Genomic DNA, 129669 nt, shown 5'->3' with positions numbered 1-129669 from the left:
TTGAGGATCGTATCCTTGAGCAACGACCACTCTCTGTGGCCACATATCGTGCTCATGCAGACAAGTACATGAGCAGGATATGACTGTCAGTGGATTCATTCTAGGAAAATAAATCATACATTTCTATTTGCCTCTGCAGTCACTCACTTAATGCTGATTATCAAACATTCAGTGTTATACCTTCTCCTGTCCCCTAACTGGAAATGTTTTAACTAATTAGATCTGGAAGAAACAGGTGATTTTCTCTTTGTGGTGAAATGCTTTTCTTCCTGAAAGTGGCAGTGGTGGCTGCACAATCATAATGTTTAATTTCTTTCAGACTCCTTGACTGCATAGTTTCATTTAATGGAATCAGGAGAACTACAGCTTAGCATTTACAGAGAAAAATATTTTAAATCTTCAAGTCATAGGCTTGCAACATTCCCCATTTCACAAATACAACAGGAACCTGCCTCCATTTAAATGTAACATTTTAAAGGAACTAATCAGAAAGAGGAAAAAGCAGCAACTTTGTCTTTGAGAGTCTTATAACATTCCCCAAAAAGCAAGTGAGGTCAAAATATGGATTGACTTAACTTGCTCTAGATTCCATTTTAAGAAAAGTATGCTATTAGTTATCCTGATTATGTTGCTGTAGGCCTTAATGGCTGATGCTGGGAATGGAAATTAGTGGCTCAAAAATTCAGAAAAGCTCAAGGTATTGACAGGTTACAGCATTTCAAGCTTTCAAGATGGAAATAACTTTATTAGCAAGAATTATAAATGAAAGTATGAACGTTTGAGGGTAAACGCTTCACAATCCGGCACAAAGCAGTCGGTTGCCTCCAAGCAGCTCCCCTGATAAGAGAACTGAGACACCTTTTCTCCAAACATCAGATTGAGGTGTCTCTTAGCTCCCCATCCCAGCTGCTCAAAAACAAGTTACTTCCTGCTAACTCCCATCTTGCCCAGTCCACCCAGTTTCAACAACCCTTATTAATTTTATTCCAAAACACCATCATGCTCCCGTCATAATTGACAGATAAGACGAAAAAGATCCGTTTTCACATGTTCTTAGTCACGTTTCTTGATTGGCAGTCTCTTGCCCTACCTACCAAGCAACTCTGACTATTTTCATTGCATTTTACCCTCTATTTTCCCCAGGTAAATTCACTGAATTCCATCCCATGTAACATATGTGAGCACTTCAAGGGAGACTTTGCTGTCTGGGGTACTGACCCCTCTGTGTAAGTATTCCTAGGTGCACCTGTACATTTACAATTGGGGGTGCTTCAGATGATAGACACTATTGTTCTGGTCCAAATTAATACTGAAGTCAATGGGAGTCTTTCCATTGACATCCATGGGCTTTGGATTGGGCCGTTTAAGTAGAGCATGTATTATTATTGCTACTCTCTCTGGCTGTTTAACTGCTCCCACCTTGTTCCCCTTCTAAACTGCAGAGTCACTGCACTTAACAGCTCTAGGAAAGGCTGCATTTAGCCTGCAGCAGCCTGGATGGAAAACCCAATAATCGATGCTTCCTCCTCAGTTTCTTGGGCAACTGCTTTCCTCCAAAGACGGTCTGTTCTCTGGCTCCTTCTCTGGAGGAGAGGGTGCTGCTCTTTTGCAGTTTTCAGACAAGCATTCTCCATCCTGTGGAAGAGCTCCTATTTCAATGGAGAAAGCAAAAGCACTTCAGCATGCCTTGCCACGCTGCCCAGAAAAATCAGCCAGCAGAGTTTCTCTTCAAAGCATGCTGACCTTTAGAGTGCCCCTTGAGTCCCCACTTCACCACATCTCTTCAGGGGCACTTCTCATGGAGGAAATTGTTTAATTTGTAAAATCTTGAGGTCCTCTACCTATTTTCATAATCAAAAGTTAAAAGGCACCAATAGTCAGGGCAGCGAGTGTGAGCACCAGTGCCCTCTACTGGACAACATGTGAAATCCTCAAGTGGTAAAAACAGGGCTCTCCTCCTACTTCTCTCTGCCTACCAGCACGAGACTGTAGGAAGCTGGAATGGGCGCTACAGCACTGACTGCTGAATCTTTGGTAGCAGAGGGAATCTTCTTCTATTTATGTTGCAACTGATCTTTTATAGCCAGCCTGATCATTGTGATTTTGCCTAATAGGACTGTGAAAATCCCAGAAGCTAAATGGTGTCCTTGCTTCATGGTGCTAACATGATGTGTGTAGCAAGGAGCAGTAACTTCCCATCACCTCCAAAAGTGGCACTCTAGCATGTGCAAACAGTGGTATGATGACGGGCCCCCATTCCCCCACCAAGCTGCTTTACCAGTTCTGCTTTCATGTCATGGTCCAGTTCAAAAATACCTTCCTTTTATTGGTAATGACAAACTGGGTGCATCTACAAGTTCATTAATGTGCTGTTATTACAGTGCATTAAGTTTAGTACCTGCAATTACAGGTACTAAATGTGCCGTAATCAGCGCTATGGCACAGTAGTGTAGACACATGGTTTTTATGTGACGCTAATGTGCAGTACAGTAATTATACTACATATTAGTGCATTAGCACAGTTTTTGCCAGCCACGCTAGTGTGCAATAAAATTACCCTACTGAGACTTTGGCGTCTCGTGTAGACATGCCCACTGTCTCCATGCTCCTGCTTCTGGCCTGGAGACTGGGGAGTTTTCCCCTTTCCTTTCTCTCATTTAGCACTCGCCTCTGCTCTTTTCTTCCCCACAAGCTGTTTACTGCCAGCCCAAGCACTGTCTCCCCTGTCTGTTTCCTGCCATCTTTCATCAATGTCTTGCCTGCTTCCCCTCCTCGATTCTTCATTTCTACTCGAAACATATTTTTCTTTGGTGATGTCACTTCTTAACTTCTCTCCATGTCTTGCTCTTATTTGTTACTGTTCCTGAGCACCATAACTGCATTTAACCCCTGAAGGCAGTGCTATCCAAACCACGGCACTGGGCTTGTTCAAGGTACTTTCCGAGCCTGTGGGGCTCTCCTCAGAGATTTCTGTAGAGCATTGCACAAGATTCTGATGATAAACTGCTAAAACTGGTGGGTTAATTCTCTAGACACCGTTTGGCCGTTAAAGCTCCTATTCTGTCTCCTTCCTTCGCCCATGCATGCGCGTACATGCAGGCATATACAAATATTTTTAAGAAGATTGATGGCAAATATGTGCTAGTGCTCTGTATTTTTGGTTTGTTTGTTTAATTCCTGGCACACCCTTGGGATAAATTTAGGAATTTATCCCTTCAGGCTTTTCATGCACTCCTTCCCCAGACAAAACTCCAGCTTAGAAATTCTCAGAAGTACCCTTGCCATTGTATTTGACAAGTTTGGCTTGTGTTTAAAGTCAGGATGAAGAGCAACATCTAGCATTAGCTGCAATGAGAGTAGAAGCTTGGCAAAACCATCTGCACCCACAGAGCTAGCTTTAGCACTGTATTTAATTTACTCCTGACTTGTCTGCACTACCCCTGACTGTTCTCCCAGAAGCACTACTATTTAATGACTGTATCTGGGTCCTGCTTTGTTCGATGCATTGACATTCATCCTGTTTATAGTACTTGTACTGTAGTTTGGTAATTCTCTACTGGATACTTAGCTACTTGCATTCTCTGGAGTTTGCAGCACAGAGGCTGAATTACTTGCATGCCAGTGTATTAGGCAGCTGAAACTGCAGCTCCTCTGGCCTGGCCTTGTAAAAACAGTCTGCCAAACAGTGACGCAAAAGAGAGGAAAGGGCATGGGAGTCAACATCTGTCTTCAAAATCATGACAAATGGGTCACGGCCACTTGCTACATCACATCTTTCAGAGGCTGGATTCCTCCGGAGTGTTTGCTGTGGCAACTCATCCATCAGAAGGAGGATGGTTAAACAAGTCTTCTGAAAATTCAATTAACAAAAAGAAATGAGCTAACTAACACATCCCAAGCATGCATCTTTAGCTAATACTTCACGTTCTAGAGTGATTGAAAGCCAGCTACAGTAATCATCAGGCTGTGGTGATCTAGCAACGGGCTGAGTACCTAAACAAATATCACTCAGGGAATAGGAGTAGTAAGTGTGCATTCAAGGAATTGAAGCTTTCTAGCCAAAGATCAACAAGTGATTTAGGAAATATATAGGAGGTGTTAGAGCATTTTGGTTATTGCCTTTGAAAAAGGCCTTCAAGAGGAAACCGCAGTGCCCAGCTTCTTCCTATTAGTCAGCTGGCTTAGAGCAAATACTGCAGTGCAGAGCGCTGGGCCAGACCACACTGGAGAATTTACATTTTAGTAAACCAGGCAGATGATACCAGACTTTTAAAGTTCTATAATACCCTAAAAAAATCTAATTGAAATCAGCTGCCTTTTGCTCTTCATTCATCCTGGAAAGCAGCACACTGTGGGTGCGTGTGCATGAGACGCTGACTGCTCAGTAACCAAATAATATTGCGCAATAGTGTGTCGCAGCATTAACAGTGATAATATGCTACTGCACAGTAGTATTAGGCTACTGTGCAGTAGCACCAGTGAACATTATTTAAATGATGCTACTGCGCAGTATCTCTGGTTACTGCACATTTATTTAGTACTTGTATAATCAAGTACAAAATAAATGCACAGTAACCACTACACAGCAGCATCTCATGTAGATACACCCTGTGAATTTGGAAGTAGGGCTGCTGTTGGTATGACAGGAGATTTTTCCCCTTTCCAAATGTGCTCTGAAGCTCCTACTTTCTATATGAATTCTGTACCCTTCTTGGCACTGGTGTAGAAGCAGGTACAATTCCCCCCCGAAACACATAGGAAAGTGAAGTTTTAAGAGGATTTCCTGAACTATATCCCTCCTTCAAAATGCATGTCAAACAATGACTATGGAGAGACAGTATGAGAATATTATTAAGACTTTATATTGCAGTAGCACTCTGAGGTCACTTTCATGGTGCAGACATCTGCCTCCACTAACTTAGCCTTTTAATTACTTTGAAATTACAAAATGCACTGGTAGGTGAAAAACAGAAACCGTGATATATGTGAATGTGTTGAGTCTGCACATGTGAATCTGCACAAGTTACTTTCTGTTGAATCTGCTAATGCCAATATAGGTATAGTTTTACTTTATTTTCCCAGTATATTTTGCCCCTGTCAGTCTGGCAGCACTCTTTCCCATGCTTGTGGCTAGAGTCATTTGTTTACGAAGGCCCTGGGACAAGTATAACAGAAACCAGTTTACCCGAGATTATCTTTTGTACCAAGCAATATGAATAATAGCGTGCAGTCGAGGGCTGTGCATGCTCGATACCTATTTCTCTACACCTAAGTAAAACCAAACTAGAAAACATTTGTTACTGTTTAAAATTCAACTTCCTATTGGGTGGAGAAAAATTACAGCAAACCAAGCTAATTTTAATCATAGCCAAGTGGTTTTTGCATGTGTCTCAGAAAGTGGCTGGCAGCCGACTGCCAGGCTAGCACTAGGCGTGTGCCGTTACTACAGCAGTTGCAAAGGCTCTATGGGCCCTAAAACCAACTAACTTGCAACTGACACTCAATAGACTGCTTTTATCCCAGCACTCCTAGCATCCTGCCCCCACTGGCCACTCTCCCAACTGTCAAAGATCTTCCCCGCTTTGAGCTTTTACTCACCTGGGCAAAAAATAAAGGGCAATACCAGTGCCATCGTTAGTAGATCCATTTCTGCTTGGTGACTTGATCCCCAGCACCTTCAGCACCCGATATGTGCAGGGAATCCACTCTCTTGCTTAGTTCACATGCAACAACTTCAATCATAGCAAAATGAACACTGACAATACTGCTGCGCTGCAAATGCTAAGACAGATGTCTGAATACAGTTCAGAGAAGCACATGAGTCTAGGATTCAGCAAGTTCACAGCGGCTGGACCTTATCTTGCAGAAGTGCTAGAATAGTTTGTGGGATTCTTAGTTTACATTCAATTAAGGGAAAAAGGGGGAGTTCAGATTTCCCTGTAACTTAATTCACTTCAGCTAGGTCCTGTTTCACACAACTAGTATTTAATTTAGAATAAGCATGGTCAGTTGTCAGGAATACTCATTGCTGGTACAGGACTGCTGTCTAAATAGGTTCAGTCAAAGCAACTTGTTTAATGTGGAGGAAACCCTTGAGCCACTGCTCTAAAAATCTGGCCTCCACCTTAGGTAGAAGTCCTGTGAACACAGTGATTGATGCTGATTTCAAACATGATTGACGTAAAGGTCACTCCAGCTTTCTTACCTCATTCACAGTTATTTCTTCTCCAAGTCATCTGAAGAAAAGTCCTCTGTGGAACTTTTCTATGTGCTGGCAGGAGGCAGGCATGGTGGCACCTTCAAGTCTAACTGGTTCAGAGAGGCATGAGCTGTTGCAGGTGCAACCTATTTCCTCACATGCTTTAGCCACATAATTAAGCAGTTTTAGCAGCACTAGTAACACCACTTAAGTATTTTTTGCTACGCTAGCAACACCAATTAAGTGGCTTTAGCTGACACGGGCGGGCAATTTTTTTGGGCAGAGGGCCACTTACTGAGTTTTGGCAAGCCGTCAAGGGCCATATGACAGGCAGCCAGGGGCAGATAAATATTTTCTAAATTTTTTAGGGGACCCGCGGGCCAGATAGAATGGCCTGGTGGGCCGCATGTGGCCCACAGACCGCATTTTGCCCACCCCTGCTTTAGCAACGCTGGCAACATAAATGAAGTGGAAGAGCCATGTCACGTAAGTGGTTTTAGCAGCACTAGGAACCCTACTTAAGTTGCTTTAGCAACACTAGTGACATCACTTAAGTGGCTTTAGCAAACTGTGACTATACTGTAGATCTTATCCTTCCCCACTGTAGCAGGAAGTAGATTTTCTATAGCACCGACTGGAATTTTCAGGGCAGGAATCTTACACACAGTCTATGTGATAAAATCATCAGCAAAGCTAACCACACATTATTATGCATCAGCAGATGCATGACAAATAGAATGAAGAAGGTGATACTTCCCCTCTATGTAGCATTGGTTAGATCACAGTTGGAGTACTGCATCCGGTTTTGGGCACTGTACTTCAAGAAGGATATGGATAGTCTTGAGAGGTTCCAGAGGAGGGCCACTCGTACAGTTAAGGGTTTGCGGCCAAGCCCTATGAGGAGAAACTGAGGGACCTGGACATCTTCAGCTCCGCAAAAGAAGGCTGAGAGGTGATCTCGTGGCTGCCTACAAATTCATTATGGGGGCCAGCAAGGAATTGGAGATGCTCTGTTCACCAGGGTGCCTCTTGGGGTAACAAGGAACAATGGTCACAAACTGACCTGCTAGACATCAGGAAAAACTTCTTCATGGTAATGGTGGCCAAAATTTGGAATAGGTTTCGAAGGGCAGTGGTGCTCTCCCCTACCTTGGGGGTCTTTAAGAGAAGGCTAGATTGGCATCTGGCTGGGGTCATCTGACCCCAGCACTCTTTCCTGTCTAGGCAGGGGGTCGGACTCAATGATCTGTTGAGGTCCCTTCTGACCCTAGCATCTATGAATCTATGAATTTTATTCTCAAAAAGATTCAGCTGCTGTATAACTTTGTTACCAAATTTTGCTCTTGCAGAAATTAAAGGACAAACTGATAAACTAGAAGGGAATCAAATTCAGCACAGCTTTGTGCAATAAAACATGCCCATAAAGGCTGGCCTACAACAGCATTGTCTATCTATGAAAACACTAGTAGAGACAAGGGTAAGTGCTTTTGCTCCTGTGCTTTCTGGAACAAGTATAGACGATGGTGGGGATTAAGATTTTCATGACCTCCCTACCACTGGAAGCAATGGTGTGGAATTTTGGAAAAAAATCTGGTGCATACATGGCCAACCCAAACTATGGAAGGAAATTAGGACATAAAACTTTTTTTTACAGTATTTTTTTGTTCTAAAAAGAGCTCTTGGTACTCTATGGCTTTCTGAAGAGTCCCACAGGGTATTCTGTGACATAGAAAATACCCTAAAATTATAGTGGACTATGACACTGGTGATGTTTGGAGTCTTCAACAAGCAAGGAAATGCAAAAGTGTTTCCAGAAAATGGGCAAAGCTTTAAACTGGTACTTAAAACCTTTTTGCTGACTACCTTAGGAGGCCTTAGGAGGTTGACTTGGTTGCTCAGGGTAGAAATCTGTGTGTCCTAATGTGAATTTTTGCTTTGGCATTCATCTCTAAGGATTTGATTTAACAGTTCCATGAAGTAGCTCAGCCATATCCATCCTCCAACTCCTACTATGAATGTCCAGGTAGGCTGCTAGATGTCAGTTTCCTACAAATTTTTGGTCCCTGTCAGGGAAAAATGCAATCTTAAACCTGATTAATTTCCCTCTGTCAGCACTGGGCAATACTGCACCCAGCAGTCATAGGAATAAGATGAAGAAATGTTCTTTAGTCCTACTTTGACCTTTCTGAATTCCTTTGTTCAGCTGCAGCTATTCACAAGTCATTCTTATCCCAATGTCTGTCCGAGCCCTTTGACTGCTGGTGGCCTAGTGATTCACAAAGGACTGGGCCAAAAAGAAATCTCATGACATTCAACAAGGACAAGTGCAAAGTCTTGCACTTCGGACACAACAGCCTCATGCACCAGTACAGGCTGGGGGCTGACTGGCTGGGCAGCAATTCTGCAGAAAAGGACCTGGGGATTACAGTGTACAGTAAGCTGAATATGAGCCAGCAGTGTGCCCTTGTCTAATAGCATACTGAGCTGCTTCAGTAGGAGTGTTGCCAGCAGATCAAGAGAAGTGATTATTCCCCTGTATTCAGCACTGGTGAGGCCACATCTGGGGTACTGTGTCCAGTTTTGGGGCCCCCACTACAGAAAGGATGCAGACAAATTGGAGAGAGTCCAGTGGAGGGCAATGAAAAACGTTAAGGGGCTGGGGCACATGACTTATGAGAAGAGGCTGAGGGAACTGGGCTAATTTAGTCTAGAGAAGACTGAGAGGAGATTTAATAGCAGCCTTCAACTACCTGAAGTGGGGTTTGAAAGAGGATGGAGCTGGACTGTTTTCAGTGGTGGCAGATGACAGAACAAGGAGCAATGGTTTGAAGTTGCAGCAAGGGAAGTTTAGGTTAGATATTAGAAAGAACTTTCTCACCAGTAGGGTAGTAAAACACTGGAACAGGTTACCTGGAGAGGTTGTGGACTCTCCATCCTTGGAGGTTTTTAAGACCCAGCTAGACAAAGCCTTGGCTGGGATGATCTAGTTGGGAATGGTCCTGCTCTCAGCAGTGGGTTGGACTAGGTGACCTCCTGAGGTCCCTTCCAACCCTAATTTTCTATGATTCTAAGAAAGGCCTGTGATATACTGTACTGCTGGTTGCTAAAGGCCTACATCATTTGGACACAGGTGAAGCCCTTAGGTTTCTGGAAGGTAGCCACTGTAAACTCAGCAGTCAGCCACATAACTTGAACAGGAAGTAAGACTTCAATAGTACAGTCTAGATCTAGATCGGTAACGCAAACACGTTTTCTAAAATTGTTTATTTAACTTATAGGAGATTGTTGAAAGGAAAAAAAGCCTTTTCAGCTATTCACAACTGGAAATGCCAGCACAGCCAGAGTTCACGACACATCTGAAAATCCTTGTTGCCTCTGCTTCAGTAATAAAAGCCTGGACCTTCCACTTGTCTTTCTCACACATCATGTGGGGCAGAGATGGCTGCAGCAGTTGTTGTATTTGCCCCAGATATAACAACTCAGCAACCGATCATTCAAAGAGCTAGGGCTCAGATAGAAGGGATTGAAATAATGACGGATAAGCCCATAACGCTCGTACAGCTTTCAATCTAGGTTCTTAAGGCTTCATTAGAATAGTGTTAAAGCATTGCCCAGTCAGTAGAGAATTTATCCAGACAATACCTGTGACAGAGGAAAGAATTTTAATTTGGTACTAATTAGCACTCAGTGGGTGCGTCCGTACATGTAATTAATGTGCAGCAATAAATTCTGGAGCAGTTTGAGCCTGAGTAAACTGCTCCCGGGCACAGCGTTTACACATGTGCCTAGGACAGCAGCAATTTGAGCCAGGGTGGAGCAGTGACAGGCTGAAAAGAGGCACAGGGGGCGGAGAGGGGTTAGCCCTGAGCTCGAGGTGGTGGCATCAGGTGATGAAGGGGCTGGCTGGGGAATGAGGGTACTGCACATGCAGAACTCTGTGGCTAGGCAGCAACCAGGAGTCTGTCTGGGCTGACCAGGTGCAATTTGCAGCTGAGGTCACCATGTACATGTGCATTTGGACAGTAAATTACTCTGCCATAAGACAGTGATTGTCCTGTGGGTCCTCCACCCACCTCCTGGCACCACACGCAGAAGCTGCAAACTACAGTACTATGGACACTCTTCCCATCTACTCGGGAGCATGGAGCCATAGCCATTCAGCTGTGCCCCAATCCAGATTGCTAATGTTCAGTGTATGACCATTTTGGTGTGGACAGATTAGCTGGGGAGGCCACTGTGAAGGCATATACTGTTGTTAAAAGGCATTATTGCCTTATGGCAGGGGTGGGCAAAATATGGCCCATGGTTCAGATCTGGACAGCAGCATGACTCTAGATAGCCTGTGGCAAGATCTTCAGACATATCTGGCCCAGATACTGGGGGCAGCCCAGGCCATGGCATGTATGGCCAGTCCCACCACCCCCATGTCCAGAGGTGCTGCTTAGCACAGCCTGCTGTGTCCCTGCCTGTGGCTCTCCTGCATGCCAGGAGCTGTAGTCCATGGGGCAGTGTGGCAGGGCAGAGGTGGCATGGCAGCTAGACTTGGCTTCCTGGCAGCCTCCACTGTCAGTGCCTGAGAGCAGGTGCATGCCCTGCTGCTACAGCTGCTGGGCCCTGGTCCCACTACCTGGGCACCCTGGGCACATCCACCTTGCCCCCACCATGGTGGGATGCCAGACAAAGCTGGTGGGAGGGTGGATGGGATAGGGCCACGGGCAGGCAGGGAATGACATCTAGGCGCTCCAAGACCTGATTGACTATCCTGGTATGCTTACCTACATTAATATGGGTGGCCTGGAAGAACTCCTGCTCCCAGGATTTCCAGGAATTCAGGCATCTTCTCATTCAAGAATAAAAAGGCAGACTTGCTCCCCTTTTCTACAACACCATTGTTGATACTCAAACAATTATTTTGGCAAACTGCTTCCCCTCTGTTACCATGGCTGATAAAGGCAGGACAGGGTAGCACTTTATATAGGTGTTTATACATGTGCTCTTGAGTGTGTGCGTGTGTGTGTGTATTGGGGGTGGGGGGGGAACACTTTAATTTGAGTGGCTCCAAGAGCTGCTCTAATTAAAGTGTGGGAAGCATCATGTGCATCAGTGTCCCCAGGCTGAAAAATGGCGGTGGGGATGATTTAACTAAAGATGGAATGAACTTTAGTTAAAGCGCCCCTACCACCATTTTTTAGCATGGGGATGCTGATACACATAATGCTGTATGTAGTCTTTTGGAGCACAGTAATTACTATGCTCCAGCAATTTTGATTAATTGAGTCTGCTCCGACGTGCTGTAATTAAAGCATGTTGGAACAGCCTCGCTGCACGTGTATAGGTGCCTAACTGATGCAAAGTAGCAGCAGCTTTCATAGGTGACAGCCTACGTCATCAGATGTTAAGCTGTTGCCCATGAAACCTTATGCTGCTCTGAAGCATTTAGTATCTAAGATGCCACCCTGCCCTGCCTTCTGCCTGACTTCAGACTAAAACAGCTAAATAGATACCTCTCTATTCATGGCCAATGAAGTTTTTCACTGGATGCTTGCATTCTGGGACAGAACTGGTTAACTCCTGCCACAACAGCTGCAGGGTGACAGCATGCCTTTAAGACACTGAAGAGTGGGTGGGTGGCTATTGATGCTGGGAAGATTAGATGTTGTGGAGCAATACTGGCTCTGAATTAGACCTGTGTGCTGCACAACATCAGTGCAAACAAAGGAAAGAGTCTGGTGATGGAAAGCAAAGGTTCAGACACTTTGACGATGTTGGGCACAACCTGCAGGACACCCTTTCCTAAATACAATCTCCTGTAGTGCATTATCAAAGAGGCCTTGTGCACCTCCTTCAAGGACAGGGTCCTTTGCTTTATATTTGAGGAGCCCATTGTGACTTGTGGGATATGGGAGTCAGTCTGGCAGCACTGGTACAGTGCCACAGCCCATGAGCATGTTTCACAGGCCTTGTATAGATTAATGAATTTCTGGAAGCACAGGCGATGGCTGTACCTTCACTGCACGCAATAGGGCAGCACTGTAGCCTGTTTTTCAGTGTGCAGGGTTGGTTACACATGGTCTGTACCTCTTTATTAATCTTAAAAAGGGGTGGGTGGGGCATACTACACTTGCAATGCATGGCAGCGCTTTGGCTCTGGATCAAAATCAACTACTTTGAACATAAGACATATGAAGCCAAATCTGTGCCAGCAGCATTATGGTGGGGGCTGAAAAAAATGCAACAAGGAAATATTCAGTTCAAACAGTTTTCTTCAGGTAAACTTCCAACTACTCCAGCCTTTTTTCTTGGTAACCATTGAGACACTGGAAGAGGTAGAATGTGGAAACAATGTCACATTTGGGTTACAGGGACCAAAGGTAGTCAGTCATCTCCCCCAAACCCACTTTTTGTTACCATATAGGAAGGAGCTGGATCTGGAAACCGCTGCTTCTGCTAGAAGGACATCTCCAGAGTCTGGAGGGATGAAGCTGGTGTGGAGGGTGAGTGGAAGCTTCAAAAGTGCATGCACCCCAGCAATAATGTGTCTGTTCACCTTCTCTATCAGCTGCTTCTGCTGTTCCCTGACCATTTCTGCCATTTCCCAATTTACAGTAAATCTTTGCTCTGCCGGCTCTGTGGTCACAGACTATCTTTGTCTCTCTCTTACTCCTTAGCCTTGAGAAACCCTCTCCACCCCTCCCCTTCCTCAGTTCACACAGGCTTCCTCTGAACATTTACTCCTTTGTTGCTTTATTTCTTACTTGCAAATTTCCCAGAGGTTGGTCAGCGTCCTTGAGTGTCCGGATGCCTCCGCTGGAAAAAGTTACAAGCAGGAATTGTCTTTCGATCTGTTCCCATGACAGCAAAGATGCATTTTTTTTTTTGCACCCACAATGTTGAGGTGCCAACAGGGAGCCTTTTTCCACTCTTGGAAAACACAAATGAATCCTTTTCTACCTTTTCTTCCTCATGCCTTGGAACCGCACTGCAAGGCAACTTCCTGGCTCACATGAGGCACTAAGAGTAGGTGGCTGTTGATAACCCAGGGCATACTGTATGCATTCACATTTCTGAGCCTAAGGCTGGGGCCACTAGACTGAGGCAGTGAGTCACAATATTTTCAGGGCACGACACAGATGGTAGGCAGCAAAGAGGTGGTGTTATGAAGAAGGCAGCCAGTTGCATGCACTCTTGCAAGAAGTCCTACTTGCAAGCCTTCAGCTTGGGGCATAAACATCTTAGCATATCATAAACACCCTAGCATGTGCCAAACGCATAGTGTTATGGCTAACTCAGGGATGTCCATCTGCATCCTCTGCAATGCTTCTCATTAGGGGTGCACCAGTAGAGATTTTGGGGGCTGATACTTTTGGGGGCAGATTTTTAAGGAGGCACATCGGTCGATACTGATCCGATTTCTGATACAGCTGCATACAGCTGGTAAGTCTGTTATGGTGTTATGGTGGAAGGGGAGGGGGGAGGGAAGAGGTGTGGGGGGCAGGGGCTGGGGCAGGTACTGCCCTGGCAGGGTGGGGGTGTGGAACAGAGTCGTGGCTCATCCAGGGGGACGTGGGTTGGGAAGCAGGTCCTGCCAATGTGCGCAACCTGGAAAGGGCATGGGGGGGGCGTGTGCCCCCAGATCTGTGCAGGGTGCGGGGGTGCAGGCTGCAGTTGTGAGCTGGGGCTGTGCCAGGTTCTTCCTGATGGGAGCTGAGCCAAGCTGCATTTGGGACCAGCAGCAGCAACAACACTGGATGGAGGGCTACAGGGGTGGTGGGGGGTGCTGCAGCCACCCCAGAATTCACTGTAGCCCACCTGTAGTCCCACTCCCAGCACTGCTGCTGCCCACACCGAGTGGAGCCCTGGCTCAACACCCCTCCCTCCCACCCCCTATGTGCTGGGAAGAGCCCAGCTCCAGCTGCAGTCCCCCATCCTTCCCCCCCACACAGATCCAGGGGCACATACAGCAGTGGGAGCTGTCCCGTCCCCCCGGACAACCCACAGCTCCGTCCCACGCTCCTCCCGGCCAAGCACCTGCCCCAGCCCGTCCCAGGCCTGGCCTCACTCCCTCCCTCACCACAGGGGGCATTCATCTGCACCCCCATGCCGCTTCCCTCCCCCCTTCCCTTTCACCACAAGATTTACCAGCTGCGCGCAGCTCTCCACACTGCCAAGCTGTGCTCCTCACTGCCTACATGCTGTGCTGCAGCTGCACACATGCATGGGCATTTGTGGCTGATATCAGGCCAATTTCTGATACAATCAATTTTCTTTATAATCGGTGCAACTCTACCTCATGACAACCCTGCTGGATCTTAGTGTGAGAGATAGCAAGAGGCAAGGTCTCTTTCCTCCTCCCACTTGTAGAATACCCATTCTCAGTGGCACCAGAAAGTGTAACACAACTGAGTCCTAAGCACCTATCAAAGCCTCCAGAGAACTGGTTCCCTATTTCTCACCCTAGTTTTGCGAGTTTCTACTGATAACACCTTTGAAAACTCTTGCTTGTGGTACTAAGTGGCAACAGATACATTTCTGACTCTATCCCACAAAAGCTTTCAAGGTCTTCTTTACTCTCCCCCAATGCAGGTATCATCACCACCACAATTTGAGGCACATTAGAGACTTCTGGCACTATGATATTTGGGACCTAAGCTATCTGTCTGCTGCTTTAAGATCTGCACCACAACACAATTTTATTGTCTTATTCCTGAAAATCTACTCTTTATACAGAATGTTCTGTATACAGGTAGTCAGGCTGTGATATTCTCTACTAGATACAAATACTGTGAAAGGATTAGATTTTTTTCCTATAAAGTCTTGGATTATTTTGTAAGCATGGGATCAAATGATAAAACTTACCTTGTATTTCAGAATAAAAAATGACCAGCAGACAGGTGAAAACTTCAACTTCTGAGGCACGGCCCTGTGAGATTCCAATGATGAATATCTTGGCCCAAGGACATGAAAAAGGAAAGGATCCCATCCTCAAAAGCATCAGACCTAACAAACTAATTCCTGGTAGAGTACCAAGCAACTTTGTTCAGCATGGAACACCCAGCTGGTCAAGTCCCACAGCTGCTCGACCACCACGGCACCCAACCGCATCTCCTTCCTGAGCTGGAAGTGCCTGTTAGTGACACCACACTGCAGCAACCCTTGGAAGTGGCCTGCAAAGTGGCAGATGGCGTACACATTTTGCAATGAAATATGCCAAATTTAAACAGCCTTGCATTGGGGGGGGAGGGAAAATCTTAATACATATACTTTGAAGATCTCCAGCATCTTTCAATGATACTCTCATCTTCAAAACAAGAATCAGAAACTCCTCTTGTACAATAAGCACTTTTATTGAGTGTCTCAGCATTCCACACACGTCCTATTCAACACGATACATTGCTGAACTACAATCTAAACTGGTCTTTAATTAAAACGGAAAAAAAGAGAGACTTTAATTTTGCTTGTATAAAAAGCGGTCTCTCTGTGATGTACAATTAAGTTACTGTTAAACCTCCCCCCCCACAACAACCCCCCCAAAAAACAGGGTAGTTATCACACATAAATTGTTACTAAGGAGATATTTTATCTCCTTGTGTTTCAAAGCCAAACATATTCCACCTTCCCATGGTATTTTTCACATAAAAAGGAATCACTAAAAGTTATTTTTTTCTGAGGCTGGAAAGTGTTTTCTATATCAAAGTCTGACATAGCTTTTGTGAAGTGTTTTTGTTATCAGGCAGCAAAATAAGTTTAGATACATTTCAGTTGTGCCAGAGTTTAGTTTCAGACATAAACCAAATTACCAGAAACAGCACTGTTTGCATACAAGCCAAGTACTTGCAGTAGCCTAAACATAGTAAGATTTTTTTCCTAGAGATTCTTAATGACAGCTGCATTAACGAAGTCATGGGTCCTGATCCTATACCAATACCATTCAGTTCTCACTGCAGAACCAGGGCCCTATACTATGACCTACAATAGGTCATTTATTGCAGAGTTTTGATACAACTTTTGAAAATAGTTTATTATAAAACATTAGTCAGATTTATTTTTTAAAGTAACAGGATTGTTTGTTAATAATAAACCCATGCTAGGAAAGATGTAATATTTAACATCTTTCCAACATTTATAAACATTCTTCTCAGGATGAAGAATACACCACTCTTATGGTGCCAGTCTATACATTTTTGCAATCTTTTATTGACATTTAATATTTACTGCTACTCAGGGCAGTCAACACTGCAGTACTTCCAGAGGTGTTCTGCTGTAAGGAGACAGGACTATGCTTCTAATAGGTGTATTTATGCAGAAGTGTTTACTTGATCAGCACCCAATTATAAATTCAATCAATCACTTCTAAACTATTATCCTGACACGAGGCGATTAGTTTCCTCAGTGTCATCCAGAGATGAAACTGTCCTTTAAACACAGAAATTAAAAGACCAAGTTATACAAACCACTCCCCTATGGTGTAAGAAAGGCAGATATTTCCTGGAAAACACACACACACACACACACTTTTTTCATTACATCTCCTTTCTGAAAAGCAGAAAGTGATTTTAGTCAGAAAAAGAAAGTCATCACTTTGTTACAAAACATGACATTTCCTTTGGGGGGGTTTTAAGCAGCAAACAGCATAAGAGACCTATGAAATTTAGAAAAGAAATGAAGTTTGGCTTGCAGCAGACTGGTTTCTGCTAGATCACCATCCTCATAAAAGCAACTAATGTGAAAAGCAATCCTTTAAAATAAGACCATAAAAGCCAATAAAGTAGGTAGGCCTGAACAAGAGAAAAATAAAGGCAGATGTCACCAATGGACATAGACAAACGGGGTTGTTGGAAAATGCAATGCTGGACCTTTTACAGAACTTCCACATAATTCGAAGTTCAAAGTTTTGAAATTTCCCTCCACTACTGATCAGAAAGTCTGAAAGCAGAAGTAGATTCCCCCTCTTCCCCACAAATGCAGATATCCTGCCAGGACAGAAGCAGCTTTCAGTAAAGCTAGTAAAACCAAAATGCTGGCAAAAAAAAAAGTCTTGAAGTCACTTTTGTGAATTAAGTTCTTCTATTTTGTCATAGCCTAAATTAGGCCAGAAAGGCATCACCTAATGAGCTCTCAAAATCCACTGCTAACAGCACCTGCAGCCATGCATCACCTTCTCATCTTCTTAATACATAAAACATGTAGCTGGATCTGCCAGCTCCTTTTATCCTCCACTAACTGCAATTCAATGGAGAAAACTATTCAGCCTGCAAATTAGTGACCAAGGCCTTGCTTTAGGAAAAAAAAAAGATTAATTCTGGAGAAAGCTTATACCTTGGGAAGGCAGATTCCAAATTAAATCAGTGTTAGTAATCTGAATGTGGAATTTTGCACAATTTTCACATGGGAGAACAGAACACACATGCATGCAACTTGAATCCTTAACAGGAAGCTGCCTCTACTAATCAGCACTCTGTTCCAAAGATCTACAAAGGCAAGGTAAAACAACCTTTTTGTAAAGTATTGAAGTGAGCCATTAAACCAGATAGGACCAAAGTTTCAATCCTTCTCCCCCTGGTGCACTTAATTCTTTTCCAGTTAGTGATTTGTATTACTTAGTAAGTGCCTGAGATAGCAAATCACAACACTCCTTAACAGCCTACCAAGGAAAGAATGAACTAATCATGGTAAAAGATGAATAAAGGCCGAAGAAGTGTGAATATTAATGGGCTTGTTTAAGCTTCCAAATGATTAAAAGATGGCAGGTAAAAACAAGATTAAAAAGACAGTGAAATATCCTGAGCGATATACACTTATAATGGGCACCTATACATTTTCTGCTAGTCTTTTTTTTTTTTTTTTTTCAAAGAATATAGCACCTATGCCACCAACAGTGAAGGGAACAGCATAAACTAGTTTTGAATCTGTTTCAAGTCAGCAAAATGTCATTGGCAGGTGCCCAAGCCATGTGCTTTCCCAGTAATACTGTGTCCAATAGAAAGCAGCTCAGATGTGTTTAATGCTCTGATTTTTAGCCAGACAAACTTTTAGAAGACCATGGAGACCAAAATGGGTAAGAGTTCTCTTAGGTCTTTTGCATACTGGAAGTGGTGCATTTACATCAAGTCACAAGATGCTCAAATATACAACTCTCTCTACAGAGGGAAGGGGTTGATATGAATTACTTATTTAAGGAACTGTATGAATAGCCTAAGACCCCAGTCTTCCATTCCTACACAAAAGTATGCAGCATCAGCTGAAGAGAAGGGAATTCTGTTTACCCGTCTGACACAATGGTGAACAAAACTATCATAGTCAACCATGGAGGTTAATTTTGTTATGCTGATGCTTATCCATCAGCAATCCAACCGAGATCAAAACTCATTTTAAAGAACCACAAAACAGACAGGTACTCCTTTCGTTATCCCATCCTTGGCTCAGACCAAATGATTATTGCATTCAACAACAGCATCTACAAAAGCATCAGGAGGACATAGCAGACAGAAAAGCCAGTTTCAAATCGGAAGACTGGAAGTAGGGAAAACCTTTGTGAATTACTCCAAGTGCAAAGCCAGAGTCTGAAGGTATGTGTACTGCATGTTTAATTAATTAAAACATGACAGTGATGGAAGAAAGTAATCACAGAAGAGATAAGACAGAAACCACCCCCCCCCACTCTATTTCACTTTAAAACTTTAAAAAATGTAAATGGTAGTCAGCAAGCTGCTTGTGCCACGCAGGTGTGAATCTCCATTTGGAAGAGAGATCTTGTATATCAGATAACCACCTACTGGGTCACCTGGGAAAAAGTTGCTGCATGCTCCTTTGTATGAGCTCTCTCAAAAAGGGAGGCTTTCAGAGCAAATTTTTTTGGGTCCTGTTCTGCAAATGTTAACAAAGGCATGTACCTTTACACACAGTAATTTTTAGTAGACTAGGGCCTTTCTTGGTTAAAAATTAACATTTGGCTATTATCTCAACGCTACCAAAGTGAGCCTGTTAAACGCTCTCTCTTTGGCAAAAGGGAGATGAACACAGCTTAAAGACAGCATAACTGCATGCCACACCTGACATTTTATAACTTTTGTCAAACAGATTGTTGGTTAAGGATCTCAGAAGTATCCACTGAAGTGCTAGAGGAAAATATTTAGAGTTAATTCTTGCAGCTCAAAAGCTGTGTTTTCAGCATTTAAAATAGAGTAAATTTTTAAAATTAGCAACATTTGTTCTAAAATGGGCAGAACACACTATACTTTTCTTTGCAAAAAGTAAGGCAAAAACATAGTTTTTCTTCTTACTCTGTGGCCAGGGACATGTGACACACTAATACACCCAAGCAGGGCATCCAGCACTAAGGCCTTTACCCTTAAGCCAGCTGCAAAAAGATGTGCTGCCCAGAGTGATCTTTTATGCGTTCACTAAGAAGAAGAGTGTTAAATATGATGGTTCGCTCAAGATTATGCCATTTTAATGATAGCTAAGTCACTAACATACCAGAGAAAGAAATGGGAATTGTCCAAGATTTTTTTTTTTTCTTTTTAAAGAAATCTGGCAAGATGAACCATCCAGGATCACATACTACACAAAGAATTTCTGTGAAGTTTTTAAAGCTGTCGGACTTTTCTTTCAGTGCTGGTAATATTGACATCCAGAGTCTCAACTTTTTGGGTTAACCGGTCAAGAACGGTGTCCTGTTCATCAATTTCTGTCTGCAGACCCAGGGCTAGGTTTTTCAGGCGGCTCAGCCCAGAGGACATCTCATCTGTCAATGGAGAGAGGGAGTTTGAAGGCTGAAAGACTGGGAAGCATGCCATTCTAACAGAGATAGTCAAACCCCACCCCCCAAAAAAAACTTGATATTAAAAGATGTCAGTGACAACTGCTTAGATCTATTTTTCATAGTACTAGAAATACAAATGTTCCAACTCTTCTAGTGTATTCACACCAGAGACTGGTTTCTTTGTTGTAAGTACATTGTGAACCATGAAAATATTATTAATATTTAGCCTTTATAAAACTAAACGTTGTTTTACTTTAAATATGTCAGTAACCTACCACCCACAGGCCGGATCGTCCAGAAATATGGGGCTTTGGTGGCATTTGGTGGTGGAGGGCTTTGGCTGCAGGCGCTTTCCCCATGCTGCCATAGGGATCAGCGCTGGTGGTGGCCAAGTCCTAGCACCTACCTGTTTGCATCTGACCCGGGGTGGGTCATTCTGGCCTGCAGCCAGAAAAATGTGCCTACCCCTGAACTATGATATTCTCCCTGCATTTTTTAAGAATTGTTTTCCCCTTTAACTATTCCATGCCCCATCATCTGTTGTTCTTTAACGTGACATTTAGTGTCAAGAATATACTCAAAATACCACAAAATTAAATAGCTAATTGTTCACTTCAGACAAAGATATCTATACTCTTTCCTATGTCCTAGGATACATTCTCGAAATGACTGGAAATTATTTATTACCCGATTGGTTAGTGCTAAGGCTTTGGAAGCTAACAAGATGTGCATGAGATGGGCTAGAAATAAAACAGCTTTATCTCCCTCAACTCTTTGGACTCAGCCTCCCCTTTTATCCCTGGTGCATTTGGCTTCTTTCAACTTCTTTCCAGGCCAGACAGGAGGAGGACATACTCTATACAAAGGCTCTTTGTATATACTAACAGCCACTGAATTAGAATGAATTAGGACAGTGCTATCTTAAGAGTACCAGTACATGGAGAGATACAGAAAATCCACACACTGAGGTTTTTCCTGCTGCTTTTTCCATTCTTTCCAGAATTCAAACACTCATGTTTTAAACATTTGTGAAGTCTTTGGAATCTAAATAGGTCACTGTTTTCATCTTTGCGGTTTAATTACAAGTCATATAAATTCAAACATACTATGCAAAATGAAATGGTACGATCTAGGTAAGTGTGAAGTACAGGGTTCTTATTTCTAATGTTAACATGAGTCAATGTTTCTTCATGGATACTTTTAGCAGTAAAAGCCAACTAATGTGCTTTTTCAGCATAGCTGGAACCACTTCCTTGGCCCTGCTGTTCCCTTCCCTTGAAAGAAGGTTGTGTAAGAACGCCTGCACATTTGGCATTTTTGAGCAGCTGAAAAGATCATCATGTATTTTTGACTAGCTCGGGGATACCGTGACCTTCTCTAAGTTAGGAAAAGTGAGAATTTTTCATTAAAAACCAATTAGATTTCAGATGTAATGTGGCTTTCTTTAAAAAAAAAAAAAAAAAAAGAAACAAAAAACTTCTCAGGAGCAATTCACTAACTCTCTCAATCATTTTAGTCTTACAGTGAAACCTCATGTTGAAATTAAAGCTGTAGGAACATGGGGAACAGCCAATATGGAGACTTAGGCAGGAACACCTCCATACAGATGTCAGCTTCCATATTTTTTAGACTGTTTCTACAATCCAACCCAGCTTTGAGCACTAGCTGGCTTTATATGAAATGCTCTTCTAAGTCAGATCTATTACTAACCTCTGTGGGTTGCAATAATCAGCTGTTCCACAGCACTCTACCATCTGGTCAAGATGCTTTTAGTCCAGCATTGGGCTACTAAGTTGACATGATGTGGAAAACACGTCGGGGCTTAATTACAAAAAGGTAGCCAGACCCACCAGCAGATTAAACATGACGGAGCTTTTAAAAGAGAGATGGTGCAGACAAAGCTCTACAGATGAACTAAATGCCAAGTTTTGGGGTCACAGTTGGCTGAAAACCTGCTGTTCAGAATTTGTGCAGGCTTTAAAATAGCAAGCTGTGAAAATCAGTTTAAACACACATTACTTCAGTTGCTTACTCACCCAAGTTGCTGTCAATTTTCTGGTGGTAGGCACGAACTTGTTGATTCTTTGGATAAATATCAGGTTGGACAGAATAACCTGAATTGGCCCCACTGATTTCACACTCTGTTAAAAACGTAAGACAGGTATAGAACTTTTCATTATCAGTTCTAACTCTGCATTTTAACATTTCAGTGACAGCAGAAATACTAATATAATCAATCTGGTTGACTTACAGATACTTTGTTACCACGTGACCCCGTTGGCTGAAACCTAAGACTGAAACCTAATACAATCAACCCAAAATCACGGTAAAGAGGACTGGCTTTAAGATATGCAGGGACCCACTCCCACAAACAAATTCACCAGTAGTACATTAAAGCAGCAACTACTGTGCAGTCCTGTTATGTAACTGGGAAAGGAAGAAAAGTAGGCCATAGCTGCTAAATCCATTTGGTTCTCCCCAGAAGGCAAGTCACCTGACAGCTGCCTGTGCCCCCTGGTGGACAGTCCTCAAAACGCTGTCAGGAAATGTAAGGTTTACTACAAAAGAGGCCACAAAAGTATTCAAAAACCCCTCAATTTTGCTGGCTAATTCACTGAAAGGCTCTTTGTTGTAAATCAACTGTTAACCATTTGCACAGATTAAAGGCGTTTGGTCTGTTGACAAATGCCTACAAGTCTTAACAACAGAGCAGCCAAACACTAGTTTGAACCATGTGTCAAAACATTTAAATGCTTATATTTATAATCCAATTTATTCAAGACATCCAACTACTTCATATACTCTGTTATTGTTAGGGCACCAGTCTGTACTAAGCTAGTTAAAGTATAATGTTGCTTTATTTGTAGATCTACAAAATTTAAATATTTTCTCTCAAAACCAAAGAGAAAGCTAGTTAGGAAGCAGACTCAGACATAGAAGACAACAGCCACTCGGATCTAGATGAGATGAGCAAATGCTACAGGGGATAGACCATAAGGCAACATGTTGTCATGGGGGAATAAGTTATTGCCCCCAACATCAGCCTTGGTTTACATCTGTACCAGTAAGAAAGTCATGCTTGTGATCTACAGTAGCACTGTTCAGAAAGAGCAAATCTGAACCATATTTTAAATACACTCTGGCATAGAACAGCGAGATTCCCAGGCATTGCTTCTTTTTTCCACAGATGCAAAATCTTTGAAGCATTTACATTCTTTATTACCAGTACCTGTATGGAATAGAAAATCCTTATGGTAAGGCTAAACACATCCAGCTCTAAACCATGCACAGTACACTCATTACCACTGTGATAGATACCAAATAAAAAGTTAAACAAACCTAAATTGTCTAGCTTCCTTAAATTTGGATGGCTCTCCTGGTACTTTGCCTCTTGTTCTTTACTGCTGGCCATAGCTTCTTTTAGTCTGGTGACAGAGGAAACGCAGGTTAGATTCAATACTTCTTAAGCAGCATTAATCCTCAAATTCCTCCAAAAACAGTGGACTGTTTCTTACTTAGAACCAATTCCCTCCTACTCTTACGCATTAGCATTCATAAGTAATCCTAGATGGTCCAATCCTGGTCCTACTGAATGATGGCTAGAAAGTGATATTTAGAGTTTGCTTTTAGGAACTGTCTTGTAGGTAAAGCAGATGTGCATTAGAACAATAGTCCAGGGGAACGGCAAGGGTTAATTGGTGTCTAAAGCCTGTTTGTGATTAAGTGTCCTTCAAGGCCCACTGTGTCTGAAGCAAGTGGGCATACACACCCTGGGAAATTAAAAACATCCAGTATTCCACAACATAAAAATAGCCTTGCCACATTGGCACAAGGTCAGTGACCAGCTGCAGAGCCCTTGGGATTTCCAGTTTTGATGAACAGACCAAATTAGAAGGCCGGGGCACATCCAAATTAAGACACTGGTAAATGTCTTAATTGTCCAGTGTCATAGCTGAGCTGCTGGCAGGGCTGTTTGAGCACTCATGGTGCTCTGGCTAGGTCCCTGAGGACTAGAAAAGGGCCAACGTGGTGCCCATTTTTAAGAAGGGCAGATGACATCTGCCTCAGCTCCTATGTCAAGGCAGCGTGTGACCTGGTTGTAAATGATGCCGAAAGGAAGCCAGCATGGGCTTGTCACAGGTAGATCCTGCCTGACAAACCTTATAGCCTTTTACAACCAGGTCACACACTGCCTTGACACAGGAGCTGAGGCAGATGTCATCTACCTGGACTTTAAGAAGGCCTTTGATACAGTTTTGCATCCTGTTCTCATAAGGAAGCTAGCAGGCTGTGGAGTGGATGTTTACACATTCAGGTGGTTGTCCAACTGGCTTAGGGACCGCACCCAGAGAGTGGTGGTGGATGGGTCATTTTGGGGCCTGGAAGGAGGTGGGCAGTGGTGTCCTGCAGGGTTTTGTCCTTGGACCAGTGTTATTTAATATCTTCATCAGCAATTTGGACGAGGGTATGGAGAGCACCCTGTCCAATTTCACAGATGACACTAAGTTATGGGGCAAAGTTTCATAGCTGGTAGGGTCGGAAGGGACCCGAGCAGATAGTCAAGACCCACCCCTTGCCATGGGCAGGAAAGAATGCAGGGGTCAAATGACCCTGTCTAGGTGATTATCTAGCCTCCTTTTGAAGACCCCCAGGGTAGGAGCAAGCACCACTTCCCTTGAAAGTTGGTTCCAGATCCTAGTTAACAAACAGGAGGGCAGGGAGCAGATACAGGCCAATCTGGACAGGTTGGATCAATGGGCAGAACGAAACGGGATGCAATTCAACAAAGACAAATGCAAGGTACTCCACCTAGGGAGGAGGAATCCCCAGTACACCTATAGGCTGGGGGTTGACCTCCTCAGCAGCTCAGCGGCTGAAAGGGATCTTGGAGTCATAGTTGACTCCAAGATGAACGTGAGCCAGCAGTGTAACAAAGCCATCAACAAAGCCAATCGCACCTTATCACGCATTAGCAGATGCATGACCAACAGATCGAGGGAGGTGATGCTCCCCCTCTATGCGGCACCAGTCAAGCCGCAGTTGGAGTACTGTGTTCAGTTTTGGGCGACGCACCTCAAGAGGGATGCGGAGAATCTGGAGAGAGTTCAGAGGAGGGCCACTCGCATGATTAGTGGCCTCCATGCAAGACCCTACGGGGGGAGATTGAGGGATCTGGATCTCTTCAGCCTTTACAAGAGACGTCTGAGGGAAGACCTTGTAGCCGCCTATAAGTTTATTAAGGGAAGACAACAGAGAATTGGAGATGAGCCATTTACCAGGGCACCCCTAGGAGTAACTAGCAATAATGGACACAAACTAGTGGAGAGTAGATTCAGGTTAGACATTAGGAAAACATGTTTCACAGTAAGGGTGGCCAGAATCTGGAACAAGCTGCCAAGAGAGGTGGTACTATCACCTAGCTTGGAGATCTTCAAGAGAAGGCTAGCTGGCACCTGGCTGGTGTCATCTGACCTCAGTCCTCTTTCCTGCCTGGGGCGGAGGGGTTGGACACGATGATCCTTTGTGGTCCCTTCTGATTCTACAAACTATGAATCTATGAATAAATGACCAAATTAAGATGTGTGCATGTGATGGGTTTGGGAAACAAAGGAATATGCTGACAGGACAAAATATGGACAGTGTGATGACCACAGGGAAAGCAATCAATGATGCCTGGGAATGAAGTCATCAGAAGAAAAAAATATATAATAAATACATTTTATATATATAACTTCAGAGCAGCAAAGGGTCCCTGAGGGTGAACCCGAGGCTACCACCAGCCTGTCTCACCTACCCCACCGGGGATGGGTGGGGGGGGGGGGGGTGGGATGGGCCTTGAACTGCTGACATCCAAGAAAAAACCACAGGGTGAAGCTTGTGTATTGGCTAAATGTACCTTCCCTCTGTGACAACCCTAGGACTGGTAAATATAAATTCGGGGGGGGCATATTTTGTTGGTCTTGCCTGCATTATTCTTATCTGCTATCACTGTGTATCAGTAACATTTGCCTATTATTGAATTAAGAAGTTGTGGTCAGTCTGAGGGTTTGGGTCTGCCCAGAGCAAGGTATCTGGGTCATAAATCCACTGTCAACACTGAAAACAGCAGCACATTTCATTCAGGGCAGAATCAGGGTCTCAATCTTGGCCAGAGACAATCAAGCCCTACTTTTATCAGGAGAGGGGAAGCAAAAAGTCAACCAGAATACATGCACTGTTACTGTTGTTTGTGCATTTTTCCAGTGAAGGAAAATTTTGTCCCAGCTTGACAAAGCCCTGATTGGAATGATCTAGCTGGGGATGGCCCTGCTTTGAGCAGGAGGTTGGACTAGATGACCTCCAGAGGTCCCTCCCAACCTTAATTTTTTCTATGATTCTAGTACTGTCCAACAATAGCTAAAAAAAAGTCAGTTAGCTTAATTCTTCTTCAGAATTGAATAAACCGGAAAGTCAGAAAAACAAGTACACAACAGCACATGATATCAAGTGGGAGTTTGCTGAGGGCAGCAGCTCTACAGCATTGTATATTTGCGTACCATGCCAACTTCAAACTTATTAGAAATCTAGAATTGTTGCACTGCCACAGGTACACAGAAAAATTCTACATCCTGCCCAATTTTGAAAATATAGTTGTTAGATAAAATATTTAGCTGCCTTTACCAGCATGTAGCCAACAAGATAATTTGCTAGTACTGTGTACAATATTTAAATGACTAGCCAAGAAGTGGGGCTTCCTGGGACATGTAGAACTGTTAAACCTTGCCTTAGGATGACAAAAAAGTCTCAGTCCTGAAATCTGATGGGCAAAGGATTGAACTTACTTCAGATATGGTACAAAGACAGGGAGGAATAGAGGGGAAAATGAGCAAGTGCATATTATGACAAAGTAGGACAGACATCTTGTTTAAGCCAGACAGCTATCTGTGTCAGCTTCTTCAAGATGTTGTGGAAGAAGTTGGCTCTGAAGGGTGACTGACATGGAAATGAATATGACATTCTACTGAGCCAGCTCCAGAACAGAGCCCCACCTGAAAGAGTGCTGCAGTGGAGCAGTGTTTCCCTGTCTCCATCTTGCAGCTTACAAGATTTCTCTGCTATATGGTTGGTTCCCCTGCCAGTAATAACTGCATGCTTCCATACTTGGAAAATTTTTCCTTTTACTTGCCTGCTGTTTGCATAGTACTCAGGTGCTCCATTCTGCTCAGGCTTGGTTTCTGGAGGTTTGGATTTGAAGTAGTTTACAAAACCACCAAAGACACTTTTAATGTTGTTCATGTGTCTCTGACTAGTCTTTAAGTCCTGTTCCATTTTATCCACCATTTGTTCAGTGCGCTTTAATGCCTCACCCTGACGTACAAGCTCCTGAAGGGAAATCAACAGAAAAATGCAAGTTAGAGAAGGTGAGGGATGAGATAAGATGCAATGCCAATAGTTTTAAGCTAAGAATAAAAGTATTTAAAGCACCCCTTTTCAGTCTGCAGCAATACATATTTTTAAAAGATCAGCTATACAAAATTACTATACTTCCTGTTGGGAAACAATCATAAAAGGCTCCTTGTGTACTTAAAAAGCAGTAGCTTTAATATATAGCTCTGAGATAGACCAATTAGAAGAAAACAGGAAGACGAGATTTAATAAATTCATTTCCTAGCACATTAAAAATGTCAGTGCACCTCTACTATTACAAGGCTTTTAGGATTAGCATAAACAAACATCTTACCTTCATTATACCTGCAGATTTTTCAGTAATCTTGAGTAAAATTGTAAATCTGTTTCTCTCAAACTGATTGTTCCCAATATTCTAACCTTCCTTCAACCAATTGATATGTATTATTTAATTTATGATAATGCCTACAAGTCTTAACTGAGACTGGAGCCCACTGTTCTAGGTGCTATTCAAGCAGAGTCCCTGAAACCAGAAAGATGAAGGGTGGGAGCAGAAACAAAGACACAGGGAGGTAAAGCAAGTTAGCCAAGCTCACATAGCTGGTCAGTGGTAGAGCTACGTATATCCCTAGATCCTGGTGCAGCATTTTATCTACTAAACCATTCTTTTGACATGTATGCCACAAATTAAGCCCCATATCCTCTCCAAGTGGCAGTCTAATGCCCTTCCCCTGCCCAGTCTGCTCCTTTGCTTTCTGCTCCCTGCACCCTCCCTAATCTACCGTGTCTGACAGAGGCTGCTTGTGCCCTTTTTGGCACCCTTCTGTTACACCACCCTACTCCATATCACCCCATGTTTGATCTTACCTAAACAATACAGAATATGAAAGAGAAAAGTAACAAATAGGAAGAATCCATATTTAAACCACCCTACCGGCAAACAAATGTTACTAGATTTTTATACTGAAGTTTTAAGCATGCTAATTATGATCAGGAATCTAGCTGCAAGCCTGCTAAGCACTCTGAGGAACCACTCCTCAGCACTCTACAAACAGCAGCAGTGGCCTCTTTCATTTTCCAGTGCCTTACCACCAGGAGTAAAGTAGCAAATCAGAAAGGACAATATTTTTTGTCAGTTTCATTTCCTAGTCAGCACCCTCTGTGTGCATGAAAGTAACAAGGACCTGACAATTAGACTTCACTGGTGGGGGGATGGAGATGATAGAAAAGGGAGACAAGGCAAGAATCCAACCAAAAACAAGGCACCTAGCTTTTCATGTGGATAGATTTGAGTGCCTAAATAAAGAGTTGCTTGGAGCAGGATTCAACAACTCCAGCTTTCATTGGCTATATAGTTCTTAGGACTAAGAAATGCCAGCTTCCTGTCACAACAATAGTCTAGATTCCATTCACAAAAAGTATCTGACATTACAAGGTCTTACACCTTTATCTGCCCTTGCTAAGTTAGGTTACGTTGTACCATGAAGGCATAGAAAACAAACACTGCCCACTGCCAAGTTTCTAATGGTGAAGCAAGCAAGCTGGCCAGAATTAATTCAATTCATAAGCACCACTTACATTGACAAGGGCTTTTATTTTCTTGTTACTGGACTGAGCTAGGCAAATTGAAAGAGAGCTGCTGACAGAAGTATTCCAATAGCAGTTATTTCCTTACACGAGTTTCTCTCTGGTAACTACCTCCTACAGGGTATGATTTGAAGTTCTAAAGCAGAGTTTGCAATTTGTTATTTTAGCAGCTTAAAAATAAAACAGATAGAATTATTCTGTGGATTACTTTACTAAAATTGAATTGTGGTTGCATTAACGAAATGCCATTCTGGCTTGGATTCTAGTTAACAGTCCCTCATAATCTTTTCCCTCGTGCTCCTTATGCAAACAGCCACATTTATGTCATTCAAAACACTATCATTAACTCTACATTCCTTATCTTTCCTCGACTTTTCCTTGCATCCTTACAGAATTTGTAGCATTACCTCTCAGATTACACACACACACACACACACACACACACAAGCACAAAAAATCACTATCACACTACTCAATTATATTGATACAGATAACTATATTCATTCCCTCAGGAGAATATATGTAAAAAAATGTGAGTAAACATCCTTCATTAACAGGTGGCACAGCCCAAAAGGCCTTATTAAGAATGGCTGTAGATGACTGGAGCGGGTACTAACACCACTTACTCTCAAAATATCCCCATTAGTATTAAGGAAATGATTAACAACATTGAAACTAAGTTCATAGCAAGCGGTCTGATGGGTAGGTTGTGGTCATCAATGAGTCAGGAAAAACAGGTCTAGCAGATTTTAGACAGAACAGCTATCATTGATTGTTAAGTTTTCTTCTAACAGAATGACATATTTTTTTGTTCATGTTCAGTAATCTTTTCACCGACAGATGGTCATACAAACTATTTTAGACATTAACAGGAGCCCTGAAGGGAAAGCAGTACTGGAAGCACTCTTAAGTTCTTATCTTAAAACACTGAGGTAGTCAAGGTACCTTGGACTTCTCTTTTGAAGAGAAAGAAAAAAAAACCCTACACTGCCAACACTGCTTCCCAACCCCCACAAAAATTACAGATTTAAAAATCACTGAGAAAAAACAAACAGCAACAACTGATTAGATTCTTAAGGGTTTGCAATTCATGCAAGAAGGCAAAACACTAGCGATCAGTTTTAGTTGAGGTGCGTATATATGCATATAGAATAAAACCCTTAGTGTCCCAATCCTGTTTTGAGATATTTTCTGAAGTTTATGAAGACAGAGATTTTACTAATAAGCTTAGTAAACCACCGTGGCTGTGAGTATGCCCAGTAAAAGGAGTCACCAGAAAGAAAAGTGTTCCATGTCGGCCACAGTCACAGGTGTGGCTGCAGCTTACGTGGATGTAGCTGAAGCTAGCTTTAACACGTATCCTGCCTCCCAGACTCTTCAGATGAGGGGTTCAGATACTCCCAAATCCATGGAAGGCATCATATACACACGCCCCAAGCCCGGAGGCCTTGGAGTTCAGATGTCCCCAAGTCTTGCTCGCCCCTAGTCAAAAGGCCATAGGAGCAAACTAAAGGGAGAGCCTGAGAGCAATCCCCCACCATCATAAATTGTGTAGCCAAGATCCTCCCATTGGGAGGCTGCAGTAGACTCTCACGAGGCTACCCACCAACAGTACAATGGGCAGTATCTCCCTTGCCAGGTATGGTAAAACCAACTGGGCCAACACCATCATCATGGTCTTGCACCGAAATCAAGGCTCATTATCAACTCGCCTCTGAAGTGGCCACCCCGACCTTCTCCGACTCGTAAATGAGAGCGAGCGAGCGGTGCGTGCTGTCCACCGTGGCGGTCGATCGCCTCAGCACCTCTTGCTGCAGGCACCGCTGCTTGTTGGCAGCCTCCCTGCGCTGTCTCTCCGCGGGATCCTCCAGGCTGTCGTCCGCTCCATCGTTCCACCTCACCGGCTTCAAATCTTCATCGTCGTCGTCAAAGGGGTTATAGCTCTTGGAATAAGCTGACATGATGCCGATTTTTGCTCTTCTCCCCCAGCTGTGGCGTGAGCACAGAAAAACAGTGCAGGCTCGTGGCTGGCGCGTGCTGCCTGGGCCAGGAGCAACGGGCGGACTGAGCCGGGGCAAGTCTCAACGCAGACGTGTTACCTGCGCTCAGGAGAGAGAGATGAGAGGCAATAAGTGTAACACGTTGCGCGTCCCCCAGTGCCATGTACTCGCCCCCCCCAGCCCACACACCCTATCTCCCCATGTTTACAGGCAAACCCACCAATATGCACACCCCTGTCACCCTGCGTACGCATGCCCCCAACACCTCCGTGCTCACATGCACCCCCACTCCCTCCTGCTTACACATGTCCATGTCCCCCCATGTACATGTGCCCCCCACACCCCAAGCTTACACTCGTCCCCGTGTCCTGCCCACAGACACATGCTTCCCCAGTCCCTCTGCATACGTGCACCCCCGTGTCCCGTCCCCCCATGTACACAGCCCCGCCCGGGGCTCTCGGAGTACACGCGCCCGCCGCTTCCTGAGCCCCCTCCCCCCGTACACGCCCGCGACCCCCGCCCGTTGCCACGGAGACGAGCCCCGCGCTCACCGCAGCGCCAGCGCCGAATCCGCCGAGCCCCGAGCGACCCCGCCCGCCCGGCTGCTTCCGGCCCCGGGACCAAACCATCACCCAACCCGGGAAGGGGAAGCGGATGGGACGAACCATCTGTGCTCGAGAACTGGTTGGAACAAACCATCGCCGAGGGGAGGGGGGCCAGTTGGGTCAGCCCATTGTAGCACGGTATGTGTGTGTATGGCGGGGATGGTTTAGACTCACGGCGCCCCGCCCCGCCCCTCAGCTGGTGAAGCCAGCGTGGGTGGCGCCATGTTGGTTGCGGGTCGGCCGGGGGCGGCTCTCGCGAGAGGCGCGGGGCGCCGGTGACGCCGAGGGCGGCTCTGCCCCCGCGCTCCGCTCGCCGCCTGCAACATGGCGGTGCCGGCCGTGGCGGCGGTGGCGGCAGCAACGGCCCCTGCCTTGGTGGCGCCTGCGGGGCGCGGGGGTAGCGGCTCGGGCTCGGGCTCGGGCTCGGGCTCGGGCTCGGGCTCGGGCTCGTCGCGGGGCTTCTACTTCAACACGGTGCTGTCGCTGGCCCGCTCGCTGGCCGTGCAGAGACCCGCGCCCCTGGAGAAGGTGCTGCGGGGCGGGGGCGTCACGCGTGTGCGGGGCGGGGGCGGTGTCGGTGTCGCGCGTGTTGCGTGTTTCATGCTGCGTGTCGTGTGCTTGCTGGCGGTGGGTTGTGTGTTGCACGTTGCGTGGTGCGTGCACCTCGGAGCGGGTGTGCTGTGCGTGGGTGGCGTGGGGTGCGCGCACTGGGGGCGGGTGCCGTGTGCATGGGTTATGTGGGGTGTGTGTTGCATGGTGTGTTCCAGCCAGGAGTGAGTGTCATGTGTGTGAGGTGTCACGTGCTAGGGATGGGTGTTGTGTACATGCATTGCGTGTTGTGTATGCTGCAGGCAGGTGTCATATATGTGCCACAAGCATATTGTGGAGGAGATGAGGTGGGTGTTGTGTGTGGGGGTGTCGTGTCCAGTGTATCAGGAGATGGTTGGGTGTTGTGGGTGGTGTCATGTATGTAGGGGACAAAGGGAGATGCCCTGCAAGTGGGTTGTGTGTTATATCAGTGAGAGGACAGGGCAGGTGTGCTGTACGCAGGGATGTTGCCGTGGCGGGGTGCCGGGTGTGGGGTGGGCGTCCTGCAGGGAGAGTGCATGTCACATAAGGCAGGAGCCTAGAACAGGTGCCACGTATGAACGGGGACGTTGTCATGCGTTTGGATTGTGTTGTGTTTGTGTGTGCTGGCTCCGTGTGTGTTGTAGGCAGGTTCAAATTATGACTGGGGTGGGGGCGGGGCATCCGAATGCCCTAAGGGAAGGAGCAGTCTGATAGGAGATCCCTCCAGGTTATGATTTTAAAATCTAATAGGGGGGCTCTTGTCTCTTATGGGGGGACTCAGCCCCCATAATTTGAACCCTAAGTGTGGGCCATCTTTATGGAAAAAAAGCGGAGAGCTGGGATACAGCAGGACTCTGTGCCCTGAACTGGCTCCAGTGCACGGTTTCAATTAGATTTTCCCCTCTTTATTCTCAAAGCAGAGAAATTCCCATGAGCTGCTGGTTGAAAATGTTTCCCAGATACAGGTTATAGTTTTGAGGGATAACTAGCATCATGGTAATTTGGCCTGGCTTCATGGTGCGTAAAAGAAAACAAGCTCTTGTTCCCTGTGTCAGGTTGAATCAAAGTAATGTGTTTTGGAGCATATACATCTGAACTGATAGCAAGTAAACTTGCTTAATGAGACTATACTAAACCTTACAAGGATGCTAAGTAGGACATTGTGCAAGTGGAGCATTGATTCTGCTTAGGCCTGTGGATATGCCTGTAATAGATTTCTTACCTCAAGTGAATTGCAGTGAATTAGCTCAAAGTTAAAAATGTCTAGTGAGGATAATAATCTGTGCAAGAAAAAACAGAATATGCAGGTATTAGTCCTTGAATAACAATTTAATGCAGGTGTTTGTTGCTTCTGGAGGACAGTTAGCTTGTCAGACCTTTGAAGGTTTTTTCCCCATTATCAATGATAACATCAGACAGTCTGATTCCAGAGTTTATTACTACACACAAAGCTGTTTGAGGCAAAGTACAAATTCAGACATAACTTGATCAATTCCCCAATAAGAAAAATCCTCCACTAATACAGATAATGTACAGCTTGTCCCTGGCTAGCTGTTACATATATTTTTTTAAGTGAATAATGTTCCATTGGAAAACTTTCCATGGGCCATTGGAAAGTCTGTCATTGATGCCACAATTAACCATAAATAAATCTATCAGCTTCTCCTAAAATACTTTTAGATACCATCAAGGCAGCAGTGTTATTGGTTGTTTCCAGACCTTCAGAGATGCTGTCAGTTTAAATTTATAACAAATTAGTTTACTTGTTACAATCCAACTGTAAGTATTAAAAGCAAGGGACAAAATTAAGTTACCTTTCAGTGTGTTGGGTAATGCAAGGGAATTATTCATAGTCCATTGCAGGTTTGTGTAATTAGGAGGTGGGAAAGGACAAGGATCCAAGTCTTCAGTTTCCTTGGGCATTCAGCAGGTTCTTGTGATATGTGAACTTAGAGACAGCTCTGTTACATTTCAAGTTGTGTACCTTATTGCTCAAAATACAATCACACAAATGGTACTGCTCTGATGTATGTTATTGAAAGGACACATTCATTTATTAAGAGAAATTAAAAAGAAATCCAGGTTGTCATCGTATGCCCCTTTTTTAACTTTTCCCACAGTTGAGAATTAATGGAAAGTTCATTTTGTCCGTTTCCCTTTTGTTTGTTAACAGCCCATTTCATCTGCAGACTCTGTTAGCCTTACAATGTTTTCCTTTCCAGTTGTTTAGGGAAATGGTTATTTCAAATCTGAGTTGACATTGTTTTTTAATCAAAGCAGTGTTTTGGGTGATGAAAATTGAGAGGGGTTGGAATTTGTTCTACTGGATGTATAGTCTAAGAGCCTGACCTCAAACTGTGAATAACCCCCCTGACTTTAATGAGAATATGCACAGTTTTAAGCACCGAGCCTGATAATATATGTGATACTTTGGAAGACTGTACAGAATTACAATACATGGTTTAGAGTTCTGCTACTGCCATGATGGGCCAGGAACCATGCATGAAGCAGGAGAGGGTAGTTGTGTTCTCTTTTTATTGGACCAACTTTACTCCTTGGGCCCAAATGCTTGTGTAATGTCTTTCCCAACTATACATTCGGTCTCATACAAGATAACACCAACAAACCCTTGTGGCTTGCAGAACTATATGATTATTTTAAATATCATATGCCAGGACTGCAGAGTTCTTTACCACTTTATAGCCATGACCTTTCAAGGAACCTATTCTGAATGTGCTTGTCAGCAGCAAATTGTTCTGGAGACAGATGGGAATTTGTTTTTTTTTGTTTATAGTATTAGCCAAGTGTCTGTATTGTAAATAGTTTTTGTGTTTTCTAGTTGTGTTTTGTTTGTCACTTGAGAGTGCTGTTCAGTTTAATTATAAATCAACATATACAATTGTGGCCATTTAAAAAAAATCTGATAAGTATTACTTGAAAAGCTTAGGTAAAGAGAACCATGAAGTGTAATAACTTGCAATTAAGATTTCCCTGATAAATGATGCATGTCATTGATGTTGAGCATTCTTCTTGGTAATGATGTATAATAATAAAAGAAATCACACATGCTTTATTTCAAGCCAACAGTAGAAATTGATTTTTTTCAGATGGAAAAATAATTTAGTCAAAAGTTTCACTCCTCAGTGCTAAAAGTTAGGTACCAAAATAAGAAGTGACCCGACATTCAAAAGTGCTATCCTCTGCTGAAATCAATGCAACCTTCTGTTAGTACATTTATTGACGTCAGTGGGATCTGTCGGTGCTCAGCATCTTTGAAAGTTGGGTCCCTTTGACCTCTTGTCTTTATTTTCACTCTTTATTTTAAATAATAAAAAAGTAGATATGTAAGATCTTGTGTATTCACTAGTTGTTCATTCAGCGAATATGGAGGCAGTTACAGTACTACAGGTAGTGGGCAAAGTAATGGAGAAATAATACTTGGCCTAGGCAGTTTAATCTTCTATGTAATTATAAAGATTTCAGCAATTTACCACACCCACCAGCATTACAGCATACTGTAGCAATACTTATGCATGTGGGAAACAGTTCTGTGACAATGATAACATCTATATCCACCCACAATTAAGAAAAGGTTTCTGTTTATGCTGGAGATGAGCAAATCTAATATGGCTTTATCGCTTGTTTCTTGCACATCCAAAACTGTCTGTGACCTCAGTGAGAAGCTGTTCTCAATGTAGAAGGAATGCTGAATTGGGTCCTGTCATATGTGATGTTCCTAGATGGTTTCAAAATAGCGGGAAAGGATTCTTGGAGGCTAAAACTGTTTGTGTGTGTGAAAGAAAATTTATTAGCCCTAATTATGAAAGTGGAAATATGACATCCATTCTCTTCTTCCTTGTCTGGCCTGCTATTTACCACTCCCAACTTTTCTTAGGGACCTGAATATGTTGATTTTAATAGATTGAAGAATAAGTCATTTGATGTGGGCCTTTGGCTGTTGCACAAAATAGAAATATGGGTGCCAGCTAAAGCTGGAGATAAAGGAATTGATGTAGCTGAACTGATATAATCCATCCAGTTAATCATTCTGCTGTGATCATGTACACAATGGTATTGGACTTGCTCTGGGGAAGTTCTGACAGCCCACTCCCCCGGCTGCAGTGTACTTTTTAAAAAGGCTAGAAAATTGCCCGTATGGAAGCAGCCTCCTTTGGCAGGGAAAATGGGCATATTGAGTTCAGGGCTTTGACATCTCTAATTTCTGGCAGTGAAAAGCTAGGGGTCTCTTGTGGATGTTCCTTAGGGCAACCTATTGCTGTTGGTGGGCACAGTTTTACCATACAATTATTTTGTGTTCCTTAATGGTGTATCTCAAATTTTCTGCAGGTACAGAAGCTGCTGTGTATGTGCCCAGTGGATTTCCATGGGGTTTTCCAACTAGATGAGCGCCGCAGGGATGCTGTGATAGCTTTGGGGATTTTTCTTGTTGAATCTGATCTTCAGGTAAAATTGTCTTCCTCAGTTAACCACCTCTAGCTGAAAGACTCTTGAATAACTCTCAGCAAGATTGCTGACTGAATTGTAGGTGTTTGGGGGATGGGTTTTGTATGACTTCAGCACTGAGGAGTCTTAATGATAAGCCATGATTCCATGGGCTAAATTAGGGGTGGGCAAAATATGGCCTGCGGGCCAGATCCAGTCCACCAGGCGCTTTCATCTGGCCCACAGACACCCACCAACGAATTGTACCCTGCCCAGCCCTTCCACCCAAGAGGATGTGAGTAAGGTGCCCATGTATACACTTTCCCCCACAACATACTCTATTGCGCCTCACTTCCACCCTTGTGGGCAGCAGGGCCTGGCCTAGCCAACAGCAGCTTCCAGGTGGGGCTGCGATGGTGGCTGTGGCTGCTGCAGCTGCCCCAGGGGGACCTGCTGGGCTTCCCTGGCATCCTGCTTGTTCCTAGCAACAGGTAGGGAAGTGGCAGGGGTGAGCTGCAGCTGATTGGGCCTGAGTGTGTGGGGCTGGCAGCAGCGCAGAGCTGGTGCCCCGGGGGCAGCGGGAGCACAGAGCTTGGCTGACTAGGCTGTGCTTGTGAGTGTGGTGGGGGGGAACCCCACACCTCCCTGCATAGTGCGCAGCTCCTGCTGTGGGCAGCAGCAGCAGGCAGGGGTGCTTGGGGTGCTTGCGCCTCACACAGGTGCTGGCACCCAGCGGTATGCAGCTTTGGCCAGCAGTGTACGTGGTGGCAAGGAGCGCAGCCTGTCCGGGCCACCTCTATCATGTGGGCCTCCATTCCATGCACCTGCAGCCCCCACACTTGCGCAGTACTGAGGGAAGCCCTGCGCTGGAGCTGGCTGGCTGCCTTCCCCGCCCCCTGCCAAGCAGGTCCTGGGACTTTGCACGGAACCAGGGAGCAGGGCTCCCCTCCACTTGCAGCAGAGTCCCAGGACCTGGGTGGCAAAGGCAGCCAGCTCCAGTGTGGGGCTTCCTCAGTACTGCGCAAGTGTGGGAGCTGCAAGCTCAGAGCCCCTGCAGTAGAGGTGGGCCAGAAAGGGTGTGCTCCTCACCAGGATGTGCAGCACTGGCCGGAGCTGGATGCCACGAGGCGCCAGCGCCTGCATGGGGCACAAGTGCACAGAGTACCTGTGCCTGCTGCTGCTGCCTGCAGCGGGGGCTGTGCGCCATGTGGGACCCCTACAAACTCCCCCAGCCTCCCTTACACCCCAGAAACCTCACACACCTACACCCTAGCCCTCCAACCCCCCACATATACACACACCCCAACATACCCTAGGCCACTGCCTCACAAACCCTCCATACACATCCACCCCACCCCCCATACCCTACTATGCACCCCCTCCACACCCCATCCTACACATACACACACCCCTGCCCCAACCACCCCATATACAAGAATAATACTTTATTTTTTAGTTATTATGCATTTCCCTTTATATACAGTACACAAACACAAAAACATGACAGATATTTTTTGTAATAAAGTATGTTGTAGTAGGTATTTGACATTTAATGTATGATTTGGTTTTTTTCTGGTTCCAAAATGGCAACCCTCCCCTCCCAAAAGGAGCATTTCTGTGGCAAGGTATTAGTATTAAGGACCCATTTGAAAGGCTTTGAAAGTAAAACAAGATATGGCAATTTGTTGCTTGTGATGAATATAATGTGTATAGTGACAGGCCTGGTACTCAACGTGTTTGCTCAAAAACAGGTTCAATCACTAGCCTAATTTTCACAACCCTTAGTCAGGTTTGGACTTAAGTTTGTCTCTGAAATCAAGGCCATAGTTTAATTTCTGTTTTTAGAAAGTGACAGAGTTGAAAATATAAACCTGAAATGCGGTTGTGGTTAACCTTTGTCTTTGTCAGGCAGATAGACATGGAGCTCTTGTGACCTGAGCATAAAGCATTGGCCTGATCTGAGTGGTGTCATGCCCACAAGGGCCTGATACAAAGCTTACAGAACTTGATGCAAATCTTTTTGTTTCCCTCAGTGGGTATTGGCTTGGGCCCTTGGGTTTAGTCATGTCTTCTTGTTATATCAGTGAATATGTTAAACTATTAGCCACTTTGCTCACTTCTTGATTTGTTCTTTAGTTAGTAGTGTGAACTATTTGATAAAGACTGGACAGACCACTTACAGTTCTTCTGAAGCTTTACGTCTTGAAAGGCTTTGAACAAATATTAATTTATCAGCTGTGAGGGAGGGTAGTAATTGTTTTTAAATTACAAACTGGAAAATTAACCTATCTGTACAGTACCTCAAGTGATTTACCCAAGGCTATAGGAGTGAGTCAGAGATGGGTTTGGGATTAGGATTTTCCAGGTCTGTCTTAAAATCATTTTGCTCAGTTGCTCTGCCTCTCAGTGCAGTTGCCAGTCAGTGAGCCAAACCAAGTTGCATGATAAGACTAAACTGATTCATAGGATGGAGCAGCAGTGTCCCATTTCATCAGCAGTTGGATAGATGAATCTATTGCAGTCTATAGCATTGCATTAGTTAGGTGACTTGCCCATGTTAAATTGCTTTTGCAGTATTCAGGTAGGTTGTAAGTAATCCTTGGATGAATTGTGTGCATCTAATGTCCATTGCAATTGTGGTGTTCTTTTTTTCTACTCCGTTTAAAATAAATGTTTTCTCTTTCAGCACAAAGATAATGTGGTGCCTTACCTTCTCCGGCTTCTGAGGGGTCTTCCTAAAGTACAATGGATAGAAGAAAGTACTGCACGGAAAGGAAGAGGTGGTTTTAAGTTTGTTATTACTCAGTAAATGCAGCTGGGGAATAGAACTGACTTGGACAATTCAGGACTTAGTACAAAGGGAAGTTATCAGCCTTATCGTTCCCTTTGCTCTTGATATGGCTGCCTGCAGCAGACTGGGACTGTAGTAAAATTGATTTTTCCTGAGAGGCAAGAAAGAAAGTTGAATTGCTCTCAGCTTTCCTGCTTGGCTGCTCTCTACTTGGCTGTGCTGTCCAAATAATTGAATACTTGCCACATCTTAGGATGTAATTGTTAGTAGAGGGGTTGTAGCAAGAGAAGGGGAAAAGGGGAGTCAGAACTCTTGGTTTCTAATTGCAGGTCTTATACTGATTATGCTATTTACATCATTTTTTTTTTTAGGGTTTTATGTTATCTGTCTTTAACATGGATCTAAGAATCCCACAATGAATATTTTAACCTTTATTTTGTTAAGATTTGTAAGAGTGTTTTGAAATCAGGAAGTGCTCTTAAGAAGTGCATGCTACTGTTATTACTGGTACAGTTACTAAACTATAATTGAAATACTTAGGGCTTTCCACTTCACTAACAGGCTGTGTAAACCAGAATCTCTGCTCATCTAACAGTTTTCTTAGTACACATGCTTCATAATATGTTATTGTTTTGCATATGCTCCTGTCCATTTTTGGCATTAATAACAGAATGTACTTTGTCACCAAAATTGTTACTCTGTGCAAAGGATTCTCAATCAGGGTGCTGCAGCATCCTGCAGCTCCTCGAGATCCTTGGGTGCCACACAGTGTTAGCACTCTTAGGTGTGCAAACATGATTCACAAGATAAACTCAGAGATTTCAAATAGGAATCCAGTGTTAAACTCATTCTGACCTGTTATGGTCCTGAAGTTTTTTGCAACAGAAGAATTGCTCAATTATTTTTCTGTAGTCAAAAAATGAGTGGAAAATAAGAGCTGGCATTTTCTGAGGAGGTGTCTCAAGTCTAAGAAGGTTGAGACTCAGTGCACCATGTCATGCCTCATGTCACTCCCCTTCAAGGGACTGATTCTTCAGCCTTTACAAATGTTACAAGAGTAGGGTTTTCCCCTCTCCCCCAAATGGTAGAAAGACTTTTTTTTCTGTAGCCCATGTACCAGGTTTATTAGCAGTAGTAAGCATGATTGTTCCAAACAGCAGATGTTTCTGCTCATATCACAGTCCTTTGTTTTTCTTGCATTCTTTTATTAACATGTTGATTTCAGTCTTGAAATCGTGAGGAGTTGGAACTTCTTTTTAAATTGAAAATAATTTATTGTTTAAGTGTTAATGCTGATTGACTGACTGTTTGAGATCATTCCTCTTCTGCAGCTTACATGTGAACCAAGACACCTTTTATTATTCTGAAATCCAAGGACTCTCTTATCTATTTTGCTTTCCTGATTATTGGCTAAGGGATACCAAGTAAATCTTTTAGTACATAGTATGTGTCCAGTGAGTTGCATGGTTCAGAGATTCTATGAGGCATTGATAAGAGTGCATTATGACCTATTATGCTACTTTATTTTTACTTGTTTTCATATAGCTGATCCTAGTACTATTGTGCAATTGTATTTTCCTCTTCCCCTCTTATTTTCTAGGCATACTTCCAGTTGCAGAAATCTTCAGCTTCTGCTTGGTGACTTTGTTGTCAGATGTTGCCTATCGGGATGCCACTCTGAGGGAACAGGTAGAGTTCATTGATGATCTTCAGGGTGTGGCATCATAGTGTGCCTTTACATGAGTATGGAGGGTGCTCTGACACGCTGTAATTGCAGCATGTCAGACCAGACTCAATTAATTGAGTTGGCTGGAACGTGGCAGTTGCTGTATGCTAGCATCCTCCTACGTCTCATGTATCAGTGTCCCTGAGCTCAAAAATGGCAACAGGGGCACTTGAACTAAAGCTTGGCAAATGAGCTTTAGTTCAAGTGCCCCCACTGCCATTTTTAAGTGCAGAGATGCCTGAGAGAGACAGCAGCGCTTTAATTAGAGCAGCTTTCAGAGCCACTCTAATTAAAGCACCATGCCTCCCCCCCCACCTCTGGAGCATGTGTAAAAATGGTCATAGTACACAGACCCTTGTTGCCTAAATAAATCTCTCAATCGTGATAAATTTTACATTTTAAGTGGAGCATACCAGCCCAGCTTCCCTGCACAAAAGGTCTGATCCTTTACCCCAGTGGTGCTCCATCCTCTGGCCCTGCGGGCCAGATGAATAGTTTGGGGTTGGTCCATGGGTTCAAGCCAACACGCTGGCTCAACCCTGTGTATGCCTGGATCTGGCTGTGTGCTGGTGTACAAGTTTCTCCGCAGGCCCAGAACCTTGTGGGTTGGGGAGTGGCAATTAACACTGCCACCACTCTCCTGCTGCTAAATTTCCAGACCCATGAGGAGACCTGTGGATCAGATGACACAACTCTGTGCTCTTGATCTGGCCTGCAGGCCAGAGTCTTAGCACCCCTTCAGTACACTCTTCTGCATTGGACAACTGTGTTAATGAATAGATCTGTTGTGCTCAAAAATTACTTAGTAAATTTTCAAGTTGGAGCCCAAAAATATTGTCCGTAAGCAGGCCCAGTGGCTTAGAATTAATGCGTTTTATAGCAGAGTTGGGAACACAGTGACCTGAATGTGCCATTATGTACAGGTTGGCTAAGGATATCGCATGCACTATAGGGCTGCCCTGAATCAAATGTGTTGGAAGTATATCTTTTCATTACATGATGTAAACAACCCTTTCACTTTAAAAGATAGACTGCCTACAGTTAGTACTTGCAAAGTTAGTATTTGCAAGTTTCATTTGACTTCATGTAATGAGTTGATATGCACCAGCCTTTAAAGGCTCATGAAGGGAGTTATATGTCTGCCCTCATTTTTAGATTTTGGAGGCAGTTCTACAAGTGATGCAGTTCCTGCTGGGAATGTGTCAGTCCCCACAAGTTCAGGATAAAGGTAATGAAACAGTACTTTTCTCGTCTTTAAATTGGTGCTACATCTTTCTTGGAGCTGCCTCTGGCCTTCACTTCTTCTCTAACCTTCATCATCATTCTTTTTAAAAGGTATATTATGTAATTAGTACTCCCCCTTTGAACTGTTTTTGGTAAGAAAACACTTATTTCATTGTTTTATGCCGATTGGTAAATGTTGAAGCAGCAAAATCATTTTCAGTTAAAATATGCACATCTGTTGGTTTTCTAGTTATGCAAGTCTAGCTTCATGAGGTGCATTATGCTATTGTGCTTCTAATGAGCTGGTAGCAATGCTGATGACAGGAAGTCCTAAGCATCTGATAATATGTTGCAATAAGAAAGTGGTGTTACCTAATTTTGTTTTCCAGAATATTTATGCAAATATGCAGTGCCATGCCTGATCGGAATTTCACGAGCATTTGGTCGCTATAACAATTCAGAAGAAGCTCTTCTCTCAAAGCTGTTCCCTAAAGTTCTTCCACATTCACTGAGGGTCCCTGAAGAGCTGGAAGGAATTCGCAGACGATCTTTTAATGACTTTAGATCAATTCTTCCCAGCTCTCTACTCGCTGTCTGTCAGGAAGGAACCTTAAAGAGAAAGGCCAGCAGTGTGTCCAGCATCTCTCAGGTTAGTATGACCTACTTAACAGAGAAGTCAATGTTTAATCATTTGGTGTTTTCTGGGAGGCAAAAATAATTAAAATTGGGTATGCTTACAGTCATTTAATGCCACATTTGAACAGATTTAAACTGTCAGTTTAAATTATTTAGCTCTCCCTTAGCAACAATAAAGATGTAGCTGGTTATTAAGTGATAATTGCTTGCACTGGGAACATATCAAAGCATTTGGCATACATCAAACTTTGTGGTACTCCAGCAAAGCAGGTATAATTATCCCTATCTAATGCATGGGGAAAGGGAGACCAGGAAGCAAATAACTTAAGTTCTTTTTCAAAAGTGCTGAGCCCCCACAAATTCCTGCTGTCTTCAACAGGAGTTTGACATCTTTGGAAAAAAACAGACTTAGAATGATGTCTCCAAGCTGACAGGTGGAGGCATTACCAGAGTTGGATATATAATCTGTAGGGCTGTGTGAAGCTTTGGGTGCTGATTCAATCTGGAGGAAATTCAGCCTGATTCAGCGGCTGAATCTCCAAATCCAAATTGAATAGGGACCAGTAAAAAGGTCCGAATGGATTCTAAGCTCTCTGAACCGCTTCGGAGAGCTTCAGTCATTTGGGCAACAGGGAGCTGCAGCCGGGCTTGGAGCTGGTAAGTAGGAGTGAAGGAGCTAGAGGAGGGAGGAGGGGCCATGGGGGGGGGGGACCCCTGCCAGGCCCCATCCCCTGCTTGCTCCTTCAGCCCCCCGTGGCTGCCCCACCTGGCCCTTTAAGAAAAAAGACCAAAAAACCCCCAGACTCACCAGCTCCTACAGTGGCCTCAGGGCTTCTGGGGGCTCGTGCAGAGCTCCCTACGCAGTGCTGGGCAGCAGGGATCGCCTCCCCTCCCCCCCCCCCCCCCCCCCCCCCCCCCCCCACCAGGCAGGAGCCTGTGAGTTCAGGGGTTTTGTTGCTTTTTTTTTTTTCTTAAAGGGCCAGAGCTGGGGTGGGTGAGGCACCCATGGCGGGGGGCGGGAGGGCTCATGGCAGAGCCCCCCATGCGGCATGGGACAGTGGGGGCAGTGGGGATCGCCCCAACCAGGCAGCACCCAGTCACAGTCAGCTTTTTTTTTTTTTTCTTTTTTCAAAGACCCGGGAGCTGGGGCGGGTGAGACAACTGTTGCCAGGACTGGGAAAGCGGTCAGGGGATGGGGCCTGTGTGATTCGGAGATTCAGCTGATTCAGCAGCAGCCAAATCTCCAATTTGGATTTGGCCGAATCGATTCAGGACAGTGATTCAAATCGCCAAATCAAATCACTGTCCCCCAAATTAGCCGAATCTGGAGCAAATACTAGCCACTTCACACAGATCTAATAATCAAGGCATCCTTTAACCAAGACACTTGCTACTATTCCCATTATCTTCCTGTTTTGGTTGAGATTTGCAGTGGGAAGACCTGATCCTGAGCGCTCAGAATTCCTATTAATGTTAGTGGGGGTTGGAGTGACTAGTATTCTTTGGGAAATAGTAATCTTAACTATGTTTGTTTTTCTCAATATATTTATTGAAGAGAAGTTTGAGCCCATGTTGTGTGAGTGTGCCTTGTGAGCCTTTAGTAGTAAAAAGTGACTGTTGTCTTGTGTTTCAGGTTAGTCCTGAACGTGGAATTCCTCCTCCCAGCTCCCCAGGTGGATCTGCTATTCATTACTTTGAAGGTAAAGTTTGCATTTATGGTGCAATTGACTGGTCATCCTTATACACAGGGATGCTAACAAACCCAACCTGCCTTCCCTCTTCTCTGCCTTTGTGGCTGCTTGTAGTAATTCTCTGGCTAACGTTCTGATAAATAAAAGATTAACAAATTCTTGGATAGTTTTTACTGCCAGCATCAGTGGTTTCTGGCATCAGTGTCTTTTGACTATGTTCTGAGAGAGAATTGTTTGTTGACTACTAAGTTGTCTGTGGCTAATACAAAAGGATTGAGTTATCTCAGGTTAGAAGATTAGGTGCAAGGGGTTATATCCTACTGCACCCTTTGACTAAAACTGCAGATGGGGATTGGAATATTGAATCATGTCTGCCTGGTTATATAAGCCCAGTGCAAATAACCACTATATTTGGAACAAACTTGTTGTTTATCACTTATGTAATCCTTGCTAACGCATGCTGAAACAGTGGCTAGCCATGGAAGAATCCAAAATAAGAAAGTAATGCGAGGGAGATGATGAAAGACTGTATTGCCTAGAACTCTGATTGTGGGTAGGTGGGATTGGGGATATACTAATGGGATATTAGGCTAACCTCTCTCCTCCTCCCGCCTCCCCTCCCCCTCCCCAAAAAAACAAAACAAAACTCCACAGCTTGTGTGAAATGAGAGTAATGTCTTTACCTGTTTGGGGTCTTTTGGAGGATGTCCACAGACACAATGAAGTGTCATGCAGAGATACCCTGACGTAGTACTTCACATCTGCGCTCCACAACTGGAAGCAGGATAGCTTCCCTAGTATGATGCCGCATCCAGGCTAATAACTCTGGCTTCTGAACAGTGTCACAGTAACAGCTGTGCTGCTTCTAGTATCTGACCTAGTGCATAAAGAGCTATCTCGGGTATCGCTGCACAACACTGCTGTGTGGCATATAGGCATATGATTGGTGTTTTTACTTTTGTCTGGTACTTATGGCCATGTCCACATGAGCAGGGGGTTGCGTTTGCAGCAGCACAGCTTTGTGCCACAGTACACGCCCCTGCCTGTGTACTTTGCAGCAGGATGCGTTGTCCTGCTGCTCCATGTATTGCAGAGCTGGCTGGGGCACAGGGTGCTTCAGTGCAGGGCTAGTTTGCAGGCAGCCCCCCCCATGGAGGTACCCTGTGCCCCAGCCAGCCAGGGAGCTGCATGTGGAGATGGGGGAGCCAGCCAACTCACCGTTGCCTGCTCCCCATCTCTGCACTGCAGAGCCCCCATGCTGAGGCACCCAGCGTCCCAGCTAGCCACTCTCCAGCTGGCTGGGGTGCAGTGTGCCTCGAGATTGGGGAGCAGGCAGCCCTGGGCTGGCTGTTTCCCTGTCTCAAAGCACACTGCACCTTTGCCAGCTGCTCCATGGCTGACGGGTGCAGTATGCCTCAGCACAGGGGCTTTGCAGTGCAGCCCCCATGATGAGACACTTGGAGATGAGAGCAGCCAGCCCAGGGCTGCCTGCTCCTCCATCTTGAGATACCACTGAGCCCCAGCCAGCCGGAGAGCAACTGGGGTTGGGGCTCAGGGTGCCTCAGGTCAGGGGCTTCACAGCATGCAAAGATGAGCTGCTTGCTTCCCCATCTCCATGTTTGTCCTGGTGGCTGCCACTTGGGCATGCTGTGCACCACTTTTTTCTTCTGGGTGTTTTTTTACTACCAGGAAATCTTGGTAGCAAAATTTACCCTAGCGCTGCAAATTTGCAGCACCGTGCATGGTTTAATGTGCAGCACTTGCGGTTTGTGGCACCGTAGAGAGGTTTGTGGTGCCACAAACCACATGTACCTCCATGTCTGGATCTGGCCTGTAGAGTTTTAATGCTTGGGGTTTCTTCAGCCGTGGATGGAAAGATGTTTTCCCTTTGTTTAGGCAGTTCTAGCTTGAGTTTGTCTCCTTCATTTAATTGCTTGTCTCGTCTTCATTAGTTATTTCTGGGGATCTCTTCCTTCAGAATCAGTCATGTGTTACAAAATAGGATTTATCCATGGTGGACTGGCCCAGTTACATGGATGCTGTGCAGTTCACTTATTTTGTTGTTCCTGGTTATTTCAACACTGCCTAACAGCAAACCAAAAATATGGCACGACAGTGTTGGGTACCGTACAAATGCATCTAATCCCTTTCTGTACCTTCCCAGTCCACGTGCCTCTTTACATTAACCTACAGTCTCCAGGTTTCATGTTTTGAATTAAAAAAAAAAAAATTAAAAATTGCTAAGCGGAGGAGGATTCTTCTCCTATGCTGTTAATAAAAATAGAGCATAGCTGGATGGCGTGCATGGTTGCTTGGGTTGGATAGATGTACACTGTTACAGATGTGCATTCTGAATTATAGGAACTGTAGCAGGCCTATGTTCCCGCTCGTTAGGTATTTTATTTTCAATACTTGCTTCTATTAGGTGTTTCTGAGGCATCTAAACCTTTAGTTATCCCTATTAATGTACCCAAACAAGTATGTGATAGTGTTTTTTTTTTTCTATTTTCTCATGTTTGAGAACATCATTTTTTCTTGAAGCAAGGGAATTGATGATTTTCATTGTTTTTATTCTCTTCAAAGCTGAGGTGTTAGACAAAGGGACCAAAAAGCAGATTTATCAATAAATAGTACAATTTTGAGAGTCCATTTATCACAAGAGAAACACTGCATTAATGCACCTAGCTGAGTAGTTACAAGACACAAGCATGTAATCCCAGAAGAGGAATGAAGTGCCAAAAGCAGCTTGATTAATGAGCTGCTAGATTAATCAACTATTCTGAAATGAAAACTGTAATTGGATTTCTCTTGGCCCTTCAAATTGTAAGTGTAAATTGGCTTTTGTTAAGCTGTGAGAGGTTATGTGGTTTTGTTTAAAATGATATTTTGCAAGATCTTTCTCATGAATGTTAGCCAGTATTGTTACATTTTTATCATCCCAAACCTGAGTGCACACTGAGTCTTCTAATGCAAATTTAACTGCAGAAGTTGACAAGTGCTACTATAGACCATTAACAAAATGAATGCAAAAATTCTTTCTCTTTCCTGGAAGGTGAGGGAATATCAAAGAAGAGGATTCTGTTTTCTTTTTACTATAGTTTTGGGGCCTGATTTGGCTCCAGTGAAAGCTGAAACAAGTCCTTGGACGTTTCATAGACATTAGGGGCTGGAAGGGACCTTGTGAGATCATCCAGTCCAGCACCCTGCCATAGGCAGCAAGTCAGCTGGGATCAAGTGACCCCAGCAAGGAATACATCCATATGGTTTTTTGAAAGAGTTCGGAGTAGGTGCTCGCACCACCTCTGGGGGGAGTCTGTTCCAGACCCTGGACACTCGCACCGTAAATAACTTTTTTCTTATGTCTAGTCTAAATTGGCCTTCCTGAAGTTTATGGCCGTTAGACCTTGTTATCCCTTGGGGAGCTCTGGTGAACAGTTGTTCTCCCAGGTCCTGATGTACCCCTCTTATATAATTGTAGGCTGCTACCAAGTGCCCCTGAGCCTTCTCTTTTCCAGACTGAAGAGTCCCAAGTCCCTCAGTGTCTTCTCATACGTTCTTCCCTCCAGGCCTTGGGGAGAGGCTGAGGGACTTGGGACAGGTGTAGAAATTTAAGATGACAATATCTTCTGTACTTATGGTTTGTCCCTTAGCCTTCCAGGTATAACAGAATGATTGTTGTGGTTTGTTTTGTTTTTTTTTTTCCAATCAGGTTCATACCTACCTGATGGGAGTGCATTGGATCCTGATTATTATTTATCTACAATCAGCTCTAGCTTCTCTGTGTCTCCTCTTTTTAATGGTATTAACAACAAGGAGTTTAATATTCCACTGGAAATGCTCCGTCAGCTGCTCCACATGGTACGGTATGAGCCACATTAAAGACTGCATTCAGGTCTGACTTGTGTGAGAGACAGATTTGTGGTTTTGTGTGAGTTTGCAGGTTGTAATGAAATCTTGAAGGTGTGTAATGTAATTTTGTAAGCAGTCTACTAGTTGTGCATACAGTGTTAAACTTGGCATGTAAATAGGAAGATATTTTTTTCTGCATAATTCTTACCAGGTTTCAGTTAATATTGCCAGAAAGTCTTAGGAAGTATTAGTAATTTGTGAAATAAGAGGGCTTTGCCAGCACATTACTCTGCGTCTGCCAAGCCAGTTGATCTGATGTAGCTTGTCTTTTGTGCCTGGTTGAAATAATAAGTGTTCTTCCTGCAGCGAGAACAGTATTATTTTCTGCTGGGGTATTGCTCTTGGGATTACGTCTAATGGCAGAGCTTGGTGGCTCTGTCCACTTCCTGTTTTACTGACTTGGGCCTGGTTGCATCATTGCAGTGGAAATACAGTAATTTCTATGATCATCCTAACTTTTCACTGCCCTAATTGTAGCCTGATGCTATTATCCAAATGATTCAATGCTTTCTTAAGCCAAGCAAAACTGTGATTCTGGAAAAGAAAACTTCTAGTAAGATAACACCAACTATGATATCAAACATCTATTTTCCTTATAGGTAAAACAGATTGTTGGGGATACACTTCTCAAAAGCCTAGATGCAGTTGTAACTGAAGTTGCAGAGGTATGTTTTAATGATGTTAATATTTGTTTAAAAAAAATATTCCCCTAGAACCTCAACACTCCAAACAGTATAGCTTAGGGAATCTGAAACTGGTTATTAAACTTTGATTTGTTTTCAGGTAAGGTATAACAACATAAGTGAAGAGCATTAAATTGCATCCCTCTTTTTTTTTTTTTTTTTTTTTTCTTATTTCTTAAGCCAGAAAAAAATATAGTAGATTCTTTTGAGCAAATGTGTTAGTTTGTTCTTCATTGCTTGCTGATTTGGAAGTTCTTGATAGTGCTGTATTTTTAAAGATGTCCTCCTACAAGTTTCCACTTCTCAGAGTCAGTGGACAATTTCTGTCAATAGAGGGTTTTTTTTATTTTTTTTTATTTTTTTGCAGAGAAAATAAGTCTCGACCTCTGATTCTTTCCACTGTTTTGCATTTATCTTGCATCCTCTGTCAGTATTTCCTCTAGTGATTCTCAGAAGTTTTAGGCATGGAACTGTTCTGAACAGAGTTTTCAGAGCTGAACAGACAAGTTTTTTCATTAGTTGGAAAGGCCCATGTTCTTGTCTACAGTCTTTCTCCTAGTGCGGTAGTATTTTACATGTAGTCTTCGAGGGGAAACAACTTGAACTTCAGCTTCTGCTGTTCCAAACAAAGACTATTTAGTGTCTCTTGTTCTGAATGTGGCCATATTCAGATAATACTTCCTGCCAGGATGTCTTGTCTAAATAGGCTAGCTAAATCCTGTTGAGTACATTCAGTGGTTATAGTTTTCATTCTGATTAACAGTAAAAGCTGAAAATGAATCTCTTCCTGTGGTGTATGATTGAAATGCAAATTATGCCAGTTATCACAACTACATCTCCAGGAGAGAAAATAGCAGTTCCCTGACCTGAAAAGGTCTCATTTGTTTAGTATTTCATATGAAAATATATTTTATATATTCCTTTTGAAGCTTACCACTGTTTTTTATCTTTACAGATGAGTCCTAATGCAGATGTCTATTATAAAACATTCAGTGACCCTCTTTACGTTGCCCAGTTTAAAATGCTGAGAGACACACTGTATTACATGAAAGGTGTGGAACTTAGATCCTTATGAATTCAAGTAATATGGTGTGGGGTATCCTAAAACAGTGTGTTTGCATAGCATGTTCTGCTTCAGGTGGCTGAAGATTGGCTGCATTTTATGGATGTTGCATGTATCTTGTGCAGTTTGCTTTGGAATACTTCAGTCTAAAACAAATTTATTATAATGAAGTCCTGGGAGGAGTGGGCCAACCAGCATTCAACCTGTCTACTTTACTAGTGTTCTTTGTCAGGAGATGCTTCCACCTCCTGCTCTAACACTACAGTAAAGATACTTGTATGAAATATTTAATTTACATTAAATATGCAAATGGATTGATTTCATTTGTAAACTGTGTTTTGGGACACAGCAGCCCTCCTCTTTCTGGAAACAGTTTGCCCTCCTACTCTTTCAGATCTTCCGAACTCCTTTGTGAAGGAAATCCATGATTTTGTGCTGGAACAGTTCAACAGCAGCCAGTCAGAACTTCAGAAAATCCTCCATGACGTGGATCGATTACACAATGAACTAAGCCCCCTGAAACTGCGTTGCCAAGCTAATGCTGCCTGTGTGGATCTCATGGTGTGGGCTGTGAAAGATGAACAAGGTGAAAAACACACATCTTTATACTTGCAAGATGTCTTTTTATCCTGCAGAAATGTCTTGTACAACTCTTTCTCCATTCCAAGTAGTTGATGAAAGATCATTTGCATGCATTTGTGATGGATTTGTTTTCCTCCTTCCTTTATATTTTAATCTTAATTTTAGTGCTATCCTGTTATAAAATGAGGATATTCTTATGTTTTTAATACACTTGTAGACTATTTTAAACATAAAATGTCCCAGAATTTAACTTTGAATGATATAATCATCTCAACCATTTTTGTAAGAACTGTTTATTACAAATATTAATACAGATACTGAAATCTTTTCTGCCAACATAGGAAGCAAAAACATTCGTTTACATCACTGTTATCTGAAGTAGGTGAATCCAGCAGATTCTCCATCTGCCTTAGGGTCTACAGTGAGCACATGATACTAAATTAATTGCGCATTAATTGTTTCCTTTTTATTTATTTATTTATTTTTTGGAATTAAGGTGCAGAAAACCTGTGCATCAAGCTCTCAGAAAAGCTGCAGTCCAAGACCTCTAGCAAAGTCATTATTGCTCATTTGCCACTGCTAATTTGCTGCTTGCAGGTCTGTCCTTAACATTTTTATGAGAAACTTTTATTTCAGTTTTTCAACCAGTCAGTAAAATTGTTTGCACCTTTACAGATGAGTTTACTTAAGAGATGAGGCAGTTGTTATGGATGAGGCAGTTGTTACGTTACTATTTGTTAATGTCTTTTGCCTAGGAAAGTAAAACATCAATGACTTAGTGGTCCTCATAGCCTACTTTGTGTGAGCTGTTTCTGAGAAATTTAGTCAGGGGGGTTATTGTACAAGCTGTTTACTTCTGAAGACCTTGGGTTCAGATTTGTTAAAACCAGTAAAAATTGGAGTAGAACTGGACAGTTGATTGGACTGGAGGCATCTGACTTCCCAAATCCAGGCAGGCATCCTATGTGCAAGCCCCAGGCCCAGAGGCTTTGGGGTTATTTGAAGTCCCAGACCAATGGGTCTGGATGGGAGGAGACTTGCACACCAGGTGATAGAGCCACCATACTTGACAGGCTCAGTTGAATTTTGGAATTGACTATTAGACTTAGCCTAATTGAATTTGGAACTGATTTGCCCTTGAACAAGATAAAAACAAAGTTATAAAAGACATATGAAGTCTTAACCATCTAGTGCAGGGATGGGCAGTTATTTCAGCTGGAGGGCCGCTTAATGAGTTCTGGTGAGCTGTCCAGGGCTGCAAGGGTAGCCCCGCTCCCTAACTCCTGACCTTTGTCATTGGAAGTCCTTCCCCTTGCCTCCAGAAGTACTCCTTTTGGCAAAGGGGTTTACCATCTTGGAACCAAAGGGAAAAAAATATATATATACTAAAAATCAAACATCTGCAGTAACATATTTTAATTCTATTTCAAAAAATAGTTTTGTCCTGATTTGTGTCTGTCATATACATAGGGATGATTGCATAATCAAAATGAAGTCTTACTCTTACCCCATCAAACACCTCCTCCCCTTGAGTACAGCCCCTGCCCGCCAGTGGCAGCAGCAGGCCCTCGGGGCTGGACCTTCGGCTCCATTGTATGGGGCTCGCATGCCCGAGCCCTGTGCCTCTGTAGGGAGTCCTGTGTGATGAAGCTGGCGGTGCACAGGCAGCCCAAGGCTGGGACGGATACAGTGAATTACATCTGCCCACAGGCTGGCTTTAAATCACCTGGTGGGCCAGATGCGGCCCTCAGGCCGTATTTTGCCTGCTGGTGATCTAGTGATACTTGAGTGGTTGGTTTGGAAAGAATTGAATTGGACTGAAATAATTTAGGCGGGCAAAGTGTTGTGTTTTATAAAGGCATATCCAGTGGCATTAATTACAGGTTTCCCTCACTTTATGTGGGTTCTGTATGTATGAATTCGCTCTTATGCGATGATCCTTTTTATTCCAAAAATTCATTATGTGCAGTAAATTCACTCTTATGCAGTCAGTGTGGTAGAAGCCTGCAGTCAGCTGCTTTGTGCAGTGCCTTGTGGGAGTGATGCACACCAAAATATAGTCTCCTGTGTGGATCTGTGCTCCTCCTTGCTCATTGACTGCGACACGGGTTTCTGTAGTTGCCATCCCCATTATGGTAATATTCACCACCACCCTGTGCTTGTGTGTACTGTCTGCTGTTGGCGAGTACCAAAATTGTCTTGTAAAAGTGGTAGGAATGGTTCTGGGGATGAGTACAGTCAAGGTCTTTGAACATATCCCTATTTATTACTTTGTAAAGTGGGTTCTCTTTATGCGAATTCAAGTTATGCATCGTTTTCCAGGAACGCATGTACAGCATAAAGCGAGGGAAACCTGTATCCCCCTTTGTTGGCAGGCTGGGGTGGAGGGCAGTGTGAGAACATTCCCAGAAACTGAATTTCCCTTTCTCCATTACCTTTAGGTGAGCATGGCAGTGCTTGCCTGTGCTGTATCTGGTGTGTGGGCAGTGTGTTTATTTTCCAGGATAAGCAGTGTGATAACTGTCCTGAACAAAAAGATTTTAAAATAAGGAGAAATGAGTGTCCTGTGCCCAGCCTAGTTCTTGACACCTGCCTACTTCATTAACAAAATCAGGTCACATCTGTTATTCTGCACTCAAAAGTGGGATAGCAAAGATATTGTTTCTTGTGGCTGCTTAGCATTTGAATGTATTTATCCCATAATCTGAATTCTTTGGAATTAGACTGATGTAATGTATTGGACACACTCCTGTGAAGGCACCAAAAAAAGGGCAGGGGATAAGCGCATAGGTGAAATAAATAGGTCTGTTCATGCAGTGAGAATATTTCAAATGGGATGTTTTAATGTATCCACATTTTTGTTCTAGGGTCTAGGTCGTTTGTGTGAGAGGTTCCCTGTTGTGGTTCATTCCGTCTGTCCCTCCTTGAGAGATTTCCTTGTAATACCTTCTCCAGTTCTGGTGAAACTATACAAGTACCACAGCCAGTATCACACAGGTAAAATTAAAGCTGTAGTATTGATTCAGGTATATACCATAAACAGTACTAATTTGCCCTTAAACTTCCTTTTATTACTGCAACATTTTTCCCTACCTATCAAAAGGTGTGTTTGTTTTTGAGAGGGATTTTAAGACTGAGAGAGAATGCTTATCATGTTATTGCAAAAATATACCCAGGAGCTAACAATTCTTATCTGCGGCGAGGTTACTAGTAACTGCAAAGTGGCATCAATATGTCAAAGTTTGTGTTTTATATATGATCAACTGAGATTCTGGTTTCTCTGATTTAAAAAAAAAAATCTTGAAGTTTTGGTTTAAAAAAAAAAAAAAAAAGTAACCCCAAATCCATATTTAAATCTCAGAAAATATGAATTGGAGGTTACTTTTTTTTAACTAAAAAAAATCCCCAATTTTTTAATAGGGGAAAACCATGATCTCTGATAATCGTACAACAGCAAAAAATTATCATTTCTGAAACTAGCAAAGTTTGATAGAAGATCCATAACAAGTGTGCATGTTGGTATAATAACTTAATCTATAATTTTTGAGTAGGCTATTATAAATGGCTTTATGTTATGTTTTAGGATTTTAAGTCTTTTTTTTTTTTCAATTACTTTTAGTTATGCTCAGACTCTCAGCTCATTTGTGCCTAGTTTAAGTGAAAGTTAATAAATTATATTCACCCAGCATTTCTCTTTGATCTAAGGAGAGTAGACACTGTTGCAACCAAGGAGGGGCTGGAAATCCTATTCCTTGTGCAGGATGAGTTGCTAGCAAATTGACATGGATTGTTTTCGTTCTGTGTGTCGGAGAGTGTGCAACAGATGCATGAAAGAAATTAGGAAGGTTTTGGTGGATTGGGAAGATATGATGATGATCAGGCAAATAATTTAATGGGAAAAGGGTGAGCCTGCCTTGTTGTATTTTTAAGGACACTCTTTGTGCAAGCTGCTCTGCATAGCCAGGTAGAGCCAGTGTTCCTGACTCCCTAACCGCCAAATATTTAATTGAACCTGTTTGCATATAGGATGTTGCTGCATTTGTTTTATGAAAAGCAGTTGATAATATAGGGTTCTGTTCTTATTTCTACTCTGAGACTTGCATATATCAGTCTTCAATTACAAGCCAAATGTTGATTTCTTCCTCCTCCCCCCCGCCCCCACCTTACCAGCCAATTCTGCATAATTCCTCTAGTTCTGAATACAAATCTGTGTTCCTTTTTATTTTTTTAAAGTGCCACTATTAATAAAAGTTCTAGAGCTAAAGTTTTTGGGCAACCATTTTTGTCAATAGTGACCAAAGTGGAGCAAAACAGAGCTTTTCTTTAGCCATATTATCTGAGTTGCAATCTGTCTTGTCAGGGAAAAATGAAAAATTGGGACTCTGTCATTGTGCTTTATTGTTACCACAATCTGATGCATACTGTGAGAAATCTAATCCATCATCTAGTTCTTCTGTTTTACTTCATTGGAATTGCACCAGGGATGAATTTGGCAATTGTCGGGACCGAGGGTCGGTCTGAGGCTATGGCCAGTAGCCCGGACCGTCAGGTGGGGTTTTTCAACGACGGAGTAGAGTTAGGCACAGAAGCATATTGGTTTTATAAAGAAAGCTTTACTTACACTGCCGATGGTCACAGTGCAGGAAGGAAACTTGCTTGAGTTGCAGTTGCACACAAACAAACACAAATGAGATCTCTTCCGAACCGCACCGAACCGAGATGAGTCATTGATATACGACTCCACGAGCGCTTCACGTGGGTGATACGTCAAATTCACACTACGATGGGGAGTGGCTAAGAGCTGATCAGGCCTCTCTGTCCTCCTTCAAGACACACGCAGAGTTTGCTAGGCGCTCAGAGTTCCCCACGAGATGGTTGTGGAGTCCTCCAACTTGGGCGGAAACTGCTCTAACCTTTTGTACGGCTAACGAGCCAATTGCTAGCCGCCACGTAGGAATAATTTAGAATCAGCCAATAATGGGGTACGAATTTGCATATGTGTGGTGGGAACTCTTTTGCACCGGGGATTTCTCTCTGTAGCTGAGAAATCCACCGTGCAAAGAAAGCTTCATGTGGCGGGAAAATTCCAATGTGCCGAGGCACTAAAAATCATTGGGTTATGACAGCAATAAGGTGTTAGAGCTACTGAGATGTGTTGCTCTACTTAATGCAATTATTGTATTCTGAAAACTGATTCTCCAGAAAGTCATTAAGGTGGGAATCTGTTTATTCACTCAGAGACCCAATATTGTATGTATTCAGCTCAAGTTCTGAGAACTGAGCAGAACTTTAGCATCTTGCATATTGTCACCGGTAACAGATGCGCAATGCATGGTCTTCTAGACCTTTGCTCACACCCATACTTCTTAACTGCCCAAATGTATGTAAATAGGAACTTAATGAGCACTAAGGCCGTGCGAAGCTTTGGTCCCTGATTCTATTCAGCCTGATTTGGTGGCCGAATCTCCAAATCTGAATCGACTCAGAGGACCCTTTAATCTCTCTGAATCAAATCGGAACCCTCCAAATTGATTCAGAGATTTGGACATAGACACAGCTTTAAATGTTTTTTCTACTTACCTCTAGGTAGCAGGCAGCTCGTGAATGCTGCAATGCTGGGGCGCGTGGAGTGTCCCACAGCAGTGTGCGGGGCTCCCTAGCGCGCTCAGCAGCAGACCCGAAAGTGGACCAGAAGTGCTTCCAGTCCACTCAGGGGAGCTCACTGGGGGCCCCCCTATACTTCCCCCAGCTCGGTGACTGGTGTCTACTGGGTCTTGGGGGAGGCACTTGGGGTCCCCCTGCAGCCGATTGCCGAGCCAGGGGGACATGATGGGGTTCCTTCCTCAGCAGGCCCGGAAGTACTTCCAGCCTACTTCCAGGTTCGCCTCTGAGCATATGATTCAATGCTGATTCTCCGAATCAGCATTGAATCTTCAGATTCAGATTCGGCCGAATCGAATCGGGGATAGTGATCTGAATCGACAAATCGAATCACTGTCCCTGATTCGTGCCGAATCTGAATCAAATCAGGCCCACTTCGCACACCCCTAATAAGCACTATTGTTGATTATGCCAAAATAGTGATAAGACCTATTTTGCCCAGTCTTGGCTTTAAAAAAAAACAAAACAAAAAACCCCCCCAATAATAGCTAACAGAATTATAAGGCAATTCAAACTTAACTGTGAAACAGAAATAAGCAGATGCATCTCTGGACATGCATAAAAAGCAGATTTCTTGAATTAGGATGCTAATATTTTTGCAGTCACTTTTTCATAGTACGGTTGCACTTGGATATAAATTTCTCCTCATTGTCTTGAGCTAGCAGGTGGTGTTTAGAATCTGATTCTGCAGATCTTTCTCCAGAACTCCTCCATTTTCTACATTTTCTTGCCAGATTCCCGTCTTTCCCTGTGGAATTCGATTATCTCTAAGTAGTGTTATCTTGCTAATCCAATGTAAAAAAAAAAAAAAAAAATCTTTCCTGACAACTTCAGATTTTCAATTAAGATGAGTTTGGAAAAAATTAGTGTTTGACCATCAAGGAAGCGTAGAATTAGTTTAATAACTAGCTCACCCATGATTCCCATCAGATTTCAGAAATCCTGGTATCAAGTTTTGAGTATCTGGGTTTTTGAAAATTGTAGCTGTTGCAGTATTAAAAAAGAAAGCTAATAAAATGAAAAAGCTGGAGATCTCTGAAAGTGAAAAGTAATGAAATGCAGTACAAGCTTAGGATAGTCACAGTTTGTACAGCTTTAAAGTTCTTCAGTATAACCCTGTCATCTGCATCTTGGTCTGTTCTGCATTCAGTTGCCAGGTATTGATCTGCCTATGTGTTCACATCTCAAGGAAAGATATAGCAAAATACATTGTCTTCTATACTCTATCTCTGTTCTTAGTAGGTGGCAATGACATCAAAATCAGTGTAACAAATGAGCATTCAGAGTCTACTTTCAATATAATGCATGGCAAGAAAAGTCAGCCCTCCATGTATGAACAGCTTCGGGACATTGCCATAGACAACATTTGCAGGTAAGGATTGTGCTTGAAAACACCCAGTGACTAACAATTACTATTTAAAGATGAGTGCTGTGCGGAGAAGGGGGCAAACGGTGTGAAGATTTAAAAGGAGATGATGTTGGATGCAAAGTTTTGGGGCTTTTTTTTGATTAAGTGAACTTTTGCATGCACGCTGTTGTACAGCTGGAAGGTATTTGTCTAGCAACTGGACTGCTTGATGGATGCATGCATGCTTAATTTAGTAGCCACCATGAGTCAGCTGGCTTTTTGCAGCTTCATCAGATTAGAATATTACGTCATCCTGCAGAACTGATAGACAGTGAACCTTGGGGTAGTGCAGAGGTACCTATTCCTCACCCCTTTCCCCCTGGCCCTCTATCACATTAGATTTTTCTTACAGACTGATTGGGTGCATGGAGAGAGTGTTCCAGGAGGAGTAGGACCTAAAACAGGATTAGGCTTTCTAAAAGATGCTTTTGTCACCCCTGAGCCCCACTGGGTGTTCATAAGACTCCTTACCTTCTTTCCTATTCACCCATGTTGCTGTTCTGCAGGTGCTTGAAAGCTGGTCTGACCATAGACCCAGTGATTGTTGAGGCCTTCCTAGCCAGTTTGTCTAACCGTCTGTATATCTCTCAGGAGAGTGACAAGTAAGTAGTTTAGGCCTCTTATCCATTCTTTTTTCCCCTATATTGTTTAATTAACTTAAAGCTCACTTAGCACAATGAGCTTAGCTCTGATGGGTTCTTATTTTCAAACAGAGGGGCTTGTGCACATCAACAGATGATAAAATACTGTTTGAATGTCTCTATCAAGTATTAAAGATTTATCTGAAATCCCAGGTGAAATGAAATTGTGCGAGGTCTTGGTAGGACTGCAGTCTGTTCCACACACCCATGTCTGGCACATTTGATTGCTACTCATGGAGTATGAGCTCCCTCTCTTCTTGAGGGAGAAGATCTAGCTGTAGTTGCCTGCCTCTTGTGGTTCTGGAAGGTTGCCAGACTTCTTATCTATTTCTACTGATTCTACTATAATTAATGACTTGCAGATCAGTGTTCTATGAAAACAACAATTTTTATTCCTATACTGTATTAAGTCTCCTTTTAATTATCTGGTGTGGGAAGGTTTGGATCAATAAGAGGCTAAAATACTCTTTCATTTGACCAGATGGACCAGTGTAAATTGTTTTCCCATAAGAATTCCAGCTCAAATGGTAAATGTAGAACTGTTTCTAGATATTTATGTGGGGCGGGGGTTGTTTGTTTTTTTTTTAGGGAAGCCCACTTGATTCCTGACCACACGATTCGTGCTCTGGGCCACATTGCTGTGGCCCTTAGGGACACTCCAAAAGTGATGGAGCCGATCCTACAGATCCTACAACAGAAATTCTGCCAGCCGCCGTCACCACTTGATGTGCTCATCATTGACCAGCTGGGCTGCCTGGTTATCACAGGAAATGTAAGGAGAGAGGAGCTGGCTGAGAGAAGAAATTGGCCCAGGGACAGCTCTCAATTGTAGTTGTCCAATTCAGGGCTGTCCAGCTTATAAGCAGCTCGAGGTTGCATGCTCCCCTGGCTGCACCAACAGGGATTGCATATCACATAGGTTGCACACTGCACAAGTACCATATTTCCCCTCTCCTCAGCCCTGACCTCATTCTTGCTTCCTGTGTGTGCCCACTGGGTCAGGGGCAGGAAGCTGGAGAAGGGAGAGGGAGCCCAGAGGCTCCAGCTGCTGTTGCAGTTGGAGTGATAAGGGGAGTGGCAGCTGGGTGGGAGCCCAGGTGCTGCAACTTAACCTTTTGTGGGCCACTAGTTAGATGGCCTGGTCTAATTATTTCCTTCAGTTAAGGGGATGCTGTTACCTTGTTTGAGCTCTTAGAAGCATCTCTGTAATGCAGCATTTATCTTGTCTTCAACATTCACAGGCTCGTACAGTCATTTTGTTTCCATTTAGCATTTTTTCTGATATCAGTGATAATGTGAAAAGCCATTAGTCCTTATTTCCATAGGTATTCTAGAAAATATTATAGCAAAGGAAATAGAAAGTTGGGTTTGTTTGTTTTTAACAACTAGGGTACTCAAGAGCCTGAGTCCTCTTTTTAACTGTGATTTAAGAGTCCAAATCCTCCTTGAAAACAGGATTTAGGCTTCCAAGTCACTTGGATCAAATTTTAAAGGATATTTAGGTGGTGCAAGGTCCAAGTCTCATTTTAGGCTTGCACTGAAAATCAATAGGATTCAAGAGCATAAAAAAATTCCTAGCAGGCAAAGATTTAGGCTAGAGAAGTTCAGCCTGGTGACTCTAAGTTTTATGCACAGATATGAGCAACTCATGATGGCCTAAGTTCTTTTATTCTGAACTTCTGCTTTACCTGAAACAGAAGCTGTTAGGTCAGCTATAATTAGATGTCCAGTTAAGATCTTCATCCTATTTCTGTTGAAGGTTTCATTTGATTACACAGAATTTTAATTTTTACAAATCCATTCTTTTAATAGGAATTCAGTGGACTCTACTTAGTTTTTGTTTTCTTACAGCAATATATTTACCAGGAGGTCTGGAATCTCTTCCAGCAAATCAGTGTTAAAGCAAGTTCAGTTGTTTACTCCGCTACTAAGGATCACAAGGATCATGGATACAGGTAACATTTATAATTGTCACCTTAAAATTTGTGGCCATTTTGATGTCTCCCTTTTTTGTGAAATGTCATAAATTTACAATTTTACCAGCATACTTTATATTTTGTTTAATCTTTTGTTTTGCCCCATGTTGTAAAGAACATGTTACTGGTATCCTTATTTATCTGGTGAGAGGTAATTGGCTATTACTACTTCATGGTGGCAAAAAAGGCTGCATTAGCCCAAAAATGCTAGAATTTGGCACTGAATGATGATACTCTCATCAGTTCTTTATTCACAAAATATAGCTGCCAACAGCAGCATTATATTGAAGGATGGCTGATTGGAGTTACTGAGATAATGCTAAAAAAGAAAAATAAACCTTTTTCATCAAGGAGTAAGTTGTTTCTAATTTCTCTTTCTTCCTTGTCAGACACTGCTCCTTAGCTGTCATAAATGCCCTGGCTAACATAGCTGCTAACATTCAAGGAGAACACCTTGTGGATGAATTACTAATGAATTTGCTGGAACTGTTTGTACAGCTTGGGCTAGAAGGAAAGAGAGCCAGTGAGAGAGCAAGTGAAAAAGGACCAGCACTGAAGGTAAAGAGTGGAATAAGGTTTCTGTTGGTCATAATTCAGTACCTCTTGACTTTGAGATGGCTAATTATTTCTATAACGTAATTATTTTTATCTCCCATGAAGCAAATTGTTTGTACTCTTTCTCATTTGCTTAAGTATTTAACTGTGAAACTTGAAACACATATGTATTCTGGTGCATGTAATACAATATTAGTATAGATTTTTATTACCTTTCAAACATTGGGAAAGGTTTGTACAATATCTGTGAACTGGGCTAGTAGTCATGTGCCCATGTTTGTTTTTTAAATGAGCAAACTGAGGCCTGGTAGATCTTCAGTGAATGGTCAAGTGTATGCTAGAGGCCAGTGACAGAACTGGCTACCAAAGCCAAGAATTCTGACTTCTGTAACCTTGCTATTACTGCTTCCTAAGTGATAGTAAAATATTATGAGCCTCTGGTTCTCATCTGAGCAGCCCCACCTGTTTAATTTTTTCTAAATTATTGGTGTGGTGGACATGGACATGGTGTCGTCGCCCCCCCCCCCCCCCCCAAGATCTGAGTCAATGCAGACCTATACAATTAAGCTTATAATAGATAGTGTAGAATAAACAGCCTGGTGCAAATGACAACTGTAGTCAGATCTGTGCAGATGACTAAGCAAGTATTCGGAGTGTTAGATTACACTTTGATTAGCTTTCACAACAGTCTCATATATTATTGGCTGGAGAGCTACGCAGCAGAGTTGTGCAGCTCTAATATACCATACAAATGCTGTCTGTATGGATTCTCCATCTTCATGGACATGTCTGCGCTGTCCAGGGATTGCTTTAGGCAGTGTTGCAGTGAAGTATGGCGTGCCTGTTCCTCGTACGCTACCTTGGAAGGATTTAATGTGTTTAACGATAATGCAGCCTGGGGTGTGCGCCTGTAACCTACCCAAGACCTGGGCATCTGGCCAACACCACACTAAAGTCGGATACATTTAAGTCCTTTTGGGGTATAGTGTGTGCATTTCAGCACTCCATAACACAGTCCTTAGAGATGCCATATATGATGATTTCTGGAAATTGGTGCAGTTATTCTGCAGCTTTGAGATCCTTGCCAGTATGCTGTCCTTTCTGCTCATATCATAAAGAAAGCAAATTGGCATTTCTGATTAGCAGGGATCCTGGTTTTCTCTGATTTAAAAATCACAACTTCTCTTATAAAAATCACCAAATCTCTGGTAAAAACCCCAAAATCCATGTTTTTCTGTGATTAAAATGAAATACCACTATATATACATAGGTATCAGTTGAACACAATGTTTTATTGATATATTTACAAGTTTAAAGCAATTTGGAAGCCTACCAGTGCCTCCATCAGTATAATAAAATACATTCTACATGCCTATAATTTTTGGCATTTGATTTTTGGATTTTTTTTATCATAGATTCATAGTTTGTTAGGGTCTGGAAGGGACCTCACAAGATCATCGGGTCCAGCCCCCCTGCACGAGGCAGGAAAGACAGCTGGGGTCAGGTGACCCCAGCGAGGTGATTATCCAGTCTCCTCTTGAAGATTTCCAGGGTAGGTGATTGCACCACCTCTAGAGGGAGTTTATTCCACAGTCTGGACACCATAACTGTGAAGAAGTTTTCCTAGTGTTAAGCCTGAAACGGTTTTCCAGGAGTTTGTGGCCATTACTCCTGGTTTTCCCCAAGGGTGCCCTGGTGAACAGTTGTTCACCAAGCCCTTGATGTAGTCCCCTGATATAGCAGTAAGCTGCTACCAAGTCCCTTCTCAGCCTTACCTTTTTTAGGCTGACTAGACCCAAGTCCCTCAGCCTTCCCTCATATAGCTTGCCTTGCAAGTCTCTGATCATATGGGTGGCTCTTCTCTGGACTCTCTCAAGCTTTTTCATGTCCTTGTTGAAGTGCGGCATGCAGAACTGGATGCAGTACTCCAGCTGCAAACTCACCAATGCTGAGTAAAGTGGAAGAATCTCTTCCTTGGTTTTGCTTGAGATGCATTGATTGATGCATGCCAAAGTATTATTTGCCCTGCTGGCTGCAGCATTGCACTGATGACGTGTGTTCATACCATGGTCTATTATTACCACTAGGTCCCTTTCAGTCGTGGTGCTAGTCAGTTTGGCATCAAGCCTGTAGGTATGTTGGGGGTTGTTCGTTCCCAGATGGAGAACTTTACGCTTCTCAATGTTGAACTTTTATCTGTTCCGATCCATCCAAATTGCCAGCCTGTCTAAGTCCACCTGTATCTGCAGCTTATTTTTAAGCATGACCACGCTTCCCCATGACTTGATGTCATCTGTGAACTTAGCCAGTGAGCTCTGGAAAACCAGAACTCCCTCTACCCATTTTGCTCACCAGGATGCAGGTCCAGCTTCAGCTGTCCCCCACGCCCCTGGCTTTGTGGTGTTGAGCAGCTCTGATATACTGGTGCCCTGCCCATGCCATTGCCCCTGCAGCCCTGCTGTTGCTCCTCACTCCCCACCCACAGCCCTGCCAGAAGGAGTCCCCAGCTGCCCTGGATATGGGGCCAGGGACCCAGGTCAGCAGGCCCCCTGTATCCCCCAGCAGCTCCCAAGCCCTGGCTGCCACCTGTGGGAGGCAGCAGCTGCTGCAGTGGACCAGAGTGTGGAGCCTGGCTCCCCCTCCCCAAAAGCCACACTGCTTGAGCAGAGCCTGTGGGGGTGGGCAATGCAGGCTGGTGGCTCTGGGCTCAAGGCACCTCACCCTAATGCCCTAACCCCGGGGACTTCTGTGGCCCACCAGGTGGGACCTGGCACAGCAGGGCAGAGAAGCTCAGTGATGTTACTGGGATTCTCTCACTGCCATGGTAAGGTGTCCCCTGCCCACCCGGCAGCTGCAGGGGTGGCAGTGCAGAGTTGTGCTCCCTGCTGCTGCTGGACAGGCAGGAGGCACCTCACCATGGCAGTGTGGAGCTCCTGGTAGCAGCACTGAGCCTCCCCACTCTGCCCTGCTATGCCAAGTCCTGCCTGCTAGGCCGTGGAGGCCCTGGGGGCATGGCAGCAGGGCAGGGAGCCCTGAGCCCGCAGTGGGCAGCCCACATCTGTCCCTGACCTGTGCACATCTCAGGCATGTGCCCTCATTCCCCCTGGTAGTGCATGCAGTAGCGGGGAGCCAGCCCCCCTGCTGCCGCTCTGGATGAGCCAGCTGCTTCTCCATCTCTCTCCCCTCCTGGACCTTGCAGCCACACATGGTCCTGGGCCCCAAGCCCCAAACACTGTTTGAGCTGGGCAGCAGCCCCAGCCCTGTCTCCCTCCCTCCTCTCCCTTCCTTCCTCCTTCCCTATGGCAGCCTCAATCCTCTTTCTCCCCTACCTCTCCCCCAATTTACCTGCAGGGAGCTGCTCTCATGCTGCCTGATAGCCGTGTGTATATGTATGCATGCACATGCATGGTGTCCCCTGCCATTTCCCATGGTTTTTCTCTTTAAAAAGAGAAAATCTGGGTTTTACCACATTTTTCCATGTACAATGGAAAATCTGAATCCCTGCTGATCTTAAGTTTGTGGAAGCACAAGGTGATGCACAGAAAAGTGAGAGAATACTGGAGAATTGGGCAAGGTAACTGACAGAAGCAGGGTGGAGGATTGTAGTTGGCTTGCTTTGCTTTTGGACTTACCACGTTCCTTCCCAGTGGTTTACAATAATCCTTTACAGCTCACTGAAATAAGAAGCTAATACTGATGTTTGATCATGGCTCTTCAGCTTCCAAATAAGATCTATTGCATGTAGAGATCAACACAGAAACTAACACTGCTTTTGTTAAACTACTACAGAGCCCTGTGAGGAGCTTCTCTTCCCATACAAGAGTGGCTTATTTAGGAACAGGTTTAAGTTTAACCTAATTGATGTTTGCAAAACTGAAACAAGCCTGCAGTAAACTGCAGTTGGACTGCCTGCACTGATTTTTTTTGCGGGGGGAGGGGAGCATGGTTTATTTAAATCAGTTTAAAGTTGCCCCTTAAGTAAGTCTCAGTAACTCTATCTATAAAGAACTTCCCAGTATTTTCAGTCAGCTGCCTGTAAAATATAAACTAATCTTTAAATATAAAGGTCTGAGAATGGATCCCCTTAGCTAATTGTTGAGTATTTTAACAGTAGATGATACACTTGCATAGTAGAAACCTATCTTTTATTCATACAGGCTGTTTGCTTGTTTGTAATTCTTCAACCTTTTCTTGTGCTGTAACTTCTTTCATTAAATTTTCTTCATATCAGTTTTTTGTTGTTGTGTCCTCGGAGGGTTTTGTACATTTACTGCACAAGTATTCCCTTTCCTCTCCCAAAATTCTTTCCCACAATTCCTCCCTTCCTCTAAAATGTATTCGTAAACAGGTTGTTAACCTTGGCTTCTGTGCACTCTACATCCGTGTTATCACTTGGAACCACATTTTGCTTTTGTTCCCAAGTCCTAAAAGCCTTAAGCCTTCATTCATTTGTGTTTCTTTCCTATGTTACTATATCCCAATCCCTGAATTTCTCCATACTGTAGTCTACCAATTATTAAAAACATCTTTGTCATTTTTGTTTGGAAATGTGTACACAAAATGCAGTTGTCCAAATGTGTGTCCTGTGGAAAGTTAAGGGATTCTCCCAGTTGCAATATTTTACAACATTCCCTTCCTTGAAGGCCAGTCAGGCAGCTTTGCACCTTGAAACACTTCACTTTTCCTGATAATAAGTAGAAAACATAGAGTTGTTTGATTAGTTCTGCTATTTGCTGATCTATTTGACATTGTGTTCACCTGTAGCCAGTCATAACACAAGATCCAGTGTCAGTTCTGTGTTTATGGATCTAGAACTTCAGTTTTCTTCAGTGAGTTCTTGGTATGCAGGGAATATAAATGATTGGGTTATAATGGATATTATTAGTGTTATGATATGAAAGGGTTGTGGGACTTAAGTCAGTCCGATGGTTGACCAAAATCTATAAGCTTTTGTTTTTGAATTTCAGGAGTTCTTAGAGATCTTCATAGAGGTTTTTCAAATAATTTTTGTAAATCTCATTTTTTGTTTGAATAACCTACCATAACAAGATTTCTTTCCTTATTGTTTTACAACCACTTCAAGTATTTACAGGAGAGACTTCCACAGGTGAGGTCAATACAACTTAGATCACTTTTATAAGCTGATCTTGAGCTGCAGAGCATGAGTAGCTCCCGCTAAAATTAAACTGACAGCACTCAGGATCAGGCACTTACTGATATATTAATGATTGATTGATATGGCAGCTAGGTGCTGTTTACTAAAATATTCAGGGTACAGTGCTAACATGTTTCTCTGAGAATGAAATATGGACCAAAGAGTACTTTTATCTCCTCATATCCTTGGGAATATATATAAATACATTACACGTTGAGAAATTGATTGGGCCACGAATTCAGTTGCAACACCTCTACTCTTGGTGGCAGAAGAAAACCCAAAGGGGAAGTAACAGACAATAGAATGTAGTCCTCGTTCTCGAGGAGCTGAGTAAACTGAGAATTTTACATGTGGGAAAATAACAAATTCTTCACCGTTTGTCATAAACATGGCCATTCCAGCCCCTCCAAGAATATCCCAGTTATGGAATGGCTTTGTATTTTTCCTTTTAAATAGAAGAAGAAGAAAAGGATTGAGAAATGGAATTTCTTTTCCCAGATTTGTGTATATGTATATATTCCATTCAGTGTGACACTTGGTGCTAAAATTTTTTCTTAAAGCTGTGCTATCAGTAGAGTAATAACGTTGTTTTCTGTCCCTAAACTCCCAACACAACCTTCTCCCTTCCTGAACATACCGTGTTTTAATAGTGCAAAGTTCTTTTCTTATCCTTTTATGGGACTGGTGAACTCTCTTGGCAAACCACTTTGAAATGAATGGGATCTGTTTGCTCTGAAGATAAACTGTGCATTTGCAACAAGTAAATGCCTTTTATGTCACTGACCAAGTCAGTAAAGCTGCTGGGTTACTTTTTCATAAGGAAAAGGGTGCCTAATAACAGATACTGAGTCAGCTTTCCCAAGAAGAATTCAGTTTATTTTAGGCCCCTCTACACATTACATTTATGCCACAATTATAATGTTAAATCGTAGCGTAAATGGCCAGGGTGCTACACATGCATCCAATTTAAAGTACCGTAAAATGGCAGACCAGCCATAAAAACGGTCTGTATTACATAGAGAGCATTTGTATGGCTGGCTTGTATTTGCCTTAAATGAAGCATATGGCATTTCAAGACAGTGACTTTCTATTCTTGATTTTATATCTTCCAAATAATTTAAACTAAAATAGGTCCTGTGCATGCATGGGTCCAAACTGTGTTGCTGAAGCTCCTCCCTTCCTCTAACCAGGCTTTAACATTTTTTTGCCCTTGCTTTCCAGCAGGCCTAAACCACTTCTGCTTTTTGTTCTTTTTGCTTAATTTCAGAATTAACTGGTTGTTTAACAGATTGTTGAACCCCGCAAAAACTGGTTTCTGTCTTCTAAAATTAAAATTTGCTTCCATTCACTGTGTTCACATGTATCCTATGTATGCCTGTGCCTAAAGCCATTATTGACAATTCCTGTAAATTGTCTTTACATGAAAGATTTTGGCACAACGCATGCAGGAGTTATCTGGTAATGGCTCTAGAGCCAAACAGTCCTTCCTTTGTAATCTGCTTCGTTTGGTGAAACGCTGTTATCCTTTCCTCGTACCCATTAACTTGATCCTAGCGCCATTTCTCCACCGCCCTTCCTCACAAGCACAGAATTAATTCTCCCTCCACCTCAGAGGCTGTGTGGGAATGGGAGGTACACTTTCTAAGGTCTTTGCTTATGTGTGGTGACTGGATTGTTCTGTATTAAGCTCATCTTGGAGCAAGAAGCTCTTTATGGTGACTTATGAATACATTATAATCTTTAACAGCATATCCAGCCCAGGAATGGCCATGATTATCTTGTATATCATGTAAAAATAAATCCAGACATGTGGAAAAAGACGCTTTGATTTGAATAATGCTTAACAGAAATCAATTGGGATGAGCAGTGTTTTCTGATTTTTTTTTTTTTTTTGTCCATTACGGATTCATGATCTTGGCTTCAGTTCAGAAGTAAAAATTGACCTTCTGAGAGAGGTTTGACAGTTGGCTTTGGGCACTTACTATGGTATAAAACCTTTTCGGTTACTAGATGTTCCTAAATAGAGATCGTCATTGGATGCCTTGTTCTCCTGAGCTAAAGCATAATGTATTTACTTGCAAAAATATATGGTACTGTGTCTGTGGAAGAAGGCCTCTCTGCTCAACCACTTAAGGAGCTGAGGGAGTAAATGGTGCATATTCTAGAGTCCTAGACCTTGATCCTGCTACTGGATACACATGGGCTGGTTTCATGGGATTTTGTTAGACAGATCCTGTACCTGCACATAGTCCTGTTGATTTCATTTGTGCACTTCACAGGTCACCAAGGAGTCTGCCCATGCAGATCTAATTGCAGGTTCAGGGGTGTAGCCTGCCCTATATCTTTCTTTCCATTTGTGTGCAGTAGCTATGTTTGTCACTAGAAGTAAGTTTTTTAGTATACAGTATTTAAAATGATTTTGTTAGTGATGGTTTCATACCATTTACAACTTCTCTTCTTTTTCAGGCTTCCAGTAGTGCAGGGAATCTTGGAGTGCTCATTCCTGTTATTGCTGTGGTGAGTATTCAAATGCAGTATTTGCAGGCTGAATAATTTCCTCAAATAGATCATATATCAGTGCTGTTGAGTCAAATGATTTGAATCCTAAATAGTTCTAGTAAGTAAGTGTGAAAGACATGGTATAAACCAGAGTTTCCTGCAAGGAGGAAAAATTAATAGGCACTCACTTTGATAATGACATAGCTCTCAAAGCAATTAGTTTTTTGTGATTCAGAGGCAGCGTTCTGTGGTTAGTCATCAATTCTAGAGGTTTGTGATGATGTAAATAGCGCCACAGGGGATATTATGCAAGTAGCACGTGGCATGCACGGTATAGTAAGCAGCATGTAACAGAAGGCGTGGGGAGAATGGTGCCTTGGGAGAGGTCTGGAGAACAAAAGTTAATGGGAGATAAGTGAAAAAAGTTCTAGCTTGGCAGCACAGTAGAAAGTCTGGAAAGAGCACAGATGATTTTTAAAAGCAAGAGAGAGGAAAGACTCCGTGTCTTCTGTGGACAAAGAATGGTATTCTTGATTAAAAAGCATTTTAGGAAAATGTCAAGATCACTGATGTTTGCTTAGAATGGTCTTCAGAAGTCTAAATTGAATTAGCTTAGTGGAGCATTTCCCATCTAAAGCTTGCCATCTTGGACTGGGAATCCTTTTGGGGTCAGAATTACTTTTCAAGCCTAACAATTAGTCCAGCCAGAGATTTAATTGATCCATGGTTGTGTACCCACCAATCATAAATTTAATAGTGTAGGCTGGGTTTGAAAGTTAGTGGAAGTTGGGCAGCTGACTTCTATAAAGTTCAGCCCAGAGAAACCAATAGACGCACACTATTATTTTGGAATCCTAGAAATGGCAGCAGTCACTTCCTTCCTGCTGTAGCAGAAAGATTTGTCACAGAAGATGTATTTGCATGCAGCTAATGAGGGCGGAAAAAAGAAGAATGTGTCAAATTCTTGCAGGATGTTGGCGGGGTGCCTACTGCCTAGTAGTTCTTGTCTGTTGTTGTAGCCCAGCTAACAAGTACAATGACACTTCATAATTGTCCTGGTTTCACAGACAACTTGCTGAGACTTTTAAAGACATGTCTAAAGCTTGTCTTTAAAGTCTGTCTTCTAAGGCTCAGATGTAACCTCCTGCTGAATTCCTTGGCAACTGCAAAGGCTGAATCCTTAGATTACTGTAATGTTTCCATAAATATGTTGGATTCCTGCTGACATGGGTGCTGCTACCATGAAAAGTCTGGCTCAAAAACCAAGCAGCTTTAAATGAGACCACTGCAGTCCTGTTTGAGACCTGTAATTTCCAGTTGCGGTTTTTCATCTCCCACCAAAGTCTATTGGAATTTTGCCATTGACTTCAATAGGGGCAAGATCAAGCTCTTAAATATAACCAGTTTCACTGGAGACATCCTGCCATGGGCTTTGAAACTTTTACTGTTTCACATATTTATTGATAAAACACATTTGCTCTGAATAGTCGATGGAAACTGCATTTTTTCTTAACCAAAGTCACCTTCAAATTGTGAAGAATAAATAGTGTCCGAAACTGTAGCAAGAGTTAATGGTTACATTATGGGTGCAGAAGCAAATATTTGATTTTCTTGCACAATGTATGAAGATCATGGGTTCTAAGCTACATTTGCTTTTCTGTTTGACCTCTTTCCCTTGCTAACAGGAACTATCTTGATCTCAAAAAAAAATCCTGCTTCCAAATAATGTTGTCTAATAATTTAATTCTTGATGACTGATGGTGTAATTTGATTTCTTGATTATGCTTTGCTTTTAATATAAATACATATTCCTGGTTTGTGAAGAAGTAGAAAGCATTCCCATACTTGAAACATATTATTTAATGCTTTTCTGGCAAAAAGTTTTTAATAGTGAAAAATATTTATGTGCAAGAAGCTTTTGAACAAGGACTTGGATTTGAAGTAACAGTCATGGCATATTAAAAAAGGGAAAATATTTTGTTTGGCAAAATATCAACTCTTCATATTTTTTCAGTGCAGCAGCTTTATTTGCCTTTAAATGTTAAAACAGTTTTATATGGAGCTGGACAGATAATTTTAAGGGACAAAAAAAATCAAAATTGTGTTGCATAAAAGCAAAACAGGATCAACAACAATTGTATAGTATAGGATTTTTAACAAACTTTAAAGGCTACTTAATCCTTAAAGTAACTATTGATTGATATATAATGTCTTACTTTGCATATTTGTTGGTAGCGTAAGTTTAATAGTCAAGTAATTGAGATTTTGTGACAAATGGTATGACAGACTGAGACGACAGGGTGTGCTCTGTAAAAGATGTAGGAAAAAGTAGGAGGCGTGAAATGTGAATATGACTCTTATCAGGTTATTTTAACAGTTGGTATAAAACATGTAACTTTTTGTTCTTCCATTAAATGATTGTCTTTGAAGTTAGGAGTAGGTTCCCACATTAAATAGAAGTGTGTTGCATACATATGGATACCAAATAAAAGTCAGTAGGATTTGTGTTCCTGCTATAAAAGCTGAAGGAACTGCAAGTATTTCACTGCTCTTTATGAAGTTTTGTGTACCAAAATACATTAGATTGAGTCTGGAATGGTTTTTCAAAACTTCCTTTTCTTTCACAAATACTTTGTTTTATAGAAAAGACTTTAGTAAAGAAATGGAGGAAAGAGAGAGTGGTGTTTACCTGCTGAAATAAGTGTTTCCCCATCTCCACCATTGTACATAAAATACCTTTTGCTATATGATGCAGAGGCAAGGACTTTTGTGGGTGATAACTGTTGTTGGGCTAGCTGTACAATTGCAATAGACTTAGACAAGCTTTTGCAAACAATGCATTCTTCTTCTGGTCACCAAAATGTAAACTATTCTATGAATCTTACTGATTATGTATTAAACATTTGACCCCGAACAGCCTTGAAGAGCTAGAGTAACTATTGAAATAATGGGAGTTAAGCCAGTATAGAATGAAGAAACTGGTTAGTTTCTTACCCAGGCCTGTTAAATGGCTTTTTCCTACTGCCCCTCTTTTCTGCGCCTCACATGCACAGGTTTAATGCAATATGCACCTGCTGAGTTGGAAATCAGTTCAAGTTACTACTTACTCTTCCATTTAGCCTGCTGCAGGTTTTGGCTAGGTTTTCCCTAGAAATAGTGCCAGTTTCCTCTAGACTGAATTTGTACCACAAGGTAATGAAGGGCAGATGCAAGCCTTATAAACCTGAGAGTTTTAAAAAAATGGGTACTTAATGCTAGATTCCTAAGTCTGATTTAGGCATTAAGAAGGCCTAAAAAGCTGTTGTCTGTTTGAACATCCCTAAGGTGCCTACTTGTTCCTTAAATATAAATTTAAGATCTTAATTTCAAGCATTCACTTGGTCTAAATGTTTTATTTTCTCATTACATTTAATACACTGAAGTAGAATAAAGTGTAAGTTACCTAGAAGTTTCAATACAGTTAATTCTATCAATGCATGATATTAACCTTTTAAGAATTGCTGTCAAATCATCTAGTGGTACAAGTCCATTTGATGACCATCTCCACCAGTACTGCATTTTCTTCTGATAGCAGTAACTCATGTAATGATAGCATCTGGGACCAGTAATGTGCCAAACATTTTTTTTTTCCTTTCAAATATTGCTATACTAAAACATAATCACACAGCCTTGTGGGTAAGTATCCATATAGCACATCTCCATTCTCAAGACTTGCTGGGGTTAGCAACTCTACCCATAAACAGCAGGCAGTTGGTGCGATGCTCATAGATGAGGAACAGAAAAGGACGGTCAACAATGAATCGAATCTGAGTGGAAAGGGGCATGAACCCCACAGTAGTCACAGCCACAGCCTCTGTGCCTTCCTCATTCACAGTGATTGTGCCTTGGTGGTTGAACTGTAAAATAGAATAGAAAATAAGACTCTAGACACTTAATATTGAATTTAGCAAGTTGTTCTATAATTAACTTACCCAGGGGTGGTAAAATTTAATTGCAATACTGCATTTTTTTCTATGCTGCATGTGGTTCCCTGGCCCCCATAATTCCCATATAGTAATAATTCTCTGGCTTTGGCTTCTGAAAACACTTACACCTGTCTGGCTATGACTAAGAGCAGCCTGACACTGTGCAATAATTAACAGTCACAACATGACTGGTCTTCCCCTAGGTTGAGAGAAGCTCAGATCCCTTCTGCATGCTCCAGGGGAGATTGGAATCTGTTTAGCTACTTAGCTAAACTATGGAATATTTTAGTTTGTCTACTTGATATATGACAAGAAATTATAAGGAAGGTGAATGAGGACAGAAGAGGAAAAAATTACCATGTTAATGGTGACTTTCTCATCTGATATTCCAGAATAGTTGCCTGTTTCAGTAAACAGTTCTTGTATTCCCATGGATTTCAGAAAACCAATCAGGTTATAGCTCTTTTCCAGCTTAAATTTAGGCAGAATCACCTCTCTCGTTCTAGTAAGAAAGAAACAAAAACATTAAAACTCATGAGGTAACAGATAACACACTGTGTCATGTGGTGTGTCATATTCTTTGCTTTTCATGGCTGATATTTCCATTCTTACAAGTAGGTAGGACACTGAAATGTTCAGGAACCCTGTTCCTCATTTTTTATGCTTAACTTTCTAAATGGCGAGGCCATGTCTGTTTAGCAGTAGTTGTACATCTAAAAGCCACAAAAACTGATTGCTATATAATGTATTGGCTTTTAATACCACAATTTTCCATTTGTAAGTTGACCCTACATTTTCACGTTCAGTTTTATGAAAGCAGCTTTTTCCCTGACTCTATGTGGATAATTACATATGAAGTTCTTGAACTGCTGTTGCCCTTCAAACATTCCACAAGAGTGTCAAATAGCCAAGGAAAGGACCCAAAGGATTAAATGCACAGAAAATAAAAACTTGATTGAAAAAAAACTCTGATCTGGTATTTTTGAGTGCAAAAAATAATTCTTCAAGCATGAAAGTCAAATGTAGGAGTGGAAGTACAAGACAATCCCATGTGTAAGTCGAACAAAATTGTCCTGGTTGTTTTGGAGGAAAAAGGCAGGCTTGGAATTGGTTCCAGTATTTTGCTTAAAAGGCTTATCAGTTAGATTGCTGCAGTATGTGGGATTGTATGTACAGATGCACATAATTGAATATGCTTGTAAAACTTGTTAGGGACCTGTAAACTCGCTGGCACAGTAAGCTGAAGTTCTGTGAATTATGGACTATAGACATAATTTGTATCTTAAATGGAAGACCGTGCAATATTTATAGGATATTTTAATGCCAGAAAGACTGTTAGTACTGCCTAGTCCTGTATATCCCAGGCCATAGAATTTTACCAAGTGAATCCTTCATCAAAATCCTGTATCAGTTTTGCAGCTTCTGTGTTTTAACAGCCAGGCATGATTTAAAAGTTATAATGATGGAGAATCTACCCTATCCCAAGATGAATTATTTTACCACATGATAACCCACATGAGAAGATAACAGCGTTACATCACACTGAGTTTTTCCAGAGGTAGCTTCCAGCTGCTGATCTCATTTATGCCTTTGTCCTCAAGATGAAGAGCAGGACCTTTGTTAGGAAATGTCTCTTCTAAGGTAAACAGATTCTTTTTTTTTAATTATTTTTTTTTTTAAGCCTCACTGTAGGGCAGGCCATTCTTTCTTTTTTTTTCCTCTCAACCTTTGTCAGTCTTCTTAGTTACTGCTTTCTGAAACAATTTCTCTTTTAACTATGACATCATCTTTCATTTAAGAGTATAAAAATGCATATTGTTTAAAAGAACCTAGCCTACCATATTCTTACATTATTCTGCAGACCTGAACTGTGTGTAGGGTTTGTTTGTTTTCCATTCCACCACTTTTTCTATTACCTACAGGCTTTACAAATGACTTTAGTTTTTCCAGATCATTGACTAAAAATACTCAAGTAGGCTCCATCCCCACGAGCAAGAATGTGTGGTTTGCAGTGCCTCAAAAACCTTTTGAGGCACCGCAAAGCGCATGTAGCACGTGTTAATCTGTTTGCCGCGCTGCGTATTTGCAGTGCAGGGCAAAATTAGATGCAGTAAAATCCCACTATAAAAAAACAAAAGTGCCAAAAAATGGTGTGGTGCACATGGCAGTGGCACGCGCCACCCAAAACCCGAGCTGCCTTGCTCCAGCTGCCAGCCAGGCTCCGTCGCCCAGATTGCTGCTGCTGCAGCCCCGGGAGGCTCTCAGGACCCCAGGTAAGGTACCCAAATATGTGCCGCTGCTGTATGTCCCCAGGGAAATGCATGTGCACACTTGTGGGGACACGCCCATAGTGCTGGGTCAAGGACAGTCCATTAAAAGACTTCTGATTGGGTGATAATTCCCTATTTGCAATCGCGTACAAAGTTTTTAATCCTTTTGGTTTTATATCGTGCTAATATTTTAACCCGAGTGTAACATGATACTAAATCCAATGTCATATATAAAACCAACACTTTCACCTTTGGCAACCTTGTAATCTTGTCAAGAAATAAGTTAAGCTTTTAAGAAGACCTTTTTTCCATGAAATGTACCTGTTTGTCATACTCTTTTGCCATTTCTGCACCGCCTGAGGGGTCAGTTGCTTCTCCAGTGCCTTCAGGCCAGTTAGTTTGTGCGGCAGCACGATCAGCATGCTGATGTTCCCCACATATGGCAGCTGGAGCACAGAGCAGTCTAGTTCAGGATCTGCAGCAGCCAGGAAGTTCCCTTTCGTCTGCATCATGGGAACCTTGACCGTTTCTTTTTCATTCAGGCGGAACGTTCGTTTGTGTGTCATTTCCACTGGAAATTTGTTTTCCCAGGTTCCTGTCAATTCAGTGCCAAAAAAAAAAACTTAATTTTTTTTCTCTGCTCCTAGATAGGAATGTTTTTTAAAAATATTTTTGGGGGTGGAGACTTATTTGGAAATACCAGTAAAAGGCTGGTTGTTCATTTTAAGTTGTGGCATCTTAAAGGCTTACATGTTTAATAAATGTCTAGATTTTTAAAAATTGAGATGTGAAAATGTATGCATGAGATGTGTATGAAGGGCATATTTGTCTGGAAATACCCCCAATAGAAAGCATGCGTCCTTGGGTTATTTTGTTAAATGCAAGCTTTAAAGGAATATAGGTCTACAGATCAGTGCAGTTCTGATGTGAGGTATTAAAAATTTGTGTTCATGTTATGTTATACTGTCTCATAACTAGAGAAAACTGAGGTTTTATTCTTCATATGAAATGACATTTATACAAAATGGTTTAGTTTCATGACACTTAAACCATTAAAAAACAAAAACTATAGTGGTACCTGTTTTGATCATGACCAGGGTTGAGTTCTCAATTATGTGACTCTTAACTCCTGCCAGGTCTTACAAAGAGCTGAGAATTGTTGATACTTTGCAGGATCAGGCAGGCCCCAAGGAGTGGTAGATTAGCTCATGCTAAAGTCAATGAAAAGTACCTTTGTATTGACTTTAGTGGACATTGGCTAAGGCAGTACATGAGGCCTCTTTGGTTGTCCCAAGTGTGTCTTGATAGGGCAATGAAAGAGCAATTTTAAAATAATGTAATTGAGGATGTCTTTTCAGTATGGCGGAATATTTAGAGTTCTGCCCTGGAATTAGCTTTCTTTGGATATGCGTGGCTGACACTTACTCTCTTAGTTGGGGATATTGGTTTCCCCTTTAGAAACCAGGGCTGTCAGATGGCCCTTGGTGAGCAAATAAGTGTGTGAAGGCATTATTATATAACCTTTTAAAGACCCTGTAACTGTACAGTGTTAGGAAGTTAGTATCTTAATTTTGGTGTTCACACAACATCTGAACAAGGAATTCTGGTGATTTCCTTTGTAAGTGGTTGGTTGTTTTTTTTTACCTTCACCTCAAAAGACTGCCATTGTGTGTGGAAGTCTGAAGTGGCTGGTAACTTGGAGAGAATCTGATGCACTTAATGCTCTCCTTGCTTCCCTAACTGTGCTGTCTGTCACATGCCAGAGAAGCCTGAAGATTGTGTGCTTACTGTTTATCCCCAGAGTAATACTGAATTGCCCAGGTCACCAGTCTCAGTTTTGTTTCTAACATTGATAATGTTATATTTTTCCTAACACAGGGTGTTAGGTACTGTAAATACAGTATAATTATTCAGAATTATTTTAAGGTTACAAAAGTTGTATGAAAAGCCTCATTACAATTTGATGAAAAACTGAAGTTAGGTAGGTTTAAGGAGGAGGAACCAAGATTGGGACCATGACACTATATGTGGGGCCAGCATTTTTTATAGTAAAAACGCCTTTGGAGGAGCTAACATATCTTTTAGTTGATTTTTTTTTTAAAAGTATGGCGATATAGATAGCTGTCAGAGGGAAGCAAATTGTTTTTACCTGAGGACCCATCACAGCAAGTGTACCAGCTGACTTGATACACGGTGTTGGGTTTCCAAAAGGCAGCCCAAACTTCAGAATTGGGGTTAAGAAGTGACAGCTCAGACATAACTATGTCTGTTAGGTATAGGTTTTTTGCAGGCTTTAAAAATCTGTAGCAGTTTAGTCCCCTTGCCACTTTACAGGCATTTATTGTAAAGAGTAAAAGGCAAGTCTGCTGTTATCTTGCTCTCTCAAGAAGAGGGCTGCTGCATCACGAATAAGGTGCAAGTAGTGGAGAAGTACTAATTGGAGCAGCTCTTAGGGAGACTCTCCATAATTTATCCTTATGATCAGGAAGACAGGTATTATGTGAAAAAAGGAGAGCATAAGTTCCTTCAACCATGCTGCAAGAAGCCCCTGTGCATCAGGCATAGTTTGAAGAGTCTTACTTTAACTGCCTCCAAACATGTTACTACATACTAGCATGAAGAAATGACTTTAGGGTCTCACCCCGATACCTCCATGAAATATCAAGCCTAGAAGGGAGTCCATTAAGTCAAACATTTGCTGGAGCTGTAATGGCTCATTGGACTAGGATGGTGAAGGCACAGTTGGCAAAATTACAGTTAATAATAGCCAGGAGAGAGCAGCTGTAAATAGGAGTGAGCAGATATCACAGATTGGTGACCTGGAAACGCAGTGCACTCATCTTCAGATGTTTAGAGGAAGCTGGGTTCACAATCCTGGGGACTACAGCCAGCCAGCGAAGAGGCGGCTTAGCCAATAGCATAATAAAGGGAATTGTGGCTTTTCTCCAACACGTTGTGAGATCATGCTCTGGACTTGAACAAGGGAAGAGCCAGCACCGCCTGAAGGCAAGTCCTCCTTTTGGGCCTGGGTTGGGGCCTATTTACACTCTACTGATGTGATGTCCAAGCCCAACTTTTTGTTATTAACCCTTCCCACAAGCAAAACTTCTCTTTCTCTGGGGTTTAGATGTTTTTTCAGGACACGATAAGAACTTTGCATCAATTTAGAGATCATTTTCCCAGTATTTAGAAATTATTTCTGTAAGAGGCTTTGCATATATTTTGAATAGAATGAGAAACTGCCAGTGTTTGGGGGTTATGGCAGTTCAGATTCCTCTATGGTGACCCACAAGGCATTTATTCCCTTGCCTGTCTTCTGTCTTCTCATGCCTGCCAAGAGCCTCTGGGAAGTAATTCTGGATGCACTGAACAACTTAGTTACCAAGCTGCTGAGTTGCAGCATGAGCAAAGTAACTGGCTGATGCTTGATATAAAGCCCAACAAGGGGTCATTCAGACCCCTAATAAGAGATTGAGAGTGCCAATTCTGGAGGGAGACTGGAAACCTACCTATTACAAAATCATCATCACTGGGATTGAATGGCCTCCACTGCCTTCTTAATCACATTCCTCATAAAAGGTGTGAGATCAGAGCCTGTATGGTAACTGGTAAGCAGTCCACTGTGGAGTGTGCATGACTATGCGGGGGTGGAGGTGGGAATGGAAACTTGGATTTCAAAGATGAATATCTGTCTCCCATCCCTGAGGTGTTACCAAAACTTAGCAATAATGATGCAAGAAACTCTTAACCTTGTAAACAATCAAGATGAACAAAAATTAGAATATGTGGTAGAGAGGGCTGGGAAACGTCAACAACCTATGAACAAATTCATCAAGAGAAATAAACCCAAGAAGACTTCAGTCTTGAAGAAGTATATTGGGAGCCTATGGCTCTAATGAGGAAAAGTCCCGGAGCGAAGTGCAGAGTTGACTTGCAAAGAAAAGATTGAGAAACTAGGATTTGTTGGATTTAAGTTGGCCAGGCAATCAGTGGCAGTAATAAGTTGCCATCTTCTGTGGAGTTGCCAGCAGCAAGGGAAGAAATACATGTGTCAGGTGTTTGCTGACAACAGAGAAAGGTTGAAACTCAGAAATCTTGGGTTCCGTTCTAGACTGTGGAGGGGAACATACTTTAGAGGTCATATTTTTCTTGTCTCTTTCCTCTCCTAGTCTCATATCTCCCTGATGACTTCCTGTCCCAATCTCTGTTTCCCAACTGGGTTTCTTATCCCATCCTTCTTGTTCAGCGAACCCTTGTAGTCCCCTTATCCTAGGCTCTTCATCTTATTTCGGTCTTCCTCGCTGTCTCCCCCAGATTCTTTCTTTGTGTTCCTCATTTCTGTCTCTTCCCTGTCGGTCTCTCTAGGCTTCTCCTTCAGGCATCTTGTCCAGCTAACCCTAGGCCTTCTGTCATGTTTGGTTTTTAACATGAAGGAAATAATAACATTTTCTTTCACTTGTTCTGAAATGGCTTTTGAGACAAAAAATTCAAACTGAGGCAAATGACCAACCTGGAGAATTTCTGCCCAAAGAATTAGTTTGGCAATTTTTTAGAAGCCTCTGAAAACAAGAACATAATGAAATCCATCAGACTTTTAACTGTAGACAGCACTACCAGCAGCTAGTTGTCTCTGGGCATGGCCCTGAATGCGCTCTGTGGCATGTGGCAGATTGCCCTGGTTGGGGCAGGGGAGGTTGGGGCCAGTACCTGGGCTGGCCCCAGCAGCCTTACCTGAGATCCTGGGGGTCTCCAGGGCTTCAGCAGCGGTGATCCAGGGACACAGAGCCTGACCAGCAGCCAGAGCACGGCTCTGGCCAGCCAGGCTCCAGTTTTGGGTGGTAGATGCTGCAGCCACATGCACCGCCCTGCTTTTTTCTCCTGCATGTTTTGGTTTTAGGTTTTTTTTTTTCCCCCCTCTTGTTTTGTTTTGTGTTTTTGACACCAGATTCTCCCAATGTCCAAAAAATTGCCACTGCGGTGCTGCAAACCGTACGTGTGCACTCATGGTGACTCACCCATAGTATCTCAGTGTCCTGATTTAGCTTTTTCAGGCCACGTCTACACAGTAAACTTATTGTGCCCTGCAGTGGTATACTAAACCAGAAGCAGTGCAGCTGCACCCACACAGCCCTCTTGCTGTGCTAATTATCATTGCTGGGTGACACTGCTAGTTAACCTGTCTGTATACCTGTGACACCATCATGCAGACGTGGTTACACTCCCGGTTTATGAAGCAGCTTGTACAAAGCAGCCTAGCATACTTGACAGAATTCTTGGCAGGGGAAGTAAATTTAGGCATGGCTTAGACAATCAGTCTGTTAAGGTAACAACTCTTCAGCCCCTTCAGGACACACTTAGTTTGCCCCATGTGTATTCATAGAAAACATGTACTTTAAGCTCCGGTTCCCTGAAGATGGCTGCTCCTCTGAGTCCTAATATTTCAAAACAAACATTTTGGACGAAATCAACTTGGAGTAGCTGCAGAAAAAGTGAATGGAGTTACACCTCAGGTGTCACTGTTACCTGGGGTTATCATAGCATCATAGAAAATGAGGGTTGGAAGGGACCTCAGGAGGTCACCTAGTCCAGCCCCTACTCAAAGCAGGACCCATCCCCAACTCGGTCATTCCAGCCAGGTCTTTGTTGAGCTGGGCCTTAAACCTCCAAGGATGGAGAGTCCACCACCTCTCTAGGTAACCTGTTCCAGTGCTTCACTGTCTTCCTAGTGAAAGAGTTTTTCCTAATATCTAACCTAAACTTCTCTTGCTGCAGCTTGAAACCATTGCTCCTTGTTCTGTCATCTGCCACCACTGAAAACAGTCTAGCTCCATCCTCTTTTACACCCGCCTCCCCCTTCAGGTATTTAGCGGCTGCTATCAAATCCCCCTCAGTCTTCTTTTCTGGAAACTAAATAAACCCAGCTCCCTCAGCCTCTTCTCGTAAGTCATGTGCCCCCGCCCCCTAATAATTTGTTGCCGTCTGCTGGACTCTCTCCAACTTGTCCACATCCTTTCTGTAAGTGGGGCCCAAAACTGGACACAGTATTCATCTGTTGTCCTTTGTTTTATATTTAGAGTGCAAGTTCTTTGAGATAATCGTTGTACAACACCTTGTGCTGTGGAGTCCTGGTGCATGGTTGGGGCCTTTGTCTTATCTAGAGAGGCAGATAATAGTAATTCAGAGCCTTATTAATCAGTGGGATACCGACGTTAAAAAACTGTTATTGTTGCTGCCTAAGGTTTGATTTGTTCTTGGTTGCTCAGATGTGCGCAACGAAATATAATAAATTAACATATTCTGTTGCTGAATATTGAAATAAGGATTTTTACCTTTAAAATAAAGACAGTTGAGAATCATCATCAGTGTTGCAGGATTTATGTTCACAAGAGCTTCCTTTATTAATCCTTTGGTGAGCTTCATAATACGCTCGTTGATTTTAGTTATGTAGGCAGGATCTGAGAAGTCAGTTAGTTGAGCCTCTGCAAAGTAGTAACTCTTCATATTGTTTCTGAAATCATTCAGAATAGAAAAGTCCTTCTGAATATACAGATCATTGACTGACCTCAGGGTGTAACCAAAGTTGCGTCGGAAGAGCCGATGAGTTAGTTTACGGAAAAGGTTGTGAATCGTCATGATCTCGTACTTAGAGCTGGCATTAACGAAGTCTCGAAAACCTAAAACTGATAGTACTTCTTGTTGTGTCTGTCCCTTCAGTCCCAATGAAATCATTGCCATTGCAGTGGAAATGCCAACAGGAGCCATCAGAATGTTGTCTGTAGCGTTAGTGCTATCTGTCAGACTCCGAAAAAGATCAAAGCCAAAGTTTGCATTGAGGATATTAAGACGCTGGATTCTGGTTTTACCTTGGAACAGTTCAAGAATATTCCCTTGCTGAATTTCAGAAATCTTATATGGGACAGCATCAATTATGTCACTGTAGTCGTCATCTTCGTTCAGTATCTTCTCCAAATCTAAGTAATCGTCCTCTTCTTCTTCTTCAGCAATCAGGTCATTGGTAATGGTGTTTTCCCTGTGGAACTCTAGTGGAAGATTAGGCATATCGTGGGATCCATTTTCTTGGAGATCACCATTTTTTATGCTCCGAAAATGCTCACTGAAGTCTTTGATCTCACAAAATGCAGATGTTACGATGAGAGAGAGGGCAAATAAATCAAAGAGGAACTTCATTCTGGTGCATTGAAAGCTGGAAAATACCATTGTGTATTAGTGAGAGAGTGTGGTGATCAACCCTTTTAAGCATTCACCTAGTGTTGAAGTAGGTTGTTCTTTTTACCTACATCACATTCCAACTTCAGTTTGTACACACATACCATCTACTACAAGCAAGCCTTAATTTCTCAGAAAATGAGGGCTTTAAAAAAATTAGAGGACTGAACCATTTTATGAAAATTGTTTCAAAATGTTTGAATTGTGGGGATGGGAATTGTCAATTAAACGTGCACATCAAAGGGTCAAGAGATTATTCAAGTGCTATAAGGGTGGGTAAGATGGGATTTCTTGAAGACAGTGTCTTTGGAAGGGCAACACTGAATTGAGATGGAATAAGGGTCTGTGCAAAGAGACACCACACCCATTTCATTAACATTTATAGTTCTGCTAGTAATCCTACTGAGACTGTTTATAACATGTAAAGTTAAGCACTTGAATTCTTCTTTGCCAGATCAGGACCTTTTTTAGGTGTGGTTCCTTAATTTTTTAAGAAACTGATTAAATGCATCATTTTCTTTTTTGAGGGAACTGTTTGGCTTTCTAGGCATTGTGTCTGATGGGAAGGGTTGTTTTTATGTGTTTCTTTGTGAAGGATTATGCAATGTCTAGCACTTCCATAAAGTGAGAGCTCTGTTAATACAAAATTGCAGCCAACACTATTTAATGATTAGAAATGCAGGTTTCTGAGAAGGCAAGTATCGCATTGAAGGAATTAGCCTCAGTTATTCCCTTACTGAGGGCATTTAGGTAGAATCGATTTATCATGTGAAATAATAGCCCTCCCATTTCACTGAGGATGTATGTATGTATATGTGTGTGTGCACATGCACACGCACACCCCCTGTTGTTAGCGTCACATGTAAAGAAACTCAAGGACCTGATTTCCGAGGTGCAAACAGGCTGAAATACTTAACCACATAATTGATATGGATCCAGTAATCCAAGATCTGAAATGCATGAAAAAGTGGTAATTCACTAGTACAATTTTAGGAGTACTGAAAGGCAAGACTTTAGGAACCCTTATGCCCTGTACTACAACATCAACTGTGAAAGGGATAAAAACAATCGGAAATGAAGTCTGGATTTCTAAACTGCTTGCCCGTAGCTAGATGACTTTGCTCTTATTTTGTTTTACATTACTTCCATTGCTCTGTCTAGAACATATTTTAGAAGAAAAATAATATTTAGAAGCTATAATGTGGACAAATAATATTGAATGGCATCTTTATAAGGAATTTTTTTTAAATGAAGGAAACATTGTTTTAAAAGCCTAGGAAGAGATCTTAATAAGAAAGGAGAACTAAGTAGTAAGTGGAAAGAAGAAATACTTTAAGTATGTCCTAACGACTTCCAAATAATGATGCTCATTTTCCTGTCTACTGATGTACAAAAAGAACAAAGATCAATTATCTTAAAAACATCTGAGAAGATTATTCCACCTTGAAACAAGATATTCTGCATTTTTAAGGCTCTATCACAGAACACCATTAAAAGCGTCTGCTGTGTGGTGAGCGAAGGATTGTCATCTTAATGCTTCTCCTTTGTTTAAAATGTAAATGACTTCTACATTTTTTTGTTTGAGAAAGGTAGTTGTGTGCAGTAACCGCTAATGAAAGATAAGTGCTTTCTGCCTCGGTTATAGTGTTGACGTACTTTTTGTGGTACCTAGTTTTTACATTCTCGTCTTTCCCAGAGTTTAATGTATTATTTGCCCTCGGTTTACTATGGACAACTTATTTCCACCCCCGTCCCCCACACACACGTTTTGGAGTACATTTTTCTTAAAAGGTTTTTAACGTCAGCCAAAATCTTATAAAATGTCTTACCTCCAAGCCACTGAGCAGGAAGGATGTGTTGAAGAGCTCAAGTAGGGTGAAAGGCAGGGTTTAAATCTGAACTTTGATGCTAGCAAATTGTCTCTCCCCCAAAGCAAACATGCCCCAAGTCAAACACTGCTAAACTTGCTGCATCAGCCAAAACTCCTCTACTTGTTTAGTGGTCCTTGCCAAGTGATTTGTTTCTTCCATGGAGGTTGTGTGGAGGCTTTTATAGTTTGTGGGGTGATTCCTTGCTTTGGTTCTGTTTGTGGATTTGAAAATCATCAAATGTTTCCCCCAAACTGTGGCCACATTTTATGTATGTTCTCTTAGGGAGCACATGTGGCTGTCTTTTGCTTTTTCTGTGCCCTCTTTATGTGGACATCTTGCACACAGACACTGTTAAAATAATAGTATTTCAGTTGGAAAATCAACAGCAATGCCAAAACAAGCATCTTAAAGGCAGAAAAGAACTGATCACTGACCTTGTCCTTCGAGTTAAGCAACACCATTGGGGCTGGGGTGGCACAGGCGCTAAGGCACACAGATGATTCAAGGCCATGGCAGAAGCACTCGTGAATTCAGCTAAATATGTTGTCACACAAACACAAAAAAGGAAACGGACACTTTTCTTAAGTCTCACTGTTCCTTTGGCTCTGTTTGTCTGTTGTAGCTACCTCTTGTTCCTTGTCTGTAGTTAGCTTGTAAGCCCTTTGAGGCAGGGAACATCTTCCCATTACATGCAAATACCATGCCTAGAATTCCTGAGTGGGTCCTCTCTAGATTTGATGGTGGATGGTCCACCTTATTCAAGACTATATTGCTGGAAACAGCTGTGTTCTCCCTAGTAAAATAGCACTTTTTTCCTGCTTAAGCTCAGGTGAAACTTTGACTATAATAATGATATAGTATTAATGTATATAATGAGAGACATTATTTCTCATTTCTCATATCTGATTGCGCGGTGTAGTTTAGAAAGCGTTTCTTCTTCGCACAAAATCCATGTGATCTAACAAGGTGCCTGAGGCTTTTTAATAGATTCATAAGCATGCTGTTAATTTTTTTACACCTCTGTAGAGAATTACTACATGACTAGAAAGATTGTCTCTCGTAAGCCAGGTTTGTGTATAAATATTTAACTCATAGTAGCAAAATCCAGTTAAGCTGGACAAAAAAGGGCCACCACCCAGCTCATCCCAATTTAAGAAGCCTGTTCCTATTTCAGATGTACTGTATGCTCTAAGGCAGGGGCAGGCAATTATTTCGGGCAGAGGGCTGCTTACTGAGTTTTGACAAGCCATTGAGGGCCGTATGACAGGCAGCCAGGGGCAGATAAATATTAATTTTCTTAATTTTGAGGGGGCCACCCCGGGCTGGATAGAATGGCTGCATTTGGCCCCTAGGCCACATTTTGCCCACGCCTGCAAGGTTTGGAGGGGTTTATGCCATACACTCCTTGGCCTCGGTGTTCAGTCTATGCTAAGAAGCCTAGTACACTTTGCATGGCTAGAAGAGGAAAACCTATTCAGTTCTTGCTCACTAGGAGTTAGAGCAGGGGGTCTGAACTGTGTAACACGAGACAGATAATGGTTCACTGGGAGCTCAAGGGCTGTGCTGGTTTGGCAAGAATTTATTAAAAGCAAACAGAGTCCTGTTGTTTGCCTGTATACATAGATAGCAAGGTCTTTGGGATAGGGAATATCTGCATGAGTGTACAGTAACTGTTTCCCATTTGGGGCCCCTAAGCACTAGCACAAAACAAATAATAAACGATTCTAATGAATGCTGAACAGAAGTAGCTGCTATCTGTGCTTTAGTGATAACTTGATTCTGCACACCACTATTTTTGCCCTACAGTTTGAAGATGATGGTGATCAGGGTCTGAATTTAATTATCCGGCCGTGTATTGTGCAACATTAAAACGTCTACTTTCAGGTGTTAGCTTGTATTAATACAAAATTACTTCTTCTGTATTACCAAGTCCAATGCTTGGAAAATTAGTAGTTGCTACAGCATTACACCAAAATGGAGCTGTTTATCCATAGCTTTGGCAGTAACTGGAAAATTTTCAACAATATGCTTAATCAATTGATGGAGCTAACTTCTGAGTGCTAGAGTGACACAGTATGAAGTTATATGGACAGATTCCTTTATGTCAGTGTTTCTCAACCTTTTAAGTAGCAAGTACCCCCTAACTTCTGAAAATTTTAATAAGTACCCCAACACTCAATTTTCCAGGGGATTTTATATTTACAGACTGTGTGCCATATGTTGGAAGAAGGGCTGTGTATATAAGGCTGTGATATGACAGATGTCTGATCTGGTGTAGGTAGGGTTGCCACCTTTTACACCAGAGGTGCACAACTCAAGTGTGTACCTGGGCTAGAGGTGATGTTGGCTAAAGCTGGGAGGACTGAACCCAGTGCCACGCAAAATGCAGCATGCCAAATTATTATCGGGGAATTTAAAGTGCCACACAATGTGTGGTGCACCAAACTTTTTGCCATAGTTTTGAGAGGAGAACAGGGTGAGAAGAGAGAGAGAGGAAAAGAGGGTGAGAGAGAGAAAGTGTTGGGGTACCTGCGTACCCTGTGCCTGCGTCTTGTGTACCCCCAGGAGTACACATACCACAGGTTGAGAAACCGTGCTTTACGTAACATTAAATTATCATGACCCTTCTCTTCTCTACTTCCTTTTTAGCTCACAAGACGCTTGCCACCTATCAAGGAAGCCAAACCCAGGTTACAGAAGCTGTTTCGTGATTTTTGGCTCTACTCGGTGCTCATGGGATTTGCTGTGGAGGGATCAGGTAAGTTGATTTCTAATGGAAAAAGTATCAATGTTGATCTGGGAAAATCAGGGGTATAGGATGATAATAGGTAAAACAGAAACTCCTTGCATGTCAAGAGGCTTCACAGGCACCCATCCAGCCATGTTTATTAGGTGTCTGAAAAGTGGACTGTTTGTGTCAAGTCTATTTCCCTTTGAGTGAATCTCATATATTTTAGAGTGAACCAATTGAGTATCAATTTAAAAATAATTAAACTAAACTAGGTTTAGGTTTCTTTAGTAGTTAAACAAGCTGCAGTTGTCTTAATGGAGCACCTTAACATACTTTGCCTTGGCATAATTGGTCATGCTCACCCTCTCCATTTTTACTACAGGTCTTTGGCCAGAAGAGTGGTATGAAGGGGTCTGTGAAATAGCCACTAAGTCTCCACTACTTACATTTCCCAGCAAAGAACCTCTTCGTTCTGTCCTTCAGTACAACTCTGCCATGAAAAATGACACAGTGACGTCTGTAAGAACCACTTTCTTCCACTGTGCCCCTTTGAGGCATTAAATGTAATATTTGATATTTAACCAGTAGATATTTGCAATAGCTTCATGATACCTTCATTTAACCTGCATTGATGAAAAACAGCACCTTTTAAGTGCACGCTCACATCATACAAGCTGTGTATGTAGCTTAACAGAACAAAAAGTAGGAGTATCAGCATCAGCTAGGACCAGAAGCTTCAGTCCTCTTGGCTAGTATCCAGGTCTTACTAGGGAGTGAAATCTTTTAATGATGCTTTTGTGTTTTTCCTGTGTCTGACAGAAATCTACTCAAAAGTTCTGTTTCTAAAGTAAAATGACATTCTCTATTTTCTCTCTTAAAATGGCTTCCAGCTGAGCCTGTGGAGTAAGTTCCTATTGTAAAGATAAATAAGTGGAAGGATGCATGACCAGTGTAAAACTGAGAGCCAAATTTTCTACTGATATGACTTCTCTGACACCGTTAGTTACCCCAGCAGAGAGCTTTGTCCTACTTTTAACGTACTGTGGTGAGCTCTGCTGCTTGAATCTGACTGATCAGGAATAAGCGAACTGGTTGTCCTTATTCCCCTTCCTCCCTCCCGTAACAGCTCTTGAATAACATTCGAGTATCTGGCTGTACATTGTAAGAGCTTGGGTGCCTTTTTGCTTTCCTCTTTACTTGCATGTACAGTTACAGTGTGAAGGGATTTTAAAGAAACAGAACATAAGTCAGTAGTAACCTAAATGTAGTTATTTTTAGAATACAAATAAAAATAGTACCAAGTTGAATCTATTAATCTCTTAGGCTGAGCTGAATGAATTACGGAGCACCATTATAAATCTCTTGGATCCTCCTCCAGAAGTGTCGGCACAGATCAATAAACTGGACTTCGCTATGTCTACCTACCTACTGTCTGTTTACCGTCTAGAGTACATGAGGTATATTTTTGTTCCTGGATGTCGCTTTTTTTAAATTCTTGGTTCCTGGCATTTTGTATGCGCTTGAGTTTAATCTGGACATGCAGGATGAAATTGTGATTTTTTTGTTGTTGTTGTAGTTAGTGCAATTTTGGCCCCACTAAATCATTTGGACCAGGATTTCACTTTTATTGCAGCCCCTTTACAGCAGGAAAAAGGGCTGGACTGATGCAAATGGCCCATAAAATCCCAGTCCTGGCTTGGAGGAGATTTGCTCTGCTGCAACAACTGTGGTAGACTCCCTTCTAAGAACCCTCAGGCAGGCTTAAAGTATCCTTAGCCCTATCTACTCAAGGTAGTTAGAAATGCAGCACAGAATCTTCCCTGTGACATTTCACAGTTGTTAAGATGTTAGAGTCAGTATTCCTGATGTATAGTAGAGCTTGCTTCTGGCTAGTGTACTTTTATTTGCAGTAGCAAAACACTCAGGAATTGGTATGAGAGTTTTAGGACTCTTAGGTGAGAGTTGAAAGGAGTGCTCATGCTTGCACTTGCTTGCTCTCACTCTTATTTGCTCTCTCCATGCCTGATGTTAAGTCATCTGTGAGAGCCAGTGCTTTAATTGTCCCAAATTCGTTGTCTGTAGAGAATGGTGGTATCTTGTTTGTTAAAATGTCCTGTAGCTATGACTTTGTGAGTGCTTCACCATATTTCTCTTACTTTTGATGGTTTTGTGCAAATTGTTAAGCAGGTCACAAGCTTTTTCTTGTTCTCTCATCCTTATTAGTTGGATGTATATCCAAAAACTTGGCCATTAAATTTAATGGAGATTTTGTGTTACTTGTTTTTTGGCAACTACCCAGTCACTGCATATGGGCATATACTGAAGAGAAAAAGCACTGTTTATACACTTAGCTTTGTGTGGAAGGTGCTGAAGATTATTTTTGTCTTAGGGTACTGCGTTCAGCAGACCAAGATCGCTTCCAGGTGATGTTTTGCTATTTTGAGGATAAAGCTATTCAAAAAGACAAATCCGGTAAGTTCACCTGTGCTACCTGGGATCCTAAAACTTGCCACTTAGCACAAGTGCTTTTGTTCTACATTTAACTAATTTAAAAAGAACCTACATTATATGGGTATGGCTTAAGCTAAATGAATTTTGAATTGTAGCTATCAGAGAGAGCCTTGAAGTTTATTAGTGTGAACCAGGAAACTTTGAGCTTGTTCAGTGCTTGCATGCAGAAGGAGATAGTCCTGATAGAAGCAGCCATATGTATTAGGTGTATTTGTTCTTCCAGTCAAACTTCCCATAAATTGTCAGATGTATTTTTAAATTGCTTAATGTTTGTTATCAACAAACACCAGCACAGATGAAGGCCCTGTGGGAATGGGACCAAATCAAATTAGACGGCCTGGTTCCCTTAAAATTCAGTTGATAAAATACTGTTGCAGTCTCCTGCTGCTGGATATATAATATATAGCCTGAATGCTAGTTTCCAAAATACCTGTAGTCAATGGCTAACTCCAGTGACTATCATTGCCAGCAGCAGGGAACTGATGGCAGTGGGTTAGTTCTAACTAGTTCTAACTTTTTATATGAAATAATGATCACAGTGATTGTGATTACTTTCTACTGTAGAAATGTACTGGTTTGTTTCTTTTATCAATTCACTTGGATTATGCAGCAAGGTTGAGGTAATATATTTTAGGAATAGCTCTCTGACCAAAAAAAAAGAAAAAAGTCAAGTTACTGTGTAACCTGTAGAAACCACTTTTACCAAATGGCTAAATACTGCACTTTTTTAGTTTTAAAAGACCGTCTAAGCAAAATGTCTTATTCTGCAAAGTTGTGGCATGGAGGAACAGGACAGGAGAATAGTTTTAGTCATCTGTCGGGCTGATTTGTTCCTAAGTGCTAATTGCAAGTGCTGGTAGCTTATTTTCGTTTCTTTCTCTCTGTTTTATCTCTCTGGAAAGAAATGTTTGTTTTAGATTTTAAAGCAACTTGGGTCAATGCTGGTCAGATAAATAAACACATTTGACTGCTAAAGATGTAGCATACAAAGAAAATGTATTTCTTCAAGACAACACATGATTTCTCTGGATTCTTTTCTAGGTATGATGCAGTGTGTAATAGCTGTTGCAGATAAGGTGTTTGAAGCTTTCCTGACAATGATGGCTGATAAAGTAAGTTTCATAGATTTCACAGACATTAGGGCTGGAAGGGACCTCATGACATCACAAAGTCCAGCCCTGTGCACATGGGGCAGGAAGTCAGCTGGGGTCAGATCACCCCAGCAACATACGCATCCAAGTGTTTCTTAAAGGTGTCCAGAGTAGGTGCTTGCACTGATTCTGGGGGAAGTCTATTCCAGACTCTGGAGCCTCAGACAGTAAAGAAGTTTTTCCTTATGTCCACTTTAAAACGGTCTTCCAGCAGTTTGTAACCGTTAGATCTTGTCTTCCCATGGGGTGCCCTGGTGAACAGACGTTCTTCCAGATTCTGATGCACACCCCTTATATACTTTATAGGCTACCACCAAGTCACCCCTGAGCCTTTGCTTCTCCAGGCTGAATTGTCCCATGCTTCTCAGCCTGTCTTCATAAAGCCTGTTCTCTTGACTTCTAATCATGCACATGGCTCTCCTCTGGACTCTCTCAAGCTTCTCCACATCCTTCCTTAAGTGTGGAGCACAGAATTGGATGCAGTACTCCAGCTACGGCCTCACCAAGGCTGAGTACAGCAGGAGGATGACTTCTTGGGTCTTGCTTGAGATGCATCAGTAGATGCAAGCCGGAGTTTTTTATTTGCATTGCCAGCTGTGGCATCGCATTGGTAGCTCATGTTCATCTTGTGGTCAATCATGACCCCCAAGTCTTTTTTTCAGTCGTGTAGCTAGTTTAGTTCCTGTAAACTAAAGTGAGTATGTGTGAACTTTTTATCTAAAAGCAAATGTTTCTTGCTTCTCTGTGAAATGTTTCTAGCCTAAAACTAAAGAGAATGAAGAAGAGCTGGAGAGACACGCGCAGTTCCTGCTGGTGAATTTTAACCACATTCACAAACGGATCAGGAGAGTTGCAGACAAATACTTATCTGGTCTTGTAGATAAGTGAGTATCGAGTTCCATGTTCTTTGGGCTTCTTTGTGTTGGCTAGTTGGTTAGCAAAACTGATAGTAAGACAATTGAATAGGGCTTTGGGATTCCATGGCTGTTAATTCTGTTGAATTGAGGCATAAAAAAATGCCTAACTAAGGCTGCTAAGCCTTATCTTGGTTCTGAAATACTTGCTTAGTCAATATTCTGCCTTCTTACATGCTAGACAATCCAAACAAATGCTCATTTAAATAAATGCAAAAATTTAGTCGGCTTTATCACACTGTATATTTCTTCAAAGCATCCTGTATCCTGCGCTGGCTGGTAATACACAATACATATAGTTATGATGTTCTCGCAAAATACAGAAAAACAAATACAAAATTGGGTCATTACTGAAGGTTAAAATGCTTTAGTTTCCTTTGATTTCCAGCTTGAGCTAGTCAAGAAATATGGAGGTGAAACTGCCTATCCTAAATCATTACCTTGACTCTGTGAGAGTTTTGTAACTAATTAATTGCCTCTATGCTGAAGTTTGCCTTTGTAAGAGCTTTTGACAACTGTTCAGCTTCTAGGCTGTTGTGATCCATACTTAACTCAGTCACTTGTGTTCTGCATAGATTTACACATATCTACACTGTTGTGTGTTTCCTTTGCATGTGTTGATAAAGGTACTCCCTTTCCTCACTTCTTTTTAGATATAATGTATGTATTCGTTTTGTTTTAGGTTTCCTCACTTATTGTGGAGTGGAACTGTGCTGAAGACTATGTTAGATATTCTCCAGACACTGTCATTGTCTCTTAGTGCAGTAAGTGTTTTGTTACTAACTGCTTTACAAATAAGAAGTACATTTGTGTTGACCACAGTTTCCACTAAAAACAGAATGCAGAGATAAGAGTATTGCTGGAAGGTGCTCCTTTGCAGAATACGTAGCATCTATCATTTAACGCTACAGATGCTGAACTGCATAATATTCCCATTGTTTTTTCTTAGATTTTTATTCCCTATCTTTCAGTTGTAATGCTCTGCTTCTCTATAGTTTTGAACTGAACAGTAGTTATACTTTAAAAAGGCATCTTATATCATTTCTAAAATTCCTTTTCACAATTTCTTACAGACGCTATTAATATTAAACTCGGAACAGACCTGAGAAGTGTTGTTAGTTCCCCATTTTCCAGATCATTAAACTGTGGACCAGGGTGATTTATCCAAGGTGGCACAGCAAATCAATGTTAGAATTGGGAGTAAAACCTAGCTGCTCTGAATCTCACTGCCCAGCTGTAACCATTAAACCATTCCTTACTGAACTTGTAATTAAGTTCCATAGATTCATAGAAGTTAGGGGCTGGAAGGGACCTCAAAGATAATCAGGTCCAGCCCCCCTGCTCAAGGCAGGAAAGACTGCCAAGGTTGTATTGTTAGTGTTTTGAATGGTGGCTAGCAAATGCAGTCATCTTTTTATGTTAACTTTACATATGCAAGGACTCGGTTATTTAATTTTGGATTAATGTTTTGTTTTTAAGTGTTTGAAAGGTGGAAAATAATTGTACAAGTTTTGTTTGACTAATTCTGTACTGATGGTTTTTGTACAGACAATAAGGCAGTTACGGTTGTGCTGGAAAGAAGACCGAAAGGAGTCTCTTAAATAGCTGCTATCTGCATTTGTGGGACAGAGGATATCATTAGCAAGCTGATTTAGTAAATTGGAGCACTCCTGGGGAAAGTGCAGCTGGTAGTGAACAGGTTAAGCAGATGTGGATGTGCTAAGTTGTACTGTATTGAGACTCTTAACATTCTTTGTTTAGGACATTCATAAGGACCAACCATACTATGACATTCCAGATGCCCCATATAGAATCACTGTCCCTGATACATATGAAGCCAGAGAGGTAGGTGATAGCCCTGTGATTGAGCAACTATAACTACACGTAGTTTGACTTTTTCATGTCCCTTGGGGAATATTGGTTTGGCCAGTCTGAATGGCTATGTTTTAAAGCTACATCTTATGTTTGGAACCTGCACTATAATTAGGTTACCAGATATCTATGTTCGTTCTACCTTTTCTCTCTTCAGAATTGCACTTTGCTGGAGCATAACAATTCTTTGCCTCCAAAAACATTCTTTTACAAGCTGAAGTATCCTAATATAATTACAAATTCTTTTGATTAGTCTCCATTTAGTGCTTTTAGCGTTGTTCATTGTGCCATTAAGCAGAGTTTTGTTTGTTAATTACTGGGTAAGTGACAGATGCACTGATGCTTTCTTTTTTCTTTTTAAGAGTATAGTTAAGGACTTTGCTGCACGCTGTGGGATGATTCTGCAAGAAGCAATGAAATGGGCTCCCTCTGTCACAAAATCCCACCTGCAGGTAACTAACTTGAATGGATGAGGAAATAATCTGATTCTCAGACATGTTCAGTGTCCAAATAATGAGTGCGCCAAGCTTTTTCTCTCATACACTATTCATGCATCATTGTATAACTTCTTTATATTCTAATTCTTTACATTTCCCCACTCCTTTTCCCCCCCCACCATATAGAAGAAACATTCCTAAAATATGTTGAAATGGGCTTCAAACCATAAACTTTCAAATATGTTCATAAATAACAGTTAAGTAATTTTCAGCCTCGTTGGTGTGCCAGTGACCCTAGTCTTCCATGCTTCTTTTTTCCTAGAGCAAATTTAATTAATGTTGTCATCTTCCATGCAATTTAAAAGGTCTCTCCTTGTAGAATATTTGTTTGATTCTCAAAACCACAACCTTGGCTTCAAAGTGGATCCTCAACATATTCATGTTTATGCCCTTTAGCAAAGAAGGAAGAAAAATATTCTAGGCTTTTAAGATTAAATATTCAAAATAGTCTTATGTCTTATAAGTGTAAGCCTTACTTTCCTAATACAGAGGAATAATGCTTTTTTAAATTAGTCACCCTCAAATGAATTTGTCCTTTTCTCTTAGGAATACCTGAACAAGCATCAGAACTGGGTGTCAGGCTTATCCCAACACACAGGCTTGGCTATGGCTACAGAAAGCATTCTCCACTTTGCAGGCTACAACAGACACAACACCACATTGGGAGTGAGTATTACTTTTATACTAACACTTGCCTGAAGCAGTTGTATAGAGAGCAATCCATGTGCCATTTGCTGTTTTTCTGGTCCTTGTGATCTACTTAGCTAGTTCTCTTGGTGTTTGGCACTGGCTAATCAGTGTAAAGAACTGGACATTGTAAATGGGTAACACATTTTGGGGGCATAAAGAGTAATAACAATGATACCTCTTTATAGGCAACCCAACTAACTGAAAGACCGACTTGTGTAAAGAAAGATTACTCCAACTTCATGGCTTCTCTTAACTTGCGCAATCGCTATGCAGGAGAGGTAACTGGGCTTTTTCCTGAATTCATGGCAATCGCCAAGTGGTGATACAGCTTTGTTGATGGTGTTTGGTTTAAATAGAGGATGAGGATGAGGATTTGACTGCATATTATGACCAGGTTGGAAATGCTTTTAGAAGGATGTCATCCTGTAGACTAAGCAGGGATGTTGAGGCATGTTATCCTTCTTTCTTGCTTAAGAACATCATATCCATACTTTATTAAAAAGGCCCTTTTACTGCTGGTCCTCAGGGGTCAAAGAAATCATTACCCATGCAAAAAAGGCCTTGGCCCTCTCCCTGTATTTGCTAGATACATTTTGCTGAAAAGTTAATGGTCAAGAAGTTGTCATAAGGCCCCCAGTGGGTTTCCTCACTGAGTTGGAAATACTGTGCTTCCTAGAAATTATTCCTTCCTAGACTCTGACTGAAGCCACAGTAAAATAAGGTTGTCATTTAAGAAAGTTACTTTTCATAATTGATCAAAAGTATGTTTCACAGGTGGCTGGAATGATTCAGTTCTCCAGTGCTACAGGTCGAACCTCCGACCTGAACAAACTGATGATTAAACAGCTCAATGATGCATTAGAAGGAGGCCTGCCCGATTTCTACACCCAGGCCATGTTTAAGATGACTGCATTGCTAATAAGTAGCAAAGGTAATGAAAACAAATAGAACTGTTTTGCACGTGTTAATAATGCTGATGCTTTTAATATTAAATTACAATGATACACACTCAGGTGAGTATCAACCTGAAGCAAAACGGTGCTTTTTCTTCCAGTACGTTTAAAATTGGGGCTAGGACAGTGGGGAGGAACTCTTGAAATCACATAAGTTATTTGTTTGCTGATTGGCACAAACTGTACCAATTTCCTGCTGATTTGAAAACTGTTTTCTATTTGTACTGTATAAGAAATCTGTATGACTGTTTTTTCAGAGTGTGACCCTCAGCTCCTCCATCACCTGTGCTGGGGCCCCCTGCGAATGTTCACAGAACAAGGCATGGAAACAGCCATTGCTTGCTGGGAGTGGTTGCTTGCTGCTAAAAATGGAATAGAAGTACCGGTAGGAAGACTCATCCAGTGATTTCAGGCTCTCTTGGGAGGGGGAAGAAAGTGGAGTGAAATCTCATCTGGAGTAATTCGTTGCAAAATGGGCATGAAAATAAAATTGTTGCCTTCTTGAGCTGTGGCTTCCTGATGTTAGCATATGGTAAAATTCACTCACTTCAGGATTTTACATCAACTTTGCCTATTACATTTTCTGCCAGCTCAACTGAGAAACTTTCACTTAAGAGTATGTGGATGTTTAAGCCATGTAACGACAGTCTTGCCCTATCCAGTATTGATTCTTGACAGGCTCAGGGCTTGTTGTCTATATTCAGACCCTGTGCCAGTTTTAAATACATTTTTTTTGTAATTGGCTTAGGCTAACCTGAAACAAATAGCTATACACTTATTCGTGCCAGCTCTCAAATAATTTGGTTTAAAATAAAATATTTAGTTAAAATGATGTGACGTCTATATATAGGCCAGGCCTACATTTTCTTTTCTTTTGCTTCCGCCCACATCCCTTTGAAAGCTGGGAAAGGATCTTTGCTGTCCCGGCCAGTTGTACTCTAGCTTTAAAACCCACTCTGACAAGACAGATTTAGAAACTGTTCTGGTCCTACAACAGTGGTGCTTTGTGGATGTGGCTACATTTTGCTGCACTGATTTGTTAACCACTAAAGTATAATGGCACCCATTGCAGTGCTGATGCAGCTACAGTAGCCAAGCACCAAACATTTTGCAAGTTAAGGATAAGCCTTGCAGTTACGCTTAAATCTGATCTACGGGCTAGCTGCAGTGCTTTTAAGCTGATTGTAGTTAGTCTTTTTTATAAACTTAGTCTTTCCATTGCTGTTTATCATAGTTACATTGGAGTTCTGGAGGCTTTGTATTCCTTCTTGTCCCTTTCCCATGAACAAAGACTTCCTCACAGAGATCTCTAACGATACAGGCATTCCTCATGTTTACAGTTAGCTTTACTACCTTTACGGTGAGTTTCAGAGCTGTGTATGGTTCGACCTGTTCAGATTTGCTGTTTCCCATACTATTGGAAAAGGACACTGTGCCTTGCTAACAGACAGGTGCTTTGGGAACAACAAATGCAGTAAACTTTGTTTCCACAGTTCATGCGGGAAATGACAGGAGCCTGGCAAATGACAGTGGAGCAGAAAGTTGGTCTGTTCTCTGGTGAGCAGAAAGAAGCAGATCCACTAGCTGCTTCAGAAGAAAGTCAGCCAAAGCCTTGCCCTCCAGAGGTCACTCCACATTATACCTGGATTGATGTAAGTAGTCCATTCAATTCATAACAGTTGGGCTCTTAGCAGCACTATGACTGAGCTGTTCTGTGCCTCTGAGCTTTTATTTGTGGAGCAGAAGCACTCTTCCTCATGGTAGTGTTCCTGTAGAGTAGGGCAGCATTCTCATATTTATGTAGCTGCATAAAGGTGGCAGAAGCACAGGAAGCTTTGGTGTCACTTAGCCATACTTTCCTTTGTTTTTTTGTTTCCTCAGTTTCTGGCACAGAGATTTGAAATAGCCAAGTACTGCAGCTCAGACCAGGTGGAGATCTTCTCTAGCCTGCTGCAGCGATCCCTGTCTCTCAACATTGGAGGAGCCAAGGGCAGCCTGAACCGCCATGTAGCAGCTATTGGGCCCCGTTTCAAGTGAGTGGGCCCCGTTTCATAAATGACATGCAGATATGGATATCTGCCATCACATTATAATTTACACTAGGAAAAAAGCCAGACAGCACAGAAATACCTGTTTAAGACTATAGAGTTACATGCATTCCAGCAAAACATATTGCCAGGTTTTGCTAGTATGTCATGTGCCTTGTCCATGCAGTGCCGTGCTGTGCAAATACAAGAGATTCCATGGTTTTGTTTTCAGCCTTTTTTATGAGCAGTCTTCTCCTAGTAGATCAGGTTGCCACTATGCCCAACTGCTTCCCGAACCAAGCCAAACTGGGCTTTACGTGGTAATTGATAGAAATGGAGTCAGGGACTTCAACTCTGAAGACAGTAAAGTTGTATTAACATGTGTTTCTGCATATGTTAGGTGGTATATGTCTTTTGTTTCCCAAGAGTAGTCCATTTTTGGCTTACAGGAAATCTGTTCATGCTTGCCTAGAGTTAGTGCCAGGCCTGCTGGTCTGGTTTGGTGTTCATCAACCGTTTAAATGCAAAGATTTTCTTCCCTTCTCTTGTACGTGTGGAACTTCAGGCTGCTGACCTTGGGGTTGTCTCTGTTACATGCTGATGTTGTTCCAAATGCAACCATTCGCAATGTCTTAAGAGAGAAGATTTATTCAACAGCCTTTGATTATTTCAGGTACTACTTTTTTCTTTTCACATCCAACCCAAAAGTGAGAGACTTTTTAAATCTAAAAAAAAAAAAAATCCCAAACCCTTCTAGAATACTTTGCATTAGGAATTGTTCTTCTGATGCTTGATTTTAATTATTTTCTTCTTATATAAAAAGCCATTTTCCAGGTCACCTGTGCTTCTGTCTGGCCCATTGTGTATGTTTCAGAGGTCAAAAGAACTCATGGTTAGAGCAGATAAATAAGTTGTGGTTAAGGAAAATAAAAATCTCCTTAAACTATTTGGTTTTGGAGACTACAAATCCTATTTGTAAACTGGGTTAAGATTTTTTTTTCAGTGTGGAGGGATTTTAGATATGCTATTCCTGTTCAATTATATTCAGCATGGGAAACTGATTGAAAAACACATCTGTCTTTTATATTATATCCATAGCCAATATTAATTGGCAGCAGCATCTGGCAGTCTTGGGAGGTGAAGAAGTCCATCAGAGCTTTTAATTCCAAATTGTTTCTGGACTTTGGCAGGCTACAGTTACTGTCAGGAAGGCTACACTCCCCAGTGAGATAAATTAAAGATTGGGGGGGGGGGGGGGGGACGACAATGATGTGCTTAGTCTCATTGCCCCTAATCAAAAGAGAAAACATGGGTTTGGGACTTTTCTGGAGTATCCTTGCTTTCTAATCATTCATGCAATTTCTGTAAGCTATCCCACAAAGTTTCCCACCCAAGGGGAAAAAAGGCTTCGGGAGGACATCAGCATACTGATCAAGTTTTGGACTGCCATGTTCTCAGACAAGAAGTACTTAACAGCCAACCAGCTTGTTCCTCCTGGTGAGTTCCTTGCATACGATCTCAAAAATCCCTTTGTTTCTTTGCTTCCTTGTTTCCTGAATTAAACCTCCTGCTTTTATTTTTAGATAATCAGGACACAAGAAGTAACCTGGATATCACTGTTGGGTCTCGGCAGCAGGCCACACAGGGGTGGATAAATACTTATCCACTGTCCAGTGGCATGTCAACTATCTCCAAAAAATCAGGTCTCTCCTACTTAATTGTTACTGGTAATTTGTATGTGACCATCCAGAACCTTTTAGCTTCTAATGTGATATAAGGTCACTATTTACCTTGAACATTGGAATATGTTCTTCTGATATTACACTGGACTGTTAGTATGCAAGTTTCGAAAAAACAACAACTGCCACACAGGGAATGGAGACAAAGGTTTTGGAACTGCCTGGTGCAGGGGGCTAGACCTGATGATCTTCCGAGGTCCCTTCCAGCCTTACAATCTATGAAACTAGTGGTTTGATCCTGTAGGTGATGCAATTGTATAATGCAGAAAGTAAGATACTAGTAGCTATAGTAGCTTAAATTCCTGAGAAGCAGTTGGTCAATGTTCATAAGCAACTGAGAGCTCCTGGGTTATAAGTGGACACAAACTCATTCACTCTGTGAATGTAAATCTGTACAGCTGTAAGCTGCAGGATTTTATCTTGGCAAGTTGTTATGTATTTGAAATGAATGAGAAGCTGGTGAATAGTGCCAGATGCATAACTCTGTAGCCTGAAATGCTCAAAGTAATCGCAGAACACAATGCATCACAGGCCACTCTGATGCTAGCTGTCTCTTGTCACCTTGCTAGTGAGCTCAGTCTCAACTTAGGAGAGTTCCATGTGGATTCTGTCCTTGGCCAGAATGTATTTGCTGAAAAGCAACTGAAAATATTTTCTTCCTTTTCTCAAGGGATGTCTAAGAAAACTAATAGAGGCACACAGCTCCACAAGTACTACATGAAACGAAGGACACTTCTGTTGTCATTGCTGGTAAGTTGCCTTTAGTATCAGAAAAGTGAGGGTGTTACTGGGGTTTCTGTAACCATTGCTTATTGTGCCACAAACTCATCTAGCATTTGAGAAAAATCTGGAAGAATTTTATCTGCATCAGAGAACTGTTTTGTCCTTCGTTGTCCTTAGGCTACTGAGATAGAGCGCTTGATTACATGGTACAACCCGCTGTCATCTCCTGAGCTGGACTTGGATCAAACTGGAGAGAGTAGCGTGGCAAACTGGAGGTCGAAATATGTCAGTCTAAGTGAAAAACAGTGGAAGGATAATGTGAATTTGGCCTGGAGCATTTCTCCTCATCTTGCTGTGCAGCTGCCTACCAGGTGAGAGCTCAGAACAAAGGACTGATATAATTCCTTCCTCTCTTCGAGTCTAAAGTAATAACACGCACAATAAATACTGCAAGCAGGCATGGATATTTACCACTTTCCTATCTCTCTTGCATGCATTTGCAACTGATTGAGACCATTAAATGAAAAGAACTACACTATCGAAATTCTGCTTCTGACCCCACCGTTTAAGTTTCAGTAGGAGACTTTATTGGGCCAGAATTGTGGTTTTTATCCCAAAACTTAGCTCAAGTGTCTGAAACTGTTACAGGTAAACCAGTTCTGAATTCTCTTTGCCAGCCAGGTTGTCCAGGTGGGGTGGGGAGGAAGGGGTTTCTAATCATAAATTAGATTGAGTCTTAAAAAAAAAGAAAAGCAAGAAAAAAAGTAGAACAACAGAATTGGAATGCTTGGCCCCAAAGAGAAGGGAAATAATTTCACTTCTTAGCAACAGTGACCCTTTCTGCTAAGTAGAATTATGGAGACGGATTTCAAAGAGTCTCATTTCAGCCAAGAAGTTGCTGACTGGTGGAGCCAGTAGGCTCTACCACTAGCAGAAAATAACTAGGTTTTTTTTCTGAACTCGCAAGTTTTGCCAGCACATTTAGTCCCTAAAAGTCAGTTAATTCTACATGTGGCATATTTATGTGAAGTAGGTATGTTTCTGCCTTTGAAACTGTTCATGTAAAAATGAGCAGTTCACCACTCACTGTGAATTACTAACTCATGCACATTTCTGCTTCCACTTAGATTTAAGAACACTGAAGCAATTGGCACAGAAGTGACTCGCCTGGTTCGGTTGGACCCAGGAGCTGTTAGTGATGTTCCTGAAGCAATAAAGGCAACTAATTATGATTTATTATACTACAACAGTGTACAGAGTCAGTTAGGTTCTGTACAAACAGATAGATGGTTTCAGTCTTTACCTGGAAAAGCTTATGGTCTAATACTAAATATGAGTCAGCAAGTAAGAGCTACAAGATTAGGTCGGGAAATAAAGTGGTCAGTTGAGGATTACAAAAGCAAGGTTGTGTGGTTACTTTGTTATGCACAGCATGTTCCAAAGCGTGTTCCCAGTATGTACAGAACTCCAGAGAGCAGTAAGTCCCTGAGACAGCTTAGGGCAGGCAATGATTAAGGCTTCATGGCCAGCCTATGATCAAAAGAGAGAAAACGGTGTAGGAAAAAGATAGTAGGTCTGACACTTTGAAGAGGCTTCCTCCTCCTCACAGTGTTCACCAGCTTCCATGGAAACACAAAAAGAGTGGAGGCTGAATTGGCACTTTTATTGATCTGAACTCCAGATCAACATGAATGAGACCGTTCTAGTAGCTAAAGGATATCATGTTTGCCCCTGAAAATGAAATGTTCTTTAATAAAACACCTAGATATTGAGTGCATTATAGTTTGCACATACCTAAGTGTTCATGCATTTCTTCACCCCAGCCTGCTATGAAAGAGAATGTAGTTTTACAATTATTCGTTTATGGGGCAAATAGATCTCTGGTGTGTCATACTTCAGAAATGACTTTGGCTTTTTTAATTCATCATGCTCCTTTTTCTCACAGTACCTGGTCACGTGGCACACAATTGATGCAGATGCCCCTGAGTTGAGCCATGTTCTGTGCTGGGCACCAACAGATCCACCAACTGGCCTTTCGTATTTTTCAAGCATGTATCCACCTCATCCTTTGACTGCTCAGTATGGTGTTAAAGTCCTACGGTCATTCCCTCCGGTAAGGGATGCCTTTTTAAGAGAATTTCAAATACCATATTCCTGCCAAGTTAAGGTCTTTGGCCTCTATGCCCACAAAACTTAATTCCATTAACATGAAGGAAATAACTGTTAAAGGGGCACGTTATACAGAGAGGAGACTCAACAGATCAAGCTGCATTTAGAGAGGAATTTTGGTTGCCCCATATAGCCTTGGCTCACTTTATTTTTGCAATGGGTTTTTTTTGCTGCCAGTACTCCCTTGCTGTCATTCATTTAGTGTGTGTGTGTGTGTGCGTGTGTTTTCACCCTACTTCACTAGAAAGATGTTTGTTTCTGATGCAACAGATGTCAGGATATTTATAAAATACAAGTGCCTGTTAATTGTACTTCTGGGGAGGGGTCAAGAGGGCAGTGGGAAAGTATTAATGGAAGAGATGGCGTTAGTAATATGAATGCATTTTCACTCTACAGAATAAAATTCCTGATGCCAGTGCCTTTAAATTAAATCTTTTTTTTTCCCTTTGTAATTTTCCCCCTCTCCTCACTTCCTTCAGCTAGTGGAAAAGCTGACTACTTGCTTTCCTCTTTTTTTTTTCAGGATGCCATTTTATTCTACATTCCACAGATTGTTCAAGCACTTAGATATGATAAGGTGAGGAGGATGTTATTCCAGGCAGATGGTTCAAAAACTCCCAAAATACTTTTTAAGCTCTGAATTAAAAGAAACAGAGTAGCTATAAATGAGAATGTACTGCTTGCTGTTTTCTTGTGACTGGTATATAAAAGACAAGTGGTGTCCTCTACAGACTTCTTCCTCACCTTGCTAGCTCTGTTGAATTTGTGGGCAACTTTGAGAATAGCTGCCTTACTTTTCTTAGGGGTGAGATGTTGCTATTATTAACCTAATAAAGGGGTCAAGGGCTCTGCATGATCAAGCTTTTGAAAGTTTTCACCTGTAATTTAGAAATAGCCACAGTTACAAATGCAGAGCTAAAGGTGTAAAAATTGGACCATCTGCCAGTCCACTGCTAACTGATAAATCTACTTTTTAGATGTGCCTAGCTGCTCTATGTATTGTACAAGTACCAGCACATACCCTAGTCTTGATGAAGCCAGTTGACAAACTTTTGTTGAGTCCATGGTCAATTTAGGATTTGCTTCTTCTCTGGTGTACAAGTATCTGTACCAGCCCCAAACTAGTCAGATTCTGATCCCTACAATCTGCGATGTTCAAGCTGCTTCTTTCAGTAACATACATAACTGTGAATAGTTGTTCATGGAATTGTAGGGTTGGAAGGGACCTTGCAGGTTATCTAGTCCAATCCCCCCGCACAGATGCAGGGCTCATTATTGGTAAACAGTCCAGACCTTAGCTTCTCCAGGCTTTTCTTAAAAGCCTCCAGTAAAGTTAGGCTCGTCCTTCCCTAGGAAGCTTGTTCCTTTGTCCATTGTTCTTCAGGCCCTTAGCACAGGTAGGTCTGATTATTCTGTGTATTTTATGAGATCAGTGGAAATCTTTCCCTCTCCTCCTTCCTGTATCATAAAGTCATGACATACAAAAGCCACAAAACCTGGAGGGAAGTGTCTCTGTAGCAGGGGTTCTGTTGCACTAAACACTTGGTCATTCTTGCTCAGATGTTTCTGCTTTTTGGGATTTCTGTAAAAACTGGGATAGCGTATGAACTTCATACCAACTAAGTTCTGCACGCTGTGTTAGAGTGATCTTTATTACAGCAGCAGGTCTGGACCCTGAACAAGATAAGGCCCACATCTTACTGGGCACAGTACAGACCCATAGGGCATTTATACGTGTGCTCCAAAGTGGGGAGCAGGGGTCGGAGCGGCGCTTTTAATTAAAGCAGCTCCAACAGATGCTCTAATTAAAGTGCCTGGAGCTTCATGTGCATCAGCTTCCCCATGCTGAAAAATGGTGGCAGGGGTGCTTTCACTAAAGCTTGTTTGATGAGTTTTAGTTAAAGTGCCCCGGCTGCCATTTTTCAGCATGGGGACGCTGATGCACGTGACGCTGGAGTCTGCTGGAGTGCCCCAGCAGACTTGATTAATAGAGCCTGCTCCAGTACACTGTACTTACAGTGCATCAGAGCAACCTCACTGCACATCTGTAGGCACCCATAGTAGGAGATGTGTAACCCTTGTTCAAAGAGTTCAGAATTTGAATAGATAAAAGGATGAAACAGGAGACGGGTGCAGTGATGAGAAGCGACTCCTTCAGAATCTCAGGGTGGTCAGTGCCAGTGCCAAGAGTAAAACTCGGGCTTCTTGACGCCTACTCCAGTTTCTGGTCTACTCGATTACTGTGCCACTCTCCAGGCTGCTAAGAAAGCAATGGCAGAATTGCCATTCTCTTCTCTTTCCAGTCTTATTTGTATATATTTGGCTCTGAAAATTAGCTGCTGGTGCTGACTGGACTGACTCCGCATTGTGGCACTAGTCCTCTAAGTGACTGCATTTGGACGGTTGCAGATGGGCTATGTGAGGGAATACATCCTATGGGCAGCCTCCAAATCGCAGCTTTTAGCTCACCAGTTCATCTGGAACATGAAAACCAATATCTACATGGATGAAGAGGCACACCAGAAAGATCGTGAGTACTTTGCCTTTGGGCTCAACCCCCCTTCACATCTCTCCCCCTTCCCCTAACACATCCACGCACACACACTCCCCCCCCCCCCCCCCGCCGGAATTAATGTCTTTTTTATATAGATAAAATGCGGCTTGCAGATGTTTCCTTGTGGAATTCCTCAGAGCAAATGCAGGGTCTCTATTTGAGTTGCACAAAAAAAATAAATCTTCTTTGCCCCTCCTTCCCCACCTTGCAGTTGATGCTTTTTCAGGTACATATCTAAACTGCTTCTCATGATTGCCTCCTTTGGTATCACACAGCTGACATTGGGGAACTGCTGGAGCAGCTAGTTGAAGAGATAACTGGCTCATTATCTGGGCCAGCAAAGGAGTTCTACCAACGGGAATTTGATTTCTTCAATAAAATCACCAATGTTTCAGCCATCATCAAGTAAGTGCCAGGTTCCAAGGACTGCCATCCTGTAGCTCATTCCATAGCTCACTCCTGTGTTGAATGGGACACTGCCTTGCTGGTCGGATCTGAGACCATGTTCCCATAGAAGAACAGTTTAAAAAGTGTTCTCTCTAGCTTATGGCTAGTAAAATGCGCAGGAGGTTTTTTGGTTAGTATTTTTATCTGGTTAGTGTCTGACCTGACCTCAATAAATCATAACTGCCTGAAGACTGTTGTAATAGTGCTTTTCTCTGAAGGATACAGTGTAGTTTGGACTGCAAAGAAATAAGGATAGCTGGAACTTCGGATTTTCGGTGAATCTGATTTTTTTTCATTGTCACCTGTGGTGCTTGGTGTTAGCACAATGATTCTCAGTAGGAAAGTGCATTTAGATGGGAATGAGAATGGTAGAACAATCAGTGCTCTTGTGCCAGCTGAACAAATCCCAGAGGTCTAGTTAGTGTCACCTTCCTCATTAAAATGGGCATTTGGATGGGTGAAAGGCATTCTCTTGCAAAGTTTGCACAGCTTGCTTCAGGCAGGAAAAATACTGCTGTATTTAACTGACAGCATTTCCATTATTTTCTCCAAATTATAACTAGCTAAATGCATTTTGTTTTGGTTTTTAAAGAAGCATAAATATGATCCGGTAAATGATATGCATCATGTTTTTACTAGAACTCCATGAAAGTGGCTTTTTTTTCTTTATTTCTGTGCGGTATAAATAAGTTGTCTCCTACACGCACAAAGCTCTTCTCTTATTTGTAGAGTGCTGGTGTGATTGATTGTGTTTTGGATTATATCACTGTTTGGTCCATCAGAGCAGCTTTAATGGAGACAGGTTGTTTTCTCCCACACTGGATTTTCTTAGCCCTCAATAAAGGCAAAACTTCTGTTCATGCAGACGTTCTGGTAACTGTCACTAACTTAGGGCTGCAGTGAAAGTAGGTAACTTTAAAGCTTGCCAGAGGATGGCAGCAGCTTAGCCCATAGGCTGTTAGCTCAAGAGCATGCTTGTTACCTAATTTGAAAACAGTTTCTAGGATATAAAATAGTTGAATATCAGAGAAACCATTTTCCTAGTGATGCAGATTGGCTTTGCTTTTTCTTGTTTAAACAACCTTTCCAAATTGTAAAAAGGAGAAGATTCAACTGAACAGTGGAGCTGCCCCAGGCATGGTCCAACATCAGGGGTCATTTTTAGATCTGGACTTCACTGGGGAGACTAAAGGGAAAAATTAACCTTTAGCACCTAAAGTCAGAATTAAGCAACCTAATAGTACTTATTTTTGCTTGTGGGAACTCTGAAGGCATTTCTATCTGTATTCTCTTCTAGATACCTCTTGGGTAAATGTCAAAGGTGTGGCAATCAGCTTGTTTTGTAAATGAATATGTGAAGTAGCATGATTAGATTGTCTGAAGTATTTACACTGGTCTCCAGAAATAAAAAGGCGGTGCATTAACCCACTGTAACATCCAATGTCATTGCCCAAGTTATATATTTCAGGTGCTTGGCTTCTGTGCCAGGTGAATGTTGTAACTGCATGACTGATTTCCACAATTACCATGACTGCAAGTGTAAATTGGGTAATTGTACATGCTAATCATTAATCATGTTCCCTATTGTCCAGATGATACTTACAGATTCAGAAACTACATGAACAAATTAGGTGTGTAACCACACAGGCAGTTCTTCTGCCTTCCCATTGCTTTGGAAGACTTTTGTACCACTTCATATCCCTCTGGTTTCAGCAGTTAGTTAAATAACTGCAGTAACTGTTAGTCTGGAATTGCCTGTTCCCATATATTTACAAAAAGCTCTATTCCTGTAACCAAATCCACACTAGTATAACTGCATCCATGCTGGGGAGTGGTAGTGCTTCACCTGAATCAGCATGAAATTGCCCCCTAAACTAAAAACAAATTGATATGAAAACTGCATGGGGACCTGCCCATGGGTAATTTCAGGGGCAAGGGAAGACACCTCAGAACTTTTATCTATTTATTTTTAATCTGGGCTAAGAGAGAATAATCTATTACTCAAACGGTTTAGTGTCTCTCCCATTGCCTCACATCTCAGCCTTATTCCTTGTGGCTGAACAGAGCTCTATAGAGCTCCTAAATTAATTGATTAGTCCAGCTGTGACTCTTAATGTAAGCAGTGTCTTCTCATGCCTGGGAGCCTAGCTGGAGAATTTAACAATCTTGGTTTAGACAGCTGCCTATCCTTGGCATGGAGGCAGACTGCCTCAGCTGTATGTGTAGTTTAATATGATTCGCATTTTGTTCTTCTCTAGTCAGCTCAGATGATTTATCATTGCACATACTCAAGCATAGCTTTAAACAAGGAGTTAGAAAAGCCACAGGCCTTTCTGAGATATTTGAATCTAAGGATTTCCTGGTCAATTCTGGAAGCGAGTCTTGGCTTGTAGGGGTCCATTCCTCCTGGAACTGTGTATTACAAACTGACACCTTTGCCATTTAAAGCTCCATTTTATATTTCATACTTGAAAGTATACAAGGCATTTATTAGGTTGTTAGGAAATACTTCAAGTGGCTAACTGCAGCCTCCCACATGCTCCTGAAAGATAAAATTGTACTCTGGGTGGCCTTTTAATAGGCAAGAGAAGGGAAATAGAGCAAGGTTTGTTGTCAGATACTGTATGATACATGATTACCTTTCATAGCCAATATACTCCAGGGAAATCTGGAATGAGTGTTTTTTCCAAAAAGGCAAAATCTTTAACCAGTGTTATATAAGGAAGAAGTTTGTGCTTTATACTGAATGAAGGTGGTCAAAGCCTGCAGGGATGGTGGAGTAAGAGACTACTGTTCTTCAAGGAAGAAACATTTTTTTTAAAACGATGTTTGTTTAAGTGTGGAACAGACTTCATTGAAGTAAGTAAAGTAAAATATTGTCTTTCTGCCCAGGCCGTTCCCTAAAGGAGATGAAAGAAAGAAGGCTTGTTTGAGTGCCCTGTCTGAGGTGAAAGTGCAGCCTGGTAAGCAGTAGTCTAATCACATTGTACGTTCTTTTTGCATTTAATGTGAACACTGAACTTTGTATGAATGATTCATGGGAGCCTTTAACAATCATTCTCTTTTTCTGGTCCCCTTATTGTTGCTGCCTGGGGCTGATAAGTGCTTGTTCTTCTGCTGTGTCCTCTGTTGTTTCTTGTCAAGCTAAACCTTAGCTTGGTAGCATAAATATTTGCATGATGCCAACATGGTAGGGATGGCATGTTGCACTCTGAGAGAATGAGATCCCTGCCCAGAAAGCTGTTTCTCTGATCAGATGAAATCCAAAGTGAGGGAGAGGAAAGCTGAGAAATGAAGTGAGCAAAGCAATTGAAGGGGAAGGTTAATCAAGTTTTACCCTTGACAGAAATATTTAGTAACAAGTGAGCTGTGAAGATGCATCCAGCTATGTCCTTTTACTCCCCTCGTCCCACCATTCTTCAAAAATCTCTGCCTCTCCTAAACACATTTTTCCCCTCTGACTCCAACCTTCCTTCCAGTATGGTTTTATTAACCCCTTTATTGATCTATGTCTAGCCAGGCTGACTACCATGTGTCTGCTGCTAGGGATAATCAACAGTCCTTTGGGCTGTGCTACCAGCTGTTATGGGGATTATTATAAAGAAGTTGCCTCCACACCTTTCTGAAAAGATGCTGCTCTACAACTTAGAAACTATATTCTATTGCTCTCTGGCAATTGCTGACAGATGGAAGGAGGTATTGAGTGTCCAAGTGTACTATCTCTGTCATTTCAGACAATAGTCTGTCAATCTCCAGCTTCAGAGTAGATTTTAAACCTATGAGAACTGATGTATTGTCAGACTTCCGTAGTGCTTTATTGTGTCACACTAACTGGCAAGTGCCTTTTCTTTCTCATTCTTCCTTCCTTTTTGTAGGCTGTTATTTGCCCAGCAATCCTGAAGCTATTGTTCTGGATATTGATTACAAGTCGGGAACCCCTATGCAAAGGTGATACAGACTTGCTTTGTTTCTCAGCCCTAGTCATAATATTTAGATCTTTTATTAGGAAGTTGTCTGTTGAATACATGCCATTCAATTTCCTGTCATATTTCCAGTGCTGCAAAAGCTCCATACCTGGCCAAGTTTAAGGTGAAACGGTGTGGAGTCAGTGAACTTGAAAAAGAAGGTCAGTACCGTACTACTTAATCGTATACATTAACAGTCAGCAACTCCATTAGAATTTCCTGCTTTCGTGTCTTATGCCATTGCAGTAAAAATGGTTACAGACCAGAATTTAATGCATGATGATTTGACACAGATTGATTTTTCTTAAATTATGGGGAACAGGGAAGGAAAGCATGCTGCTTGGATTTGAAGAAATAGAACTACTATTTTTGGAAATGGTCTGTATAAAATCAGGCCAAATGTGTCCCAAAAAATTCTGTCAACAACTATTAGTGCAGCTTGTAAATTAAGTGTCTTTGCCTAGTTTAGGAAACATGGAAACTTGGGTTTTAGCTGCCATCCTTCTCCTCATAAATTTCATGAGAATATTAGCTCAGGAGCCGAGTTTAGTACTTTCGTTTACCAGTGAAGTCTATTTTGGAATATAATTTAAATATATCAGTGCTGCTACTGCAGGAGGGGTTCAGTGGAATTCACCCTGCAGGGCAGAAAATCCCCTGTAGACCAGTGAGATGTTAAGTTTTTTTCCAATACTGTAGCTTATATACCAAGCTGTCAGTTAAGCTCTATGGTCAAGTTCTGTTTTTTGCGCTTTCTGCAGGTCTGCGTTGTCGCTCTGACTCCATAGACGAAAGTACAGAAGAAGGGGTAGACAGTAAGAAAATCTGTTGGCAAGCAGCCATCTTTAAAGTTGGTGATGACTGTAGACAGGTACAAAACTACCAGGTCTTTACAACAATAGAAAATTCAGTTGATGGCAGTTAGCTTTTAGAAGGAAGGTAAAACTAACACCAAAGTACTCTTGTCTGGAGAATCCCTGGAATCATGGTTTAGCTTCTTACTATAAGATGGTAAAGAAGAAAAGCCCATTACCTGACAGAGAAGAATTTGCAGTGGCTTCCATAATGAAGTGAGAAGTACCTTCAGACCTGTCTTTAAGTCAGGGAGGGAGTGCCACCATGATCCCTGCTCTCTCAGGCCACCAGGAGGTATCCACGAGATGCTGGCCAACAAGTGTTCAGTTAAACTGTCTTGGCAGAGTGCAGCTCTGAAAATGTACTTGCTGCCCCCACCCCATGCCAAAATGTTTTCAGTTCAGTCTTTCCTCTAAAGATCTAGGGAATGCAATGTCAAGTTAGCCTCACAGCTCTTCAGAATATTTTATATAACCACTTGGCTTTGTTGCCTGACCCCTTTAATATTTGTGCTCCCTTTTGTTGTTAAACAGGACATGTTGGCTTTACAGATCATTGATCTTTTCAAGAACATATTTCAGCTGGTAGGCTTGGACCTGTTTGTGTTCCCCTACCGAGTGGTGGCCACAGCCCCAGGGGTAAGTGGACTGTTGGATATTCAACTGTAGCACAGGCTCCTGTGCAGTTAAATACTTCTTATGACCCAGATCCCCCTACACCAGAGAATTTTTATCCCCAAAGTACTTAAGCCATATATTTAGAGTAGCTGTTGGAAGAGGTCCTTATCTCTTCCAACCTTCTGGCTCTGGGCTCTTGCTGCCTGACAGTTCTTCTCTCTTTGCTTCTCGCTGACATGTGGTATGTTGTGAAAGTGTCTTAGAAGGTGTTGCAGATATTGTAGTTGGTGATATGGCTAGTTTGAAATCTCAGGATATTCCTTTCTGTAAATACATTGGAAGTGGTAGATTCAGTGTTCCATAGACTTACCTGTTTTTTTCGCATGGAATCTGTAGAGCTGCCATCAGCCATGAGCAATGTACACAGGAACATGCTTTGCAGACCTTTCTTTTCTTTCCTTCCAGTGTGGTGTTATTGAATGCATTCCTGAATGCACATCCCGTGACCAACTGGGCAGGCAGACAGACTTTGGGATGTATGATTACTTTACAAGGCAGTATGGAGATGAGTCAACGCTTGCATTCCAAAAGGTAAATACCTCTTGGCCAAGAATAGCAAAAATGTGCCCAGAAAAGCATTCTGCTTCTAAGACTTTCCATTTCATATTTTATTGCTTAATATTGCGTATGGTGTCTAATGTTGATAGTCCACATCACAGCTATGATCAAGGGTAGGTGTTGTAGGTTTGGGGTAATGGAGAGTAGTAACTGGAAGTGTGTGCTCTGGACTCTAACCATGAATAGAAAGAGAAACTCTTGACAGAAGAACGTCTTTTTCCCTGGGATCGCAGGACAAACCAGCTCTTCTCTTCTGAACTTGTACCAATTTTTTTTCTTCACACAGGCTCGCTATAACTTCATCCGCAGCATGGCTGCCTATAGCCTTCTGCTGTTTCTGCTCCAGATTAAAGACAGGCACAATGGCAATATCATGCTGGACAAAAAGGGGCATATCATTCACATTGGTCAGTTGCATCTCCTTGGTCTTTTGTTTGTCACTGCTTCCTCAGTCTCTTGCAGCATACTGTTAAAGAAGTAATTTCTCCTATGAAGTAATTTTCTGTAATTCCAAAATGTCCTAGTGGGCTAAAGGAGTACATTGAGCAATTTGTGTTGAATTCTGGGTAAATCCAGCCTTGCAAAATTTTACAAGTCCTCCTAATTAGCAGGATGCTAGCATAAGTACCATTTGAATTTTACTCTTACGTTGGGTGGATTTGTAAAAATTTCTTTTGGTTAGTAAGTTTGCCAAACGTGTGTACGTGTGTTTTGTCTGGGTTGGTTAAGTACAGGGAAGATCCTGCCTTGAGCAGGATGTTGGCCTTAATTTCCTGTTTAACTTCTCATTTAGATTTGCATTTAAGAAAGGTCTACAGTTATGTTTCACTCATTTTTTCCATACTAATGCACTCCAGAGCCATTGGCAAATATTCCTACCACACTCCTCTGAGGTGTATGTAAAATAGGTATTAGTATGTGAATCCTATCTCACTGCCTTCTGCAGCTGTAGTTTTACTCTTACCCCCACCAGTAGGGGAGCCAAATAGGAACAGCTTAGTGACTGGTATCTTGTTAGGCAGAAATGCCAGGGAGTGCTTATCCTTTCCCAGGCTGCTAAGTACTGTGGTTTGGCAGAAAGATCCTGAGGGGCGTTTTGCGCAAGTAATTTGTTTTTACAGTAGCACGACCTAGTAATGGAGGTGGCATAGGGGAAGAGGAGACAGCCTCTGGTCAGACATAGCTAATAAAAGGGACACTTCATACCACTCAGTCTTGGCTACTCTAACCTGATCTCCATAGGGCTGCCCTTGAAATCACATAAACTTTGTCTCTCTTTATAGCTTCTGTAGTGAGTGCTCTGTTAACCAATGCAATGTTAAATGCTTTGTTTTATGCATGTGTTTGTGCACAGATTTTGGTTTCATGTTTGAAAGCTCTCCTGGTGGAAATCTGGGCTGGGAGCCAGACATCAAACTGACAGATGAGATGGTGATGATCATGGGAGGGAAAATGGAGGCCACCCCATTCAAGTGGTTCATGGAGATGTGTGTCAGGGGGTACCTGGCAGTCAGGTGAGAACACTGCAAGTCTTTTCTTGTTTGATCATAAGCAGAGATGGATGCACATCTCTGCTTGTGAGGATAAACAGGAATTAATATCTTCTATTGCTCAGTGAGTTTAAATCACATGCTTATCTGAAGTCTGTCCCCTCTGCGAAGGGAATAATTGCTTCCTCACACACTGAAAGCTTCCCTCAGATAATAGACCGGACACTAGAGTCTGAGACTGTGCCATGGACCACAAAAAACTGAAGTCTTCCCTTGATATGAGGAAGCTGATTTATATTCAGCTGTTTATGGATATGGCCTGAAACTGAGAGGGGAAGATTTCTCTCTCCTAGGCCCAGCTCTGCCCTAAAGCCCATTTCTCTTTCACAGCAGTGTGAGAACCCGTGGTGAGATGACTTAGCTCGATTAAGCTAATACCGTGTATGGACTGCAGTCCCTTGAGTTCTGTCTGCTGATTTTTATTTCTTTATTGGGGGGGGGAGAGAGGGGGAGGGTTTCAAAGAATTTTAAGTGAAAAGAAAGCTACCAAATGGTGGAATCATCACAGAGTGGACTCTGTGATATTAAGAATATAAGAATATAATGTTCTTATAATAATTAAGAATATAATGTTCTTAATTAATATAAGAATATAATATTCTTAAAATAATTAAGAGTATAAGAAATGCCATCATTGATCAGACTGTCTCAGTTGCAGAACGGATGCTACAGCGAAGAGTATTTTAACATCAAGACTGATCCATCCTGTGCCCTTCTCCTATATAGTTTTCAGCATTCAACACCCTAGGAAGTCCTGATTTAGAGGTTACACCCCTAATGTCTCAATTATGTTTATTATCAGGTTTAACACCCGCTGGTGGACCTCTCCTACATTAAGTTGTCTAATCCCCTTTTTGAACCCAGTGTGAATCCAAAAAGATTGCTTTAGGGCACTGGTGGTAGGAAGAGGTATCCTAGTTAAAGGGTTGCAGAGGAGTTTGGATTAAGAACAGTATGGTTTCTGATCCAGCTGATTACGTGGGTAAACTACTTTTCCTTTCATAATGGAAAAAAATGTACTGTTTTGTACTATCCTCCCTGAGGCTGTTATCCATCTTGCAACATTATGTTTATGTGGCTGCTGAACACAGAGGAGCAAAATTGCCTGTGTCGCAGTAATTTAATTACAGTGACAGATTGCGAGCAGCAGCACAACTCCATCAGCAAACATAAGAGAATTACACTGTGTAGATTTAATTACAATAAAAGGTGTGATCCAGCTCCCAGATGAATTCCTCAGCTTGCTTTCTTTACTTCAAAAAGCAGGAAAAGTTTGAGAACTCTAACGGTCTCTTTGTCATTGTCTCCCACTAGACCCTATATGGACGCTGTAGTTTCTCTGGTTACGTTGATGTTGGATACAGGGCTGCCCTGTTTCCGAGGGCAAACAATCAAACTGTTAAAGTAAGTCCTGTGTTGATCCTTCTCATTTTCTTTTCATCATAGGAAAATTGCCTTTATGGATGCCTGGATTAGGGAGAGGCAGTTGTTCTATGTTATATAAATCTACCCTGATGTATTTAAAAAAAAGTAGTAAAACTGGTTTTTGTTTCAATGTAGTGGGTATATCTACATGTACATTTTACTCCAGAGTTCGCTAATTAGCCCCACAGTAAAGTGTCACAGCCTACATGTGCACTGATATTAGCACACAGTAAATTAATTAACTCCACTGTAAGATAGTACTGTCAGGGACAGTACTGTCCTATGGCAGAGTACTTTACTGTGCTAAAACACAAGTGTAGATGCTGACCAAGTGTATTAATTGCATCTGGTCAGCCCAACCAGCCAAGGGCCCCTGCCAGCACCTCCACTGCCCAACACCACCACCCACAGACTAGGACTGACCCCATGTGCCCCCTGCCAGCCTGGGGCTGCTCTGCCCAGCTCTTAATTGCTGAGGTCCTGGGCACACATGCAGACGTGCCTGAGAGCAGTTTACTCTGGTGTGAACTGTCAAAGTTTATCATGTTACCTTAATAGCATGAATAGATACACCCATTATGTACAGAATGAGTTACATTTAGGTGGGGTAACAACTGTGCAGCTAAATGTTATATTTTCCAGGTTCTTGCATTATAACAAATGCATAATCCTGGAGGAGAGAATCTGCTCAAATAGGGGGAATGTTCCCCACAGTCCCGATTCTTCCCACATATCTTTGAGTTTTACTGGGCACAAAGGGGTCAAGTTTTATTATCTGTCAGTTTTGCTTTATCTTAATACCTGCAATGCTACACTAGCAGCTTGTGCAAGACCAAATTCTAGTGGGGCATTTAAACACAGACTGTGAACATTTGGACCCCAATGTTAGCCATGCAGCTGCCCTTTCCTACCTACAGACAGGTATCCATTCATCCTCTGTGGTAGGGAGGGAGACTGTGGCACCATTTGAGTTAAGTCCAAAGATGACGTTGGAAGAGCTGCAGCTGAAATGGAAAAGGAGCTTGTGCGCTCTTCTCTCACTGAAAATCCTGCTGTAGTTTTAACTGTCATGGCTTTGTACTGTGAGCACCAGCACAAAGACAAGGGCAGCAGGTAGAGTATCTGCCAGTGTCAGCAATACACTAGATTCTTACCACAGGAGAGAAGCTGCTCAGAACTAGCCAACCCAAGTGCATTACAAAAGTCTATTGGTTTCTCTGCTGTAGTGACCACAGGAGGTTTCACTAAATGTGTGACTTTTTTGTTTTATTTTTCCCTTTCTAATAGGCATAGATTCAGCCCCAATATGACTGAGCGGGAGGCAGCCAACTTCATCATTAAGATCATTCAGAACTGCTTCCTCAGCAACAGGTCTGGCATCTTTCACCTGTCTTCTCCCTACTTCTTCCCTAGTCCGAGATACAAGCCGGTCTTTTCTTGAGTGGAGTAGAAGGTATCCAGTCTGGAATCACTCACTGGTGGCATAGTGTTCTATAGCTCTTCTTCCTGCTTACCCCTTGTAGGAGATACAGCAGTGCTAAGCACAGGCTGTAATGTCTTGCACAAAGTCCTATGGCTTGGCTTAAAGAACATGAGCTTTTGTGTGCCATAGTATAGATCAGTGGTGCCCAAACATTTTCCCTGGTGGGCCAGATTGGCAGGTGGGATCCAGCTGGTGGTCCCAATCTGGTCCCCAGGGTGGGCACAGTGAGACCCCATAAGGCAACGGGGGGTGGAGGTGGGGGAGAGTGGTGAGGGTGTGGCCCAATCCTGCAAAGGAGGGGGGAGGAAGGGCACGGTCTGGCCCTGAACCAGCCCTGTATGGGGGAAGGGAGCATAGCCCAGCCCTGACCTGGCCTTGCAGGGAGAAGGATGTGGCCCAGCCCCAACAGATGGGAAAGGGAGCATGGCCTAGTTCTGACCTGGTCCCACAGGGTAGTGCCACTGCTCCCTTGCTGCCAAATTTCCTGATCCCTAAGGAGGCCAGATCCCATGGCTCTGCAGGCCATATCTGTCCCATGGGCCAGAGGTCGAGCAACCCTAATATAGATCATAATGACTGCTGGTATTATGAAGCTGGTATATTGCCTTCATCATGGTTAGTGGTTCAAAGAGCAGCCAGACCCCTCACTGTTGCATCTAGCCAGTTGTTCTGTGCTGTGGGGGCAGCGGGAATCCTTTCTGACTTATGATAGGAATGACCATGCCGAAGAATGGTATTGGCTGGCAGCGTTTGCCTGCTTTTCAGAACGAGGGCAAGTGGTGACCTTGGTCCTTAAGTTGCCTTTAAAAAGCTGAGAGCATATTTGCTGAAGAGGCAACAAATACAGCCTATTGGAAAGCTCAGGAGTGATGTGATTTTCTTTCTTTTAAATTTAAATCCATTTTAGCACCTGATTAGTTGTGTATGGCCTTGGCTGGTCTCTTATCCACTGTAAAGTGCAGGGAAAAATCCCTGCTGTCTGTACAGCTAGATGTAAAGCATCATATAAGTGCCATATTCTTTAAAGAGACATTTCAGAAAAATCTTTTCTCCAAAACAGTTCCTGTCTTTCCACCCAGCTTTTCTTTGTGATTCTATATTGCATTAGCACATCAATTCTTACTGGGCCACTTACTGCTCTGTATATGCTATTTGTAACATCATACCAGCTCAGGGAAAGAGAAGATCACCTTGAGGAATGAAGATGACAGGTTGGCATCTGGGCTTTCCAAAGCCAATTTGTCTGGGCCTGGTTGTCTAAGGGTATGCTATTGAGCGTACTGGCTGGAAGGAAGCAGGGTGCTGTATACATAATAAGCAGTTTGAAAATCAGCATGTTGGATAACTACCCAATGGATTGTGTTCCTGCCTTTCTAGTCCATCCTATCCATGCTTTAGAGAGCAAATGAAATTTAAATGCAGAACGTGTATTTAGCTCCTGTCATGAAAGCTGCCATATTCCATGACCCATCGATGGCTACTATTTGACTTCCCAGATGGCATATGTCACAAGCATAAGAGCAGTGCTCATATTTGCTGATTTGTTTATTTCCCTGTTACTTCTCTCATTCTTGTATTTCCAGTCTTTCCTGTACTTACCTTTTTAGGTTACTTAGATATTTTTTCTTTTTTTATGAACCTGTCCCCGTTCAGTTCTATCAGTGTTACTTAAGTATTGCTTTCCCCTATGTGGAAGAGATCCCATCTAATTTGGTTAGGGAGCTCCTTGTGGGTCTAACCACTGAGATGTTGTGCTGCACCACACAGCTGTGAGTTAAGTGCAGCCTTTGTCATATTTCTTGCTTTTCGAAGAGGCAGGGAAGTTACCTATTCTTGCCAAAGAATGCTAAATGGCTCGGAACCAGGTGTAGCTCATCCGAGTTGGTAAAAGGTAATGCCTATAACATTAGCAAAGTCAGTCTCCCTGGTTGACACTACTGCTCTTGTTGCCCTGGTCCCCCAAACAATTGAGGACAGATTCTCTCAAGTTAGTCTTAGGAGTCGCTAGCACTTCCAACTATAGTGTGGTCTTATAGCTTCCACTTAACAGAACTGAAATCACAGTTTACAGCAGAAGGGAGAGAGCGTATGAACTGCTTATTAAAACAAAGGATCTGAAGACCTGTTCATGCAATGGTGAAATCATACAATGATTCCTTTCCTTACTGCCAGCTGATGGGCACCAGGGGCAGACAGGCTACTGTAGCCTTGTTTTCACAGTGGCTTCCAAATGGAGGTCTGGCTGTGATTAGTAGTTAACATCCTCTGTGCATCTTGCCTTTCATTTGGGGTTTCTTTTTGGCAATGGGTCTGTCAGTGGATGCAGTTCTCTACTCCATTGCATTCATTTGTGGTGTCTTTTTTTCTTTTTTAGGAGTAGGACCTATGACATGATCCAGTACTACCAGAATGACATCCCATACTGAGGATGATCCTGGGGAAATAAATACCTGTAACCCAGAACCGCATCTCCAGACTAGTAATAGGAACTGTTCAGTCACCTCACTATCTCCAGTCTGCGTGCGTGTGTGTGTATGTGTGTGCGTGAGTACAAACTTACCGGACAATGCAACAATCAATGAATCCGATTTGTTCCTTTTTACTGGGATGTATATTTTTCCGTGGTTTTCTAGGAGTTGGTTTTCTAGGAGTTGGCTGCAATCATCACTGAAAATCCCACTGTGGTTATGAATGTGTAAGTCAGCTAAGCTGAAGCTGGGAAGAGTGGCGGTGTTCACACAACACAAGGATTTTATAGCAAGTTCAGTAAAAAAAAAAAACAAAAAAAAAACTTCTAATGTATGATCCAGGTGAATCTCATGGAAGAGAGTGGTTTGGAGTTCTCCCTTGGAGCAGTGAAGACTTGTTGAATTGATCTAATTTATACTGTAGAAAAAATAATTGTCCAAGGTGGTGATGGGTAACTGCATCCATGTTAATAGTTTGCACTGTATATGGTCCCTGCTCCATGGTCAGTATTTCATACGTACATGAAGAATGTATTTTTTCTTTTGTGTGTTTTAAAAAAGACTCTACTGAAGATATATTTAATCTATAAAATGTAATAAAAAGACTTTAGACTTTAGTATACCTGTGCTGCTAATCCTTTTGAAGTTGGCTCTCTGTTTACTTAGGGGCTACATGCAAGAAAAACTCCTTTGGTCTGGTTCAATACATCTGTCTGCAGATTCACATAGTTGTTGCTGTCCATTTTTACTGGGATTATTTTCCCTGCCTACTTACCAGACTCATTCCTTCTTCAGATTGGAATATGTTTGTTTTTTTAAATGGCAGATTATGGCTCCTATGACTATATTGTCTGTGCGTGGTTTTCACCCCGAGCTTCAATTCCCTAGCCTGACATAAGTGGAGCTCCCAAAGTGTGTGAGGACAATGGAGTCCCGCAGGGCAGTGGGAGCTTGTAGGGTCAGAAGCATTCCCAAGGTCATCATGCAATTTAACTCTGTGGCCTTGAAAACTTCCAGCCAATTCCTTTCTTTCTATTCTGGCTGCTCAAAGTCATTCTTGCTTTGAGTGCTAGCCAGGTTATGTCCACACAAGCTGACAGTGCTTCTGTCCCCCTAAATGGACAATTAGCTAACCAAGGACACTGTTCTCCAAGGTGTCACAATGTACATCTGGCTTCTCACTAGCATGTTAGCTATCCTGGCTCACAGTTATACACTCAGTCCCAAGTTATCCCATCATATAATTTGCATATGCAGGAGCCCTGCTAGATACAACTCTCTTTGAATCTGCCCCAGCACAAGATCCAGCCAGAAAGAACAGACTAGAGCCAGCAGGGGAAAGCTTAAGCCTTGTTGCACACAATGGGTGTAATGGCAACACCTGTGCTGGGGCATGTGGCTGCCACTCCACAAAGGGATAGGGGAGGGTCTAACTGCCTTGTCCCACCTGTTACCAACGAGCAGGCTAAGAACAGCTGCTAAAAAGGCTCAGGAAAAATGGAGGCAGCTATGAAGAAGGCAGAGCCTTCTGGGCTACAGACTGGCAGAAGCTGGCAAAACAGGAAAGGTAGGTGAGGTGGCACTGAGGGACCAAAAGAGCTGTCCTTCCTATGGGGACCAGAGATATGAATGGATCTGTGTTCCCCTACTAGCCTTTTCCATGAGGGGAAGCAATGGCCCTGAAAGGAAAAACCTAAGGACCAATAAACCCCACACTGGGGAGAGGCCTGAATCTGGGCACATGCGGGATCTGGATTTTACATGATTATCCTGAGAGCAACAAAACCTAAACAGTGCAGGCAGGAAAGTGCCTGGTGCCAGAAAGCCTGGCCGCCTGGGCTCACTATGGACATGAACTGAGCCCTGTGGTATGAAAACAGAAAAGGTTTATTCAGGTTTTTTGCCTTGCTTGTCCAGTTGTTGCTGTTTTAATATTTCTTTCACTTTGTTTGGGGATGTTTCCTGAGCTGCTGGCTGTGGGGGTGAGAGCACTAGCTCAGTGGTGCCTGTAGAAAAGGAATAGTAACCTACCTCATAATTCTTCATCTTTCAGATATATGGTCCTGCCTAGAACAAAAATAAGCTTTCAGCCACTTCTCATACACCCCAACACACCCTCCCCTTCCTTCTCCACTTCTCTGATCGAGGGGTCCAAGCAGAGCCCACCAGAGCAGTCTGGAGGCTGCTCTCACTGCTGCTCTGATGCCCAAGCTCTTGTAACTGGAGCAAAATTCAGGCAGGGTCAGCACTGAATAAAGTCATGTCCCCTGGTCCCTCTGTGTGCTGTGGTGGTTCGGGAACCCATATGCAGCCTGTGGATCCTGGCTGGTGCTGTGGAGCATGCTGTAGGAACCTGTCTCAGGCTTTGCTGACAAAGGTGCTTGGCATGCACTTGTACTTCCCTTAGGGTCGGCAGTGGAGGGCCTCGCCAGCGGGGGAAGCTTGGCCCAAAGGCCACTCCAGCCTGAGAAACTGGGTTTCTCTTGCCTGTCTGCCAAGGCTTGCAGTTGGAAGAGCAAAGAGTTACTAAACATAGAGTAAAGCAGCCAAGGTCAGTGGGGAGAAAGGGAGCACATGACCAGACTTGCAGAGACCAGGGCAGGACGGAGCAGGAGTGACGGTCAAGTTTTTGTAAGAGGGGACTTGCTTCAATAGTGCTACCAGCTAGGGTCAGAGAAGCTAAGTAAGCTCATGAGTGGCAAAGAAAGGTGCAGGGCTACCCCAGGAACCTGCTTCGCGCAGTGAGCAGGCTGAGGCAGAAACACGGGTGCGGGGCCCTATGGTAGTTTCAGAAGCTCTGAACAGCTAAGCCAGCCCCTGAATACCCATATAGACCTAGGATTTGGATGTAGAATCAAAGCAGCCTGTAAATGAGAAAGTGAAGCAATACTGCATATGGTGCTAGTGGGAAAGTAGAAGGAAAACCAGGGAAAAAGACGGTTTTGGTAGATGGGGAAGGGGATGTGCGCATGCATGTGTGTTTACATACTTACACTTTTGCCACCTATGAGTTATAAATTTAAATCTAAAATTCAAGCTAAATTTTGCCTGGTTGCTGTAAATTGTTCTAAAATGTTGGTCGTGTTTGACTTAATGGTTGTGTGAACTGAAACACCAGCACTAGCTAAAATAGCCACATGCAGCATGAGAGGAGCTCTACCCCTCATCGAGGGTGAAATCACTTGTTCCGGGAAACTCAGCTGGCTCCACATAAGCAGATGCATCTCAGGAAGGACCAAACTAGAACAACTAACTTGTACCTTGGCCTTGGTCCTCCATGCTGCTTGCCAAAGGGGCCCAAGAGCTTACCCCTCCACTCTGCCTGATGTGATTTGGAGGTGAAACACAAGGGTTGATTTTTTTTTTTTTTTTTTTGGATCAAGTTGACCCCATCCTCTCTTCAGGAAGGCCAGCCACCAGCTTTTCTCTGACACTGGCAAGATCTCCATCTCAAGAGACAGAACCAGTGATCTACCCATCTGATCTTCCTTTCTTGAAGGACGATGCAGCAAGCAGTCCTCAAGATTCTCTCATGCTTTTCAGGACAGTGTTTTCCTGGGGTGTAGCAGTCTGCTGACCTGGCTGGCTGGGACAAGGATCAGTTGAAACACCAGCACTCTGACAGTTTTTGACCTGCACAGCTCAGTTGCAGCACATGGCCCCAGTCAGGGCTTGGATGGGAGCCAGGACTAACATGGCACTTGTCCGTCAAGGCAGAGCAAGCTGATGTCTGACTGGGACTGGGGCAAAGCTCAGCCCTGTTATCCTAGGGCCTGCGTTCTGAAAAAACATGCTTTCCTTGGCAGCTCTGCCAGTGGCCTGCTAGATGGCCCACAACCTCTGTGTGACACATGTATGGGGATACCAGTCCTAGCCTCTGTTTGGACAGCACTTTAGGATCTGCTGATGAAAAGTGCACGACCTATACAGTGGGAAGGGACCTCAGTGGACCATCTAGTCCGACCCTCTGCCCCTGGCAGGCAAGAAGAATCACCAACCCTGGGGTCCTGTGATCCCAGCCAGGTGCCTGTCCAGTCTCCTCTTGAAGACCCGCAAGGATGGGGCAAGCACTCGCCTCCCTTGGGAGCCCGTTCCAGATTCTGGCAACCCTGACCAGGAAGAATGTTCTCCTAATGTCCAGCCTAAACCTTCTCTCTAGTAGCTTATGGCCATTGTTCCTTGTTGGTCCAGGGGGTGCCCTGGTGAACAGATCATCACCTACTTGATGTTGCTCTCCCCTGATGAATTTGTACGCTGCCACAAGGTCCCCTCTCAGCCTTCTCTTGGAGAGGCTGAAGAGGTTAAGGTCCCTTAGCCTTTCCTCGTAGGGCCTTCCCTGCGGGCCTCTTATCAGGCAAGTGGCTCTTCTTTGGACCCTCTCCAGGTTGTCCACATCCTGTTTGAACTGCGGCATCCAGAACTGGACACAGTACTCCAGCTGCGGTCTGACCAGTGCTGCATACATGGGGAGAATCACTTTCCTGGACCTGTTTGTGAAGCACCTACGGATGCACAACAAGATGCGAATGGCTCTGCCAACTGCTTCATCACATTGGCGACTCATGTTCATCCTGGAGTCAACAGTGGCTCCAAGATCTTTTTCTGCCTCAGTGGAGTGGAGAAGGTCGCCCCCAGGTATGATGGCAGTTCTTCCCTAGATTCAGCACCTTGCACTTGTCCTTATTGAATTGCATCCTGTTGCTCTCTGACCACTTCCCTAGCCTGTCTAGGTCAGCCTGGATCTGGTTCCTCCTCTCCAGGGTGTTAGCTGCACCCCATAATTTTGTGTCGTCCACAAATTTGGACAGGGTGCTACCCACCCCCTCATCCAGATCACTGATGAAGATGTTGAACAGCACCGGCCCCAGAACTGAGCCGAGGGACTCCACTGCCCACATCTTTCCAGGTTGACACCGACCTGTCCACTACCACCCTCTGAGTGCGACCCTTGAGCTAATTTGTTATCCAGTCTACCATGTAATCATCCAAGGCAAATCCTCTCAGTTTATTTATAAGGATGATATGGGATACCTTGTCAAAGGCCTTCTTGAAGTCCAGATAGATAACATCCACATAAACTCCTGCATCTAAACAATTGGTGGCCTTGTCATAAAAGGAAACTAGGTTAGTCAGGCAGGACCTGCCTGCTAAAAACCCATGGTGGTTATCCCTCTGCATCACATTAGCCAGCGGGCTCCCACAGATTCGCTCCTTGATAATTTTTTTTTCTAGGATTTTCCCAGGGATAGAAGTAAGGCTGACTGGTCTATAGTTCCCCGGGTCCTCCTTCCTCCCCCTTCTTAAAGATTGGGATGATATTAGCCCTCTTCCAGTCCTCCGGGATCATGAGCGCTCCTATGTCCTTACTAGTGGATCAGCTATGACCCCCGCTAATTCCTTCATTACCTGTGGGTTGAGTCCCTCTGGTCCTGGTGATTTGAATATGTCCAGTCCCTCCAAGTGTCTTTTTACTGGGTCGGCACTGTCCCTTCGTTGGTGTCTGTGATATATGTTGAGGGTTTGTCTAGATTCCCATGTAAGAAGACAGAGGCAAAAAACTCACTGAAGAGCTCTGCCTTGACCCTGCTATCTGTCACTAAGCCCCCCTGCCCGTCCTGTATGGGTCCTGTGCTACCCTGCACCCTCTTTTTGCTTGCAACATACCTAAAGAAGGACTTTTTATTGTCCTTAATCCCTGATGCTAGCCTGAGTTCTAAAGTTGCCTTGGCCTTCCTGACTGACTCCCTGCAGGTGCAGGCCAAGGAAGTGTACTGCTCTTTGCTAGCTTCCATTTCCTGTACACCTCTTTTTTTTTTTTTGCACTTAAGGTATCTTGGATGCCCCTGGTGAGCCAAAGAGGCTTCCTGGCCCCCTTACTTGCTTTCCTGTGCCATGGGATTAATTCACTCTGAGCCGAATGGATGGTTTCCTTGAGGAATGTCCACCCATCCTGGACCCTCAACGCATCCAAGTTCTTAGCTCCTAGCACCCTGCTAACCAACCCTCTGAGTCTATTGAAGTCAGATTTTTTAAAGTTCAGCATCCATGCCCTGCTGGGTATAATGCCCATCCTTTGCTGGATAGTGAATTTAATAATTTGGTGATCGCTGTTCCCTAAATTGCCTTGGATTTTCATGTCCCCCACCAGGTCATACCCTGTGGCCAACAACAAGTTGAGCAAGGCGTTGCCCCTGGTGGGACACCTTGCCTCCTGTGTTAGGTGGAGGTTATGAATACAGGTTAAGAACCTGCGAGAGCAGTTAGATCTAGCTGACTGCTGCTCCCAGCATATGTCTGGGTAGTTAAGGTCCCCCATGACTACCATATCTCTAGACCTCACAGCCTCTTCAAGCTGCTTGGAAAATTCCTGGTCTAGCTCGTCATCCTGGTGCAGTGGCCTGTAGTAGACCCCCACCACCAGATCCCTTTCACCCCCGGCCCCTTGGATCCTAACCCACAGAGTCTCTGCTTGACCACCCTCTGACCCTAATTTGATTAGGGGAGATGTGTACTGCTCTTTGACATAGAGAGCAAGTCCCCACCTTTTTTCCCCTACTCTATCTCTCCTATACAACCTATAGCCCTCTATTCCCACCACCCAGTCGTGAGAAGAGTCCCACCAGGTTTCAGTTAGTCCCACTAGGTCAAAGTTGTTGCTTGCTAGCAAGAGCTCTAGATCCTCCTGCTTGTGATGACAGCCACTGTATTCAACCTAACTAGGAAGGCCATAGATGTCCATGTGCCGAGGCTGAGGGGTGGCACATGGCCTGGACTCTGCAGTCTGCTCCCTCTCTTACTGAGGATGAGTTGATTGATGTGTGGGGGCAGGAACTCTTTTTACCGAGGCTTTTCCCAGGGGCTGAGTGTTAGGAGCTGGAAGAAGTGAAGTGATTCCCGTTTCAGGGGACCGGGAAGTTCTGCTGTTATGCTAATGCAGTTTGTTATTATTGCTTACATGTGTACATTTTCCTCTCCTGCGCCTAAGGTGATTAAGAGAAGCTTGCTCTAAATTGATAGCCCAAAACAAAGCCTCAGGCAATGTGACGGAGAGAGGAGCAATTACAGTCAGCAGTAAACGGAGATGACACAAGAGCTGATGGTCTCAGAGGAATGCAAGGAAAATGTAGGCTGAAGAGCAGGAAAATCCCTGACTCAAGACCGTGGAAGAGGTTACCGCAGAAGCTTGTGGGATTGCTATTGTTAGAGCGAGTTGAGAGGAGACCTGATAGTCTGTGGATGTCACTGGGACTAATGAATATAGTCCTGCCAATGCAGGAGCTGGAGGAGCTCAAAAGGTCATGTCTACTCATAGATCTGAACCCAAATAGGACAGAACGGAGACTGAGCAGGCAGCACCACTGCTTAGCTTGAAGACCATGAACAGTTTCCCATGCCCAGCCTGGTAAATATAGCACGTGTTTGAAATGATCAGGCAGACCAGAGCCCAGGCAAGCTCCTCAGCTTTGTCAAGTTTGCACAGAGCTAATGAAACCTGTTGGAGCAAAACACATTGCAAAGGACTTCAGGGGTCCTCACACCAACAAGCCAGATCAGCGATATTTGTAGCACATTTAAAAACAAAAGGAAATGACCTGTGTTTTGAGATCTCTCATGTCTTCCAGCACGAAGCTCCTGGAAATCTGGTGAACACATTAAATTCCCCTTTCATGGGAAAAATGCACTCCTGTGACTTCCTTTCCCTTTCCATTTCCAGGCGACAAGGCATTCCAGCAGCGCTCACGTGCTCACATCTGCAGATCCCATTTTCATAAGTCAAGTATGCCTCCCTCAGAGGGCGAGTGCCTACAACGGCACCCCAGGCACTGAACAGCAATGGGGTGCAAAATGAAGGGAACTCCCCCAAATTCAGAATCCCCCACCAAGAAATGGAGAGGATTCCTAACTTTGCGTCTAATGGCACAAAGCGATGTGTTGAGGCCAATTCTCTCTACATGCCACACATTTCTGACTGTTTCCTGGAGGCAGACCATGCTCAGTTGAGAGAAGAATAAGAGGAAACCAATGAGATGTTTGAGGTAAAAGTATAGCTGGGATAGGCCTATTTTTGGGGAGGATTGAGTTGATCCACTTTACCAGTTCAGGATATAATGTAATTCAGGTAGACATTGGTGCCTCAAAAGAGCCTCAGTGACATTGATGTTCAGTGGCGCAGGCAATTAGGCACATCAGACACTTTTGAAATTTTGCTCGAGTCTTATTCCAACTGTTCCAACAGCACTGGAGTGGGAAAGAGATTAAAAAAAAGAAAAATCTTCCATCTAGGCAAAGATGGCCCCTTGCCCTCCTACCCTCAGAAATTTTGGGTCCCAACTGGGAAAAAAAAAAAAAAAAAAAAAAAAAGGCAGGGGGTTTCCCCTGACAATTGGCAGCAGTTCAGCCTGTGTTTGCCAGGCGCAAAAAGACCCCTTGAGAAAGGAGCAAAATTTATAGTGGCTCATTTGCATCTGCTGAATCCAGGGCTCTGAGTTGCTGGTGACTTGATCAGCACTATTTAAATGCTAATTTTGAGATGCAGGTTAGAGACAGAGGCACGGTGATCTGGCTCCATTAGCGCAGCATGCCTGCGATAGTCTGGCTGGTGTGTAGTGCACTGGTACCTGCTGTGGACAGACGGGGCATGCCACATAGCATAAGGGGAAATGCAACTGAGACTGCTGCACTTGGAGAATTGGGGTCAGTGGGATGCAGAAGAGAAAAATGAATAGGGGAAATAGGAGTTTTATTCCTCTTTGCCAAGTGTTTGGAGGGCAAGCTGGGTTTCCCCTGGCTAGTGTGCCAACCCCTAATGTTTGAACTGCTGAAGGATCCTTACCCTTCCTGCACAGCAGACATGATGCGGGCTCCTCTCATGCTGGGCCTCACTAGTGCGCCACTGCTGGTGCCATTTCTTAGGGGCTACAAATGCTTTGCCCTGGGTGCTGCAGTCGAAGGGGCTGGAGGCCGAGAGCTTGGCATATATGTGGCCTGTCTCTTTGAATGGTACCGTGATGGTGGTGAACATAACAATGCAGCTTGTTTGATAGTAGTAGTAGTAGTCCTATGGTAGGTCTTGCTGTAGTGCTTGATCTTCAGGAATCTGCTCTATTGCAGCATGCTCTGAACTGGAGCATGACAACACACTCAGACCATGCCTGTGGTCTGTTTTTCTGAACATGGGATGTGGGGCTGTCCCTTGGCTTAATTGCATAGAGCTGGCCTCTGAATGCAGGGTTCAACCAGAGGAAGCTATAAAAGGGCTGTTACAGCATTGGGCAGAAGAGGTACAACAATGACTCATTAAGGCAGCCTCAGGTACCCACTTCAAAGGAGTTAATTGCTGGCCCAATGATTCCTACTTTGAGGAGGGAAGCTACCTAATTGGTTTCAACCACTTATCTTCCCCAGACTGGCTCTGCCTGAAACAAAGAAGCCCTAAATGCTCGCAGACACTAGAAAAAAAAAAGTGGGAGGGGAGTTGCATGGGTTGGGTTCAGCTGCAGCAAGACAGGTTCTTCTTCCCACTGACCAGGGGAAAATCTGGCAATAGCGTTGCTCCCCAAACAAACCCACAGTCCAGCAACAGGTGGAGCATAAAGAGGGGAGAAGATGCAGAAGCAGAACCTCATGCCTTCAGCTTGGCAAGCTATCTAGCACAGGTTTGAAATGGCCTTCTTGACCTCTTGATGGAGAGTAGCTTGTTTGAAATAGGCAGGCCCTATTTCAGCCCCTGGCAATCTAGGCACCCTCAAAAATCAGCCTGTCTCCAGGTGCCGAGTCTTTGCAGAGACAACAGGGCAGGCACTGGAGCAGGTGTTTGACATTCTCAGTTAGTAGGCAAGACAGATGGATTAAGTTGCTGCTTATGAAAGCTTATGCATCTCTGATTTAGTTAGCCTATAAGGTGCAAATCTATCCTGCTTTCTGCTTATGGAGATGCAGTCAACAATAACCCCTGCTGCCTTAAGAGAACTCGAGGAGATGCCTTTCAATCCCGTCTTAAAACACAGGGGCAGAAATCTCACTGGGGGCACAGATAGCTTTGCCTTTGCAGTGTCAATTTGTATGGTGACACATTTGACATCATAGGAGTAAAGGTAGGTTTGCACCTTATAGGCCTACTAACTGAGAATGTCAAGCACCTGCCCTTGTGCCAAAGTTTCCTTCTCTCTTCTGGTCTGAGTTCAAATGGATCAGAGTGGAGCAGAGCAGAGCCATACCACCTTACTGTGGGCAAAGGGTCCAATCCTGTTCAGTCCAGTGCTCCTGTAGTTCTGCAGCAGTGACTGGGACCAGAGCTTGGTGAAGCTCCTACAACTTCCTGACTCCGGCTGCAGGATTCCCAGGCTGACTGGAAATAATTGGTGGGGCTGACTTCTGTGGCAGCTGTAAAAGTCAAGGACCTGTGCCAGGTGATACCCCTACTGAGCAGTATTGAGAGAAGATGAGCATAGGTTTGGTAGTATGGGGCAAAGTTTAGTGGGCTGTGGACCAGGTTAACATACCCCCAGGAAAATGAACAGGGGAGGTTAGGAGCCCTGTTATCCTTATTCTTTGCATGGTCAAGCTCTTGAAAACCTTGTTGGTTTGGACAGCTGGAGATCAGGTTGGGGTTTGAGCTTCAGGCCTCCTGTCTAGCAGCATGGAGTGGCTAGCACAAGGACTCTGGGCTGACCTGGGGAACTGCTTGCTGAACAGCTGTCAGGCTTTAGAGCAATCCAGCTAATATTAGTCCTTGGTCTAGCTAGACTCAATTGCAACTTCATCATCACTACATAGAGTGGCCAGCAGAGGGTACTCCAAAACAAGCTATAGTGAGTGGACAAGGCAGCCTGAGAGAGAAGAGGAGAATTTCTTGACTCAGTTTGACTGTAGGGAGGAGCTGGCAGGTGAGACAACCTCATGGTCCCCTCGACCTTCCAAGCAAAGGCATTACACTGCTGGGGACATCCTAGTGGCCTGAGTGTCAGCAGTCACTGGACAGCCCCTCACTCACGGAGCTTGAAGCCTGGCTTGTCTGCCAAGCTGTCTAATTTTTTTTCATGGTAAAAAAGGAGATCTGTCTCACTGCATTGCTGTCTCAGATGAGACCTCTAAATACCTGGGTCGCATCTACCATGTCTGTACAGAGAAGAGCCTTTGGTATGTCTATGAAGAGCAAGGGTTTTGTGTTGGAGAACGAAACTAAAATCTCCCCCACGCTATGGCTCTGACGAGGTGGCAACTGCGTGCATCTTGCAGAGGGCTGTGGCATGACAAAAGAGTTTTAAATGAGAGTGAGTGTTTTACACATGCATGTTAAATTAGTTTATATTCAGGTTTAATGCATGCCTTCCGTTGTCACTGAAGGTTTTCCTGAACTCTGTTCCCTGGAATGGCATTGATCTGCTGCTGCTGCTCCTCCCTCACATACCCTGGGCCAGGGTCACGGTCAGCTAGGATTGTGCAATCCCAAAGCACCATGCATCAAGTAGAGCAGAGGTTGTGGGGGGATAGGGTGGAGTTAACTCCATACATCCAGGGCCAGACTGACACGTTAGTGGGCCCTAGGCAAACTCGTGGGCTGCTACTTAATACTGTATATTGATATTACTTTTTTTTTCACTCAATAATTAAATAATATGTCAA

The 129669-nt window shown here is 42.8% G+C and overlaps 3 protein-coding genes and 1 long non-coding RNA gene across 6 annotated transcripts; 2 read left to right on the top strand and 2 right to left on the bottom strand.

The window, feature by feature from the left end:
• The first annotated feature begins 11400 nt into the window (after positions 1 to 11400).
• LOC109286089 (uncharacterized) lies at positions 11401 to 15470 on the top strand. Of its 2 annotated transcripts, XR_009455147.1 has the most exons (3): positions 11401 to 12468; positions 12615 to 13633; positions 15068 to 15470. It is a non-coding gene; the product is annotated as an uncharacterized LOC109286089 (long non-coding RNA). The 2 variants fall into 2 exon arrangements; XR_009455146.1 differs by having other exon boundaries at positions 11401 to 13633.
• Positions 15471 to 15524: 54 nt separating this feature from the next.
• SNAP29 (synaptosome associated protein 29) lies at positions 15525 to 31589 on the bottom strand. Its single transcript, XM_006259963.4, has 6 exons — positions 31486 to 31589; positions 30647 to 31033; positions 27127 to 27323; positions 23301 to 23386; positions 21998 to 22102; positions 15525 to 19943 (listed from the first exon to the last, which is right to left on the bottom strand). The coding sequence occupies exons 2-6, from the start codon at positions 30893 to 30895 to the stop codon at positions 19786 to 19788; spliced, it is 795 nt and encodes a 264-aa protein (XP_006260025.1). The 5' UTR covers positions 30896 to 31033; positions 31486 to 31589; the 3' UTR covers positions 15525 to 19785.
• A 251-nt stretch (positions 31590 to 31840) lies between these two features.
• On the top strand, positions 31841 to 118661 carry PI4KA (phosphatidylinositol 4-kinase alpha). 2 transcript variants are annotated; one of them, XM_019499152.2, is made up of 55 exons: positions 31841 to 32067; positions 36457 to 36573; positions 39239 to 39332; positions 40944 to 41032; positions 42225 to 42297; positions 42683 to 42942; positions 44563 to 44629; positions 48330 to 48478; positions 49129 to 49194; positions 50168 to 50264; positions 50670 to 50861; positions 51354 to 51454; positions 53725 to 53854; positions 57761 to 57890; positions 58433 to 58528; positions 59156 to 59339; positions 60419 to 60522; positions 60933 to 61101; positions 68720 to 68770; positions 86735 to 86843; positions 87199 to 87335; positions 88140 to 88273; positions 89206 to 89288; positions 90369 to 90439; positions 91238 to 91362; positions 92075 to 92156; positions 93154 to 93237; positions 93627 to 93716; positions 94308 to 94427; positions 94637 to 94729; positions 95226 to 95382; positions 95662 to 95789; positions 96898 to 97056; positions 97286 to 97437; positions 97997 to 98104; positions 98801 to 98928; positions 99015 to 99134; positions 99841 to 99920; positions 100071 to 100264; positions 101021 to 101111; positions 101839 to 102006; positions 102586 to 102639; positions 104472 to 104592; positions 104892 to 105021; positions 107956 to 108026; positions 108939 to 109011; positions 109119 to 109189; positions 109790 to 109899; positions 110417 to 110521; positions 110966 to 111091; positions 111405 to 111525; positions 112473 to 112632; positions 113983 to 114072; positions 115381 to 115464; positions 117951 to 118661. In XM_019499152.2, exons 1-55 carry the CDS (start codon positions 31864 to 31866, stop codon positions 118000 to 118002), a joined length of 6354 nt encoding a protein of 2117 aa, XP_019354697.2. In that variant the 5' UTR covers positions 31841 to 31863; the 3' UTR covers positions 118003 to 118661. The 2 variants fall into 2 exon arrangements, with proteins under 2 accessions (XP_019354697.2, XP_014454332.3); XM_014598846.3 differs by having other exon boundaries at positions 57758 to 57890.
• SERPIND1 (serpin family D member 1) lies at positions 72125 to 84140 on the bottom strand. Its single transcript, XM_006259964.4, has 5 exons — positions 84044 to 84140; positions 81317 to 82191; positions 75309 to 75582; positions 73075 to 73219; positions 72125 to 72648 (listed from the first exon to the last, which is right to left on the bottom strand). The coding sequence occupies exons 2-5, from the start codon at positions 82173 to 82175 to the stop codon at positions 72457 to 72459; spliced, it is 1470 nt and encodes a 489-aa protein (XP_006260026.1). The 5' UTR covers positions 82176 to 82191; positions 84044 to 84140; the 3' UTR covers positions 72125 to 72456.
• Positions 118662 to 129669: the final 11008 nt, after the last annotated feature.

This window comes from Alligator mississippiensis, chromosome 10 (genome assembly GCF_030867095.1).
Source record: "Alligator mississippiensis isolate rAllMis1 chromosome 10, rAllMis1, whole genome shotgun sequence".
Lineage (NCBI taxonomy): Eukaryota > Metazoa > Chordata > Crocodylia > Alligatoridae > Alligator > Alligator mississippiensis.
This window is presented reverse-complemented; position numbering and strand designations above follow the sequence as displayed.

Coding starts and splice junctions, on each gene's coding strand:
- SNAP29 (XM_006259963.4), bottom strand. CDS start 30,895: ATGTCAGCTTATTCCAAGAGCTATAACCCCTTTGACGACGACGATGAA. Junction 27,324..30,646: donor TCGGGGTGGCCACTTCAGAG/GCGAGTTGATAA, acceptor ATTTCCCTTCAG/GAGCTTGTACGTCAGGGTGA. Junction 23,387..27,126: donor GAGTACTATGCAAACAGCAG/GCAAGTAAAAGG, acceptor CTCTGTCACCAG/ACTAAAAGAAGCTATGGCCA.
- PI4KA (XM_014598846.3), top strand. CDS start 31,864: ATGGCGGTGCCGGCCGTGGCGGCGGTGGCGGCAGCAACGGCCCCTGCC. Junction 61,102..68,719: donor AAAAAGGACCAGCACTGAAG/GTAAAGAGTGGA, acceptor CTTCTTTTTCAG/GCTTCCAGTAGTGCAGGGAA. Junction 87,336..88,139: donor AAAATGACACAGTGACGTCT/GTAAGAACCACT, acceptor TTAATCTCTTAG/GCTGAGCTGAATGAATTACG.
- SERPIND1 (XM_006259964.4), bottom strand. CDS start 82,175: ATGAAGTTCCTCTTTGATTTATTTGCCCTCTCTCTCATCGTAACATCT. Junction 75,583..81,316: donor CAACTGTCTTTATTTTAAAG/GTAAAAATCCTT, acceptor CTGAATTGACAG/GAACCTGGGAAAACAAATTT. Junction 73,220..75,308: donor CAAAAGAGTATGACAAACAG/GTACATTTCATG, acceptor CTTTCTTACTAG/AACGAGAGAGGTGATTCTGC.